Consider the following 144,179-nt stretch of genomic DNA (forward strand, 5'->3'; position numbering starts at 1 on the left):
CCGTCATTGTAAATAAGAGTTCTTAAATGACTTGCCCAGTTAAATAAATAATGAATCTTTCAGCTATGATTGCACACTGTGGTATTTCACCCAAATGATATGGGGGTTTATCAAAATTGGATTTGTTTTCTCTCTCTCTCTCTGTCTGTGTGTCTGTCTCTCTCTCTCTGTCTCAGTCTCTCTGTCTATCTGTCTGTGTGTCTGTCTCTCTCTCTGTCTCTCTCTCTCTGTCTCAGTCGATCTGTCTGTGTTTCGCTGTGTCTGTTTCAGTCTCTGTCTCTCTGTCTCTGTCTCTCTGTCTCTCTGTGTCTGTTTCAGTCTCTGTCGCTCTGTCTCTGTCGCTCTGTCTCTCTCTCTGTCTCTGTCTCTCTGTGTCTGTTTCAGTCTCTGTCTCTGGGTTAAGGGAGATTACTGTGGAGGAAGTAGTAATTTCTCATTAAAATCTGCCTGAGAGATCAGAGTCTGTTGACAAGCTGTCCACTTCAGGGCTTTAGACACAAAGCAAAGTTTACAGGTTCCTGGGTTCTAGATCGTTTATACACCAATATAGAAATCTGTGTTATACATTATAGTACCATTCACCTCGACAAACCTCTGTGTTATACATTATAGTACCAATCACCTCAACAAACCTCTGTGTTGTACATTATATTACCAATCACCTCGACAAACCTCTGTGTTATACATTATATTACCAATCACCTCGACAAACCTCTGTGTTGTACATTATAGTACCAATCACCTCAACAAACCTCTGTGTTGTACATTATATTACCAATCACCTCAACAAACCTCTGTGTTGTATATTATAGTACCATTGACCTCAACAAACCTCTGTGTTATACATTATAGAACCATTCACTACAACAAACCTCTGTGTTGTACATTATAGTACCATTCACTACAACAAACCTCTGTGTTGTATATTATAGTACCAATCACCTCAACAAACCTCTGTGTTGTACATTATAGTACCATTCACCTCAACAAACCTCTGTGTTGTACATTATATAACCATTCACTACAACAAACCTCTGTGTTGTACATTATAGTACCATTGACCTCAACAAACCTCTAACGTTTTAAGGAAATACTAATCCAATTGGGTTGGATTGTGTCATTATTTCTCATTTATTTGCTGAAAACATCCTGACCTCTCTAATCTCTTAGACAGGATGGCTACATAAAACCAGTGATTGAATTCACCATGAATCATTCCTCTCCTCCTCCTCTCCTCCACTCCTCCTCCTCCACTCCTCCTCCTCTCCTCCACTCCTCCTCCTCCTCCTCCTCCACTCCTCCGCTCCTCCTCCTCCTCCTCCTCTCCACTCCTCTTCTCTTCTCCTCCACTCCTCCTCCTCTCCTCCACTCCTCTCCTCCACTCCTCCTCCTCTCCTCCACCCCTCTCCTCCTCCTCCTCTCCTCCACTCCTCTCCGCTCCTCCTCCTCCACTCCTCCTCCTCTCCTCCTCCTCTCCTCCACTCCTCTCCGCTCCTCCACTGCTCATCTCCTCCACCTCCTCTCCTCCTCCTCCTCTCCACTCCTCTTCTCCTCCACTCCTCCTCTCCTCCACTCCTCCTCCTCTCCTCTCCTCCACTCCTCTTCTCTTCTCCTCTCCTCCACTCCTCCTCCTCCACTCCTCCTCCCCTCTTCTCCTCCTCTCCTCCACTCCTCCTCCTCTCCTCCACTCCTCTTCTCCTCCTCCACTCCTCCTCTTCTCCTCTTCCTCTCCTCCTCCTCTCCTCCACTCCTCTCCTCCACTCCTCCACTCCTCTTCTCTTCTCCTCCTCCACTCCTCCCCTCCACTCCTCCTCCTCTCCTCCTCCACATCTTGAAGAGATTCTGATTGTTTAAAGTCACGACAGCCATTGTCATCCTTGCCTTTAGGAAACTCGTGAATCCAGGTCAAAGCCCGAGACTATTCAACCACAACCAAGCAATCTGGCCAACGTCCAGATATCGTGGACAGAAATTGTATTCATCCATCCATCTATTTGACCCCAAAGTTGACATTTCACGCTTCTCTGTGGTTGTTCTGGTCAATATCATTGAGAACTCCGTGGCTTCACGTTTCCCAGTAATCAGATAATGAAGATTGGTAATGATCTTGTGGTTCATCTGATCAGTTTAACGGGAAACTGCGGCTTCACGTTTCACAGTAATCGTATAGTGACAAGCATGAATACGTTTTTAATTGGCGCAGACAGGAATGCAACTGATACCTGCGCCAGAGTTAGTTCCATTAACTCCTATGAAGGGCCCATAGGGGGTATCACACATAGGCATGTGAGTCATTTAACAGACTCTCTTATACATAGAGACTTACAGTAGGGAGTCATTTAACAGACTCTCTTATACATAGAGACTTACAGTAGTGAGTCATTTAACAGACTCTCTTATACATAGAGACTTACAGTAGGGAGTCATTTAACAGACTCTCTGATCCAGAGACTTACAGTAGTGAGTCATTTAACAGACTCTCTTATCCAGAGAGACTTACAGTAGTGAGTCATTTAACAGACTCTCTTATACATAGATACTTATAGGAGGGAGTCATTTAACAGACTCCAGAGAGACTTACAGTAGGGAGTCATTTAACAGACTCTTATCCAGAGAGACTTACAGTAGTGAGTCATTTAACAGACTCTCTTATCCAGAGAGACTTACTGTAGTGAGTCATTTAACAGACTCTCTGATCCAGAGAGACTTACAGTAGTGAGTCATTTAACAGACTCTCTTATACATAGAGACTTACAGGAGGGAGTCATTTAACAGATTCTCTGATCCAGAGACGTACAGTAGGGAGTCATTTAACAGACTCTCTGATCCAGAGACTTACAGTAGGGAGTCATTTAACAGACTCTCTGATCCAGAGACGTACAGTAGTGAGTGCAGACATTTTCATACATGTTAAGAACACAGATGTAAGTCCAAAATGGCACCCTATTCCCTACATAGTACACTACTTGTGACCAGAGCACTATGGGGGCACTACAAATATAGTGCACTATTTAGGGAACAGGGTTACATTTGGGAAGGCTCCAGAAGGAGGTTGCAGTGTAGTGTGTTATTGTCACCTTTTACGGATGTAAACAAAGCACATATTTCAGAGCAAATCAGTTGTTTCCCTGGTTACAATGTATGTGTTCCAAATGGAATCAGTTGTTTCCCTGGTTACAGTGTATGTGTTCCAAATGGAATCAGTTGTTTCCCTGGTTACAATGTATGTGTTCCAAATGGAATCAGTTATTTCCCTGGTTACAGTGCATGTGTTCCAAATGGAATCAGTTATTTCCCTGGTTACAATGTATGTGTTCCAAATGGAATCAGTTGTTTCCCTGGTTACAATGTATGTGTTCCAAATGGAATCAGTTGTTTCCCTGGTTACAGTGTATGTGTTCCAAATGGAATCAGTTGTTTCCCTGGTTACAGTGTATGTGTTCCAAATGGAATCAGTTGTTTCCCTGGTTACAATAGATGTGTTCCAAATGGAATCAGTTGTTTCCCTGGTTACAGTGCATGTGTTCCAAATGGAATCAGTTGTTTCCCTGGTTACAGTGTATGTGTTCTCTTATACATACAACTTCCTGTCCAGATAATTCACCATGATACAGATTGCAGCAGGCCTCTCAACTTCCTGTCCTGGTAATTCACCATGATACAGATTGTAGCAGGCCTCAACTTCCTGTCCTGATAATTCATCATGTTACATGTTGTCGCAGGCTTCTCAACTTCCTGTCTTGATAATTTACTATGCTACAGATTGTAGCAGGCCTCTCAACTTCCTGTCCTGATAATTCACCATGCTACAGATTGTTGCAGGCATCTCAACTTCCTGTCCTGATAATTCACCATGCTACAGATTGTTGAGGGCCTCTCAACTTCCTGTCCTGATAATTGACAATGTTACAGATTGTTGCAGGCATCTCAACTTCCTGTCCTGATAATTCACCATGCTACAGATTGTTGCAGGCCTCTCAACTTCCTGTCCTGATAATTCACATGATACAGATTGTGCCACAAAAAAGGACTCAGAGGACCCAGAACAGGGCAGAGGACCCAGAACAGGGCATAGGACCCAGAACAGGGCAGAGGACCCAGAACAGGGCAGAGGACCCAGAACAGGGCATAGGACCCAGAACAGGGCAGAGGACCCAGAACAGGGCAGAGGACCCAGAACAGGGCAGAGGACCCAGAACAGGGCAGAGGACCCAGAACAGGGCAGAGGACCCAGAACAGGGCAGCACGTCTGGCCCTTGGATGTACACAGAGAGCTAATATTAATAATATGAATGTCAATCGCTCCTGGCTCAAAGTGGAGGAGAGATTGACTTCATCACCACTTTTATTTATGATAGGTATTGACATGTTGAATACACAGAGCGGTCTGTCTAAACTACTGGCACACAGCTCAGACACGCATGCATACCCCAAAGGACATGCCACAAGAGGTCTCTTCACAGTACTACATAGAGCCATGACTACATGGAACTCTATTCCACAGTACTACATAGAGCCATGACTACATGGAACTCTATTCCACAGTACTACATAGAGCCATGACTACATGGAACTCTACTCTACAGTACTACATAGAGCCATGACTACATGCAACTCTATTCCACAGTACTACATAGAGCCATGACTACATGGAACTCTATTCCACAGTACTACATAGAGCCACGACTACATGGAACTCTATTCCACAGTACTACATAGAGACATGACTACATGGAACTCTATTCCGCAGTACTACATAGAGCCATGACTACATGGAACTCTATTCCACAGTACTACATAGAGCGATGACTACATGGAACTCTATTCCACAGTACTACATAGAGCCACGACTACATGGAACTCTATTCCACAGTACTACATAGAGCCATGACTACATGGAACTCTATTCCACAATACTACATAGAGCCACGACTACATGGAACTCTATTCCACAGTACTACATAGAGCCATGACTACATGGAACTCTATTCCACAGTACTACATAGAGCCATGACTACATGGAACTCTATTCCACAGTACTACATAGAGCCATGACTACATGGAACTCTATTCCACAGTACTACATAGAGACATGACTACATGGAACTCTATTCCACAGTACTACATAGAGCCACGACTACATGGAACTCTATTCCACAGTACTACATAGAGCCATGACTACATGGAACTCTATTCCACAGTACTACATAGAGCCATGACTACATGGAACTCTATTCCACAGTACTACATAGAGCCATGACTACATGGAACTCTATTCCACAGTACTACATAGAGCCATGACTACATGGAACTCTATTCCACAGTACTACATAGAGACATGACTACATGGAACTCTATTCTACATCAGGTAACTGACGCAGCAGTAAAATTAGATTTTAAAAAACAGATAAAAATACACCTTATGGAACAGTGGGGACTGTGAAGCAACACAAACATTGGCACAGGCATACACACACACACGATAACATATGTATTATATATACACATGGATTTAGTACTGTAGATATGTGATAGTGGTGGAGGAGGGGCCTGAGGGGAACACAGTGTGTTGTGAAATCTGTGAATGTTTTGTAATGTTGTTTTTTTTAATTGTATAATCTGCTTTAATTTTGCTGGACCCCAGGAAGAGTAACTGGTGCCTTGGCAGGAACTAATGGGGATCCTTAATAAACCCCAGGAAGAGTAGCTGCTGCTTTGGCAGGAACTAATGGGGATCCATAATAAACCCCAGGAAGAGTAGCTGCTGCCTTGGCAGGAACTAATGGGGATCCATAATAAACCCCAGGAAGAGTAGCTGCTGCTTTGGCAGGAACTAATGGGGATCCATAATAAACCCCAGGAAGAGTAGCTGCTGCTTTGGCAGGAACTAATGGGGATCCTTAATAAACCCCAGGAAGAGTAGCTGCTGCCTTGGCAGGAACTAATGGGGATCCAAAATAAACCCCAGGAAGAGTAGCTGCTGCCTTGGCAGGAACTAATGGGGATCCATAATAAACTCCAGGAAGAGTAGCTGCTGCTTTGGCAGGAACGAATGGGGATCCATAATAAACCCCAGGAAGAGTAGCTGCTGCCTTGGCAGGAACTAATGGGGATCCATAATAAACCCCAGGAAGAGTAGCTGTTGCCTTGACAGGAACTAATGGGGATCCATAATAAACCCCAGGAAGAGTAGCTACCGCCTTGACAGGAACTAATGGGGATCCATAATAAACCCCAGGAAGAGTAGCTGCTGCCTTGGCAGGAACTAATGGGGATCCATAATAAACCCCAGGAAGAGTAGCTGCTGCCTTGGCAGGAACTAATGGGGATCCTTAATAAACCCCAGAAAGAGTAGCTGCTGCCTTGGCAGGAACTAATGGGGATCCAAAATAAACCCCAGGAAGAGTAGCTGCTGCTTTGACAGGAACTAATGGGGATCCATAATAAACCCCAGGAAGAGTAGCTGCTGCCTTGGCAGGAACTAATGGGGATCCATAATAAACCCCAGGAAGTGTAGCTGCTGCTTTGGCAGGAACTAATGGGGATCCATAATAAACCCCAGGAAGAGTAGCTGCTGCCTTGGCAGGAACTAATGGGGATCCATAATAAACCCCAGGAAGAGTAGCTGTTGCCTTGACAGGAACTAATGGGGATCCATAATAAACCCCAGGAAGAGTAGCTGCTGCCTTGGCAGGAACTAATGGGGATCCATAATAAACCCCAGGAAGAGTAGCTGCTGCCTTGGCAGGAACTAATTGGGATCCATAATAAACCCCAGGAAGAGTAGCTGCTGCCTTGGCAGGAACTAATGGGGATCCATAATAAACCCCAGGAAGAGTAGCTGCTGCCTTGGCAGGAACTAATGGCGATCCATAATAAACCCCAGGAAGAGTAGCTGCTGCCTTGGCAGGAACTAATGGGGTTCCATAATAAACCCCAGGAAGAGTAGCTGCTGCCTTGACAGGAACTAATGGGGATCCATAATAAACCCCAGGAAGAGTAGCTGCTGCCTTGACAGGAACTAATGGGGATCCCTAATAAACCCCAGGAAGAGTAGCTGCTGCCTTGACAGGAACTAATGGGGATCCCTAATAAACCCCAGGAAGAGTAGCTGCTGCCTTGGCAGGAACTAATGGGGATCCATAATAAACCCCAGGAAGAGTAGCTGCTGCTTTGGCAGGAACTAATGGGGATCCATAATAAACCCCAGGAAGAGTAGCTGCTGCCTTGGCAGGAACTAATGGGGATCCATAATAAACCCCAGGAAGAGTAGCTGCTGCCTTGGCAGGAACTAATGGGGATCCATAATAAACCCCAGGAAGAGTAGCTGCTGCTTTGGCAGGAACTAATGGGGATCCATAATAAACCCCAGGAAGTGTAGCTGCTGCTTTGGCAGGAACTAATGGGGATCCATAATAAACCCCAGGAAGAGTAGCTGCTGCCTTGGCAGGAACTAATGGGGATCCATAATAAACCCCAGGAAGAGTAGCTGTTGCCTTGACAGGAACTAATGGGGATCCATAATAAACCCCAGGAAGAGTAGCTGCTGCCTTGGCAGGAACTAATGGGGATCCATAATAAACCCCAGGAAGAGTAGCTGCTGCCTTGGCAGGAACTAATTGGGATCCATAATAAACCCCAGGAAGAGTAGCTGCTGCCTTGGCAGGAACTAATGGGGATCCATAATAAACCCCAGGAAGAGTAGCTGCTGCCTTGGCAGGAACTAATGGGGATCCATAATAAACCCCAGGAAGAGTAGCTGCTGCCTTGGCAGGAACTAATGGGGATCCATAATAAACCCCAGGAAGAGTAGCTGCTGCCTTGACAGGAACTAATGGGGATCCATAATAAACCCCAGGAAGAGTAGCTGCTGCCTTGACAGGAACTAATGGGGATCCCTAATAAACCCCAGGAAGAGTAGCTGCTGCCTTGACAGGAACTAATGGGGATCCCTAATAAACCCCAGGAAGAGTAGCTGCTGCCTTGGCAGGAACTAATGGGGATCCATAATAAACCCCAGGAAGAGTAGCTGCTGCCTTGGCAGGAACTAATGGGGATCCATAATAAACCCCAGGAAGAGTAGCTGCTGCTTTGGCAGGAACTAATGGGGATCCATAATAAACCCCAGGGAGAGTAGCTGCTGCCTTGGCAGGAACTAATGGGGATCCATAATAAACCCCAGGAAGAGTAGCTGCTGCCTTGGCAGGAACTAATGGGGATCCATAATAAACCCCAGGAAGAGTAGCTGCTGCTTTGGCAGGAACTAATGGGGATCCATAATAAACCCCAGGAAGAGTAGCTGCTGCCTTGGCAGGAACTAATCCATAATAAATACAAATATAAACTTCCTGTCCTGATAATTCCATGTAAAGTCTTCATCTTTTTTTTAAAGAACAGCCAAAGCCCCCATTTCCCGATTCCTTCTCTCTTGCGTCCTTCAGGAAAAGACTCCTCTTCTGAAATCATAACAGTTTGGAAAATAGAGGTTTATTTGAACGTGATAGAAAGGCCTAAAGGGTTGCTGATGGCTTTCGCATGTTTATCCGAGTACTTGTGTACAAACACACACACACACACACACACACACACACCTCTCCCACAGCTAGCAACAGTAAGCCCTCCCTGGCACTCAGGCCACTCGAAGGCATTAAATATATTATATTATAAACTGGGTGGTTCGAGCCCTGAATGCTGATTGGCTTTACTGCTCTAATTTCATTGGTAACTAGTTTATAATAGCAGTAAGGCACCTCGGAGGTTTTGTGGTATATGGCCAATAAAGCACGGTTAAGGGCTTTGTCCAGGCACTCCATGTTGCATCAGTCGAGCAGTGAATTTCAAACACAGGCTCAACCACAAAGACCAGGGAGGTTTTCCAATGCCTCGCAAAGAAGTGACCAGTATTGATAGATAGAAAGCAGACATTGATCATCCATTTGAGCCCGGTGAAGTTATTAATTACACTTTGGATGGTGTATCAATACACCCAGTCACTACAGAGATACAGGTGTCCTTCCTAACTCAGTTGCCGGAGAGGAAGGAAACCGCTCAGGGATTTCACCATGAGGCCAATGGTAACTTTAAAACCATTGGCAGTTCAATGGCTGTGATAGGAGATGGATCAACAACATTGTAGTTACTAACCTAAATGACAGAGTGAAAAGAAGTAAGTCTGTACAGAATAAAAATATTCCAAAATCATGCATCCTGTTTGCAACAAGGCACGAAAGTAAAACTGCAACAACAAAAAAAAATGACAAAGAAATTAACTTTTTGTCCTGAACACAAAGCATTACACTTCACAAAGTAACCCATTACGAACTGTGGCTCTGTGAGGAGTCATATACTCAGCGGCTGCTATAGATGACAGGGCTTTCACGTGTAAAGGCCTCGTTCCACAGACTCAGGCTATAGATGACAGGGCTTTCACTTGTAAAGGCCTCATTCTACAGACTCAGGCTATAGATGACAGGGCTTTCACTTGTAAAGGCCTCGTTCCACAGACTCAGGCTATAGATGACAGGGCTTTCACTTGTAAAGGCCTCGTTCTACAGACTCAGGCTATAGATGACAGGGCTTTCACTTGTAAAGGCCTCATTCTACAGACTCAGGCTATAGATGACAGGGCTTTCACTTGTAAAGGCCTCGTTCTACAGACTCAGGCTATAGATGACAGGGCTTTCACTTGTAAAGGCCTCATTCTACAGACTCAGGCTATAGATGACAGGGCTTTCACTTGTAAAGGCCTCATTCTACAGACTCAGGCTATAGATGACAGGGCTTTCACTTGTAAAGGCCTCATTCTACAGACTCAGGCTATAGATGACAGGGCTTTCACTTGTAAAGGCCTCATTCTACAGACTCAGGCTATAGATGACAGGGCTTTCACTTGTAAAGGCCTCATTCTACAGACTCAGGCTATAGATGACAGGGCTTTCACTTGTAAAGGCCTCATTCTACAGACTCAGGCTATAGATGACAGGGCTTTCACGTGTAAAGGCCTCATTCTACAGACTCAGGCTATAGATGACAGGGCTTTCACTTGTAAAGGCCTCATTCTACAGACTCAGGCTATAGATGACAGGGCTTTCACTTGTAAAGGCCTCATTCTACAGACTCAGGCTATAGATGACAGGGCTTTCACTTGTAAAGGCCTCATTCTACAGACTCAGGCTATAGATGACAGGGCTTTCACTTGTAAAGGCCTCATTCTACAGACTCAGGCTATAGATGACAGGGCTTTCACTTGTAAAGGCCTCATTCTACAGACTCAGGCTATAGATGACAGGGCTTTCACTTGTAAAGGCCTCATTCTACAGACTCAGGCTATAGATAACAGGGATTTCACTTGTAAAGGCCTCATTCTACAGACTCAGGTTATAGATGACAGGGCTTTCATGTGTAAAGGCCTCATTCTACAGACTCCCACTGGGTCACATTAAACACCTGTAGGTAGCTATCTAACCTTCCCTCCTACTTGTCATTCCATGTACTGGCTGAGTAGTTAGCTCAATGTTGAGTTGACCTCCCTCTCTTAAAACACAAGGGATGGGGAGGGGGGAAAGGGAGGGGGAGGGGAGAAAGGGAGGGGAGAAAGGGAAGGGGAGAAAGGGAGGGAGAGGGGGGAAAGGGAGGGGAGAAAGGGAGGGAGAGGGGGGAAAGGGAGGGGGAGGGGAGAAAGGGAGGGGGGGGGGAAGGGAGGGAGAGGGGGGAAAGGGAGGGGGAGGGGAGAAAGGGAGGGGAGAAAGGGAGGGAGAGGGGGGAAAGGGAGGGGGAAGGGAGAAAGGGAGGGAGAGGGGGGAAAGGGAGGGGGAGGGGAGAAAGGGAGGGGGGAAAGCGAGGGAGTGAGGCAGAGAGGGTGAGGTGGGAGAGGGGACAGGGGAGGGGAGAGAGGGGGGAAAGCGAGGGAGTGAGGCAGAGAGGGTGAGGTGGGAGAGGACAAGATGGAGAGGGGACTGGGGAGGGAGAGGAAGAGGTGGGAGAGGGGACAGCGGAGGGGGAGAGAGGGGGGAGGGAGGGGACGAGGTGGGAGAGGAGAAGGTTTAGAGGGAGAGAAAGGACACCTTTAGTCCACACTAGAGGGTCAGATATCACGGTCTCCACTGTGTTGCTACTGTAGAGCTGCTGTGAATAGGAGGGAGAGGGGGATGAGAGGAGGAGAGAAGGCAAGATTGAGAGGTCAGGCTGCTGAAATAATGTCCAATAGATGTGGATAGGGATGGAGCGATGGATGGATGGAGGGAGGAAGCAGGTGAAAAGTAAGAGGCGAGAGAGAGGGAGGAGGTTGCAAGGGGTGGGGGGGATTTCCCTCTTTCTCTCAAAGCCAGGAAGAGGTGGGGGGGGGGTTCCCTCTTTCTCTCAAAGCCTGGAAAGCATTCCGCCGTCTGTTACTAAAGCTGATCGGGTTCCGAGAGGGACTGTGGGAGACGCTCGACTAGCTGGGAACCCCCAGGACTGAAACACTAAAGGGCCTCTCTTTAGATGCCCCCCACCTCTGTTCACTCAGAGTGTGAGTGTGAGTGTGTGTGTGTGTGTGTGTGTGTGTGTGTGTGTGTGTGTGTGTGTGTGTGTGTGTGTGTGTGTGTGTGTGTGAGAGAGAGAGAGAGAGAGTCAGAGGGACCAGTGACCACCCAGCAGTGCAGAGTAAGTGTCAGAGCTTCCGAGAGTGAGGCTGAAATAGCACCCCATTACCTACACTATGTAGTGCACTACTGTTGACCAGGGTCCATAAGGCTCCTGTCTACAGTGATGCACTATTGTTAGGAATTTAATGAATAATGACTAAACAATATCTACATTTAAATAGAACTATAACTAATTAAAATCTACCCTGTTTTACAATATCAGATTAATAATGTTATTTCCTAAGAAAGAGATTATGTAGCATGAACAAGGAGTAATTAAACATAATGAATACCATTCCAACTAGGTTGGAGAGGAATGTGTTGTGTGTGTGTTAAGTAAACAAAGAGGGTCATTAACCTATGTTTGAACCAACTCAACTATAACTCTGTGGTGATTACATAAGACAGCGAGAGCCCCTCCAGGGTTTTCCGTTATCTGGAACTGTCTGCTAAAGTGGTTATAAATTATAGTGAGACTTCAGGAGTTAATCCAGATATAGTGTGTGTCATGTATGTGCGCCGGTGAGTTGGAATGAACTTTTGAACCTGCTTTGTCCTGATCGAGAGGAGGAAGGACATTTTATAACCTATGACGTCATATGTTATATATAAACTGTTGTACTTGGTTCTATGGGCAGCGCGCTCCGAGAATAAAAATACTAATTGTCTAATTTTGATAAGACTGGTCTCTGTCTATTTAATGCAAATAAGGATCTTACAAATTCGTAGACACAGACAAGAGTGATTTTAATTGAATTGGTTGCTGAACACATATAGGAATGATTAAATTCCGATGACAACTATATAGGGAATAGGGTGCCACTTGGGACGCACCCAGACAGAAGCTTGACTGGGACGCAGCCAGACAGAAGCTTGACTGGGACGCAGCCAGACAGAAGCTTGACTGGGACGCAGCCAGACAGAAGCTTGACTGGGACGCAGCCAGACAGAAGCTTGACTGGGACGTCGCCAGACAAAGACAGAAGCTTGACTGGGACGCAGCCAGACAGAAGCTTGCCTGGGACGCAGCCAGACAGAAGCTTGACTGGGACGCAGCCAGACAGAAGCTTGACTGGGACGCAGCCAGACAGAAGCTTGACTGGGACGCAGCCAGACAGAAGCTTGACTGGGACGCAGCCAGACAGAAGCTTGACTGGGACGCAGCCAGACAGAAGCTTGCCTGGGACGCAGCCAGACAGAAGCTTGCCTGGGACGCAGCCAGACAGAAGCTTGACTGGGACGCAGCCAGACAAAGACAGAAGCTTGACTGGGACGCAGCCAGACAGAAGCTTGACTGGGACGTCGCCAGCTGGGAGACGAGAGCAGAGGCAGACTAGAGGCAAGGGCCTCGGAGGTTCTCCAATGCTTCTCTTTCAGATTTCTTCATGTGTGATGTGTGATCGGCCGGAATGTGTGCGTTTGTGTGTTTGATGGACCCAGAGAGAGTGTGTGTGATGGTCCCAGAGCGAGAGCGAGAGCGAGAGCGAGAGCGAGAGCATGTGCGTGTGCGTGTGTGTGTGTGTGTGTGTGTGAGATAGTCCCAGCGTGTGTGTGTGATAGTCCCAAAGAGAGTGTGTGTGTATTAGAATAGATGTCTACCACACTTCCTGGAAAAGCAGCAAACAAATCCCTTTTTAATCTGATGGAAATCCCAACTGACCCTGAGAACATACTGGTTCCTGTTTCAACTAACCTTGAGAACATACTGGTTCCTGTTTCAACTAACCCTGAGAACATACTGGTTCCTGTTTCAACTAACCCTGAGAACATACTGGTTCCTGTTTCAACTAACCCTGAGAACATACTGGTTCCTGTTTCTCCTCCCTGAGAACATACTGGTTCCTGTTTCAACTAACCTTGAGAACATACTGGTTCCTGTTTCAACTAACCCTGAGAACATACTGGTTCCTGTTTCAACTAACCCTGAGAACATACTGGTTCCTGTTTCAACTAACCCTGAGAACATACTGGTTCCTGTTTCAACTAACCCTGAGAACATACTGGTTCCTGTTTCTCCTCCCTGAGAACATACTGGTTCCTGTTTCTCATCCAGAGTAAATTAAATCCCAACTGACCCTGAGAACATACTGGTTCCTGTTTCTCATCCAGAGTAAATTAAATCCCAACTGACCCTGGGAACATACTGGTTCCTGTTTCTCCCCCAGAGTAAATTAAATCCCAACTAACCCTGAGAACATACTGGTTCCTGTTTCTCATCCCTGAGAACATACTGGTTCCTGTTTCTCATCCCTGAGAACATACTGGTTCCTGTTTCTCATCCCTGAGAACATACTGGTTCCTGTTTCTCATCCCTGAGAACATACTGGTTCCTGTTTCTCCTCCAGAGTAAATTAAATCCCAACTAACCCTGAGAACATACTGGTTCCTGTTTCTCCCCCAGAGTAAATTAAATCCCAACTGACCCTGGGAACATACTGGTTCCTGCTTCTCCTCCAGAGTAAATTAAATCCCAACTAACCCTGAGAACATACTGGTTCCTGTTTCTCCCCCAGAGTAAATTAAATCCCAACTGACCCTGGGAACATACTGGTTCCTGCTTCTCATCCAGAGTAAATTAAATCCCAACTAACCCTGAGAACATACTGGTTTCTGTTTCTCCTCCAGAGTAAATTAAATCCCAACTGACCCTGGGAACATACTGGTTCCTGTTTCTCCTCCAGAGTAAATTAAATCACAACTGACCCTGAGAACATACTGGTTTCTGTTTCTCCCCCAGAGTAAATTAAATCCCAACTGACCCTGGGAACATACTGGTTCCTGCTGGTTCCTGTTTCTCATCCAGAGTAAATTAAATCCCAACTAACCCTGAGAACATACTGGTTCCTGTTTCTTATCCAGAGTAAATTAAATCCCAACTAACCCTGAGAACATACTGGTTCCTATTTCCTCATAGGTTCAGTTTGGGTTTGACGTTAACTCGTATCAACACAAGAGCTCTAACATCGGGGATCTCTTTCCACCCGCGTGTCAGACATCACCATGATGGACAGAAACTGGGGTTCATTTACTCAATGTGAGAGAAGAAAAAACATCTCAATCATTGACACAGAAAGCTTGCAAGCCATCAGGAGTCTAACAGCGAAACAAGAAATGACTCAACTGTGGTCATGATCACACAGGCATCCACAACCACAATAACATATTTATCAGTGTATTTACTTTCTACTGTGACAGTGTTTATCAGTTTATTTTACCTTCTACTGTGAAGGTGTTTATCAGTTTATTTACCTTCTACTGTGAAGGTGTTTATCAGTTTATTTACCTTCTACTGTGAAGGTGTTTATCAGTTTATTTACCTTCTACTGTGAAGGTGTTTATCAGTTTATTTACCTTCTACTGTGAAGGTGTTTATCAGTTTATTTACCTTCTACTGTGAAGGTGTTTATCAGTTTATTTACCTTCTACTGTGAAGGTGTTTATCAGTTTATTTACCTTCTACTGTGACAGTGTTTATCAGTTTATTTACTTTCTACTGTGAAGGTGTTTATCAGTTTATTTACCTTCTACTGTGACAGTGTTTATCAGTTTATTTACCTTCTACTGTGAAGGTGTTTATCAGTGTATTTACCTTCTACTGTGAAGGTGTTTATCTGTTTATTTACCTTCTACTGTGAAGGTGTTTATCAGTTTATTTACCTTCTACTGTGACAGTGTTTATCAGTTTATTTACCTTCTACTGTGAAGGTGTTTATCAGTTTATTTACCTTCTACTGTGAAGGTGTTTATCAGTTTATTTACCTTCTACTGTGAAGGTGTTTATCAGTTTATTTACCTTCTACTGTGACAGTGTTTATCAGTTTATTTACCTTCTACTGTGAAGGTGTTTATCAGTTTATTTACCTTCTACTGTGAAGGTGTTTATCAGTTTATTTACCTTCTACTGTGACAGTGTTTATCAGTTTATTTACCTTCTACTGTGAAGGTGTTTATCAGTTTATTTACCTTCTACTGTGACAGTGTTTATCAGTTTATTTACCTTCTACTGTGAAGGTGTTTATCAGTTTATTTACCTTTTATTTACCACCGTATTAATGGTACCAGGTTTCCTCCAGATGTGACACTTGGCATTCAGGCCAAAGAGTTTAATCTTGGTTTCATCAGACCAGAGAATCTTGTTTCTCATTGTGTGAGAGTCCTTTGGGTGACGTTTGGCAAACTCCAAGCGGGCTGTCATGTGCCTTTTACTAAGGAGTGGCTTCCGTCTGGCCACTCTACCATAAAGGCCTGATTAGTGGAATGCTGCAGAGATGGTTGTCCTTCTAGAAGGTTCTCCCATCTCCACAGAGGAACTCTGGAGCTCCTTTAGAGTGACCATTGGGTTCTTGGTCACCTCCCTGCTCAAGGCCCTTCTCCCCCGATTGCTCAGTTTGGCTAGGCGGCCAGCTCTAGGAAGAGACTTGGTGGTTCCAAACTTCTTCCATTTAAGAATGGAGGAGGACACTGTGTTCTTGGGGACCTTCAATGCTACAGAAATCCACACAATCCTGTCTCGGAGCTCTACGGACAATTCCTTCGACCTAATGGCTTGGTTTTTGCTCTGACATGCACTGTCAACTGTGGTGACAAAAGGTGGAAAAGGGGAAGGGGTCTGAACACTTACCGAATGAACTGTAATCGACCGATAATAAACAAACACGTTTAGCATTTCCAGGCCTCATGTGCACCTTACGAACTTCTACATTAAACAAAATTGTTCAGCCAGTGTGCGATGACTTATTCACACTGGCTGATTATGGTCGACCACCTCCCTGACCTTTTATTCTGTCATAGTACCTTTCATATCCAGTATTCTCGTATTCAAATTCCATGAGTCATAGTACCTTTCATGTCCATTCTAGTATTCTAATTTCTAATTCTATGAGTCATAGTACCTTTCATGTCCATTCTAGTATTCTAATTCCTAATTCTATGAGTCATAGTACCGTTCATATCCATTCTAGTATTCTAATTCTATGAGTCAAAGTACCTTTCATATCCATTCTAATATTCTAATTCTATGAGTCATAGTATCTTTCATATCCATTCTAATATTCTAATTCTATGAGTCATAGTATCTTTCATATCCATTCTAGTATTCTAATTCTATGAGTCATAGTACCTTTCAAATCCATTCTCGTATTCTAATTATATGAGTCACAGTACCTTTCATATCCATTCTAGTATTCTAATTCTATGAGTCACAGTACCTTTCAAATCCATTCTAGTATTATAATTCTATGAGTCATAGTATCTTTCATATCCATTCTAGTATTCTAATTCTATGAGTCATAGTACCTTTCAAATCCATTCTCGTATTCTAATTATATGAGTCACAGTACCTTTCATATCCATTCTAGTATTCTAATTCTATGAGTCGTAGTACCTTTCAAATCCATTCTAGTATTCTAATTCTATGAGTCACAGTACCTTTCATATCCATTCTAGTATTCTAATTCTATGAGTCGTAGTACCTTTCAAATCCATTCTAGTATTCTAATTCTATGAGTCATAGTACCTTTCATGTCCATTCTAGTATTTTAATTCCTAATTCTATGAGTCATAGTACCGTTCATATCCATTCTAGTATTCTAATTCTATGAGTCAAAGTACCTTTCATATCCATTCTAATATTCTAATTCTATGAGTCATAGTATCTTTCATATCCATTCTAGTATTCTAATTCTATGAGTCATAGTACCTTTCAAATCCATTCTCGTATTCTAATTCTACGAGTCACAGTACCTTTCATATCCATTCTAGTATTCTAATTCTATGAGTCGTAGTACCTTTCAAATCCATTCTAGTATTCTAATTCTATGAGTCATAGTACCTTTCAAATCCATTCTAGTATGCTAATTCCTAATTCTGAGTCATAGTACCTTTCAAATCCATTCTAGTATGCTAATTCCTAATTCTATGAGTCATAGTATCAAATTCAAGCAAGGCTACTGTTCACTATTGTATTTCACAACACGACTGCTCCCTGCCCTGCCAAAGTTCTAAAAAGTTTGTAGAGTAGGTCACTAGGGCCCTGCGTTCAATGACAAGAGGAATCAATTCCTCCCAACTCAATACAGTCTCCAACCAACCAAGCCTTCTTCCTTTTAAACAGCTCATCTGTAACAGTGGATTTTCTGCCAGCTCTGACCACACCACTACACTTTCAGCACTGTCTGTCTGTCTGTCTGTCTGTCTCTGCCTGTCTGTCTCTGCCTGTCTGTCTGTCTCTGCCTGTCTGTCTGTCTCTGCCTGTCTGTCTATCTGTCTGTCTATCTGTCTGTCTGTCTGTCTGTCTGTCTATCTGTCTGTCTATCTGTCTGTCTGTCTGTCTGTCTGTCTGTCTGTCTGTCTGTCTGTCTGCCTGCCTGCCTGCCTGCCTGTCTGCCTGTCTGTCTGTCTGTCTGTCTATCTGTCTATCTGTCTATCTGTCTGAATGTCTGTCCATCTCTGTCCGTCCGTCCAGACAGACAGACAGCTCATTTGTAGCGTTCAGCGAAGCGGCTCAGTAGAGTAAGACGATCCTTCCTCCTGTAATAGAGACCGCTGGAGGAGAGATGTCATTTTGCAGATTACAAAGGGAGCGAACGCCTGTCCAGTGGACCTGCACCACAGCTCTTCAGTCATGATTGGACACCGCAGCTCTTTGACCATGATTGGACACCGCAGCACTTCAACCATGATTGGACACCGCAGCTCTTCAGTCATGATTGGACACCACAGCTCTTCAACCATGATTGGACACCGCAGCTCTTCAACCATGATTGGACACCACAGCTCTTCAGTCATGATTGGACACCACAGCTCTTCAACCATGATTGGACACCACAGCTCTTCAGTCATGATTGGACACCACAGCTCTTCAACCATGATTGGACACCGCAGCTCTTCAACCATGATTGGACACCACAGCTCTTCAGTCATGATTGGACACCACAGCTCTTCAGTCATGATTGGACACCACAGCAATTCAGTCATGATTGGACACCGCAGCTCTTCAGCCATGATTGGACGCCGCAGCTCTTCAACCATGATTGGACACCGCAGCTCTTCAGTCATGATTGGACACCGCAGCTCTTCAGTCATGATTGGACACCGCAGATCTTCAACCATGATTGGACACCGCAGCTCTTCAGTCATGATTGGACACCGCAGATCTTCAACCATGATTGGTCACCGCAGATCTTCAACCATGATTGGACACCGCAGCTCTTCAAACATGATTGGACACCGCAGCTCTTCAGTCATGATTGGACACCACAGCTCTTCAACCATGATTGGACACCGCAGCTCTTCAACCATGATTGGACACCGCAGCTCTTCAACCATGATTGGACACTGCAGCTCTTTGACCATGATTGGACACCGCAGCTCTTCGACCATGATTGGACACCGCAGCTCTTCGACCATGATTGGACACCGCAGCTCTTCAACCATGATTGGACACCGCAGCTCTTCAACCATGATTGGTCACCGCAGCTCTTCAACCATGATTGGACACTGCAGCTCTTCAACCATGATTGGTCACCGCAGCTCTTCAGTCATGATTGGACACCGCAGCTCTTCAGTCATGATTGGACACCGCAGCTCTTTGACCATGATTGGACACCGCAGCTCTTTGACCATGATTGGACACCACAGCTCTTTGACCATGATTGGACACCGCAGCTCTTCAGCCATGATTGGACACCGCAGCTCTTCAGTCATGATTGGACACCGCAGCTCTTCAACCATGATTGGACACCACAGCTCTTCAGTCATGATTGGACACCACAGCTCTTCAACCATGATTGGACACCACAGCTCTTTAGTCATGATTGGACACCGCAGCTCTTCAGTCATGATTGGACACCGCAGCTCTTTGACCATGATTGGACACCGCAGCTCTTTAGTCATGATTGGACACCGCAGCTCTTCAGTCATGATTGGACACCGCAGCTCTTTGACCATGATTGGACACCGCAGCTCTTTAGTCATGATTGGACACCGCAGCTCTTCAACCATGATTGGACACCGCAGCTCTTCAACCATGATTGGACACCGCAGCTCTTTAGTCATGATTGGACACCGCAGCTCTTCAGTCATGATTGGACACCGCAGCTCTTCAACCATGATTGGACACCGCAGCTCTTTGACCATGATTGGACACCGCAGCTCTTTAGTCATGATTGGACACCGCAGCTCTTCAGTCATGATTGGACACCGCAGCTCTTCAACCATGATTGGACACCGCAGCTCTTTAGTCATGATTGGACACCGCAGCTCTTCAGTCATGATTGGACACCGCAGCTCTTCAACCATGATTGGACACCACAGCTCTTTGACCATGATTGGACACCACAGCTCTTTAGTCATGATTGGACACCGCAGCTCTTCAGTCATGATTGGACACCACAGCTCTTCAGTCATGATTGGACACCGCAGCTCTTCAACCATGACTGGAGACCACAGCTCTTTGACCATGATTGGACACCACAGCTCTTTGACCATGATTGGACACCACAGCTCTTCGGCCATGATTGGACACCACAGCTCTTCGGCCATGATTGGACACAGGGCTATGAACACGACTCCTCCTGCGTTTTACAGATTTTGTGCGTCTCAAATGTTACCGTATTCCTTGTAAAGTACACCTTCGACCAGAGTCCATAAGATGTTACCGTATTCCTTGTAAAGTACACCGTTGACCAGAGTCCATAAGAATAGGGTGCCATTTGTTTCAATGGCTGTATCCCAATCTCCTCACCTCCACTCTCATTTCAAGTTTGCCCCACCAGGGTCCACTGGACAGAGGAGGTGAAGGTTTGAGAGGTCCACTGGACAGAGGAGGTTAGGGTTTGACAGGTCACCCACCAGATCCATTGGACAGACGAGGTTAGGGTTTGAGAGGTCACCCACCAGATCCACCTGGACAGAGGAGGTTAGGGTTTGAGAGGTCCACTGGACAGAGGAGGTTAGGGTTAGAGAGGTCCACTGGTCAGAGGAGGTTAGGGTTAGAGAGGTCCACTGGACAGAGGAGGTTAGGGTTTGACAGGTCCACTGGACAGACGAGGTTAGGGTTAGAGAGGTCCACTGGTCAGAGGAGGTTAGGGTTTGAGAGGTCCACTGGACAGAGGAGGTGAAGGTTTGAGAGGTCCACTGGTCAGAGGAGGTTAGGGTTTGAGAGGTCCACTGGACAGAGGAGGTGAAGGTTTGAGAGGTCCACTGGACAGAGGAGGTTAGGGTTTGAGAGGTCCACTGGACAGAGGAGGTTAGGGTTTGAGAGGTCCACTGGTCAGAGGAGGTTAGGGTTTGAGAGGTCCACTGGACAGAGGAGGTGAAGGTTTGAGAGGTCCACTGGACAGAGGAGGTTAGGGTTTGAGAGGTCCACTGGTCAGAGGAGGTTAGGGTTTGAGAGATCCACTGTACAGAGGAGGTTAGGGTTCGAGAGGTCACCCACCAGATCCATTGGACAGACGAGGTTAGGGTTTGAGAGGTCACCCACCAGATCCACCTGGACAGAGGAGGTAAGGGTTTGAGAGGTCCACTGGTCAGAGGAGGTTAGGGTTAGAGAGGTCCACTGGTCAGAGGAGGTTAGGGTTTGAGAGGTCCACTGGACAGAGGAGGTTAGGGTTTGAGAGGTCCACTGGACAGACAAGGTTAAGGTTTGAGAGGTCACCTGTTATTCTATATTCCCCAGCTCAATGCAGCTCCATCAGAGAGCATAGATTAATAATAGATGGGCAGTAATATGGAAACCTATCTAGCAGGATGGATGGGCAGATAGACAGACAGACAGACAGACGGAAACAAACATTAACCTCCTCTTCTGAGCCGCTTCGCTGAACGCAACAAATGAGCTTGAGCTGAGAGGAACACATGGACTGTAGTAACAGACTGAGCTGTCAGACAGGAACACACGGACTGTAGTAACAGACTGAGCTGTCAGACAGGAACACACGGACTGTAGTAACAGACTGAGCTGTCAGACAGGAACACATGGACTGGAGTAACAGACTGAGCTGTCAGACAGGAACACATGGACTGGAGTAACAGACTGAGCTGTCAGACAGGAACACACGGACTGTAGTAACAGACTGAGCTGTCAGACAGGAACACATGGACTGGAGTAACAGACTGAGCTGTCAGACAGGAACACATGGACTGTAGTAACAGACTGAGCTGTCAGACAGGAACACATGGACTGTAGTAACAGACTGAGCTGTCAGACAGGAACACATGGACTGTAGTAACAGACTGAGCTGTCAGACAGGAACACATGGACTGAGCTGTCAGACAGGAACACATGGACTGAGCTGTCAGACAGGAACACATGGACTGAGCTGTCAGACAGGAACACATGGACTGAGCTGTCAGACAGGAACACACGGACTGAGACAATAAGGGTGCAACATGAGACAGTTCATTGGACAACAGATTTCAAATCAGACAAATAAAAACCAGAGAAATACAGGAGCAGTATTTTTATTTGTCTAATAATAAACTATTTTACAAATCTTCCCCGTGTACAGCGGCTGTGCGCTTCACAAAGTCTGTTAGCTAGAGTCCTCGTTGTCAGCCTCCTTTTGAGCAACAATTCCAATTCCTGAATGTTTCACACTTCTTGATATGGAGACACAAAGTGAACACAGAGGAAGAGTCAGTCATCGTGTATTTGGTGAAGAGGAGAGAAGGCCTGCAAAAAAATCCCACTAACTTTCCCAAAAGTCTGTTTTTCAGAAATCCACAGTTGAACGATTCTGTGGAATCAGGAGGGAACAATAAGGACGTGGAATCCTCCAAAACAGGGATTTCTGGGAAAAATCCTGGGAAAGTCGCGGGAATTTTGCAACCCCCGAGAGAAGAAAGATGTGGTTTTTTTGAGGTCAGATGCGTCGACCTCTGGGATCCTTTGTAGATTCCGTCTGAGGGGGGGAAAAGAAACAGACAGACTGTCAGTTCATCAGACCACCTCATCAAACTACCATCAACCCTGTGTTCAGTTCATCAGATCACCTCATCAAACCACCATCAACCCTGTGTTCAGTTCATCAAACTACCATCAACCCTGTGTTCAGTTCATCAGATCACCTCATCAACCCTGTGTTCAGTTCATCAGATCACCTCATCAACCCTGTGTTCAGTTCATCAGATCACCTCATCAAACCAACATCAACCCTGTGTTCACCTCATCAAACCCCCATCCACCCTGTGTTCAGTTCATCAGATCACCTCATCAACCCTGTGTTCAGTTCATCAGATCACCTCATCAACCCTGTGTTCAGTTCATCAAACCCCCTCATCAAACCAACATCAACCCTGTGTTCAGTTCATCAGATCACCTCATCAACCCCGTGTTCAGTTCATCAAACCCCCTCATCAAACCAACATCAACCCTGTGTTCAGTTCATCAGATCACCTCATCAACCCCGTGTTCAGTTCATCAGATCACCTCATCAACCCCGTGTTCAGTTCACACTGCTTTGAACCAAGATCAATCCAGCCTTGGGGAGTAAAACAATCTTTCTGTCAATAAAACACACAAACCTTACCTATCATATTATCGTGACGTAGCGCTGGTAACCGCGGTAACGGCTGCTGTCTGCTCTCTGGGGGCTGTTTACTTGACGATAAGGCCCTCAGGCTAGCTACTGACTAACTGTGTGGAGGGAGGGAGGGAGGGAGGGAGGGAGGGAGGGAGGGAGGGTCTAGTGTGAACGGTCAGCGGGGTGGTTCTCAGAACGGGACATGCGTCCAAAATAGCACTACATTTCCAATACAGTACACTACTTTAGACCAGGGCCCGTAGGACTAACCCATAGGCCAGGGCCCGTAGGACTAACCCATAGACCAGGGCCCGTAGGACTAACCCATAGACAAGGACCCGTGGGACTGACCCATAGACCAGGGCCCGTAGGACTAACCCATAGACCAGGATCCGTAGGACTAACCCATAGACCAGGACCCGTAGGACTAACCCATAGACCAGGGCCCGTAGGACTAACCCATAGACCAGGGCCCGTAGGACTAACCCATAGATCAGGACCCGTAGGACTAACCCATAGACCACGGCCCGTAGACCAGGACCCGTAGGACTAACCCATAGACCAGGACCCGTAGGACTAACCCATAGGCCAGGACCCGTAGGACTAACCCATAGGCCAGGACCCGTAGGACTAACCCATAGACCAGGGCCCGTAGGACTAACCCATAGACCAGGACCCGTAGGACTAACCCATAGGCCAGGACCCGTAGGACTAACCCATAGGCCAGGACCCGTAGGACTAACCCATAGGCCAGGACCCGTAGGACTAACCCATAGACCAGGACCCGTAGGACTAACCCATAGACCAGGACCCGTAGGACTAACCCATAGACCAGGACCCGTAGGACTAACCCATAGACCAGGACCCGTAGGACTAACCCATAGACCAGGACCCGTAGGACTAACCCATAGACCAGGACCCGTAGGACTAACCCATAGACCAGGACCCGTAGGACTAACCCATAGACCAGGGCCCGTAGGACTAACCCATAGACCAGGACCCGTAGGACTAACCCATAGACCAGGACCCGTAGGACTAACCCATAGACCAGGACCCGTAGGACTAACCCATAGACCAGGACCCGTAGGACTAACCCATAGACCAGGACCCGTAGGACTAACCCATAGACCAGGACCCGTAGGACTAACCCATAGACCAGGACCCGTAGGACTAACCCATAGACCAGGACCCGTAGGACTAACCCATAGACCAGGGCCCGTAGGACTAACCCATAGACCAGGACCCGTAGGACTAACCCATAGACCAGGACCCGTAGGACTAACCCATAGACCAGGGCCCGTAGGACTAACCCATAGACCAGGACCCGTAGGACTAACCCATAGACCAGGGCCCGTAGGACTAACCCATAGACCAGGACCCGTAGGACTAACCCATAGACCAGGAACCGTAGGACTAACCCATAGACCAGGACCCGTAGGACTAACCCATAGACCAGGACCCGTAGGACTAACCCATAGCAATCTGGTCAAAAGTAGCGCACAATCAAGGGAACAGAGGGCCATTTGGGACTAAACTGCTATAGTGTTTACCTGGCCAAGGGGGACAGTTGTGTCCCCCTGTTGTGTCTGTACCGTAACTCAGTCATGTAGTGTCCAGGTGTAACCTGTCTGTACCGTAACTCAGTCATGTAGTGTCCAGGTGTAACCTGTCTGTACCGTAACTCAGTCATGTAGTGTCCAGGTGTAACCTGTCTGTACCATAACTCAGTCATGTAGTGTCCAGGTGTTGTGTCTGTACCATAACTCAGTCATGTAGTGTCCAGGTGTAACCTGTCTGTACTGTAACTCAGTCATGTAGTGTCCAGGTGTTGTGTCTGTACCGTAACTCAGTCATGTAGTGTCCAGGTGTTGTGTCTGTACCGTAACTCAGTCATGTAGTGTCCAGGTGTAACCTGTCTGTACCGTAACTCAGTCATGTAGTGTCCAGGTGTAACCTGTCTGTACCGTAACTCAGTCATGTAGTGTCCAGGTGTTGTGTCTGTACCGTAACTCAGTCATGTAGTGTCCAGGTGTTGTGTCTGTACCGTAACTCAGTCATGTAGTGTCCAGGTGTTGTGTCTGTACCGTAACTCAGTCATGTAGTGTCCAGGTGTAACCTGTCTGTACTGTAACTCAGTCATGTAGTGTCCAGGTGTAACCTGTCTGTACCGTAACTCAGTCATGTAGTGTCCAGGTGTTGTGTCTGTACCGTAACTCAGTCATGTAGTGTCCAGGTGTAACCTGTCTGTACCGTAACTCAGTCATGTAGTGTCCAGGTGTTGTGTCTGTACCGTAACTCAGTCATGTAGTGTCCAGGTGTTGTGTCTGTACCGTAACTCAGTCATGTAGTGTCCAGGTGTTGTGTCTGTACCGTAACTCAGTCATGTAGTGTCCAGGTGTTGTGTCTGTACCATAACTCAGTCATGTAGTGTCCAGGTGTAACCTGTCTGTACCGTAACTCAGTCATGTAGTGTCCAGGTGTTGTGTCTGTACCGTAACTCAGTCATGTAGTGTCCAGGTGTAACCTGTCTGTACCGTAACTCAGTCATGTAGTGTCCAGGTGTTGTGTCTGTACCATAACTCAGTCATGTAGTGTCCAGGTGTAACCTGTCTGTACCGTAACTCAGTCATGTAGTGTCCAGGTGTTGTGTCTGTACCGTAACTCAGTCATGTAGTGTCCAGGTGTAACCTGTCTGTACCGTAACTCAGTCATGTAGTGTCCAGGTGTAACCTGTCTGTACCGTAACTCAGTCATGTAGTGTCCAGGTGTTGTGTCTGTACCGTAACTCAGTCATGTAGTGTCCAGGTGTAACCTGTCTGTACCGTAACTCAGTCATGTAGTGTCCAGGTGTTGTGTCTGTACCGTAACTCAGTCATGTAGTGTCCAGGTGTTGTGTCTGTACCGTAACTCAGTCATGTAGTGTCCAGGTGTAACCTGTCTGTACCGTAACTCAGTCATGTAGTGTCCAGGTGTTGTGTCTGTACCGTAACTCAGTCATGTAGTGTCCAGGTGTTGTGTCTGTACTGTAACTCAGTCATGTAGTGTCCAGGTGTAACCTGTCTGTACCGTATCTCAGTCATGTAGTGTCCAGGTGTTGTGTCTGTACCGTAACTCAGTCATGTAGTGTCCAGGTGTTGTGTCTGTACCGTATCTCAGTCATGTAGTGTCCAGGTGTTGTGTCTGTACCGTAACTCAGTCATGTAGTGTCCAGGTGTTGTGTCTGTACCGTATCTCAGTCATGTAGTGTCCAGGTGTTGTGTCTGTACCGTAACTCAGTCATGTAGTGTCCAGGTGTTGTGTCTGTACCGTAACTCAGTCATGTAGTGTCCAGGTGTTGTGTCTGTACCGTAACTCAGTCATGTAGTGTCCAGGTGTTGTGTCTGTACCGTAACTCAGTCATGTAGTGTCCAGGTGTTGTGTCTGTACCGTAACTCAGTCATGTAGTGTCCAGGTGTTGTGTCTGTACCGTATCTCAGTCATGTAGTGTCCAGGTGTTGTGTCTGTACCGTAACTCAGTCATGTAGTGTCCAGGTGTTGTGTCTGTACCGTATCTCAGTCATGTAGTGTCCAGGTGTAACCTGTCTGTACCGTAACTCAGTCATGTAGTGTCCAGGTGTAACCTGTCTGTACCGTAACTCAGTCATGTAGTGTCCAGGTGTTGTGTCTGTACCGTAACTCAGTCATGTAGTGTCCAGGTGTAACCTGTCTGTACTGTAACTCAGTCATGTAGTGTCCAGGTGTTGTGTCTGTACAGTAACTCAGTCATGTAGTGTCCAGGTGTAACCTGTCTGTACCGTAACTCAGTCATGTAGTGTCCAGGTGTTGTGTCTGTACCGTATCTCAGTCATGTAGTGTCCAGGTGTTGTGTCTGTACCGTAACTCAGTCATGTAGTGTCCAGGTGTAACCTGTCTGTACCGTAACTCAGTCATGTAGTGTCCAGGTGTTGTGTCTGTACCGTAACTCAGTCATGTAGTGTCCAGGTGTTGTGTCTGTACTGTAACTCAGTAATGTAGTGTCCAGGTGTAACCTGTCTGTACCGTAACTCAGTCATGTAGTGTCCAGGTGTTGTGTCTGTACCGTAACTCAGTCATGTAGTGTCCAGGTGTTGTGTCTGTACCGTATCTCAGTCATGTAGTGTCCAGGTGTTGTGTCTGTACCGTAACTCAGTCATGTAGTGTCCAGGTGTTGTGTCTGTACCGTAACTCAGTCATGTAGTGTCCAGGTGTTGTGTCTGTACCGTAACTCAGTCATGTAGTGTCCAGGTGTTGTGTCTGTACCGTAACTCAGTCATGTAGTGTCCAGGTGTTGTGTCTGTACCGTAACTCAGTCATGTAGTGTCCAGGTGTTGTGTCTGTACCGTATCTCAGTCATGTAGTGTCCAGGTGTTGTGTCTGTACCGTAACTCAGTCATGTAGTGTCCAGGTGTTGTGTCTGTACCGTATCTCAGTCATGTAGTGTCCAGGTGTAACCTGTCTGTACCGTAACTCAGTCATGTAGTGTCCAGGTGTTGTGTCTGTACCGTAACTCAGTCATGTAGTGTCCAGGTGTAACCTGTCTGTACCGTAACTCAGTCATGTAGTGTCCAGGTGTTGTGTCTGTACCGTAACTCAGTCATGTAGTGTCCAGGTGTTGTGTCTGTACCGTATCTCAGTCATGTAGTGTCCAGGTGTTGTGTCTGTACCGTAACTCAGTCATGTAGTGTCCAGGTGTAACCTGTCTGTACCGTAACTCAGTCATGTAGTGTCCAGGTGTTGTGTCTGTACCGTAACTCAGTCATGTAGTGTCCAGGTGTTGTGTCTGTACCGTATCTCAGTCATGTAGTGTCCAGGTGTTGTGTCTGTACCGTAACTCAGTCATGTAGTGTCCAGGTGTTGTGTCTGTACCGTAACTCAGTCATGTAGTGTCCAGGTGTTGTGTCTGTACCGTAACTCAGTCATGTAGTGTCCAGGTGTTGTGTCTGTACAGTAACTCAGTCATGTAGTGTCCAGGTGTTGTGTCTGTACCGTAACTCAGTCATGTAGTGTCCAGGTGTTGTGTCTGTACCGTAACTCAGTCATGTAGTGTCCAGGTGTAACCTGTCTGTACCGTAACTCAGTCATGTAGTGTCCAGGTGTAACCTGTCTGTATTGTAACTCAGTCATGTAGTGTCCAGGTGTTGTGTCTGTACCGTAACTCAGTCATGTAGTGTCCAGGTGTTGTGTCTGTACCGTAACTCAGTCATGTAGTGTCCAGGTGTTGTGTCTGTACCGTATCTCAGTCATGTAGTGTCCAGGTGTAACCTGTCTGTACCGTAACTCAGTCATGTAGTGTCCAGGTGTAACCTGTCTGTACCGTAACTCAGTCATGTAGTGTCCAGGTGTAACCTGTCTGTACCGTAACTCAGTCATGTAGTGTCCAGGTGTTGTGTCTGTACCGTAACTCAGTCATGTAGTGTCCAGGTGTAACCTGTCTGTACCATAACTCAGTCATGTAGTGTCCAGGTGTAACCTGTCTGTACAGTAACTCAGTCATGTAGTGTCCAGGTGTAACCTGTCTGTACCGTAACTCAGTCATGTAGTGTCCAGGTGTAACCTGTCTGTACCGTAACTCAGTCATGTAGTGTCCAGGTGTTGTGTCTGTACCGTAACTCAGTCATGTAGTGTCCAGGTGTTGTGTCTGTACCGTATCTCAGTCATGTAGTGTCCAGGTGTTGTGTCTGTACCGTAACTCAGTCATGTAGTGTCCAGGTGTTGTGTCTGTACCGTAACTCAGTCATGTAGTGTCCAGGTGTTGTGTCTGTACCGTAACTCAGTCATGTAGTGTCCAGGTGTTGTGTCTGTACCGTAACTCAGTCATGTAGTGTCCAGGTGTAACCTGTCTGTACCGTAACTCAGTCATGTAGTGTCCAGGTGTAACCTGTCTGTACCGTATCTCAGTCATGTAGTGTCCAGGTGTTGTGTCTGTACCGTATCTCAGTCATGTAGTGTCCAGGTGTAACCTGTCTGTACAGTAACTCAGTCATGTAGTGTCCAGGTGTTGTGTCTGTACCGTATCTCAGTCATGTAGTGTCCAGGTGTTGTGTCTGTACCGTAACTCAGTCATGTAGTGTCCAGGTGTTGTGTCTGTACCGTATCTCAGTCATGTAGTGTCCAGGTGTTGTGTCTGTACCATAACTCAGTCATGTAGTGTCCAGGTGTTGTGTCTGTACCGTAACTCAGTCATGTAGTGTCCAGGTGTAACCTGTCTGTACCGTAACTCAGTCATGTAGTGTCCAGGTGTTGTGTCTGTACCGTAACTCAGTCATGTAGTGTCCAGGTGTAACCTGTCTGTACCGTAACTCAGTCATGTAGAGTCCAGGTGTAACCTGTCTGTACCGTAACTCAGTCATGTAGTGTCCAGGTGTTGTGTCTGTACAGTAACTCAGTCATGTAGTGTCCAGGTGTTGTGTCTGTACCGTAACTCAGTCATGTAGTGTCCAGGTGTTGTGTCTGTACCGTAACTCAGTCATGTAGTGTCCAGGTGTTGTGTCTGTACCGTAACTCAGTCATGTAGTGTCCAGGTGTTGTGTCTGTACAGTAACTCAGTCATGTAGTGTCCAGGTGTAACCTGTCTGTACCGTAACTCAGTCATGTAGTGTCCAGGTGTTGTGTCTGTACCGTAACTCAGTCATGTAGTGTCCAGGTGTAACCTGTCTGTACCGTAACTCAGTCATGTAGTGTCCAGGTGTTGTGTCTGTACCGTAACTCAGTCATGTAGTGTCCAGGTGTTGTGTCTGTACAGTAACTCAGTCATGTAGTGTCCAGGTGTAACCTGTCTGTACCGTAACTCAGTCATGTAGTGTCCAGGTGTTGTGTCTGTACCGTAACTCAGTCATGTAGTGTCCAGGTGTAACCTGTCTGTACCGTAACTCAGTCATGTAGTGTCCAGGTGTAACCTGTCTGTACCGTAACTCAGTCATGTAGTGTCCAGGTGTTGTGTCTGTACAGTAACTCAGTCATGTAGTGTCCAGGTGTAACCTGTCTGTACCGTAACTCAGTCATGTAGTGTCCAGGTGTTGTGTCTGTACCGTAACTCAGTCATGATGTGGTCAGTCAGTCCCTGGCCCTGGGCGGCTGGTAATACTGGACCGTGGGCCGCGTCCTCGTGGTGGTCCTAGGCTGCCCGTCTCCCCCGCGACGGTACTCTAGCCCCTCCTCTTCCTTCTGCCACCACACATACAGACCTACCATCAGTTTGTTTATTTATTCAATCATACTGAATACGATTCTATTCTTATTTATTTTTTTTATTTTTATCTTTATTTAACGAGGCAAGTCAGTTAAGAACAAATTCTTATTTACAATGACGGTCTAGGAACATTGGGTTAACTGCCTGTTCAGGGGCAGAACGACAGAGTTGTACCTTGTCAGCTGGGGGTTTTGAACTTGCAACCTTCCGGTTACTAGTCCAACGCTCTAACCACTAGGCTACCCTGCCACCCTCCCTCCCTCTTCCTTCCTCCCTCCCTCCCTAGCTCCTTCCCTCCCTCCCTCCCTCCCTCCCTCCCTTCCTCTGCCGTTCTGACAGGCAGGACCTGATCCTAGATCTGCCCTCTGGACTAAAGACACTGAGAATACACTGGGCTGGTTTATGAGATGATATTAGAGCAGCTGACCTTCCTGAAGGCTAAACCCACGTTGTATCAGTCTGTGTATTCACACCTGAATATGAGGCGCCATCTTAGACGCAACCAAGGCCTTTCTATTAGGTAGAACGAAGGCTCATTCTCAATGAGTCTTTCCTCGTTTCCTCACATCCTCTTTTCCTCTCCTCTTTCTCTAAAACCCATCAGAGACGACGGACTAGGGGTGGGGGCCTTGGACATTCTGCTCCAATACGGTTTGAGAAGCTGGAGAGGAGAGAGGACATGAGGGAACGTGGAAAGGTGAGTCGAGACAGAGCAACTGTAGTCCCATAGATACTTACCCAGAAGTCCGTGCTGACCGGTCTGATGTTGTGTAGAAGGACCTCCTCACAGTTTCCATACTCAGTGAAGACCACGACGGCCGTGAGACCAGAGGGATGAACAGCATCTATCCTGGACCTGTAGAACTACACACAGAGGTGTCATTACACACAGCATCTATCCTGAACCTGTGAGAACTACACACAGAGGTGTCATTACACACAACATCTATCCTGGACCTGTAGAACTACACACAGAGGTGTCATTACACACAGCATCTATCCTGAACCTGTGAGAACTACACACAGAGGTGTCATTACACACAACATCTATCCTGGACCTGTAGAACTACACACAGAGGTGTCATTACACACAGCATCTATCCTGGACCTGTAGAACTACACACAGAGGTGTCATTATACACAGCATCTATCCTGGACCTGTAGAACTACACACAGAGGTGTCATTATACACAGCATCTATCCTGGACCTGTAGAACTACACACAGAGGTGTCATTATACACAGCATCTATCCTGGACCTGTAGAACTACACACAGAGGTGTCATTACACACAGCATCCATCCTGGACCTGTAGAACTACACACAGAGGTGTCATTATACACAGCATCTATCCTGGACCTGTGAGAACTACACACAGAGGTGTCATTACACACAGCATCTATCCTGGACCTGTAGAACTACACACAGAGGTGTCATTACACACAACATCTATCCTGGACCTGTAGAACTACACACAGAGGTGTCATTACACACAGCATCTATCCTGGACCTGTAGAACTACACACAGAGGTGTCATTATACACAGCATCTATCCTGGACCTGTAGAACTACACACAGAGGTGTCATTACACACAGCATCTACCCTGGACCTGTAGAACTACACACAGAGGTGTCATTATACACAGCATCTATCCTGGACCTGTAGAACTACACACAGAGGTGTCATTACACACAGCATCTATCCTGGACCTGTAGAACTACACACAGAGGTGTCATTACACACAGCATCTATCCTGGACCTGTGAGAACTACACACAGAGGTGTCATTACACACAGCATCTATCCTGGACCTGTAGAACTACACACAGAGGTGTCATTACACACAGCATCTATCCTGGACCTGTAGAACTACACACAGAGGTGTCATTACACACAGCATCTATCCTGGACCTATAGAACTACACACAGAGGTGTCATTACACACAGCCATGACTCCCATCTATCTAACTATGACTCCCATCTATCTAACCATGACTCCCATCTATCTAACCATGACTCCCATCTATCTAACCATGACTCCAGTGTTAATATAGTTGATTGTCCTCCCATCTATCTAACTATGACTCCCATCTATCTAGCCATGACTCCCATCTATCTAGCCATGACTCCCATCTATCTAGCCATGACTCCCATCTATCTAGCCATGACTCACATCTATCTAGTCATGACTCCCATCTATCTAGCCATGACTCACATCTATCTAACTATGACTCCCATCTATCTAACCATGACTCTCATCTATCTAACCATGACTCCCATCTATCTAACCATGACTCCCATCTATCTAACCATGACTCCCATCTATCTAACCATCTAACCATGACTCCCATCTATCTAACCATGACTCCAGTGTTAATATAGTTGATTGTCCTTCCATCTATCTAACTATGACTCCCATCAATCTAACCATGACTCCCATCTATCTAACTATGACTCCCATCTATCTAGCCATGACTCCCATCTATCTAGCCATGACTCCCATCTATCTAGCCATGACTCACATCTATCTAACTATGACTCCCATCTATCTAACCATGACTCTCATCTATCTAACCATGACTCCCATCTATCTAACCATGACTCCCATCTAACCATGACTCCCATCTATCTAACCATGACTCCCATCTATCTAACTATGACTCCCATCTATCTAACCATGACTCCCATCTACCTAACCATGACTCCCATCTATCTAACTATGACTCCCATCTATCTAACCATGACTCCCATCTACCTAACCATAACTCCAGTGTTAATATAGTTGTACCTTGTTGTCTTCCCAGTAAAGCGCTAGAACCTGGTCTCCTGGTTTCAAGTTCCCCAGGCCTTGAGCCACTGCAGGCTCCATGGTCCCAACCTGCCCCTGGTCTGACCTCTGGTCTGACCTCTGCCCTTTGACCTGCCCCGTTCTCTTCTTAGGGGCGGTGTTGGAGTTGTTATGGGCGGGGTTAGTGCTGTTCCTGTTGTGTGGCTCCTCCCTCTCCCTGGGGGCGGGACCAGAGGAGTAGTTCTGTTGTTTGATTGGCCCTGTCCGGTGTTCCGTTGACGAGTCACCGTTTTGGAGGTGTGGCCCCGTGCCTGGGCCGCTGCCCACTTGGCCTTTCACTGGACGAGACTCGCCACGGGACACGCCCCAGTCCTGCGTCCCGGCGCTACAGTCCTTCTCTTGCCCCGCCCACGACGTTGAAGAGTTAGACGGTCCGTTGTCCCGGTAACGGTCAAAGTTGTCAGAATTGGGCCTTTCCCTGTGGGACTTCCCCCCTCCTCCTCTCCGTCTGCTGTTGGGCTCAGCTCTACAATACAACACAACGTTAATGCACATCCCAGAATGCACCTTTCTTCATTGGCATCGCCGTGTCCCGAGAATGAGAAGCACTGCACACACATTAGAAAACAGTCAACTCTCGCACGTTGTATTCATAAACACGGATGACATTGACAATGAGACGACATTCATAATCAAGTCTAATCAAGTATCCATACAAACAATGCCACTTAATATAATGTTTACATACCCTACATTACTCATCTCATATGTACATACTGTACTCGATACCATCTACTGTATCTTGCCTATGCCGCTCTGTACCATCACTCATTCATATATCTTTATGTACATATTCTTTATCCCTTTACACTTGTGTCTACAAGGTAGTTGTTGTGGAATTGTTAGCTAGATTACTTGTTGGTTATTACTGCATTGTCGGAACTAGAAGCACAAGCATCTGCTAACCATGTGACCAATAACATCTGCTAACCATGTGATCAATAACATCTGCTAACCTTGTGATCAATAACATCTGCTAACCATGTGATCAATAACATCTGCTAACCGTGTGTATGTAACCAATAACATCTGCTAACCATGTGATCAATAACATCTGCTAACCGTGTGATCAATAACATCTGCTAACCATGTGATCAATAACATCTGCTAACCGTGTGTATGTGATCAATAACATCTGCTAACCATGTGTATGTGATCAATAACATCTGCTAACCCTGTGATCAATAACATCTGCTAACCATGTGTATGTGACCAATAACATATGCTAACCATGTGTATGTGACCAATAGCATCTGCTAACCGTGTGTATGTGATCAATAACATCTGCTAACCATGTGATCAATAACATCTGCTAACCATGTGTATGTGACCAATAGCATCTGCTAACCGTGTGTATGTGATCAATAACATCTGCTAACCATGTGATCAATAACATCTGCTAACCATGTGTATGTGACCAATAACATCTGCTAACCGTGTGTATGTGATCAATAACATCTGCTAACCATGTGATCAATAACATCTGCTAACCGTGTGTATGTGACCAATAACATCTGCTAACCGTGTGTATGTGATCAATAACATCTGCTAACCATGTGATCAATAACATCTGCTAACCATGTGTATGTGATCAATAACATCTGCTAACCATGTGTATGTGATCAATAACATCTGCTAACCATGTGATCAATAACATCTGCTAACCATGTGTATGGATCAATAACATCTGCTAACCATGTGTATGTGACCAATAGCATCTGCTAACCATGTGTATGTGATCAATAAAAATGTGATTTGATTTGATGAGACGACGTTCCCAATCAAGTCTAATACAGTATCCATACCTGTTGTCTGTTCCGCTGTCAGACCTCTGGACCCCTTTAGGTTCTGATACACAGTTAGAACTGGACTCTGTCTGGTGCTGGCCTGGTTTAGAGGCAGCTGGTGCAGGTCCGTTGTCCTGCTTCATCCCTCCTCCTCCTCCTCCTCCTCTCTTATTAAACGACAGATCAGGTACCGAGTGCTGCTCTCTCCGACTTTGGTTCTGGAACCCTCCGGAACCAGAACTAGAACCTACTCTGATTCCCTGTTGGAAGGTTCTAGAACCAGAAGAATCCCCCTGGGTTCCATCTCTGGGTTCTCTGTTCCGCTGGCCGGGGGCAGGGTAAGTAGCAGCAGGGCAGAAAACTGATGTCTGTCCTCTGGCCTCCCTGGCTGTTTGTCTCTCATGCTGGGCCTCTCTCCACCTCTCTGACCCTCCTCCACATCCAGGAGGGGCCTTCTCCTGTGTCTGGCCCCTTTCCTGGCCTCTGTCCTGGGCTCTCTCCTGGCCTTGCCGGCTCCCTGCTGGAGCTGGGGAAGGGGCTGGGGTGGATGTGGCGATGGAGGGGTCGTGCCCAGGTTTAGGGAAATCCTTGTCACTATCCCTCTGGAAACGAGGTGGTCTGTCGTTCCTGTCGTTCCTGAAGTCTGATCTGTCGTTCCTCTCGTTTCTCTCCTTCCGTGATCTGTCGTTCCTGGACCAGTCGTTCCTCCCGTCTGACCTGTCGTTGCGGCTGTCGCTGCGTTGGGGGTACCTGTCCTGGGACTGGCTGTTAGGAGGGAACGTCATCTTACCCTCGTGATGCCTCTGGGAGGACTGGCTCTTTGGCTCTGGAGGAGAAACCCAGAGAGAACACACACACACACACACACACACACACACACACACACACACACACACACACACAGGTGTGAATGTTTAAACATTAAAACATTTCAACCAAATTGGATACGCAAAAGTAGTTTTTGTTTGCCGATAGACAGACCTACTGATAGATAGACCTGACTATACTGATAGATAGACCTAGTGTTCTGTTCTGACTGTCTGGTGTCTGACCTGCCTATACTGATAGATAGACCTAGTGCCCTGTTCTGTCTGTCTGGTGTCTGACCTGCCTATACTGATAGACAGGCCTAGTGCCCTGTTCTGTCTGTCTGGTGTCTGACCTGCCTATACTGATAGATAGACCTGGTGCCCTGTTCTGTCTGTCTGGTGTCTGACCTGCCTATACTGATAGACAGGCCTAGTGCCCTGTTCTGTCTGTCTGGTGTCTGACCTGTCTATACTGATAGATAGACCTAGTGTTCTGTTCTGTCTGTCTGGTGTCTGACCTGCCTATACTGATAGATAGACCTGGTGCCCTGTTCTGTCTGGTGTCTGACCTGCCTATACTGATAGATAGACCTGGTGCCCTGTTCTGTCTGTCTGGTGTCTGACCTGTCTATACTGATAGATAGACCTAGTGTTCTGTTCTGTCTGTCTGGTGTCTGACCTGCCTATACTGATAGATAGACCTGGTGCCCTGTTCTGTCTGGTGTCTGACCTGCCTATACTGATAGATAGACCTAGTGCCCTGTTCTGACTGTCTGGTGTCTGACCTGTCTATACTGATAGATAGACCTAGTGCCCTGTTCTGTCTGGTGTCTGACCTGCCTATACTGATAGATAGACCTAGTGTTCTGTTCTGTCTGTCTGGTGTCTGACCTGCCTATACTGATAGATAGACCTGGTGCCCTGTTCTGTCTGGTGTCTGACCTGCCTATACTGATAGATAGACCTAGTGCCCTGTTCTGACTGTCTGGTGTCTTACCTGTCTATACTGATAGATAGACCTAGTGCCCTGTTCTGTCTGGTGTCTGACCTGCCTATACTGATAGATAGACCTAGTGCATTGTTCTGTCTGTCTGGTGTCTGACCTGCCTATACTGATAGATAGACCTAGTGCATTGTTCTGTCTGTCTGGTGTCTGACCTGACTATACTGATAGATAGGCCTAGTGCATTGTTCTGTCTGTCTGGTGTCTGACCTGCCTATACTGATAGATAGACCTAGTGCATTGTTCTGTCTGTCTGGTGTCTGACCTGACTATACTGATAGATAGGCCTAGTGCATTGTTCTGTCTGTCTGGTGTCTGACCTGCCTATACTGATAGATAGACCTAGTGTTCTGTTCTGTCTGTCTGGTGTCTGACCTGCCTATACTGATAGATAGGCCTAGTGCATTGTTCTGTCTGTCTGGTGTCTGACCTGCCTATACTGATAGATAGACCTAGTGCATTGTTCTGTCTGTCTGGTGTCTGACCTGACTATACTGATATATAGACCTAGTGCACTGTTCTGTCTGTCTGTCTGGTGTCTGACCTGACTATACTGATAGATAGACCTAGTGCACTGTTCTGTCTGTCTGTCTGGTGTCTGACCTGACTATACTGATAGATAGACCTAGTGCACTGTTCTGTCTGTCTGGTGTCTGACCTGACTATACTGATAGATAGACCTAGTGCAGTGTTCTGTCTGTCTGGTGTCTGACCTGCCTATACTGATAGATAGACCTAGTGCACTGTTCTGTCTGTCTGGTGTCTGACCTGACTATACTGATAGATAGACCTAGTGCACTGTTCTGTCTGTCTGGTGTCTGACCTGACTAAACTGATAGATAGACCTAGTGCACTGTTCTGTCTGTCTGGTGTCTGGTGTCTGACCTGTCTATACTGATAGACAGACCTAGTGCACTGTTCTGTCTGTCTGGTGTCTGACCTGACTATACTGATAGATAGACCTAGTGCACTGTTCTGACTGTCTGGTGTCTGACCTGCCTATACTGATAGATAGACCTAGTGCACTGTTCTGTCTGTCTGGTGTCTGACCTGACTATACTGATAGATAGACCTAGTGCACTGTTCTGTCTGTCTGGTGTCTGACCTGCCTGTACTGATAGATAGACCTAGTGCACTGTTCTGTCTGTCTGGTGTCTGACCTGACTATACTGATAGACAGGCCTAGTGCACTGTTCTGTCTGTCTGGTGACTGACCTGACTATACTGATAGATAGACCTAGTGTTCTGTCTGTCTGTCTGGTGTCTGACCTGACTATACTGATAGATAGACCTAGTGCACTGTTCTGTCTGTCTGGTGTCTGACCTGACTATACTGATAGACAGGCCTAGTGCACTGTTCTGTCTGGTGTCTGACCTGCCTATACTGATAGATAGACCTAGTGTTCTGTTCTGTCTGTCTGGTGTCTGACCTGCCTATACTGATAGATAGACCTGGTGCCCTGTTCTGTCTGGTGTCTGACCTGCCTATACTGATAGATAGACCTAGTGTTCTGTTCTGTCTGTCTGGTGTCTGACCTGCCTATACTGATAGATAGACCTGGTGCCCTGTTCTGTCTGGTGTCTGACCTGCCTATACTGATAGATAGACCTAGTGTTCTGTTCTGTCTGTCTGGTGTCTGACCTGACTATACTGATAGACAGACCTAGTGCCCTGTTCTGTCTGGTGTCTGACCTGCCTATACTGATAGATAGACCTAGTGTTCTGTTCTGTCTGTCTGGTGTCTGACCTGTCTATACTGATAGATAGACCTAGTGCCCTGTTCTGTCTGGTGTCTGACCTGCCTATACTGATAGATAGACCTAGTGTTCTGTTCTGACTGTCTGGTGTCTGACCTGTCTATACTGATAGACAGACCTAGTGTTCTGTTCTGACTGTCTGGTGTCTGACCTGTCTATACTGATAGATAGACCTAGTGTTCTGTTCTGTCTGACCTGCCTATACTGATAGATAGACCTAGTGCCCTGTTCTGTCTGACCTGCCTATACTGATAGATAGACCTAGTGCCCTGTTCTGTCTGACCTGACTATACTGATAGATAGACCTAGTGCCCTGTTCTGTCTGTCTGGTGTCTGACCTGACTATACTGATAGACAGGCCTAGTGCACTGTTCTGTCTGTCTGGTGTCTGACCTGACTATACTGATAGACAGACCTAGTGCACTGTTCTGTCTGTCTGGTGTCTGACCTGACTATACTGATAGACAGGCCTAGTGCACTGTTCTGTCTGTCTGGTGTCTGACCTGACTATACTGATAGACAGGCCTAGTGCACTGTTCTGTCTGTCTGGTGTCTGACCTGACTATACTGATAGACAGACCTAGTGCACTGTTCTGACTGTCTGTCTGGTGACTGACCTGCCTATACTGATAGACAGGCCTAGTGCCCTGTTCTGTCTGTCTGGTGACTGACCTGACTATACTGATAGACAGGCCTAGTGCACTGTTCTGTCTGTCTGGTGTCTGACCTGCCTATACTGATAGATAGACCTAGTGCACTGTTCTGTCTGTCTGGTGTCTGACCTGACTATACTGATAGACAGGCCTAGTGCACTGTTCTGTCTGTCTGGTGTCTGACCTGACTATACTGATAGACAGACCTAGTGCACTGTTCTGTCTGTCTGGTGTCTGACCTGCCTATACTGATAGATAGGCCTAGTGCACTGTTCTGACTGTCTGGTGTCTGACCTGCCTATACTGATAGATAGACCTAGTGCACTGTTCTGTCTGTCTGGTGTCTGACCTGCCTATACTGATAGACAGGCCTAGTGCACTGTTCTGTCTGTCTGGTGTCTGACCTGTCTATACTGATAGATAGGCCTAGTGCACTGTTCTGTCTGGTGTCTGACCTGACTATACTGATAGACAGACCTAGTGCCCTGTTCTGACTGTCTGGTGTCTGACCTGACTATACTGATAGATAGACCTAGTGCACTGTTCTGTCTGTCTGGTGTCTGACCTGACTATACTGATAGACAGGCCTAGTGCACTGTTCTGTCTGGTGTCTGACCTGTCTATACTGATAGATAGACCTAGTGCCCTGTTCTGACTGTCTGTCTGGTGACTGACCTGTCTATACTGATAGATAGACCTAGTGCCCTGTTCTGTCTGTCTGGTGTCTGACCTGACTATACTGATAGATAGACCTAGTGCACTGTTCTGTCTGTCTGGTGTCTGACCTGACTATACTGATAGACAGGCCTAGTGCACTGTTCTGTCTGTCTGGTGTCTGACCTGACTATACTGATAGATAGACCTAGTGCACTGTTCTGTCTGTCTGGTGTCTGACCTGCCTATACTGATAGATAGGCCTAGTGCACTGTTCTGTCTGTCTGGTGTCTGACCTGACTATACTGATAGACAGGCCTAGTGCACTGTTCTGTCTGTCTGGTGTCTGACCTGCCTATACTGATAGACAGGCCTAGTGCACTGTTCTGTCTGTCTGGTGTCTGACCTGACTATACTGATAGACAGGCCTAGTGCACTGTTCTGTCTGTCTGGTGTCTGACCTGCCTATACTGATAGACAGGCCTAGTGCACTGTTCTGTCTGTCTGGTGTCTGACCTGTCTATACTGATAGATAGGCCTAGTGCCCGGTTCTGTCTGTCTGGTGTCTGACCTGTCTATACTGATAGATAGGCCTAGTGCCCGGTTCTGTCTGTCTGGTGTCTGACCTGCCTATACTGATAGATAGGCCTAGTGCACTGTTCTGTCTGTCTGGTGTCTGACCTGCCTATACTGATAGACAGGCCTAGTGCACTGTTCTGTCTGTCTGGTGTCTGACCTGTCTATACTGATAGATAGGCCTAGTGCACTGTTCTGTCTGGTGTCTGACCTGACTATACTGATAGACAGACCTAGTGCACTGTTCTGTCTGTCTGGTGTCTGACCTGCCTATACTGATAGACAGGCCTAGTGCACTGTTCTGTCTGTCTGGTGTCTGACCTGTCTATACTGATAGATAGGCCTAGTGCACTGTTCTGTCTGGTGTCTGACCTGACTATACTGATAGACAGACCTAGTGCACGGTTCTGTCTGTCTGGTGGCTAACCTGCCTATACTGATAGATAGGCCTAGTGCACTGTTCTGTCTGGTGTCTGACCTGTCTATACTGATAGACAGACCTAGTGCCCTGTTCTGTCTGTCTGTCTGGTGTCTGACCTGTCTATACTGATAGACAGGCCTAGTGCCCTGTTCTGTCTGTCTGGTGTCTGACCTGCCTATACTGATAGATAGACCTAGTGCACTGTTCTGTCTGTCTGGTGGCTAACCTGCCTATACTGATAGATAGGCCTAGTGCACTGTTCTGTCTGGTGTCTGACCTGTCTATACTGATAGACAGACCTAGTGCCCTGTTCTGTCTGTCTGGTGTCTGACCTGTCTATACTGATAGACAGGCCTAGTGCCCTGTTCTGACTGTCTGGTGTCTGACCTGCCTATACTGATAGACAGACCTAGTGCACTGTTCTGTCTGTCTGGTGTCTGACCTGTCTATACTGATAGATAGACCTAGTGCACTGTTCTGTCTGTCTGGTGTCTGACCTGTCTATACTGATAGATAGACCTAGTGCCCTGTTCTGTCTGTCTGGTGTCTGACCTGCCTATACTGATAGATAGGCCTAGTGCACTGTTCTGTCTGTCTGGTGTCTGACCTGTCTATACTGATAGATAGGCCTAGTGCACTGTTCTGTCTGTCTGGTGTCTGACCTGTCTATACTGATAGATAGACCTAGTGCACTGTTCTGTCTGTCTGGTGTCTGACCTGCCTATACTGATAGACAGACCTAGTGCACTGTTCTGTCTGTCTGGTGTCTGACCTGCCTATACTGATAGACAGACCTAGTGCCCTGTTCTGTCTGGTGTCTGACCTGACTATACTGATAGACAGACCTAGTGCCCTGTTCTGTCTGGTGTCTGACCTGCCTATACTGATAGACAGACCTAGTGCACTGTTCTGACTGTCTGGTGTCTGACCTGACTATACTGATAGATAGACCTAGTGCCCTGTTCTGTCTGTCTGGTGTCTGACCTGCCTATACTGATAGATAGGCCTAGTGCACTGTTCTGTCTGGTGTCTGACCTGTCTATACTGATAGATAGACCTAGTGCCCTGTTCTGACTGTCTGGTGTCTGACCTGTCTATACTGATAGATAGGCCTAGTGCCCGGTTCTGACTGTCTGGTGTCTGACCTGCCTATACTGATAGATAGACCTAGTGCCCTGTTCTGACTGTCTGGTGTCTGACCTGTCTATACTGATAGATAGACCTAGTGCCCTGTTCTGACTGTCTGTCTGGTGTCTGACCTGTCTATACTGATAGATAGACCTAGTGCCCTGTTCTGACTGTCTGTCTGGTGTCTGACCTGTCTATACTGATAGATAGACCTAGTGCCCGGTTCTGACTGTCTGTCTGGTGTCTGACCTGTCTATACTGATAGATAGACCTAGTGCCCGGTTCTGACTGTCTGTCTGGTGTCTGACCTGTCTATACTGATAGATAGACCTAGTGCCCTGTTCTGACTGTCTGTCTGGTGTCTGACCTGTCTATACTGATAGATAGACCTAGTGCACTGTTCTGACTGTCTGTCTGGTGTCTGACCTGTCTATACTGATAGATAGACCTAGTGCCCGGTTCTGACTGTCTGTCTGGTGTCTGACCTGTCTATACTGATAGATAGACCTAGTGCCCGGTTCTGACTGTCTGTCTGGTGTCTGACCTGTCTATACTGATAGATAGACCTAGTGCCCTGTTCTGACTGTCTGTCTGGTGTCTGACCTGTCTATACTGATAAATAGACCTAGTGCACTGTTCTGACTGTCTGTCTGGTGTCTGACCTGCCTATACTGATAGATAGACCTAGTGCACTGTTCTGACTGTCTGTCTGGTGTCTGACCTGCCTATACTGATAGATAGACCTAGTGCCCGGTTCTGACTGTCTGTCTGGTGTCTGACCTGTCTATACTGATAGATAGACCTAGTGCCCGGTTCTGACTGTCTGTCTGGTGTCTGACCTGTCTATACTGATAGATAGACCTAGTGCCCTGTTCTGACTGTCTGTCTGGTGTCTGACCTGTCTATACTGATAGATAGACCTAGTGCCCGGTTCTGACTGTCTGTCTGGTGTCTGACCTGTCTATACTGATAGATAGACCTAGTGCCCGGTTCTGACTGTCTGTCTGGTGTCTGACCTGTCTATACTGATAGATAGACCTAGTGCCCGGTTCTGACTGTCTGTCTGGTGTCTGACCTGTCTATACTGATAGATAGACCTAGTGCCCGGTTCTGACTGTCTGTCTGGTGTCTGACCTGTCTATACTGATAGATAGACCTAGTGCCCGGTTCTGACTGTCTGTCTGGTGTCTGACCTGTCTATACTGATAGATAGACCTAGTGCCCGGTTCTGACTGTCTGTCTGGTGTCTGACCTGTCTATACTGATAGATAGACCTAGTGCCCTGTTCTGACTGTCTGTCTGGTGTCTGACCTGTCTATACTGATAGATAGACCTAGTGCACTGTTCTGACTGTCTGTCTGGTGTCTGACCTGTCTATACTGATAGATAGACCTAGTGCACGGTTCTGACTGTCTGGTGTCTGACCTGTCTATACTGATAGATAGACCTAGTGCCCGGTTCTGTCTGTCTGGTGTCTGACCTGCCTATACTGATAGATAGACCTAGTGCACGGTTCTGTCTGTCTGGTGTCTGACCTGCCTATACTGATAGATAGACCTAGTGCACGGTTCTGTCTGTCTGGTGACTGACCTGACTATACTGATAGATAGACCTAGTGCACGGCTCTGACTGTCTGTCTGGTGACTGACCTGTCTATACTGATGGATAGTTATGTCTGGTGACTGACCTGCCTATACTGATAGATAGACCTAGTGCACGGTTCTGACTGTCTGTCTGTCTGGTGACCTCCCCTCTCTCTTCCCCACCTCGCTAGCTGTTCTGTCTGTCTCTGTGCCCCTCCCCTCTCTCTTCCCCACCTCTCTAGCTGTTCTGTCTGTCTCTGTGCCCCTCCCACCTCTCTAGCTGTTCTGTCTGTCTCTGTGCCCCTCCCACCTCTCTAGCTGTTCTGTCTGTCTCTGCGCCCCTCCCACCTCTCTAGCTGTTCTGTCTGTCTCTGTGCCCCTCCCACCTCTCTAGCTGTTCTGTCTGTCTCTGTGCCCCTCCCACCTCTCTAGCTCGCTATGAAAAGATGCGAGTGTTTGTGTTCTCGGAAGTACGGCAACTAATCCTGTCTCCGTTTTCAAAAATACTGAATGTCAGGAGGCGATTCGTAGAGGAAGATGTATTTTCAGTCTACTAAATGTCTCCTTACTACATTTGAACACAGTGAATAAACAGAGTTTTCTATTGTGTTGTTGACTGTACGTTTGTTTATGTAACTCTGTGTTGTTGTTTTTATGTTTGTTTACTCCATGTGTAACTCTGTGTTGTTGTTTTTGTCGCACTGCTTTGCTTTATCTTGGTCAGGGTCGCAGTTGTAAATGAGAACTTGTTCTCAACTGGCCTCCCTGGTTAAATAAAGGTGTTCTCAACTAGCCTACCTGGTTAAATAAAGGTGTTCTCAACTGGCCTACCTGGTTAAATAAAGGTGTTCTCAACTAGCCTACCTGGTTAAATAAAGGTGTTCTCAACTAGTCTACCTGGTTAAATAAAGGTGTTCTCAACTAGGCCTACCTGGTTAAATAAAGGTGTTCTCAACTAGTCTACCTGGTTAAATAAAGGTGTTCTCAACTAGGCCTACCTGGTTAAATAAAGGTGTTCTCAACTAGCCTACCTGGTTAAATAAAGGTGTTCTCAACTAGCCTACCTGGTTAAATAAAGGTGTTCTCAACTAGCCCACCTGGTTAAATAAAGGTGTTCTCTACTAGCCTACCTGGTTAAATAAAGGTGTTCTCAACTAGCCTACCTGGTTAAATAAAGGTGTTCTCAACTAGCCTACCTGGTTAAATAAAGGTGTTCTCAACTAGCCTACCTGGTTAAATAAAGGTGTTCTCAACTAGCCTACCTGGTTAAATAAAGGTGTTCTCAACTGGCCTACCTGGTTAAATAAAGGTGTTCTCAACTAGCCTACCTGGTTAAATAAAGGTGTTCTCAACTAGCCTACCTGGTTAAATAAAGGTGTTCTCAACTGGCCTACCTGGTTAAATAAAGGTGTTCTCAACTAGCCTACCTGGTTAAATAAAGGTGTTCTCAACTAGCCTACCTGGTTAAATAAAGGTGTTCTCAACTAGGCCTACCTGGTTAAATAAAGGTGTTCTCAACTGGCCTACCTGGTTAAATAAAGGTGTTCTCAACTAGCCTACCTGGTTAAATAAAGGTGTTCTCAACTGGCCTACCTGGTTAAATAAAGGTGTTCTCAACTAGCCGACCTGGTTAAATAAAGGTGTTCTCAACTAGCCTACCTGGTTAAATAAAGGTGTTCTCTACTAGCCTACCTGGTTAAATAAAGGTGTTCTCAACTAGCCTACCTGGTTAAATAAAGGTGTTCTCAACTAGCCTACCTGGTTAAATAAAGGTGTTCTCAACTAGTCTACCTGGTTAAATAAAGGTGTTCTCTACTAGCCTACCTGGTTAAATAAAGGTGTTCTCAACTAGCCTACCTGGTTAAATAAAGGTGTTCTCAACTAACCTACCTGGTTAAATAAAGGTGTTCTCAACTGGCCTACCTGGTTAAATAAAAGGTTAAATAAAATACATGGAATTGGCAAGTCATGGTATTTAACCAGATGTAAAGATTGGTCTGTGCTCAGGCGGCAGGCAGGCTGTACGATTGTTTATCCCACAGGCAGCTCCAGATTAATTTGATGGACAGTTCTGGAAGCCTCGTGATGGACGTTAGTCCCACTTCAGAAGCGACCTTCCTTTAAAGTACCCGTTCAGCGGGCGCTTCGACTCTCCAGAGAACGTTTGGTTTGGGCATTTTAAAAGCTGTCGTTGTACACTTAACAGACAAACAAACATACCGAAGCAGAGGTGCTTTCAAGGGGATATGACTGAGGGAGATTTCACTGTCTGACTGAGGGAGATTTCACTGTCTGACTGAGGGAGATAGAACTTCACTGTCTGACTGAGGGAGATAGAACTCCACTGTCTGTCTGAGGGAGATTTCACTGTCTGTCTGAGGGAGATAGGACTCCACTGTCTGACTGAGGGAGATTTCACTGTCTGACTGAGGGAGATAGAACTCCACTGTCTGTCTGAGGGAGATTTCACTGTCTGTCTGAGGGAGATAGGACTCCACTGTCTGACTGAGGGAGATTTCACTGTCTGACTGAGGGAGATAGAACTCCACTGTCTGACTGAGGGAGATTTCACTGTCTGACTGAGGGAGATTTCACTGTCTGACTGAGGGAGATTTCACTGTCTGACTGAGGGAGATAGAACTTCACTGTCTGACTGAGGGAGATTTCACTTTCTGACTGAGGGAGATTTCACTTTCTGACTGAGGGAGATTTCACTGTCTGACTGAGGGAGATTTCACTGTCTGACTGAGGGAGATTTCACTTTCTGACTGAGGGAGATTTCACAATCTGGCTGAGGGAGATTTCACTTTCTGACTGAGGGAGATTTCACTGTCTGACTGAGGGAGATTTCACTGTCTGACTGAGGGAGATTTCACTTTCTGACTGAGGGAGATTTCACTGTCTGACTGAGGGAGATTTCACTTTCTGACTGAGGGAGATTTCACTGTCTGACTGAGGGAGATTTCACTGTCTGACTGAGGGAGATTTCACTGTCTGACTGAGGGAGATTTCACTGTCTGACTGAGGGAGATTTCACTGTCTGACTGAGGGAGATAGAACTCCACTGTCTGTCTGAGGGAGATTTCACTGTCTGTCTGAGGGAGATAGAACTCCACTGTCTGTCTGAGGGAGATTTCACTGTTTGCCTGAGGGAGATAGGACTCCACTGTCTGACTGAGGGAGATTTCACTGTCTGACTGAGGGAGATTTCACTGTCTGTCTGAGGGAGATTTCACTGTCTGTCTGAGGGAGATAAAACTCCACTGTCTGTCTGAAGGAGATTTCACTGTCTGACTGAGGGAGATTTCACTGTCTGTCTGAGGGAGATAGGACTCCACTGTCTGACTGAGGGAGATTTCACTGTCTGACTGAGGGAGATAGAACTCCACTGTCTGTCTGAGGGAGATTTCACTGTCTGTCTGAGGGAGATAGGACTCCACTGTCTGACTGAGGGAGATTTCACTGTCTGACTGAGGGAGATAGAACTCCACTGTCTGTCTGAGGGAGATTTCACTGTCTGTCTGAGGGAGATAGAACTCCACTGTCTGACTGAGGGAGATTTCACTGTCTGACTGAGGGAGATTTCACTGTCTGACTGAGGGAGATAGAACTCCACTGTCTGACTGAGGGAGATTTCACTGTCTGTCTGAGGGAGATAGAACTCCACTGTCTGTCTGAGGGAGATTTCACTGTCTGACTGAGGGAGATAGAACTTCACTGTCTGTCTGAGGGAGATTTCACTGTCTGACTGAGGGAGATTTCACTGTCTGACTGAGGGAGATGTCACTGTCTGACTGAGGGAGATTTCACTGTCTGACTGAGGGAGATTTCACTGTCTGACTGAGGGAGATTTCACTGTCTGACTGAGGGAAATTTCACTGTCTGACTGAGGGAGATTTCACTTTCTGACTGAGGGAGATTTCACTGTCTGACTGAGGGAGATTTCACTGTCTGGCTGAGGGAGATTTCACTGTCTGACTGAGGGAGATAGAACTTCACCGTCTGTCCCTAGAGGTCCTTATTAGGACCATTATTCTGCATCGTGAATGAATTATTCTCCGTCGTGAATTAATTATTCGGCATCGTGAACTAATAGGACCATTATTCTGCAAATTGTAAATTGAGGTGGAATTTTCAGATTTGTTTTTTTTATAGTTTTAACAGAAAATTATTTGTAAAAAAAAAATACAGATTAAACGTTAAGCAACATTGTCTATTGGTCACATCCCTAACGTGTCACAGACATGCTTAATACGTTCTACATACGGTCTTTTAATTGGAGACCTGAGAAACAAATCAAATCAAACGTCATTATATACTTTTTTTTTTAAAACAAAGAAGGCAGAAACTAAAGTCTTTGCCAGAGTTCAGTAAAAATGATCCCAGACTCTGGTTTCCAACGTCTCAATACTTGAAATGAGCCCGAACATCAAACGGTAACTTCCCCTCATGAAAGGCAGGAAATGAAACCCATCCCTCTCTGTTGACTGTGTCCATTTCCCGCTCTGTGGTGAACCATATGTCAGTTTGTCGCCATGCCGACACACTGATGATGTCAGAGACTTAACTAACAGCAGCACTGTTTTATACAGATTAATACCCTCTGTAGAGAGACACAGACCATCTGGCCTGGCTCCTCACTGTAACCACCAGAGGAGAGGACAGGACGACGGCACCAGAGACTACAGCACCAGAGACTACAGCACCAGAGACAGGACTACAGCACCAGAGACTACAGCACTAGAGACAGGACTACAGCACCAGAGACTACAGCACCAGAGACAGGACTAGAGGACTAGAGACTATAACACCAGAGACTATAACACCATAGACTACAGCACCAGAGACTACAGCACCAGAGACAGGACTACAGCACCAGAGACAGGACTACAGCACCAGAGACAGGACTACAGCACCAGAGACTACAGCACCAGAGACTACATCACCAGAGACTACAGCACCAGAGACTACAGCACCAGAGACTACATCACCAGAGACTACAGCACCAGAGACTACAGCACCAGAGACTACAGCACCAGAGACTACAGCACCAGAGACTACAGCACCAGAGACTACAGCACCAGAGACTACAGCACATGGGACTACAGCACATGGGACTACAGCACCAGAGACAGGACTACAGCACCAGAGACAGGACGATGGCACCAGAGACAACAGCACCAGAGACAACAGCACCAGAGACAACAGCACCAGAGACAACAGCACCAGAGACTACAGCACCAGAGACTACAGCACCAGAGACAGGACTACAGCACCAGAGACTACAGCACCAGAGACTACATCACCAGAGACAGGACTACAGCACCAGAGACTACAGCACCAGAGACTACAGCACCAGAGACTATAACACCAGAGACAGGACTACGGCACCAGAGACATGACTACGGCACCAGAGACTACAGTACCAGAGACTACAGTACCAGAGACAGGACTACAGCACCAGAGACTACAGCACCAGAGACAGGACTACAGCACCAGAGACTATAACACCAGAGACATTAACACCAGAGACAGGACTACAGCCCCAGAGTCAGGACTACGGCACCAGAGACAGGACTACAGCACCAGAGACAGGACTACAGCACCAGAGACTATAACACCAGAGATTATAACACCAGAGACAGGACTACGGCACCAGAGACATGACTACGGCACCAGAGACTACAGTACCAGAGACAGGACTACAGCACCAGAGACTACAGCACCAGAGACTACAGCACCAGAGACTACAAGACCAGAGACAGGACTACAGCACCAGAGACTACAGCACCAGAGACTACAGCACCAGAAACTACAGTACCAGAGACAGGACTACAGCACCAGAGACTACAGCACCAGAGACTATAACACCAGAGACATTAACACCAGAGACATTAACACCAGAGACTATAACACCAGAGACATTAACACCAGAGACTATAACACCAGAGACATTAACACCAGAGACTATAACACCAGAGACATTAACACCAGAGACTATAACACCAGAGACATTAACACCAGAGACTATAACACCAGAGACTATAACACCAGAGACTATAACACCAGAGACTATAACACCAGAGACATTAACACCAGAGACTATAACACCAGAGACATTAACACCAGAGACTATAACACCAGAGACTATAACACCAGAGACTATAACACCAGAGACATTAACACCAGAGACTATAACACCAGAGACTATAACACCAGAGACTATAACACCAGAGACTATAACACCAGAGACATTAACACCAGAGACTATAACACCAGAGACATTAACACCAGAGACTATAACACCAGAGACTATAACACCAGAGACTATAACACCAGAGACTATAACACCAGAGACTATAACACCAGAGACATTAACACCAGAGACTATAACACCAGAGACATTAACACCAGAGACTATAACACCAGAGACTACAGCACCAGAGACTATAACACCAGAGACATTAACACCAGAGACAGGACTACAGCACCAGAGACTACAGCACCAGAGACTACAGCACCAGAGACTATAACATCAGTGACTATAACACCATAGACTACAGCACCAGAGACTACAGCACCAGAGACTACAGCACCAGAGACAGGACTACAGCACCAGAGACTACAGCACCAGAGACTACAGCACCAGAGACTACAGAGACAGGACTACAGTACCAGAGACTATACCACCAGAGACTACAGCACCAGAGACTACAGTACCAGAGACTATACCACCAGAGACTATAACACCAGAGACAGGACTACAGCACCAGAGACTATAACACCAGAGACATTAACACCAGAGACAGGACCAGAGACTATAACACCAGAGACTATAACACCAGAGACATTAACACCAGAGACAGGACCAGAGACTATAACACCATAGACTATAACACCAGAGACATTAACCCCAGAGACATTAACACCAGAGACAGGACAACAGCACCAGAGACAGGACTACGGCACCAGAGACTATAACACCAGAGACTATAACACCAGAGACTATAACACCAGAGACAGGACTAGAGGACTAGAGACTATGAACCCTGGTCTCCAGAGGGGAACGGTACATGTTCATGGAGCCACTCCAACACAGATTTACACCATACATTATAACACCAGAGACTATAACACCAGAGACAGAACCAGAGACTATAACACCAGAGACTATAACACCAGAGACAGGACTAGAGGACTAGAGACTATGAACCCTGGTCCCCAGAGGGGAACGGTACATGTTCATGGAGCCACTCCAACACAGATATACACCAGAGACTATAACACCAGAGACTATAACACCAGAGACAGGACTAGAGACTATAACACCAGAGACTATAACACCAGAGACTATAACACCAGAGACAGGACTAGAGACTATAACACCAGAGACTATAACACCAGAGACAGGACTAGAGACTATAACACCAGAGACTATAACACCAGAGACTATAACACCAGAGACTATAACACCATACACTATAACACCAGAGACTATAACACCAGAGACAGGACTAGAGACTATAACACCATACACTATAACACCAGAGACTACAACACCAGAGACTACAACACCAGAGACTACAACACCAGAGACTATAACACCAGAGACTATAACACCAGAGACTATAACACCAGAGACTATAACACCAGAGACAGGACTACAGGACCAGAGACTATAACACCAGAGACAGGACTAGAGACTATAACACCAGAGACTATAACACCATACACTATAACACCAGAGACTACAACACCAGAGACTACAACACCAGAGACTACAACACCAGAGACTACAACACCAGAGACTATAACACCAGAGACTATAACGCCAGAGACTATAACACCAGAGACAGGACTACAGGACCAGAGACTATAACACCAGAGACAGGACTAGAGACTATAACACCAGAGACTATAACACCAGGGACAGGACTAGAGACTATAACACCAGAGACAGGACTACAGGACCAGAGATGATAACACCAGAGACAGGACCAGAGACTATAACACCAGAGACTACAACACCAGAGACTACAACACCAGAGACAGGACTACAGGACCAGAGACTATAACCCAGAGACTATAACACCAGAGACAGGACTAGAGACTATAACACCAGAGACTATAACACCAGAGACAGAACCAGAGACTATAACACCAGAGACAGAACCAGAGACTATAACACCAGAGACTATAACACCAGAGACAGGACTAGAGACTATGAACCCTGGTCTCCAGAGGGGAACGGTACATGTTCATGGAGCCACTTCAACACAGATATACACCAGAGACTATAACACCAGAGACTATAACACCAGAGACAGGACTAGAGGACTAGAGACTATGAACCCTGGTCTCCAGAGGGGAACGGTACATGTTCATGGAGCCACTTCAACACAGATATACACCATACATTATAACACCAGAGACTATAACACCAGAGACAGAACCAGAGACTATAACACCAGAGACTATAACACCAGAGACAGGACTAGAGGACTAGAGACTATGAACCCTGGTCCCCAGAGGGGAACGGTACATGTTCATGGAGCCACTCCAACACAGATATACACCAGAGACTATAACACCAGAGACTATAACACCAGAGACAGGACTAGAGACTATAACACCAGAGACTATAACACCAGAGACTATAACACCAGAGACAGGACTAGAGACTATAACACCAGAGACTATAACACCAGAGACAGGACTAGAGACTATAACACCAGAGACTATAACACCAGAGACTATAACACCAGAGACTATAACACCATACACTATAACACCAGAGACTATAACACCAGAGACAGGACTAGAGACTATAACACCATACACTATAACACCAGAGACTACAACACCAGAGACTACAACACCAGAGACTACAACACCAGAGACTATAACACCAGAGACTATAACACCAGAGACTATAACACCAGAGACAGGACTACAGGACCAGAGACTATAACACCAGAGACAGGACTAGAGACTATAACACCAGAGACTATAACACCATACACTATAACACCAGAGACTACAACACCAGAGACTACAACACCAGAGACTACAACACCAGAGACTATAACACCAGAGACTATAACACCAGAGACTATAACACCAGAGACAGGACTACAGGACCAGAGACTATAACACCAGAGACAGGACTAGAGACTATAACACCAGAGACTATAACACCAGGGACAGGACTAGAGACTATAACACCAGAGACAGGACTACAGGACCAGAGATGATAACACCAGAGACAGGACCAGAGACTATAACACCAGAGACTACAACACCAGAGACTACAACACCAGAGACTACAACACCAGAGACAGGACTACAGGACCAGAGACTATAACCCAGAGACTATAACACCAGAGACAGGACTAGAGACTATAACACCAGAGACTATAACACCAGAGACAGAACCAGAGACTATAACACCAGAGACTATAACACCAGAGACAGAACCAGAGACTATAACACCAGAGACTATAACACCAGAGACAGGACTAGAGACTATGAACCCTGGTCTCCAGAGGGGAACGGTACATGTTCATGGAGCCACTTCAACACAGATATACACCAGAGACTATAACACCAGAGACTATAACACCAGAGACAGGACTAGAGGACTAGAGACTATGAACCCTGGTCTCCAGAGGGGAACGGTACATGTTCATGGAGCCACTTCAACACAGATATACACCGTTTCTCACAAAAGTCTATGTCTTATAAAAAGAAATGTACAATACTTGAAGGAATTTTGAATGACAGTTCATCTTTGATGCTGAAAAAAAAGAGTGTGAATCAGAAAGAAAAACAGTAACAGAAGAAACGTATTATCTACCTGGAAGAGAAAATACCCCTTCTCAAAGCATGTCACAAATAGCTGTAACAAACTGCTGTGTGCTTTGTGAAACAAAATGTCAGGTTGAAAGCAGGCACCACAGCGGGATAAAAGGTAGAGGAAGGGAACGATCTCTGCTGCGACCTCGCTCTCCCATCAAGGTGCATTAATTCAGGAGCAAAGTAGAGACACTTCTTTACTGTTAAAACCAACAAGTTTCAACTGTAGCAAAAAACCCTGATGAAGACTATTGGTAAAGGAAGGACTGAACCTTGTAGGGAGAAGACTATTGGTAGAGGACAGGACTCCTAACTGAACCTTGTAGGGAGAAGACTATTGGTAGAGGACAGGACTCCTAACTGTACCTTGTAGGGAGAAGACTATTGGTAAAGGACAGGACTCCTAACTGAACCTTGTAGGGAGAAGACTATTGGTAGAGGACAGGACTGTACCTTGTAGGGAGAAGACTATTGGTAGAGGAAGGACTGTACCTTGTAGGGAGAAGACTATTGGTAAAGGACAGGACTCCTAACTGAACCTTGTAGGGAGAAGACTATTGGTAGAGGACAGGACTGAACCTTGTAGGGAGAAGACTATTGGTAGAGGAAGGACTGAACCTTGTAGGGAGAAGACTATTGGTAAACACCAGGACTCCTAACTGTACCTTGTAGGGAGAAGACTATTGGTAGAGGACAGGACTGTACCTTGTAGGGAGAATACTATTGGTAAAGGACAGGACTCCTAACTGAACCTTGTAGGGAGAAGACTATTTGTAAAGGACAGGACTCCTAACTGTACCTTGTAGGGAGAAGACTATTGGTAAAGGACAGGACTCCTAACTGAACCTTGTAGGGAGAAGACTATTGGTAGAGGACAGGACTGAACCTTGTAGGGAGAAGACTATTGGTAGAGGAAGGACTGAACCTTGTAGGGAGAAGACTATTGGTAAACACCAGGACTCCTAACTGTACCTTGTAGGGAGAAGACTATTGGTAGAGGACAGGACTGTACCTTGTAGGGAGAATACTATTGGTAGAGGACAGGACTGTACCTTGTAGGGAGAAGACTATTGGTAGAGGACAGGACTGTACCTTGTAGGGAGAAGACTATTGGTAGAGGACAGGACTGTACCTTGTAGGGAGAAGACTATTGGTAAACACCAGGACTCCTAACTGTACCTTGTAGGGAGAAGACTATTGGTAGAGGACAGGACTGTACCTTGTAGGGAGAATACTATTGGTAGAGGACAGGACTGTACCTTGTAGGGAGAAGACTATTGGTAGAGGACAGGACTCCTAACTGTACCTTGTAGGGAGAAGACTATTGGTAGAGGACAGGACTGTACCTTGTAGGGAGAATACTATTGGTAGAGGACAGGACTGTACCTTGTAGGGAGAAGACTATTGGTAGAGGACAGGACTGTACCTTGTAGGGAGAAGACTATTGGTAGAGGACAGGACTGTACCTTGTAGGGAGAAGACTATTGGTAGAGGAAGGACTGAACCTTGTAGGGAGAAGACTATTGGTAAAGGACAGGACTGAACCTTGTAGGGAGAAGACTATTGGTAGAGGACAGGACTCCTAACTGTACCTTGTAGGGAGAAGACTATTGGTAAAGGACAGGACTCCTAACTGAACCTTGTAGGGAGAAGACTATTGGTAGAGGACAGGACTGTACCTTGTAGGGAGAAGACTATTGGTAGAGGAAGGACTGTACCTTGTAGGGAGAAGACTATTGGTAAAGGACAGGACTCCTAACTGAACCTTGTAGGGAGAAGACTATTGGTAGAGGACAGGACTGAACCTTGTAGGGAGAAGACTATTGGTAGAGGAAGGACTGAACCTTGTAGGGAGAAGACTATTGGTAAACACCAGGACTCCTAACTGTACCTTGTAGGGAGAAGACTATTGGTAGAGGACAGGACTGTACCTTGTAGGGAGAATACTATTGGTAAAGGACAGGACTCCTAACTGAACCTTGTAGGGAGAAGACTATTGGTAAAGGACAGGACTCCTAACTGTACCTTGTAGGGAGAAGACTATTGGTAAAGGACAGGACTCCTAACTGAACCTTGTAGGGAGAAGACTATTGGTAGAGGACAGGACTGAACCTTGTAGGGAGAAGACTATTGGTAGAGGAAGGACTGAACCTTGTAGGGAGAAGACTATTGGTAAACACCAGGACTCCTAACTGTACCTTGTAGGGAGAAGACTATTGGTAGAGGACAGGACTGTACCTTGTAGGGAGAATACTATTGGTAGAGGACAGGACTGTACCTTGTAGGGAGAAGACTATTGGTAGAGGACAGGACTGTACCTTGTAGGGAGAAGACTATTGGTAGAGGACAGGACTGTACCTTGTAGGGAGAAGACTATTGGTAGAGGAAGGACTGAACCTTGTAGGGAGAAGACTATTGGTAGAGGAAGGACTGAACCTTGTAGGGAGAAGACTATTGGTAAACACCAGGACTCCTAACTGTACCTTGTAGGGAGAAGACTATTGGTAGAGGACAGGACTGTACCTTGTAGGGAGAAGACTATTGGTAGAGGACAGGACTGTACCTTGTAGGGAGAAGACTATTGGTAAACACCAGGACTCCTAACTGTACCTTGTAGGGAGAAGACTATTGGTAGAGGACAGGACTGTACCTTGTAGGGAGAATACTATTGGTAGAGGACAGGACTGTACCTTGTAGGGAGAAGACTATTGGTAGAGGACAGGACTCCTAACTGTACCTTGTAGGGAGAAGACTATTGGTAGAGGACAGGACTGTACCTTGTAGGGAGAAGACTATTGGTAAAGGACAGGACTGAACCTTGTAGGGAGAAGACTATTGGTAAAGGACAGGACTGAACCTTGTAGGGAGAAGACTATTGGTAAAGGACAGGACTGAACCTTGTAGGGAGAAGACTATTGGTAGAGGACAGGACTGTACCTTGTAGGGAGAAGACTATTGGTAAAGGACAGGACTGAACCTTGTAGGGAGAAGACTATTGGTAGAGGACAGGACTGTACCTTGTAGGGAGAAGACTATTGGTAGAGGAAGGACTGTACCTTGTAGGGAGAAGACTATTGGTAAAGGACAGGACTCCTAACTGTACCTTGTAGGGAGAAGACTATTGGTAAAGGACAGGACTGAACCTTGTAGGGAGAAGACTATTGGTAAAGGACAGGACTGAACCTTGTAGGGAGAAGACTATTGGTAGAGGACAGGACTGAACCTTGTAGGGAGAAGACTATTGGTAAAGGACAGGACTGTACCTTGTAGGGAGAAGACTATTGGTAAAGGACAGGACTGTACCTTGTAGGGAGAAGACTATTGGTAAAGGACAAGACTCCTAACTGAACCTTGTAGGGAGAAGACTATTGGTAAAGGACAGGACTGAACCTTGTAGGGAGAAGACTATTGGTAAACACCAGGACTCCTAACTGTACCTTGTAGGGAGAAGACTATTGGTAAACACCTGGACTCCTAACTGTACCTTGTAGGGAGAAGACTATTGATAAAGGACAGGACTCCTAACTGTACCTTGTAGGGAGAAGACTATTGGTAAAGGACAGGACTGAACCTTGTAGGGAGAAGACTATTGGTAAAGGACAGGACTCCTAACTGTACCTTGTAGGGAGAAGACTATTGGTAAAGGACAGGACTGAACCTTGTAGGGAGAAGACTATTGGTAAAGGACAGGACTCCTAACTGTACCTTGTAGGGAGAAGACTATTGGTAGAGGACAGGACTGAACCTTGTAGGGAGAAGACTATTGGTAAAGGACAGGACTGAACCTTGTAGGGAGAAGACTATTGGTAGAGGACAGGACTGTACCTTGTAGGGAGAAGACTATTGGTAAAGGACAGGACTGAACCTTGTAGGGAGAAGACTATTGGTAGAGGACAGGACTGAACCTTGTAGGGAGAAGACTATTGGTAAAGGACAGGACTCCTAACTGAACCTTGTAGGGAGAAGACTATTGGTAGAGGACAGGACTGTACCTTGTAGGGAGAAGACTATTGGTAAAGGACAGGACTGAACCTTGTAGGGAGAAGACTATTGGTAGAGGACAGGACTGTACCTTGTAGGGAGAAGACTATTGGTAGAGGACAGGACTGTACCTTGTAGGGAGAAGACTATTGGTAAAGGACAGGACTGTACCTTGTAGGGAGAAGACTATTGGTAAAGGACAGGACTGTACCTTGTAGGGAGAAGACTATTGGTAAAGGACAGGACTGTACCTTGTAGGGAGAAGACTATTGGTAGAGGACAGGACTGTACCTTGTAGGGAGAAGACTATTGGTAGAGGACAGGACTGTACCTTGTAGGGAGAAGACTATTGGTAGAGGACAGGACTGAACCTTGTAGGGAGAAGACTATTGGTAAAGGACAGGACTGAACCTTGTAGGGAGAAGACTATTGGTAGAGGACAGGACTGAACCTTGTAGGGAGAAGACTATTGGTAAAGGACAGGACTGTACCTTGTAGGGAGAAGACTATTGGTAGAGGACAGGACTGTACCTTGTAGGGAGAAGACTATTGGTAAAGGACAGGACTCCTAACTGAACCTTGTAGGGAGAAGACTATTGGTAGAGGACAGGACTGAACCTTGTAGGGAGAAGACTATTGGTAAAGGACAGGACTCCTAACTGTACCTTGTAGGGAGAAGACTATTGGTAAAGGACAGGACTCCTAACTGTACCTTGTAGGGAGAAGACTATTGGTAGAGGACAGGACTGTACCTTGTAGGGAGAAGACTATTGGTAAAGGACAGGACTCCTAACTGAACCTTGTAGGGAGAAGACTATTGGTAAAGGACAGGACTCCTAACTGAACCTTGTAGGGAGAAGACTATTGGTAGAGGACAGGACTGTACCTTGTAGGGAGAAGACTATTGGTAAAGGACAGGACTCCTAACTGTACCTTGTAGGGAGAAGACTATTGGTAAAGGACAGGACTCCTAACTGAACCTTGTAGGGAGAAGACTATTGGTAAAGGACAGGACTCCTAACTGTACCTTGTAGGGAGAAGACTATTGGTAAAGGACAGGACTCCTAACTGAACCTTGTAGGGAGAAGACTATTGGTAGAGGACAGGACTGTACCTTGTAGGGAGAAGACTATTGGTAGAGGACAGGACTGTACCTTGTAGGGAGAAGACTATTGGTAGAGGACAGGACTGTACCTTGTAGGGAGAAGACTATTGGTAAAGGACAGGACTGTACCTTGTAGGGAGAAGCTCCCCATCTTGGATTCCAGGAAGTCAAACAGAGTGCTGGGTCCTGACGGTCTTCCTCCTGCTCCCTCCTCCTCATCCTCACCCCCAAACCTACTGGACCGACCCCGACCCCGGCCACGACCCCTTCCTCTGTCTGCTGCATGGAGGAAACAGACGCAGCAGAAAAGTCACATTATCAATGGGATTCTATAGTTATTACGTAGTCGTAGGTCATGTTGTAGGCTTACCTCTGGGTGGGGGGGGGGGGGGGGGGGGGGGGCTGGGTGGGGGGGGGGCTTACCTCTGGGTGGGGGGGTGGGAGCAGGGCTTACCTCTGGGTGGGGGGGGCTTACCTCTGGGTGGGGGGGGGCTTACCTCTGGGTGGGGGGGGGCTTACCTCTGGGTGGGGGGGGCTTACCTCTGGGTGGGGGGGGGCTTACCTCTGGGTGGGGGGGGCTTACCTCTGGGTGGGGGGGGCTTACCTCTGGATGGGGGTCTGCTGGGTTCCTCAGGGGGTGGGGGGGTTTGAAGGTCCCCGTCAGTAGACTGTTGAGAGCCACCTCCATGTTGTTGTTGTTGTCCATCAGGGCCTGACGAGCATCCTCCTTATCAAACCCCATCTCCATAATGTCCCTTAGGGCCCGCTCATCCACCTAGAGGGAGGGGGGATGGAGGGATGGGAGGGGGGATGGAGGGATGCGAGGGGGGATGGAGGGATGGGGGATGGACGGATGGGAGGGAGGATGGAGGGATGGGAGTGGGGATGGAGGGATGGGATGAGGGGGGATGAGGGATGGGAGTGGGGATGGAGGGATGGGATGAGGGGGGATGGAGGGATGGGATGAGGGAGGATGGAGAGATGGGATGAGGGGGGATGGAGAGATGGGATGAGGGGGGATGGAGAGATGGGATGGAGAGATGGGATGAGGGGGGATGGAGAGATGGGATGAGGGGGGATGGAGCGATGGGAGGAGGGGGGATGGTAGCAGAGATAAATAATGCAAGGGTGAAGGGAGGAGGGAAAAAGGAGAGATAAAGAGGAGAAGTTCAAATGGGGGAGGGGAGTTCAAATGGGGGAGGGGAGTTCAAATGGGGGAGGAGAGTTCAAATGGGGGAGGGGAGTTCAAATGGGGGAGGAGAGTTCAAATGGGGGAGGAGAGTTCAAATGGGGGAGGAGAGGTCAAATGGGGGAGGAGAGGTCAAATGGGGGAGGAGAGGTCAAATGGGGGAGGGTTAATGAAGACCCGGAGCACATCGTTTAAACACCGTATATAGACATAATATGACATCTGAAATGTCTTTATTCTTTTGGAACGTAAGAGAGGTGACGCACTTCTCTCAATTCAATTTTCTGGGCTTTATTGGCCTGGGAAACATGTGTTAATGTTGCCAAAGCAAGTGAAATAGATAAACAGAAGTGAAATAAACAACAAAAACGAACAGTAAAACATTAAACTCACAGAAGTTACAAAAGAATAAAGACATTACAAAATGTCATGTATAAATACAGTGTTGTAACGATGTACTCTGGTTTTCATTGACCCCCCCCCCCATTTGAACTTCCCTCTCTCTGGTCTTCATTAACCCTTTGAACTTCCCTCTCTCTGGTCTTCATTAACCCCCCCCCCCCCCACCATTTGAACTTTTCTCTCTCTCAGGTCTTCATTCACCCCATAAAACTACATCCACAGTTCATCACCACTTCTACTGTAGTCTGCTCCAGATTAACAGCCTTTCTATTCTACTGAGACTCCTCAGATTATCTCCTTAATCTGTTACCCTCCCCCCTCCACCTCTCCTGTCCCCTCCTCCCCCCCCTCCACCTCTCTCCCTCCCCCCTCCTCTCCCCACTCTCCCCCCTCCTCCTCTCCCCACCCCTCCCGTCAAGACGCACTGAGAAGGAAACATAGCCCATGTCCCAAATGGCATTATATTCCCTACTTGCAAAACTAGTGCACTACAGAGGGAATAGGGTCTAAAGTAGTGCACTACAGAGGGAATAGGGTCTAAAGTAGTGCACTATAGAGGAAATAGGGTCTAAAGTAGTGCACTATAGAGGGAATAGGGTCTAAAGTAGTGCACTATATAGGGAATATGGTCTAAAGTAGTGCCCTATATAGGGAACAGGGTCTAAAGTAGTGCCCTATATAGGGAACAGGGTCTAAAGTAGTGCACTATATAGGGAACAGGGTCTAAAGTAGTGCACTATATAGGGAACAGGGTCTAAAGTAGTGCACTATATAGGGAATCAGGTCTAAAGTATTGCACTATAGAGGGAATATGGTCTAAAGTAGTGCACTATATAGGGAATAGGGTCTAAAGTAGTGCACTATGTAGGGAATAGGGTCTAAAGTAGTGCACAATATAGGGAATAGGGTCTAAAGTAGTGTACTATGTAGGGAAAAGGGTCTAAAGTAGTGCACTATATAGGGAACAGGGTCTAAAGTAGTGCACTATATAGGGAATCAGGTCTAAAGTAGTGCACTATATAGGGAACAGGGTCTAAAGTAGTGCACTATATAGGGAATCAGGTCTAAAGTAGTGCACTATATAGGGAAGCAGGTCTAAAGTAGTGCACTATATAGGGAATATGGTCTAAAGTAGTGCACTATAGAGGGAATAGGGTCTAAAGTAGTGCACTATAGAAGGAATAGGGTCTAAAGTAGTGAACTATAGAGGGAATTTGGTGCCCTTTGGGAGACAGCCTAATGGGGGCAGGGAGGGGTCTTACTGCAAGCCAGGAGTCTACATTACACAACTGAATGAAAGACTCGTTGTTGTTGAGGCCCAGTCCCACACCGTCTGACACCAATGAGGGTCCCCGAGATTATTTCACAATCAGACCACAGAGGGACCCTAAAACCATCATCTGACTCTGACACCAAAACGCTCAATAAAAACCTAAATCAGAGACACTGCAAGCCAGGAATCTAGATTAAACAAATGAATTAAGCTGACTTGTTGTTGTTGTTGTTGTTGTTGTTGTGAAGCCCTAGACAGGTCAAGCCCAAAACCAGAGAGCCCAGGCATATTTTACCAGAATTATTCTCCTGACCACAAAGACCTCAAACATCTTCAATTAAAACTGAAAGGAGCCAGGGTTGGGGGAGGGGGGGGGGGCTTTTAGACAGAGGAAAAGAGACCCACCCGCCTACACAGAGCTAAGGGAAACACCTGGGTCAAAAGGTCAAAGCCCTCACCAGCTCGCGGTAATTTCCTAGTTCCCGGTAGTTTGGTTGTTCCCGGTAACTCCCGAGCTCTCTGTAGTTTCCCTCTGGACGGCTGGACTCCTCCGTCCTCTCCTCTCGTCTCTGCCGGTACGAGTCCCTGTCTCCTCGGTCTCCTCCTCCTCGTCGGTCCCGACCGCCTGTATTAACGAGGTTCCCGCCAGCATTGCCTCCTCCGCCAAACGTCCGAGTTCCCTTCAGAAGAGGTTAAAAGACACTCAGAGATGGATTCCTCCCGGGGGGGCAGACAGACAAAGTCTCTTCCTGGACTAAACAACTGTTTTACAATGGAGAATCTAGACCTGGTCTGTGTCTGGGAAACTGGCCCTTCGTATACAACAAGCCAGTAGAAACAGTACCAACTCACACAGTGGGACACGGACAGAGTTTCACAGACATGGGTGGTCCAGTTACTATAGCTACGACAACAGGGATAAAACCACACACACACACACACACACACACACAGACACACACACCTCTTTGTTCTTGGCCACCTCAGCGATGGCTGCTAGCCTCTGCTTCTCAAACTCTTCGTTCTCGTCAGCCGTCTTCACCACACTGGTGCTGACCAGAGTTTTCCTGGTGTCCAGCTCTCTGGAGTCCACTTCCTCATTCCTTACACACTTCTGAGGAGCACAGAGAGACGACAATTTCATCAGTCTGATTGGTTAGTCAACGGAGAGAGAATCAGTCTGATTGGTTAGTCAACGGAGAGAGAATCAGTCTGATTGGTTAGTCAACGGAGAGAGAATCAGTCTGATTGGTTAGTCAACGGAGAGAGAATCAGTCTGATTGGTTAGTCAACGGAGAGAGAATCAGTCTGATTGGTTAGTCAACGGAGAGAGAATCAGTCTGATTGGTTGGTCAACAAACAGAATCAGTCTGATTGGTTAGTCAATGGAGAGAGAATCAGTCTGATTGGTTAGTCAACAGAGAGAATCAGTCTGATTGGTTAGTCAACGGAGAGAGAATCAGTCTGATTGGTTGGTCAACGGAGAGAGAATCAGTCTGATTGGTTAGTCAACAGAGAGAATCAGTCTGATTGGTTAGTAAACAAACAGAAAATCAGTCTGATTGGTTAGTCAACGGAGAGAGAATCAGTCTGATTGGTTGGTCAACAAACAGAGAATCAGTCTGATTGGTTAGTCAACGGAGAGAGAATCAGTCTGATTGGTTAGTCAACAGAGAGAGAATCAGTCTGATTGGCTGTGCGTGGAACTGGTTAAATATTGGCAGGTCATACCTGTCCGAAGGGCACGAAGGGAGGGGCTCCACCCTCTCTACCGATGTTACTCCTGCTGTGTTTGGCCAAGCTCTGGAGGTCAAAGGGGAGAAGAATTTACAACGCCCTTTAGTATATATTTAGACATTCCTTTACTTAGATGTGTGTGTATTGGGTATGTGTTGTGTAGATGTGTGTACGCCCTTTAGTACGCCCTTTACAACGCCCTTTACAACGCCCTTTAGTACGTACGCCCTTTACAACGCCCTTTAGTACGCCCTTTACAACGCCCTTTAGTACGCCCTTTACAACGCCCTTTAGTACGTACGCCCTTTACAACGCCCTTTAGTACGCCCTTTAGTACGTACGCCCTTTACAACGCCCTTTACAACGCCCTTTAGTACGTACGCCCTTTACAACGCCCTTTAGTACGCCCTTTAGTACGCCCTTTAGTACGCCCTTTAGTACGCCCTTTAGTACGTACGCCCTTTACAACGCCCTTTAGTACGCCCTTTAGTACACCCTTTAGTACACCCTTCACTACGCCCTTTAGTACGCCCTTTAGTACACCCTTTACAACGCCCTTTAGTACGCCCTTTAGTACACCCTTTAGTACACCCTTCACTACGCCCTTTAGTACGCCCTTTACAACGCCCTTTAGTACACCCTTTACAACGCCCTTTAGTACGCCCTTTAGTACACCCTTTAGTACACCCTTTACAACGCCCTTTAGTACGCCCTTTAGTACACCCTTCACTACGCCCTTTAGTACGCCCTTTAGTACGCCCTTTAGTACGCCCTTTAGTACACCCTTTACAACGCCCTTTACAACGCCCTTTAGTACACCCTTTACAACGCCCTTTACAACGCCCTTTAGTACGCCCTTTAGTACGCCCTTTAGTACGCCCTTCACTACGCCCTTTAGTACACCCTTTAGTACGCCCTTTAGTACGCCCTTCACTACGCCCTTTAGTACGCCCTTTAGTACGCCCTTTAGTACGCCCTTTAGTACACCCTTCACTACGCCCTTTAGTACGCCCTTTAGTACACCCTTTAGTACGCCCTTTAGTACACCCTTTACAACGCCCTTTAGTACACCCTTTAGTACACCCTTTACAACGCCCTTTAGTACGCCCTTTAGTACACCCTTTAGTACGCCCTTTAGAACGCCCTTTAGAACGCCCTGAATTGATCGCCCCCCATCTAGCTTCAGAGTTTGTTCTGTTAGGTGACCTAAACTGGGATATGCTTAACACCCCGGCAGTCCTACAATCTAAGCTAGATGCCCTCAATCTCACTCAAATCATCAAGGAACCCACCAGGTACAACCCTAACTCTGTAAACAAGGGCACCCTCATTGACGTCATCCTGACCAACTGGCCCTCCAAATACACCTCCGCTGTCTACAACCAGGATCTCAGCGATCACTGCCTCATTGCCTGTATCCGCTACGGAGCCGCAGTCAAACGACCACCCCTCATCACTGTCAAACGCTCCCTAAAACACTTCTGTGAGCAGGCCTTTCTAATCGACCTGGCCCGGGTATCCTGGAAGGACATTGACCTCATCCCGTCAGTTGAGGATGCCTGGTCTTTCTTTAAAAGTAACTTCCTCACCATTTTAGATAAGCATGCTCCGTTCAAAAAATGCAGAACTAAGAACAGATATAGCCCCTGGTTCACTCCAGACCTGACTGCCCTCGACCAGCACAAAAACATCCTGTGGCGGACTGCGCTAACATCGAATAGTCCCCGCGATATGCAACTGTTCAGGGAAGTCAGGAACCAATACACACAGTCAGTCAGGAAAGCTAAAGCCAACTTCTTCAGGCAGAAGTTTGCATCCTGTAGCTCCAACTCCAAAAAGTTCTGGGACACTGTGAAGTCCATGGAGAACAAGAGCACCTCCTCCCAGCTGCCCACTGCACTGAGACTAGGTAACATGGTCACCACCGATAAATCCATGATTATCGAAAACTTCAACAAGCATTTCTCAACGGCTGGCCATGCCTTCCGCCTGGCTACTCCAACCTCGGACAACAGCTCCCCCCCCCCCGCAGCTACTCGCCCAAGCCTCTCCAGGTTCTCCTTTACCCAAATCCAGATAGCAGATGTCCTGAAAGAGCTGCAAAACCTGGACCCGTACAAATCAGCTGGGCTGGACAATCTGGACCCTCTATTCCTGAAACTATCCGCCGCCATTGTCGCAACCCCTATTACCAGCCTGTTCAACCTCTCTTTCATATCGTCTGAGATCCCCAAGGATTGGAAAGCTGCCGCAGTCATCCCCCTCTTCAAAGGGGGCGACACCCTGGACCCAAACTGTTACAGACCTATATCCATCCTGCCCTGCCTATCTAAGGTCTTCGAAAGCCAAGTCAACAAACAGGTCACTGACCATCTTGAATCCCACCGTACCTTCTCCGCTGTGCAATCTGGTTTCCGAGCCGGTCACGGGTGTACCTCAGCCACGCTCAAGGTACTAAACGATATCATAACCGCCATCGATAAAAGACAGTACTGTGCAGCCGTCTTCATAGACCTTGCCAAGGCTTTCGACTCTGTCAATCACCGTATTCTTATCGGCAGACTCAGTAGCCTCGGTTTTTCGGATGACTGCCTTGCCTGGTTCACCAATTACTTTGCAGACAGAGTTCAGTGTGTCAAATCGGAGGGCATGCTGTCCGGTCCTCTGGCAGTCTCTATGGGGGTGCCACAGGGTTCAATTCTCGGGCCGACTCTTTTCTCTGTATATATCAATGATGTTTCTCATGCTGCGGGCGATTCCCTGATCCACCTCTACGCAGACGACACCATTCTATATACTTCCGGCCCGTCCTTGGACACTGTGCTATCTAACCTCCAAACGAGCTTCAATGCCATACAGCACTCCTTCCGTGGCCTCCAACTGCTCTTAAACGCTAGTAAAACCAAATGCATGCTTTTCAACCGTTCGCTGCCTGCACCCGCACGCCTGACCAGCATCACCACCCTGGATGGTTCCGACCTTGAATATGTGGACATCTATAAGTACCTAGGTGTCTGGCTAGACTCTAAACTCTCCTTCCAGACCCATATCAAACATCTCCAATCGAAAATCAAATCAAGAGTCGGCTTTCTATTCCGCAACAAAGCCTCCTTCACTCACGCCGCCAAACTTACCCTAGTAAAACTGACTATCCTACCGATCCTCGACTTCGGCGACGTCATCTACAAAATTGCTTCCAACACTCTACTCAGCAAACTGGATGCAGTTTATCACAGTGCCATCCGTTTTGTCACTAAAGCACCTTATACCACCCACCACTGCGACTTGTATGCTCTAGTCGGCTGGCCCTCGCTACATATTCGTCGCCAGACCCACTGGCTCCAGGTCATCTACAAGTCCATGCTAGGTAAAGCTCCGCCTTATCTCAGTTCACTGGTTACGATGGCAACACCCATCCGTAGCACGCGCTCCAGCAGGTGTATCTCACTGATCATCCCTAAAGCCAACACCTCATTTGGCCGCCTTTCGTTCCAGTTCTCTGCTGCCTGTGACTGGAACGAATTGCAAAAATCGCTGAAGTTGGAGACTTTTATCTCCCTCACCAACTTCAAACATCTGCTATCTGAGCAGCTAACCGATCGCTGCAGCTGTACATAGTCTATTGGTAAATAGCCCACCCATTTTCACCTACCTCATCCCCATACTGTTTTTATTTATTTATTTTTATTTTTCTGCTCTTTTGCACACCAATATCTCTACCTGTACATAACCATCTGATCATTTATCACTCCAGTGTTAATCTGCATAATTGTAATTATTCGCCTACCTTCTCATGCCTTTTGCACACAATGTATATATAGACTCCCCTTTTTTTCTACTGTGTTATTGACTTGTTAATTGTTTACTCCATGTGTAACTCTGTGTTGTCTGTTCACACTGCTATGCCTTATCTTGGCCAGGTCGCAGTTGCAAATGAGAACTTGTTCTCAACTAGCCTACCTGGTTAAATAAAGGTGAAATTTTTTTTAAAAAAAATAAAATAAAATTAGTACGCCCTTCACTACGCCCTTTAGTACACCCTTTAGTACGCCCTTTAGTACGCCCTTCACTACGCCCTTTAGTACACCCTTTAGTACGCCCTTTAGTACGCCCTTTAGTACACCCTTCACTACGCCCTTTAGTACGCCCTTTAGTACACCCTTTAGTACGCCCTTTAGTACACCCTTTACAACGCCCTTTAGTACACCCTTTACAACGCCCTTTAGTACACCCTTTACAACGCCCTTTACAACGCCCTTTAGTACGCCCTTTAGTACGCCCTTCACTACGCCCTTTAGTACACCCTTTAGTATGCCCTTTAGTACGCCCTTCACTACGCCCTTTAGTACACCCTTTAGTACGCCCTTTAGTACGCCCTTTAGTACACCCTTCACTACGCCCTTTAGTACGCCCTTTAGTACACCCTTTACAACGCCCTTTAGTACACCCTTTAGTACACCCTTTACAACGCCCTTTAGTACGCCCTTTAGTACACCCTTTAGTACGCCCTTTAGAACGCCCTTTAGTATGCCCTTTACAACGCCCTTTAGTACGCCCTTTAGTACGCCCTTTACAACGCCCTTTAGTACGCCCTTTACAACGCCATTTAGTACGCCCTTTAGTACACCCTTTACAACGCCCTTTAGTACGCCCTTTAGTACACCCTTTACAACGCCCTTTAGTACACCCTTTAGTACACCCTTTACAACACCCTTTAGTACGCCCTTTAGTACACCCTTTAGTACGCCCTTTAGAACGCCCTTTAGTATGCCCTTTACAACGCCCTTTAGTACGCCCTTTAGTACGCCCTTTAGTACGCCCTTTACAACGCCCTTTAGTACGCCCTTTACAACGCCCTTTAGTATGCCCTTTAGTACACCCTTTACAACGCCCTTTAGTACGCCCTTTAGTACACCCTTTACAACGCCCTTTAGTACGCCCTTTAGTACACCCTTTAGTATGCCCTTTACAACGCCCTTTAGTACGCCCTTTACAACGCCCTTTAGTACGCCCTTTAGTACGCCCTTTAGTACGCCCTTTAGTACACCCTTTAGTACGCCCTTTAGTACGCCCTTTAGTACGCCCTTTAGTACAACCTTTTTCATGGTCCTTTGAACCAGACAGGACGAACAACTGTCCAGTAACAGCGTAATAAACACTACCATTTGAGGTTCAGGCTCTCTATTCCCCGTATAGTATAAAGAGTCTAGTGCACTACTTTTGAAGTGCACGCCCTATGTAGGGGATAAGGTACTGTTTGGAACACACTCACAGAGACAGTCCGCTGTAAAACGAAGGGTATAAAACACCTCCTCTTCCTCACCCTTTGCAGTTCCCATTTCTCCATCATGTGGTCGACCTCCCCTCCGAGGACGGAAATCTTGGAGTCGTCCAGAAGCAGAATGCCATTCTTCACCTGGACCGTACCAAGGACCTTCACCTTGGTTCCTGGAGGGGTGTTCAGGCTAAAAATAAACAATACAGGGGGGGGGGGGGGGGTGAATTAGGGAGGCCAGAGGACAGCTCCATAGAGAACCCATTTTGTATTAAACGGAGAGCTCTCAGTAGATCAAATCAATTAAGCGGTTAATATGCCAAAACAAACAAACAAACAAATAAATAAACAAGGAGATTGACTATAATAGGTTTACATGGAACATGTTTACAGGTACATTAAATACAGACTGGCTACAGTAATGGAATGGAAGCACAGGTCATATGTTAACCTCATATTGGATAGGACAAAAACAAAAACAGGAGATTGATGAACAATAGATTTCTATCTCTGTAACAACGGCACAAACAACACACAGAACAGACAGTGTATTGGTATGAAAGCAGATTTTTTTTTTGGGGGGGGGGCAGCTTTAATTAGAAAAGAGAAACAACAATTCATCACGATTCATTTTCCCTTCCTAAAACTCTTCATCCAGTCAGCTGTGCCTGTGATGGCTACTGTCCACCGAGGGCTAGCCGTGCCAGAAGAACAGCTTAGCTTACGTTACCCACAAACCTCTCCCCTCTCTGTCCTGTCAGACCACTCTTCTAAATGACACGCTGTGTTGCAGTAGGATGGTGAGACTGAGGGATTGTGTCCTAAAATAGCACCCTATAGAAACACAGATGTGTCATTTAGAAAAGTGGTCTGGATAGGGCATGGCCTGTGGCAAATTGGGACACACCCTAGGAATAATCCCATTCCCCGGTTCAGGCCGTTCTCATTTTAAATTAACAGCCCAGTTCTGATCACCACCACCTCTGAGCCCCCGGCCCGCGTCCCAAACGGGATCCTATTCCCTATGTAGTGCACTACTTTTGACCAGGGCCCTATAGGGAATAAGGTGGCATTTGGAACTCAGCCTCCCTAGTCCTCTCATTAAAAAGCACAGGGACTTAGAGGGATGTCCAGCTGCTGATGCAGCAATTAGGGATTTCACTTCCAACCCAATGGCCCAGTATGTCTCAAACGGCAGCCACTCCCCCTACATCATGTTTGACAAGAGCCCCCCCCCCAATAGGGCAAGTAGTAGGGAATAGGAAGCCATTTGGGACAGGTTGGTGCTAGCTGGGACTAGAGCAGGGTCCTCTCTCCCTCCCTCCCGCCACTATCAGAGCTAGCTGGGACTGGAGCAGGGTCCTCTCTCCCTCCCTCCCTCCCTCCCTCCACTATCAGAGCTAGCTGGGACTGGAGCAGGGTCCTCTCTCTCTCTCCCTCCCTCCCTCTCTCCCTCCACTATCAGAGCTAGCTGGGACTGGAGCAGGGTCCTCTCTCTCTCTCCCTCCCTCCCTCTCTCCCTCCACTATCAGAGCTAGTTGGGACTGGAGCAGGGTCCTCTCTCTCTCCCTCCCTCCCTCCCTCTCTCCCTCCACTATCAGAGCTAGTTGGGACTGGAGCAGGGTCCTCTCTCTCTCCCTCCCTCCCTCCCTCTCTCCCTCCACTATCAGAGCTAGCTGGGACTGGAGCAGGGTCCTCTCTCCCTCCCTCCCTCCCTCCCTCCGTCCCTCCCTCCCTCCCTCCCTCCCTCCCTCTCTCCACTATCAGAGCTAGCTGGGACTGGAGCAGGGTCCTCTCGCTCTCTCCCTCCCTCCCTCTCTCTCTCCACTATCAGAGCTAGCTGGGACTGGAGCAGGGTCCTCTCTCAGGGTACTGTCTCATAATGACACTGTGGAACGGAGCTGCACGCCATTACAAACTAACCTCTTTCTGTTTCCTTCTATCCATCCTCTCATCCATCTCGTTCTGTTTCCTTTTCTCTCTCTCTCTCTCTCCCTCCCTCCCTCCCTCTCTCCCTCCCTCCCTCCCTCCCTCCCTCCACTATCAGAGCTAGCTGATATCAACAGAACAGACACTAGTTAGTGTTGTCATAATAAAAGGGTTGTACTGTTCTCTCCTCGCGGATAGATTCCGGGCAAGCTCTCCTCTCCGTCCCAAATGGGACCCTAATCCCCTTTGTAGTGCACTAACATCGTTTTGAGTCCATAGATAATAGGGAACCATGTGGGACTCAGCGTTCCTCTCCGGCCACTCCACCTGTAGGGGCTGGCTGGTCGCCACGGCAGCCGTCGCCGCGGACGCTGCTTGGATGGAGTTGTAATTAAGGAAACGGATTGGTAGCGGATCAGCCACTGACGAGTGGAAATTGCAGAGGGAGGAGAAGAAAGCGAGAGAGATGGAGACCGGGGGAGGGAGGGAGGGAGGGAGTGCAGGGAGGGAGTTCAGAAAGTCACCAACATCGGTCTGTGCTTCCATTCCAAAAGCAAGATGAGAATTTTGGTTGAAAATGAGGATCTACGATACTGGCTGATTGGTAGACAGGAGTGAAGCAGTATCAGTCTACAGGTCAGTCTACAGGTCAGTCTACAGGTCAGTCTACAGGTCAGTCTACAGGTCTATACAGTCAACAGGAAGTGATTTGTAGACAGGAGTGAAGCAGCATCAGTCTACAGGTCAGTCTACAGGTCTATACAGTCAACAGGAAGTGATTTGTAGACAGGAGTGAAGCAACACCAGTCTACAGGTCAGTCTACAGGTCTATACAGTCAACAGGAGGTGATTTGTAGACAGGAGTGAAGCAGCACCAGTCTACAGGTCAGTCTACAGGTCTATACAGTCAACAGGAGGTGATTTGTAGACAGGAGTGAAGCAACACCAGTCTACAGGTCAGTCTACAGGTCTATACAGTCAACAGGAGGTGATTTGTAGACAGGAGTGAAGCAACACCAGTCTACAGGTCAGTCTACAGGTCTATACAGTCAACAGGAGGTGATTTGTAGACAGGAGTGAAGCAGCACCAGTCTACAGGTCAGTCTACAGGTCAGTCTACAGGTCTATACAGGTCAGTCTACAGGTCTATACAGTCAACAGGAGGTGATTTGTAGACAGGAGTGAAGCAGCATCAGTCTACATGTCAGTCTACAGCACCAGTCTACAGGTCAGTCTACAGGTCAGTCTACAGCACCAGTCTACAGGTCAGTCTACAGGTCTATACAGGAGACGTGTTATTTCCTCAGCCTGAGCATCCCAAATGGCCTTAGACCAGGACCCATAGGGAGACCCATAAGGAGACCCATAGGGAGGCCCATAGGGAGGCCCATAGGGAGACCCATAGGGAGGCCCATAGGGAGACCCATAGGGAGGCCCATAGGGAGACCCATAGGGAGGCTCATAGGGAGGCCCATAGGGAGACCCATAGGGAGGCCCATAGGGAGGCCCATAGGGAGACCCATAGGGAGACCCATAGGGAGGCCCATAGGGAGGCCCATAGGGAGGCCCATAGGGCTCTGGTCAAAAGTAATGCTCTACGTAGGGAATAGACAGAATCATCAACAGAGATATCTGAAATGGGGATCTAACGAGGCCTCTGTCAGGGGAACGTACCATTTTAACATTTTAGTCAGTAATTAATTGATGATTAGATATTCAGATGGTATGGCCCTATCTAGAAATTATTAATTGATGACTAGATATTCAGATGGTACGGCCCTATCTAGGAGTAATTAATTGATGACTAGATATTCAGATGGTACGGCCCTATCTAGGAGTAATTAATTGATGACTAGATATTCAGATGGTACGGCCCTATCTAGGAGTAATTAATTGATGACTAGATATTCAGACGGTACGGCCCTATCTAGGAGTAATTAATTGATGACTAGATATTCAGATGGTACGGCCCTATCTAGGAGTAATTAATTGATAACCAGATATTCAGACGGTACGGCCCTATCTAGGAGTAATTAATTGATAACCAGATATTCAGACGGTACGGCCCTATCTAGAAATTATTAATTGATGACTAGATATTCAGACGGTACGGCCCTATCTAGGAGTAATTAATTGATGACTAGATATTCAGATGGTACGGCCCTATCTAGGAGTAATTAATTGATAACCAGATATTCAGACGGTACGGCCCTATCTAGGAGTAATTAATTGATGACTAGATATTCAGATGGTACGGCCCTATCTAGGAGTAATTAATTGATAACCAGATATTCAGATGGTACGGCCCTATCTAGGAGTAATTAATTGATGACCAGATATTCAGACGGTATGGCCCTATCTAGGAGTAATTAATTGATGACCAGATATTCAGATGGAAGGCCCTATCTAGGAGTAAAATTTTGTGTCCAAAAAACCTGTTTTTGTTTAGGGTATTGTGTGTAGATTGATCAGTGGGGGGGACGGACGATGTAATCCATTTTAGAATGAGGCTGTAACGCAAAACAAAATGTGGGGGGAAAAATATCAAGGGGTCTGAATACTTTCTGAATGCACTGTACATATATTTGTTGTTGTTGTTGTTGTTGTTGTTGTTTTCTCCGTTCCTGGCACCGTACGACGGTACTTTTCCTGGGTGGTAAAACTCCTTGTACGCTGGGATGGAGTCCAGAAAAACCTAATGATTTACTAGGTGTTGGTTCTGTGCCTTCGGAGGAGAGGCGGATAGCCTTCAGGTGTCTGAACTAGTTGTTATCTACCTGATCTGGGACATGTGTGGGACAGGTGTGTGAACTAGTAGTTGTTCTCTACCTGATCTGGGACAGGTGTGTGAACTAGTAGTTGTTCTCTACCTGATCTGGGACAGGTGCCTGAACTAGTTGTTATCTACCTGATCTGGGACAGGTGTAGGACAGGTGTGTGAACTAGTAGTTGTTCTCTACCTGATCTGGGACAGGTGCCTGAACTAGTTGTTATCTACCTGATCTGGGACAGGTGTAGGACAGGTGTGTGAACTAGTAGTTGTTCTCTACCTGATCTGGGACAGGTGCCTGAACTAGTTGTTATCTACCTGATCTGGGACAGGTGTAGGACAGGTGTGTGAACTAGTAGTTGTTCTCTAACTGATCTGGGACAGGTGTGTGAACTAGTAGTTGTTCTCTACCTGATCTGGGACAGGTGCCTGAACTAGTTGTTATCTACCTGATCTGGGACAGGTGTAGGACAGGTGTGTGAACTAGTAGTTGTTCTCTACCTGATCTGGGACAGGTGTGTGAACTAGTAGTTGTTCTCTACCTGATCTGGGACAGGTGCCTGAACTAGTTGTTATCTACCTGATCTGGGGCAGGTGTGTGAACTAGTTGTTATCTACCTGATCTGGGACAGGTGTCTGAACTAGTTGTTCTCTACCTGATCTGGGACAGGTGTCTGAACTAGTTGTTCTCTACCTGATCTGGGACAGGTGTCTGAACTAGTTGTTCTCTACCTGATCTGGGACATGTGTCTGAACTAGTTGTTATCTACCTGACCTGGGACAGGTGTCTGAACTAGTTGTTATCTACCTGACCTGGGACAGGTGTCTGAACTAGTTGTTCTCTACCTGACCTGGGACAGGTGTGTGAGCTAACGCGCTACTCTGTTCCAACTGGTCACGACGGTGATGATCGAGAGAGAGTTTCAGTAGCTGATCGATCTTGTTCCTGTGGCCGTACTCATCAAGTATCTCCGAGTAGCAGTGCTGATCTACGGTCAGATCACCCCTGTCTATTTACTCTTATTCATGGAGATTTAAAAGACAAAAAAAACTGATCTGAAATCAGCACCTCCTACTCTATGAAGATTGATACAAGCGACCTATGAGTTAAGCCTGGTGTTTAAGAAGTAGCTGTTCCTTACCTGATCAATCAAACCGATTAGCCTGGTGTTTAAAGTAGCTAATTAATCAGATTAGCCTGGTGTTTAAAGTAGCTAATCAATCAGATTAGCCTGGTGTTTAAAGTAGCTAATCAATCAAACCGATTAGCCTGGTGTTTAAAGTTGCTAATCAATCAAACCGATTAGCCTGGTGTTTAAAGTAGCTAATCAATCAAACCGATTAATTAATTGATCTGGGACAGGTGTTTGAACTACTAGTTGTTCTCTACCTGATCTGGGACAGGTGTTTGAACTAGTAGTTGTTCTCTACCTGATCTGGGACAGGTGTTTGAACTAGTAGTTGTTCTCTACCTGATCTGGGACAGGTGTCTGAACTAGTAGTTATCTACCTGATCTGGGACAGGTGTTTGAACTAGTTGTTCCCTACCTGATCTGGGACAGGTGTCTGAACTAGTTGTTATCTACCTGATCTGGGACAGGTGTCTGAACTAGTAGTTATCTACCTGATCTGGGACAGGTGTTTGAACTAGTAGTTGTTCTCTACCTGATCTGGGACAGGTGTGTGAACTAGTAGTTGTTCTCTACCTGATCTGGGACAGGTGTGGGACAGGTGTGTGAACTAGATGTTGTTTTCTACCTGATCTGGGACAGGTATCGTACTAGTAGTTGTTCTCTACCTGATCTGGGACAGGTGTCTGAACTAGTTGTTCTCTACCTGATATGGGACAGGTGTTTGAACTAGTAGTTGTTCTCTACCTGATCTGGGACAGGTGTCTGAACTAGTTGTTATCTACCTGATCTGGGACAGGTGTCTGAACTAGTTGTTCTCTACCTGATATGGGACAGGTGTTTGAACTAGCAGTTGTTCTCTACCTGATCTGGGACAGGTGTGTGAACTAGTTGTTCCCTACCTGATCTGGGACAGGTGTTTGAACTAGTTGTTCCCTACCTGATCTGGGACAGGTGTCTGAACTAGTTGTTATCTACCTGATCTGGGACAGGTGTCTGAACTAGTTGTTCTCTACCGGATATGGGACAGGTGTTTGAACTAGCAGTTGTTCTCTACCTGATCTGGGACAGGTGTTTGAACTAGTTGTTCCCTACCTGATCTGGGACAGGTGTCTGAACTAGTTGTTCTCTACCTGATCTGGGACAGGTGTCTGAACTAGTTGTTCTCTACCTGATCTGGGGCAGGTGTGTGAACTAGTTGTTCTCTACCTGATCTGGGACAGGTGACTGAACTAGTTGTTATCTACCTGATCTGGGACAGGTGTCTGAACTAGTTGTTCTCTACCTGATCTGGGACAGGTGTCTGAACTAGTTGTTCTCTACCTCATCTGGGACAGGTGTCTGAACTAGTTGTTCTCTACCTGATCTGGGACAGGTGTGTGAACTCGAGGCCCACAGCGTTGGTGTGTCCGTCTGTCATCTGAAGCCTCAGCATCCTGGGGGCTCCCTGAGACTCCTCGTTGTCCTTGGGAGCCGACACGTTCCTCACCTTCTGAACCTGCAGCACACACGGACCCTCCAACTGAGGGAGGAAAAGATGAAAGACAGCGGCCGTGTTAATTAGGGCACACTGTAGCAAAAACCTTTTATTACATCCAGAGAGTGAGTTAGGGGTCCGTATTCATTAGGCACCAAACGGATCAAAACAGACAAAGCGAGAGTTGAACTTGTCCAATAAGAAATTAAAATTTTAGTTTTTACGTTTTTTTCGCTCCGGTGTGTCCTAATGCCAGGGTTTGTTGCAGTAAAGACATCAGCCTTGTAACCCACGAACTGGCAAACAACGTCACCAGATGGTTCCAGCATCAATAACTGCTCCTCTGGGATGAATAAAGTTTATTGAATTGAGCTACCCTCGCCGTCTCCTCGCTCAAATGGACCTTACTGCTTTTACAGACGAAGTCGGGATGTTTACATACACTTAGGTTGGAGTCATTAAAACTTGTTTTTTCAACCACTCCACACATTTCTTGTTAACAAACTATAGTTTAGGAAAGTCGGTTAGGACATCTACTTTGTGCACTACACAATTAATGTTTCCAACAATTGTTTTCAAACTGATTATTTCACTTATTACTTCACTGTATCACAATTCCAGTGGGTCAGAAGTTTACATACACTATGTTGACTGTGCCTCTAAACAGCTTGGAAAATTCCAGAAAATGATGTCATGGCTTTAGAAGCTTCTGATAGGCTAATTGACATCATTTGAGTCAATTGGAGGTGTACCTGCGGATGTATTTCAAGGCCTACCTTCAAACTCAGTGCCTCTTTGCTTAACATCATGGGAAAATCTAAAGAAATCAGAAAAAAAAATTGTAGACCTCCACAAGTCTGGTTCATCCTTGGGAGCAATTTCCAAACGCCTAAAGATACCACGTTAATCTGTACAAACAATAGTACGCAAGAATAAACACCATGGGACCACGCAGCCATCATACTGCTCAGGAAGGAGACACGTTCTGTCTCCTAGAGATGAACGTACTTTGGTGCGAAAAGTGCAAATCAATCCCAGAACAACAGCAAAGGACCTTGTGAAGATGCTTGAGGAAACCGGTACAAAAGTATCTATATCCACAGTAAAACGAGTCCTATATCGACATAACCTGAAAGACAGCTCAGCAAGGAAGAAGCCACTGCTCCAAAACCGACATAAAAAAGCCAGACTACGGTTTGCAACTGCACATGGGGACAAAGATCGTACTTTTTGGAGAAATGTCCTCTGGTCTGATGAAGCAAAAATAGAACAGTTTTCCATAATGACCATCGTTATGTTTGGAGGAAAAAGGGGGAGGCTTGCAAGCCGAAGACACCATCCCAACTATGAAGCACGGGAGTAGCAGCATCATGTTGTGGGGTTGCTTTGCTGCAGGAGGGACTGGTGCACTTCACAAAATAGATGGCATCTTGAGGCAAGAAAATTATGTGGATATATTGAAGCAACATCTCAAGACATCAGTCAGGAAGTTAAAGCTTGGTTGCAAATGGGTCTTCCAAATGGACAATGACCCCAAGCATACTTACAAAGTTGTGGCAAAATGGCTTAAGGACAACAAAGTCAAGGTATTGGAGTGGCCATCACAAAGCCCTGACCTCAAACCTATCGAACATTTGTGGGCAGAACTGAAAATGTGTGTGCGAGCAAGGAGGCCTACAAACCTGACTCAGTTACACCAGCTCTGTCAGGAGGAATGGGCCAAAATTCACCCAACTTATTGTGGGAAGCTTGTGGAAGGCTACCCAAAACGTATCACCCAAGTTAAACAATGTAAAAGCAATGCTACAAAATAATAATTGAGTGTATGTAAACTTCTGAGATGGTTCTTTTCACAGCTCTGGTTCTGATTCCCTCGTTTACATTCAACTGAGGTTTACACGTTCCAATTAAAATAGTTTCTGAGCTCCAAGAGCTGGCATTCTACAGCATATTCAATCACCTCTTTGTAAATGCGGTACATATTAATTGCAGTCTAGTGATAACCAACTCTGGGAAAAGAGCCAAGCAAAGATAATAATAACTTAATGCAGACAGACTGAGAAATTCTGAATCACCAGCATTGATGGCGCTTCCCCTGTTAGACGAATGCAGAGTGGGAGTTGTACTTACCTGAAAGGAGTGCAATATCTTATACAGAGCCTTAGGAGGACCGTGGGTTATTAGCTCTCTGAGGACCGTGGGTTATTAGCTCTCTGAGGACCGTGGGTCATTATCTCTGAGGACCGTGGGTTATTATCTCTCTGAGGACCGTGGGTTATTAGCTCTCTGAGGACCGTGGGTTATTAGCTCTCTGAGGACCGTGGGTTATTAGCTCTCTGAGGACCGTGGGTTATTAGCTCTCTGAGGACCGTGGGTTATTAGCTCTCTGAGGACCGTGGGTTATTAGCTCTCTGAGGACCGTGGGTTATTAGCTCTCTGGGTTTTAAGAGGACCGTGGGTTATTAGCTCTCTGAGGACCGCGGGTAATTAGCTCTCTGAGCTTTAGGAGGACCGTGGGTTATTAGCTCTCTGAGGACCGTGGGTTATTAGCTCTCTGAGTTTTAAGAGGACCATGGGTTATTAGCTCTCTGATGACCGTGGGTTATTAGCTCTCTGAGTTTTAAGAGGACTGTGGGATATTAGCTCTCTGAGGACCGCCGGTAATTAGCTCTCTGAGCTTTAGGAGGACCGTGGGTTATTAGCTCTCTGAGGACCGTGGGTTATTAGCTCTCTGAGCTTTAGGAGGACCGTGGGTTATTAGATCTCTGAGGACAGTGGGTTATTAGATCTCTGAGGACCGTGGGTTATTAGTTCTGAGGACCGTGGGTTATTAGCTCTCTGAGCTTTAGGAGGACCGTGGGTTATTAGATCTCTGAGGACAGTGGGTTATTAGATCTCTGAGGACCGTGGGTTATTAGTTCTGAGGACCGTGGGTTATTAGCTCTCTGAGCTTTAGGAGGACCGTGGGTTATTAGCTCTCTGAGGACCGTGGGTTATTAGCTCTCTGAGCTTTAGGAGGACAGGGGGTATTTGGCTCTCTGAGCTTTAGAAGGACTGTGGGTTATTTGCTCACATACAAATTAATTAATTAATTATCTCCCTCGTCATCATCTGTGGCTTTTTCTCAGTTGAACTCAGTGCAACTCCCCACATAGCTGAAGGAAGGAATGAAGGCATTTTAAAGCTGGTGTGACAGAGACATCTAGTGGCCTTTGGAAGTAGTGCATGTTTCTGTATTTCTCAAACGTGCACAGGAAAGTGTCACCAACAGGGTATCAAACCCAGGTCAGGTGCATGTTATTTTCAAGGCTGAGATAAATAGCCCACTGAGCTAAAGCCTAGGAATTCGCTTTCTATGTTGCCATGTGTCTTCAGCATGGTTACTCACCACAGCAGTCTAGCTTGACTAACCCCCAATCCACAGACTATTAGACAATCCTGTTGGTTCTAACTTTGTTTTTGTTCTGTATCGAATCATTATGATAGGATCTTTGACAGTTTCGCTGACCCTTTGGCGTACACATATCTGTGCTAACACACACACACACACACACACACACACACACACACACACACACCGCCTCACCTTCTCCACCCGGCCACTGTTGATGTCCGCAGGGAGAAACTTCCTGCCAATAGGCCTCAGGTCACTCTGTAGAGATAGTCACAGAGACAGGGGGGGGGGAGAGATAAGCAACACTTATCCCAACCAACATATTAGGCCGACAATGAGATGACCTGTAGTAAACCTCGAGATGCATCATTGAAAAGCAATGTAGAGAAACCTGTTTTGAAAGCACTGGCAAATATTGGCTTGAATCTTGATTCTCCACATGTCTCTCAGAGTGGGCAAGCGCACACCCCTAGTCACGGACGTCAAAAACTATTGGATTGGTTTTAGTCTGATTAGTCTGATTGAGGCGGCAGGGTAGCCTAGTGGTTAGAGTGTTGGACTAGTAACCGGAAGGTTGCGAGCTGACAAGGTACAAATCTGTCGTTCTGCCCCTGAACAGGCAGTTAACCCACTGTTCCTAGACCGTCATTGAAAATAAGAATTTGTTCTTAACTGACTTGCCAGGTTAAATAAAGGTTTGGATTCCAATCTTCAAACAAAAAAAAAGATTCAGAATATAGCATTTTCATTGTCACAGCATGCTTGGTTCAATCGCTATTGACGAGAGATTCTGGGCTTTGAACACACTAAAAAGTCACATAAAACAATACTTTTCTGTGGAGATTTTGTCTCAAATTTAGAGCAGCGGAAGGACAAACCAACCGGTAGAGTCAAACTTTACATGTCATTTTAATCAACATTCTGGCTTGTAAAGGAACATTTACACCATTTGTGCTCACAAATGACCCAGAGGCTGTCTATACCAATTAAGTGTGTACTACAGCCTGATTATTCAGACTAGATTGTCGTAAAGCATTGGCTGGAGGGACAGGGGGAAGTGTGCAAGTACAAACAATGGTGGAGAATTGGAATGCAGCCATATTAGTGTGACTTTGATTTATCTGACATACCGGCAAAACATTCAATAACTAATATTCAAAGCAATGTAGAGGAATCTGTTTTACACAAACCTGTTTTTTGTAAAAAGCTTGATTGATTTTTTAAAAATCACGTCTCTTTTCTACTCCAACCCCTGGGGTCAGTTAAATGTACATCTACACAGGTGAAAGGTGAAAACATATTTTATTTTTTTGTTGGTATACTAGAAGAGAGATGTGAGAATACTAGCTACTTACATTGAGTGCAACGCGAATAAGGTAATTAGCTGAGGGGTTCTCAGAAGTGCCTTTCAACTCCTCTATTCCTTCGTCTGTAAGGTACCTGTGTAGGAGGTCAACCAAAAGAAAGGGCTCACGTGTCAATGGCCTAACCAATGCACTGTGGTTATTAAACAACAACACTCCAGCTAGCCACAGTGAACAAACACATTGAAAATCAAAAGCTAGCCAGCCAACTCGCATATCACTCGAAATAACATAGCTAACAACTGACTAGCAGATCAACTTTGAAGATATATTAATAGCTAGCTACAGTAATGTATTGCTAGCTAGCTACAGTACAGTAATGTATTGCTAGCTAGCTACAGTACAGTAATGTAGAGCTAGCTACAGTAATGTAGAGCTAGCTACAGTAATGTAATGTATTGCTAGCTAGCTACAGTACATTCATGTATTGCTAGCTAGCTACAGTACAGTAATGTATTGCTAGCTAGCTACAGTACAGTAGTGTAGAGCTAGCTACAGTGCAGTAATGTAGAGCTAGCTACAGTACAGTAATGTAAAGCTAGCTACAGTAATGTAATGTATTGCTAGCTACAGTAATGTAATGTATTGCTAGCTAGCTAAAGTAATGTAATGTATTGCTAGCTAGCTACAGTACAGTAATGTAGAGCTAGCTACAGTACAGTAGTGTAGAGCTAGCTAGCTACAGTACAGTAATGTAGAGCTAGCTACAGTAATGTAATGTATTGCTAGCTAGCTACAGTAATGTAATGTATTGCTAGTTAGCTACAGTATAGTAATGTATTGCTAGCTAGCTACAGTACAGTAGTGGAGCTAGCTACAGTACAGTAGTGTAGAGCTAGCTACAGTACAGTAGTGTAGAGCTAGCTACAGTACAGTAGTGTAGAGCTAGCTAGCGACAGTACAGTAATGTAGAGCTAGCTACAGTAATGTAATGTATTGCTAGTTAGCTACAGTACAGTAATGTATTGCTAGTTAGCTACAGTACAGTAGTGGAGCTAGCTACAGTACAGTAGTGTAGAGCTAGCTACAGTACAGTACAGTAGTGTAGAGTACAGTACAGTAATGTAGAGTTAGCTACAGTACAGTAGTGTAGAGCTAGCTACAGTACAGTAATGTATTGCTAGCTACAGTACAGTAGTGTAGAGCTAGCTACAGTACAGTAGTGTAGAGCTAGCTACAGTACAGTAATGTAGAGCTAGCTAGCTACAGTACAGTAATGTAGAGCTAGCTAGCTACAGTACATTCATGTATTGCTAGCTAGCTACAGTACAGTAATGTATTGCTAGGTAGCTACTAAGCTTCAAATGAGCATACACGGCCTTGTTAGTTAGCATATCAAAGCTAAACATGCTAAAATAATTGACAGCAATTTGCTAGACAAATTCACAACATCAACTGCCAAAATAATAATTATTAGCTACTGTTACCAGTCCGTAGGCCAGAAATGTCATATATCTATCTACATTATCACAGGCATCACAGTATGTGAGATCCTAAATGAGGTGTTAACTAGAAAAGCTAAAGCTATGCTAGCAAAGTGAACGTGTAATGTAGCTAGCTAGCTAGCACATTAGCCACAAGCTACCCACCAGCCTTCTTTAGTGAGGGCTAAGTTGATTTCAGCCATTTTCTTTCAAATAAAAAAATAAAGTATCAAATGCAAATATAGTCGATGAACTATTTAATTTGTGGATTATCCATTGTTTTTTTAATCTTTAATAATTTATCCGCTAATCAATGAGTTTAGCCGGATATTTTTAGCGTTTTGCCGGACTAAAAACAAATGACCTCCCGTTGGAAGAGACGTCAAAGTTGAATCTGATACTTGTCGGCAAAGAGCGAAGGAATAAAAACAGCAGCCCCAGTGGCAAAGACAGTCACTACATCTACGGTGCTTTAATCAATCCAATGATCTATCTACTACACTCTGTGAAATATAATCATGTTAATTTCAATTCACCTTTATTTAACCAGGGAGGCAAGTTGAGAACAAGTTCTCATTTACAATTGCGACCTGGCCAAGATAAAGCAAAGCAGTTCGACGTATACAACAACACAGAGTTACACATGGACTAAAACAAACACACAAGTCAATAAGACTGGTTTTAATGTCTATGGTCACTGACTGCAAAGAGGCCTGGGGTTGAGTCCCTGGTCGGTCTGCACCCGGAATTAGCTACAACGTTCTTCTGCATAATTTAGGTCGAACACCTTGCATAGCCTAGTTTAGGAAGTCTAACAGCTAGGCCTATATAACAAAAGAGAATTTTAGAATTAGGGGGTAACTAAAAATCCAGTAGAAAGCATGGGTAAAATCACTGGGGAAGCCAAGCCAGAAAAAAAGACACATTACAACCTGTGTGTTGTGATAATTGTGTTGTTTCCTCTACAATCTGTTAGTTCATATGCCTCTATAACCTGTTAGTTCATATGCCTTGCCTCTACAATCTGTTAGTTCATATGCCTCTATAACCTGTTAGTTCATATGCCTTGCCTCTACAATCTGTTAGTTCATATGCCTCTATAACCTGTAAGTTCATATGCCTCTATAACCTGTTAGTTCATATGCCTCTATAACCTGTTAGTTCATATGCCTCTATAACCTTTTAATGACAATTCAGGCATTCCAGAATGTAATTTTACTCTTTTCTTTGCATATAAAATGAAAGAGAGAGAGAAAAGGTTCATGTTAATATAAATATATATATTTGTATTCATTAGTAATAATTGACTTTGAACATGTTTTTCTATAATAACACCAGTACCGGCAACACCAGTGACAAATCTTCAGAGAATATAGAATATCTAAAATGGAGGCCACAGTAGCTCAAACAACACTTCTTAAGTTGTAAATGAATGAAAATCACGTGATTGGATCAATTATTTTAATCAAATTTCCTTTTCACTTTTTACTATAAACTGTGTAACACCAGAGACACATCTTAAAGCTTCGCATGAAATTACCAAATTAGTAGTCAAATTGCTTAACATGTGACGAAAAAGTGCAGACTCACGATGTGCTTTTCAAAACAGCCCGCCTAAGATATATATAAAAAAAAAAATGTGCAATATAACTGTCTTACAAATATGTTTTATGAACAATAAAACACTTATGTTAAAAGTAAAACATATATTGTGTCATTATTTAATATTTCTAGGTGTTTTCTCCTGGTAGTTAAGGTGGGGCTGGACAGGAAAGACACCATTCTTGTATAATGACCTTCATCATCTATAGACTGAGGCTTGTGGTTAGACCTGTAACAGGTTAACAATGGACGTAACATTGCTGTCTCAGATGGGGGCTTTACCCGAAAACGCGCTCCCTGCCCCGTGGCTATGCAAAGTGTCAATCACAGGGGTTCGGGGGGGCAGCCGGTGAGCCCGACAGCCTCCTCAACTCAATTTGTGCATTAGGATACATTCACGCACTAATAATGCTAGGCATATAGAAGAGTAGGAAGTGTAGGGCGTGTAGGTCATTGAGTCCATGATAACATGTATCCTAACAAGTGGTCCAGGGCCTTTGGAAGAAGAACAGCCCCACAGCATCAAAGATCCACCGCCCATACTTCATAGTGGGGATGAGGTACTTTTCTACAAGGCTATCTTTCTTTTGTCTTCGCCAAACCGACGTCTGGTGTTTGTTTACAAAAAGCTCCATTTTGGTCTCATCTGACCATAGAACCCGGTCCCATTGAAACTCTATGTTGGTCTGATCTGATCATAGAACCTGGTCCCATTGAAACTCTATGTTGGTCTCATCTGACCATAGAACCGGGTCCCATTGAAACTCTATGTTGGTTTCATCTGACCATAGAACCTGGTCCCATTGAAACTCTATGTTGGTCTCATCTGACCATAGAACCGGGTCCCATTGAAACTCTATGTTGGTTTCATCTGACCATAGAACCGGGTCCCATTGAAACTCTATGTTGGTTTCATCTGACCATAGAACCTGGTCCCATTGAAACTCTATGTTGGTTTCATCTGACCATAGAACCGGGTCCCATTGAAACTCTATGTTGGTTTCATCTGACCATAGAACCTGGTCCCATTGAAACTCTATGTTGGTCTCATCTGACCATAGAACCGGGTCCCATTGAAACTCTATGTTGGTTTCATCTGACCATAGAACCGGGTCCCATTGAAACTCTATGTTGGTCTCATCTGATCATAGAACCCAGTCCCATTGAAACTCTATGTTGGTCTCATCTGACCATAGAACCCAGTCCCATTGAAACTCTATGTTGGTCTCATCTGATCATAGAACCCGGTCCCATTGAAACTCTATATTGGTCTCATCTGACCATAGAACCCGGTCCCATTGAAACTCTATGTTGGTCTCATCTGATCATAGAACCCGGTCCCATTGAAACTCTATGTTGGTCTCATCTGACCATAGAACCCGGTCCCATTGAAACTCTATGTTGGTCTCATCTGACCATGGAACCCGGTCCCATTGAAACTCTATATTGGTCTCATCTGATCATAGAACCCGGTCCCATTGAAACTCTATATTGGTCTCATCTGATCATAGAACCCGGTCCCATTGAAACTCTATATTGGTCTCATCTGATCATAGAACCCGGTCCCATTGAAACTCTATATTGGTCTCATCTGATCATAGAACCCGGTCCCATTGAAACTCTATATTGGTCTCATCTGACCATAGAACCCGGTCCCATTGAAACTCTATATTGGTCTCATCTGACCATAGAACCCGGTCCCATTGAAAGTATATATTGGTCTCATCTGACCATAGAACCCGGTCCCATTGAAACTCTATATTGGTCTCATCTGACCATAGAACCCGGTCCCATTGAAACTCTATGTTGGTCTCATCTGATCATAGAACCCGGTCCCATTGAAACTCTATGTTGGTCTCATCTGATCATAGAACCCGGTCCCATTGAAACTCTATGTTGGTCTCATCTGACCATAGAACCCGGTCCCATTGAAACTCTATGTTGGTCTCATCTGATAATAGAACCCGGTCCCATTGAAACTCTATACTGGTCTCATCTGATCATAGAACCCGGTCCCATTGAAACTCTATGTTGGTCTCATCTGACCATAGAACCGGGTCCCATTGAAACTCTATATTGGTCTCATCTGACCATAGAACCCAGTCCCATTGAACCTCTATGTTGGTCTCCTCTGACCATAGAACCCGGTCCCATTGAAACTCTATATTGGTCTCATCTGACCATAGAACCTGGTCCCATTGAAACTCTATGTTGGTCTCATCTGATCATAGAACCCGGTCCCATTGAAACTCTATGTTGGTCTCATCTGACCATAGAACCCGGTCCCATTGAAACTCTATGTTGGTCTCATCTGACCATAGAACCCGGTCCCATTGACACTCTATGTTGGTCTCATCTGATCATAGAACCCGGTCCCATTGAAACTCAATATTGGTCTCATCTGACCATAGAACCCGGTCCCATTGAAACTCTATGTTGGTCTCATCTGATCATAGAACCCGGTCCCATTGAAACTCTATGTTGGTCTCATCTGACCATAGAACCCGGTCCCATTGAAACTCTATGTTGGTCTCATCTGATAATAGAACCCGGTCCCATTGAAACTCTATGTTGGTCTCATCTGACCATAGAACCCGGTCCCATTGACACTCTATGTTGGTCTCATCTGATCATAGAACCCGGTCCCATTGAAACTCAATATTGGTCTCATCTGACCATAGAACCCGGTCCCATTGAAACTCTATATTGGTCTCATCTGACCATAGAACCCGGTCCCATTGAAAGTATATATTGGTCTCATCTGACCATAGAACCCGGTCCCATTGAAACTCTATGTTGGTCTCATCTGATCATAGAACCCGGTCCCATTGAAACTCTATGTTGGTCTCATCTGATCATAGAACCCGGTCCCATTGAAACTCTATGTTGGTCTCATCTGACCATAGAACCGGGTCCCATTGAAACTCTATATTGGTCTCATCTGACCATAGAACCCGGTCCCATTGAAACTCTATGTTGGTCTGATCTGATCATAGAACCCGGTCCCATTGAAACTCTATATTGGTCTCATCTGACCATAGAACCCGGTCCCATTGAAACTCTATGTTGGTCTCATCTGATCATAGAACCCGGTCCAATTGAAACTCTATGTTGGTCTCATCTGACCATAGAACCCGGTCCCATTGAAACTCTATGTTGGTCTCATCTGACCATAGAACCCGGTCCCATTGAAACTCTATGTTGGTCTCATCTGACCATAGAACCCGGTCCCATTGAAACTCTATGTTGGTCTCATCTGATCATAGAACCCGGTCCCATTGAAACTCTATGTTGGTCTCATCCGATCATAGAACCGGGTCCCATTGAAACTCTATGTTGGTCTCATCTGATCATAGAACCCGGTCCCATTGAAACTCTATGTTGGTCTCATCTGACCATAGAACCCGGTCCAATTGAAACTCTATATTGGTCTTATCTGACCATAGAACCCAGTCCCATTGAAACTCTATATTGGTCTCATCTGACCATAGAACCGGGTCCCATTGAAACTCTATATTGGTCTCATCTGACCATAGAACCCGGTCCCATTGAAACTCTATGTTGGTCTCATCTGACCATAGAACCCGGTCCCATTGAAACTCTATGTTGGTCTGATCTGATCATAGAACCCGGTCCCATTGAAACTCTATATTGGTCTCATCTGACCATAGAACCCGGTCCCATTGAAACTCTATGTTGGTCTCATCTGATCATAGAACCGGGTCCCATTGAAACTCTATGTTGGTCTCATCTGATCATAGAACCCGGTCCCATTGAAACTCTATGTTGGTCTCATCTGACCATAGAACCCGGTCCAATTGAAACTCTATATTGGTCTCATCTGACCATAGAACCCAGTCCCATTGAAACTCTATATTGGTCTCATCTGACCATAGAACCGGGTCCCATTGAAACTCTATATTGGTCTCATCTGACCATAGAACCCGGTCCCATTGAAACTCTATATTGGTCTCATCTGACCATAGAACCCAGTCCCATTGAAACTCTATATTGGTCTCATCTGACCATAGAACCCAGTCCCATTGAAACTCTATGTTGGTCTCATCTGACCATAGAACCGGGTCCCATTGAAACTCTATATTGGTCTCATCTGACCATAGAACCCGGTCCAATTGAAACTCTATATTGGTCTCATCTGACCATAGATCCCGGTCCCATTGAAACTCTATGTTGGTCTCATCTGTCCATAGAACCCGGTCCCATTGAAACTCTATGTTGGTCTCATCTGATCATAGAACCCGGTCCCATTGAAACTCTATGTTGGTCTCATCCGATCATAGAACCGGGTCCCATTGAAACTCTATGTTGGTCTCATCTGATCATAGAACCCGGTCCCATTGAAACTCTATGTTGGTCTCATCTGACCATAGAACCCGGTCCAATTGAAACTCTATATTGGTCTCATCTGAACATAGAACCCAGTCCCATTGAAACTCTATATTGGTCTCCTCTGACCATAGAACCGGGTCCCATTGAAACTCTATGTTGGTCTCATCTGACCATAGAACCCGGTCCCATTGAAACTCTATATTGGTCTCATCTGAACATAGAACCCAGTCCCATTGAAACTCTATATTGGTCTCCTCTGACCATAGAACCCGGTCCCATTGAAACTCTATGTTGGTCTCATCTGACCATAGAACCCGGTCCCATTGAAACTCTATGTTGGTCTCATCTGATCATAGAACCCGGTCCCATTGAAACTCTATGTTGGTCTCATCCGATCATAGAACCGGGTCCCATTGAAACTCTATGTTGGTCTCATCTGATCATAGAACCTGGTCCCATTGAAACTCTATGTTGGTCTCATCTGACCATAGAACCCGGTCCAATTGAAACTCTATATTGGTCTCATCTGAACATAGAACCCAGTCCCATTGAAACTCTATATTGGTCTCCTCTGACCATAGAACCGGGTCCCATTGAAACTCTATGTTGGTCTCATCTGACCATAGAACCCGGTCCCATTGAAACTCTATATTGGTCTCATCTGAACATAGAACCCAGTCCCATTGAAACTCTATATTGGTCTCCTCTGACCATAGAACCCGGTCCCATTGAAACTCTATGTTGGTCTCATCTGACCATAGAACCCGGTCCCATTGAAACTCTATGTTGGTCTCATCTGATCATAGAACCCGGTCCCATTGAAACTCTATGTTGGTCTCATCCGATCATAGAACCGGGTCCCATTGAAACTCTATGTTGGTCTCATCTGATCATAGAACCCGGTCCCATTGAAACTCTATGTTGGTCTCATCTGACCATAGAACCCGGTCCCATTGAAACTCTATATTGGTCTCATCTGAACATAGAACCCAGTCCCATTGAAACTCTATATTGGTCTCATCTGACCATAGAACCGGGTCCCATTGAAACTCTATATTGGTCTCATCTGACCATAGAACCGGGTCCCATTGAAACTCTATGTTGGTCTCATCTGATCATAGAACCCGGTCCAATTGAAACTCTATATTGGTCTCATCTGAACATAGAACCCAGTCCCATTGAAACTCTATATTGGTCTCATCTGACCATAGAACCGGGTCCCATTGAAACTCTATATTGGTCTCATCTGACCATAGAACCGGGTCCCATTGAAACTCTATATTGGTCTCATCTGACCATAGAACCTGGTCCCATTGAACCTCTATGTTGGTCTCATCTGACCATAGAACCCGGTCCCATTGAAACTCTATATTGGTCTCATCTGACCATAGAACCTGGTCCCATTGAAACTCTATATTGGTCTCATCTGAACATAGAACTTGAGTTTGTTGTTCGATGACAGCAATGGATTTTTTAATGGAAACCCTCCTAAACAACTTGTGGTTATGTAGATGGCGTCTGATCGTAGTTTTGGAGACTTTCTGACCCCAAAACCCAACTAACGTCTGCAATTCTCCATCTGTGATCCTTGGAGATTTTTGTTGGCCACTCGATCCATCCTCCTCACTGTGCTTGGGGTCAATATAGAGACACGTTCTCTTCCAGGCCGATCGTTACCATCTCCAGTTGCTTTAGACTTCTTCATTATTGCCCTGATAGAGGAAATGGACATTTTAAACCTATTTTCTCACAGCCATTTCCTGGTTTGTGCAGCTCAACAACCTTTTGTCTCAAATCGTTACTGTTTTCCCAGGTTTTTCCCATTGTGATGGATGACTATGGGAACTTGGCCTGTGTGTCACCTCATATTTATACCCCCAGTGAAACAGGAAGTCATGGCTTACCACTTAAGTGTTCCTACACACTCAGGTGAACTTACAAAATGTGAAATATGAATGGCAATATACTTCAGTTAGATTTTACTCATTAGAAATTCTAGGGGTGCCAATAATTGTGGCACACATGTTTTAGAGAAAAAATATTTATTTAATTTATTTCACGTACATTTTTCTTCAATCATTTTACTTCAATTAAAAGGTTTGATTTTTGTGAATATTTTTCAATAAAATACCAAAAGGACAAAACAGCAAAAAACGTTTTTTTTCACAGCCATTTTGCTCATATTTACCAACGGTGCCAATATTAGAGGAGAGCACTGTTCTCTGAATGACCTGAAATGTATAAATCCCCTATCGATCTTTCACATTCAGGACAAGGCCAACCCCAAGCTGTATCCAGGGCTGGCCTGGATATGTTCTTCACACCAACATTTCTACCATGGTCCAAAACCGTTATGTTGGATGCATGTCATCTGGACTTGGCTTGGCTCAGTGTCAGCTTGGTCCAGGCCGACTCATCTGGACTTGGCATGGCTCAGTGTCAGGTTAGTCCAGGCCAACTCATCTGGACTTGGCATGGCTCAGTGTCAGGTTAGTCCAGGCCAACTCATCTGGACTTGGCATGGCTCAGTGTCAGCTTGGTCCAGGCCGACTCATCTGGACTTGGCTTGGCTCAGTGTCAGCTTGGTCCAGGCCGACTCATCTGGACTTGGCTTGACTCAGTGTCAGGTTAGTCCAGGCCAACTCATCTGGACTTGGCATGGCTCAGTGTCAGGTTAGTCCAGGCCAACTCATCTGGACTTGGCATGGCTCAGTGTCAGCTCAGTCCCACAGTGTGTAAACCACCATTGTGTTCTTATGTTCTGAGTTCCGACAGTACAACCTCAGAAAAAAAGTGTTCCAGAAGGGTTCTTCGGCTGTCTCCATAGAAAAACCCTTTTTTGGTTCCAGGTAGAACCCATTTTGGTTCCAAGTAGAACTCTTTTTGGAAAGGGTTTTACATGGAACCCAAAAGGGTTCTACCTGGAACTGAAACGGTTCTACGTGGAACCAAAAAGGGTTCTTCAAAGGGGTTCTCCTATGGGGACAGCCGAAGAACCGTTTTAGGTTGTAGATAGCACCTTTTTTTTCCTAAGAGTGTACCTCTCTTCACACTACAGAGCCAAACTCAACTAGGCTGGCCTGGTTAGTCATTCAGCAGTTGCTGGAAGCCTGTGGAAGCCTGAGGAAGCCTGGAAGTCTGTGGAAGTCTGAGGAAGCCTGGAAGCCTGGAAGTCTGTGGAAGCCTGTGGGAGCCTGGGGAAACATGTGGGAGCCTGTGGAAGCCTGTGGGAGCCTGTGGGAGCCTGTGGAAGCCTGGAAGTCTGTGGAAGCCTGTGGAAGTCTGTGGAAGCCTGTGCTGATATTGAACATGTGAGATAAGGGGTTCAATGACAGTACTGCATAATATAGGCTAAAAAGCTGTGTGAATTAGAACATATCTCTCTGTGTGAATTAGAACGTATCACTCTGTGTGAATTAGAACGTATCTCTCTGTGTGAATTAGAACGTATCTCTCTGTGTGAATTAGAACGTATCTCTCTGTGTGAATTAGAACGTATCTCTCTGTGTGAATTAGAACGTATCTCTCTGTGTGAATTAGAACGTATCTCTCTGTGTGAATTAGAACGTATCACTCTGTGTGAATTAGAACGTATCTCTCTGTGTGAATTAGAACATATCTCTCTGTGTGATTTAAAACGTATCTCTCTGTGTGAATTAGAACGTATCTCTCTGTGTGAATTAGAACGTATCACTCTGTGTGAATTAGAACATATCACTCTGTGTGAATTAGAACGTATCACTCTGTGTGAATTAGAACGTATCACTCTGTGTGAATTAGAACGTATCTCTCTGTGTGAATTAGAACGTATCACTCTGTGTGAATTAGAACGTATCTCTCTGTGTGAATTAGAACGTATCACTCTGTGTGAATTAGAACGTATCTCTCTGTGTGATTTAGAACATATCTCTCTGTGTGAATTAGAACGTATCACTCTGTGTGAATTAGAACGTATCACTCTGTGTGATTTAGAACATATCTCTCTGTGTGAATTAGAACGTATCACTCTGTGTGAATTAGAACGTATCTCTCTGTGTGAATTAGAACGTATCACTCTGTGTGAATTAGAACGTATCTCTCTGTGTGAATTAGAACGTATCACTCTGTGTGAATTAGAACGTATCTCTCTGTGTGATTTAGAACATATCTCTCTGTGTGAATTAGAACGTATCACTCTGTGTGAATTAGAACGTATCACTCTGTGTGATTTAGAACATATCTCTCTGTGTGAATTAGAACGTATCTCTCTGTGTGATTTAGAACATATCTCTCTGTGTGAATTAGAACGTATCACTCTGTGTGAATTAGAACGTATCACTCTGTGTGATTTAGAACATATCTCTCTGTGTGAATTAGAACGTATCACTCTGTGTGAATTAGAACGTATCTCTCTGTGTGAATTAGAACATATCTCTCTGTGTGAATTAGAACGTATCTCTCTGTGTGAATTAGAACGTATCTCTCTGTGTGAATTAGAACATATCTCTCTGTGTGAATTAGAACGTATCTCTCTGTGTGAATTAGAACATATCAGTCTGTGTGAATTAGAAGTTGCTCTGCTCTGAGGAGAGTTCTAGAGCGATTCTGAAGCTTAGCTCATGCAGTGTATCGTGCACAAGGCCGCGGTCTAATCACCCTTTGTATGTTTTGTGTTGGTTCTCCTCTCATCTGTACAAGTGCACCCGGCGACGCACAGACAGAACAGAAACCCGCCCGGCGACCCAGCACACATCCAACACTCTGTCGGTTTCGGAACAGGTTGTGAGCCGACTCGGGCTGCTGCATCCCTGAGGTCAACGTTCATTTTCTGTTTGACATAATATGTAGAGAGTATAGAATTCAACCATTCATTGGGTTCGAACATGCATTTTAGATTTGTGAACACAGCCGTCCACAACAACAACAATCCGTAAGGCACAAATAGCTAAATGAGAGAGCGGCAGTGTGATTCACATCAATGCGCTATGTAGATATCAATAACAAGGTGATATCCGTATCGCTGTAGACTACACCTCTGATGTCATCCTTTACCTCCAAGCGTTTATTCAAGATGGATCATCTTTGGATGCCGACAGCAGTCACACCATTGGAGGACATAGTTTGGACTGAAGCCGACAAAAAAAAACATTCCTGCTCTTTTCCCCGCGATCCATCAAAAACACATTTGGTGTGTCATCATAGTGGTCTCTGATTGGTGGTCATCATTTTGATGTGTCATCATAGTGGTCTTTGATTGGTGGTCATCATTTGGTGTTTCATCATAGTGGTCTCTGATTGGTAGTCATCATTTGGTGTGTCATCATAGTGGTCTTTGATTGGTGGTCATCATTTGGTGTGTCATCATAGTGGTCTCTGATTGGTGGTCATCATTTGGTGTGTCATCATAGTGGTCTTTGATTGGTGGTCATCATTTGGTGTGTCATCATAGTGGTCTCTGATTGGTGGTCATCATTTTGATGTGTCATCATAGTGGTCTCTGATTGGTGGTCATCATTTGGTGTGTCATCATAGTGGTCTCTGATTGGTGGTCATCATTTGGTGTGTCATCATAGTGGTCTCTGATTGGTGGTTATCATTTGGTGTGTCATCATAGTGGTCTCTGATTGGTGGTCATCCTTTGATGTGTCATCATAGTGGTCTTTGATTGGTGGTTATCATTTGATGGGTCATCATAGTGGTCTCTGATTGGTGGTCATCCTTTGATGTGTCATCATAGTGGTCTCTGATTGGTGGTCATCATTTGGTGTGTCATCATAGTGGTCTCTGATTGGTGGTCATCATTTGGTGTGTCATCATAGTGGTCTCTGATTGGTGGTCATCATTTGGTGTGTCATCATAGTGGTCTCTGATTGGTGGTCATCATTTGGTGTGTCATCATAGTGGTCTCTGATTGGTGGTCAGACTCGCTCAGGTGGAACAAACTTAAACTTGCGCTTTTTTTTCAACGCTGATTTGAATGTCATCGAGAAAACAACCTTTTCTGAATTTAAAAGTAGGCCTAATCCTCGAAGTAATCATCTCGTTTTTCAAAAGGATCTGTAAATTGATAACAATATTTTTGCTCCCTTACCATGGTAACGAACCTGTTTGAGACCAACACCTGGCGGTGGTTGTGTGAGAAGCACGCCTGTATTCACTTATCATAATCTCTCTCCCGCTCTCTTCTCTGATAGACGAGAACCTGCAACTCTCATCTCTCCAGCGTTGCACTTAATACTTAGTTTATTTATAGAATCATGGCGGTGCGCAGGGTTCTGGAGGAGCCGCAGCACCCCTGATAAATTGAAAGACATTTTCCAAAATTATAGAATTACTGCTGTTTGTTCAGAAAGGAAGAAATAACTCAGAATAGCCTAATACACCAAGATAAGGCCTATAATTTAGCCACAGAAGATCAATGGCTTCTTCTAATTATATATATATATATATCCTAGCTGTGGCTGTAGCCAAATGACAAAGCATAGCCTACAGTCCAGAACTTTCTCACAGTCAATTTACAGTCGGGAACACAGCAGCAAATCTGTCAGCGAACAAACAGCATGCAGACAAAACAGGCCGTTTTGCAATATTTCAGATATAATCGCCAGAAAACACAGGTTGGAAAGGACATAACTCCTGCTGAAAAGACACAACTGGTATCTGCTGTAGGCTATAGCCTACATATTCTTACCTCTTTGTTGACTGTTTGTCCATTGAATTGTGTCCATTTTCTGTTTTTTAGAAAGATTTGCACCAACATGAAAAGATAGATGGTATGATTATAAAACAATATAAATGTAGCTCATATACAAGGGACCAACCTCACTTTAAATTGAGGAGATCTTAAAAAATAAATAAGTTAAGTGCCTTCACCTGCTGTCCTTTCAAATTCAAATCCTAATGTTTCAGTTGGGCCGTTAGGTTCCTGCAAGAACCCCCCCCACCATCTAAGGAGGTTCCACGCGGAACCCCACCTCCTATGGGGGTTCTTGAAAGAACCTTTGGGTCATTTTCAATGCCAAGAACCCTAAGGTTCTTTGAAGAACTTTGAGGATCCTAGAAGAACCCTTGTTGAATGCCACACGTTGAGAGTTTATCCACACACGTAGGCTATTGATGGCGTCGGAGAAGATGGCCGCCGTTTTACGGTCTCCTAACCTATTGTGCTTTTAGCCTGACTAACGGTGTCTGTATGTAGCCTTGCTACTCTTATTTTCAAATGTCTTTTTACTGTTGTTTTATTTCTTACCTACACACACACTCACACACACACACACACACACCTTTTTTTTCACACTATTGGTTAGAGCCTGTAAGTAAGCATTTTCACTGTGAGGTGAACTACCTACACTTGTTGTATTCGGCGCACGTGACAAATAAACTTTGATTTGATGGGTTCAAGACACGGTCGTTTTTTTTATTGATCTCAGATTGTCAGATTGTCAGTGTCAAAGTAGCCTGACATTTCTTTTTATTTATTTTTTATTTATTTTTTGATTTTTACCCCTTTTTCTCCCCAATTTCGTGGTATCCAATTGTTGTAGTAGCTACTATCTTGTCTCATCGCTACAACTCCCGTACGGGCTCGGGAGAGACGAAGGTTGAAAGTCATGCGTCCTCCGATACACAACCCAACCAAACCGCACTGCTTCTTAACACAGCACGCATCCAACCCGGAAGCCAGCCGCACCAATGCGCCCGCCGGAGGAAACACTGTGCACCCGGCCACCTTGGCTAGCGTACACTGCGCCCAGCCCGCCACAGGAGTCGCTGGTGCGCGATGAGACAAGGACACCCCTACCGACCAAGCCCTCCCTAACCCGGGCGACGCTAGGCCAATTGTGCGTCGCCCCACGGACCTCCCGGTCGCGGCCGGTTACGACAGAGAACCCAGGGACTCTGATGGCACAGCTGGCGCTGCAGTACAGCGCCCTTAAGTAGCCTGACATTTCGATCATTTGTTCAGTGTTAAAAAAAAGATTCTGACAAAGTCTCCAGTCAAGTAAAAGGACATAGAATTGCATAAAATGTTTTTATAAAAGGCAAAAAAAAAATGCGAAAATTGCTCTGTTTGCAACTTCTATAACCGCCTCTAGTCTACTGCTCGAGGCCACTACGCAAATACAATGATATATCTTTACTGCTTTATTCTAAATGTGTTTTTTTTGTTTTTTTACCTCAGAGTTCCCCAAGTCATCCCCCTCTCACGCTCACTTTCTGTTCCTGTCACGTCTGCTCCCGCTCTTCCCTCCCTCTGACGCTTGAGGGCGCCAGATTACCCTGCATCACTCACTTCCTGCCATCCATCACTCACACCTGCCCTCCCTCTCACTCCATCTGCGTTATTGGACTCACTTATCACATGTTCTTTTCCTCCCCTATATTTGTCTGTTCTTTCCCTCCCCTATATTTGTCTTTTCCCTTGCTCTGTTCCCAGACCAGTTCCCCAGCTCTGTTCCCAGACCAGTTCCCCAGCTCTGTTCCCCAGCTCTGTTCCCAGATCAGTTCCCCTGCTCTGTTCCCAGATCAGTTCCCCAGCTCTGTTCCCCTGCTCTGTTCCCAGATCAGTTCCCCAGCTCTGTTCACCTGCCCTGTTCCCAGATCAGTTCCCAAGCTCTGTTCCCCTGGTCTGTTCCCAGATCAGTTCCCCAGCTCTGTTCCCCAGCTCTGTTCCCAGATCACTTCCCCTGCTCTGTTCCCCTGCTCTGTTCCCAGATCAGTTCCCCAGCTCTGTTCCCTTGCTCTGTTCCCAGATTAGTTCCCCAGCTCTGTTCCCAGATCAGTTCCCCAGCTCTGTTCCCAGATCAGTTCCCAGATTAGTTCCCCAGCTCTGTTCCCAGATCAGTTCCCCAGCTCTGTTCCCAGATCAGTTCCCCAGCTCTGTTCCCTTGCTCTGTTCCCAGATTAGTTCCCCAGCTCTGTTCCCAGATCAGTTCCCCAGATCTGTTCCCAGATCAGTTCCCAGATTAGTTCCCCAGCTCTGTTCCCAGATCAGTTCCCCAGCTCTGTTCCCAGATCAGTTCCCCAGCTCTGTTCCCAGATCAGTTCCCCAGCTCTGTTCCCTTGCTCTGTTCCCAGATTAGTTCCCCAGCTCTGTTCCCAGATCAGTTCCCCAGCTCTGTTCCCAGATCAGTTCCCCAGCTCTGTTCCCAGATCAGTTCCCAGATTAGTTCCCCAGCTCTGTTCCCAGATCAGTTCCCCAGCTCTGTTCCCTTGCTCTGTTCCCAGATTAGTTCCCCAGCTCTGTTCCCAGATCAGTTCCCCAGCTCTGTTCCCAGATCAGTTCCCCAGCTCTGTTCCCAGATTAGTTCCCCAGCTCTGTTCCCAGATCAGTTCCCCAGCTCTGTTCCCAGATCAGTTCCCCAGCTCTGTTCCCAGATCAGTTCCCCAGCTCTGTTCCCAGATCAGTTCCCCAGCTCCTCCCCTATATTTGTCTTTTCCCTTGCTCTGTTCCCAGATCAGTTCCCCAGCTCTGTTCCCAGATTAGTTCCCCAGCTCTGTTCCCAGATCAGTTCCCCAGCTCTGTTCCCAGATCAGTTCCCCAGCTCTGTTCCCAGATTAGTTCCCCAGCTCTGTTCCCAGATCAGTTCCCCAGCTCTGTTCCCAGATCAGTTCCCCAGCTCTGTTCCCAGATCAGTTCCCCAGCTCTGTTCCCAGATCAGTTCCCCAGCTCTGTTCCCAGATCAGTTCCCCAGCTCTGTTCCCTTGCTCTGTTCCCAGATTAGTTCCCCAGCTCTGTTCCCAGATCAGTTCCCCAGCTCTGTTCCCAGATCAGTTCCCCAGCTCTGTTCCCAGATCAGTTCCCCAGCTCTGTTCCCTTGCTCTGTTCCCAGATTAGTTCCCCAGCTCTGTTCCCAGATCAGTTCCCCAGCTCTGTTCCCAGATCAGTTCCCCAGCTCTGTTCCCAGATCAGTTCCCCAGCTCTGTTCCCCAGCTCTGTTCCCAGATCAGTTCCCCAGCTCTGTTCCCCTGCTCTGTTCCCAGATCAGTTCCCCAGCTCTGTTCACCTGCCCTGTTCCCAGATCAGTTCCCAAGCTCTGTTCCCCTGGTCTGTTCCCAGATCAGTTCCCCAGCTCTGTTCCCCAGCTCTGTTCCCAGATCACTTCCCCTGCTCTGTTCCCCTGCTCTGTTCCCAGATCAGTTCCCCAGCTCTGTTCCCTTGCTCTGTTCCCAGATTAGTTCCCCAGCTCTGTTCCCAGATCAGTTCCCCAGCTCTGTTCCCAGATCAGTTCCCAGATTAGTTCCCCAGCTCTGTTCCCAGATCAGTTCCCCAGCTCTGTTCCCAGATCAGTTCCCCAGCTCTGTTCCCTTGCTCTGTTCCCAGATTAGTTCCCCAGCTCTGTTCCCAGATCAGTTCCCCAGCTCTGTTCCCAGATCAGTTCCCAGATTAGTTCCCCAGCTCTGTTCCCAGATCAGTTCCCCAGCTCTGTTCCCAGATCAGTTCCCCAGTTCCCCAGCTATATGGTGTGTCATCATAGTGGTCTCTGATTGGTGGTCATCATTTGGTGTGTCATCATAGTGGTCTCTGATTGGTGATCATCATTTGGTGTGTCATCATAGTGGTCTCTGATTGGTGGTTATCATTTGGTGTGTCATCATTGTGGTCTCTGATTGGTGGTCATCATTTGGTGTGTCATCATAGTGGTCTCTGATTGGTGGTCATCATTTGGTGTGTCATCATAGTGGTCTCTGATTGGTGGTCATCATTTGGTGTGTCATCATAGTGGTCTCTGATTGGTGGTCATCATTTGGTGTGTCATCATAGTGGTCTCTGATTGGTGGTCATCATTTGGTGTGTCATCATAGTGGTCTCTGATTGGTGGTCATCATTTGGTGTGTCATCATAGTGGTCTCTGATTGGTGGTCATCATTTGGTGTGTCATCATAGTGGTCTCTGATTGGTGGTCAGACTCGCTCAGGTGGAACAAACTTAAACTTGCGCTTTTTTTTACAATGCTGATTTGAATGTCATCGAGAAAACATCCTTTCTGAATTTAAAAGTAGGCCTAATCCTCGAAGTAATCATCTCGTTTTTCAAAAGTATCTGTAAATTGATAACAGTATTTTTGCCCCCTTACCATGGTAACGAACCTGTTTGAGACCAACACCTGGCGGTGGTTGTGTGAGAAGCACGCCTGTATTCACTTATCATAATCTCTCTCCCGCTCTCTTCTCTGATAGACGAGAACCTGCAACTCTCATCTCTCCAGCGTTGCACTTAATACTTTGTTTATTTATAGAATCATGGCCGTGCGCAGGGTTCTGGAGGAGCCGCAGCACCCCTGACAAATTGAAAGACATTTTCCAAAATTATAGAATTATTGTTTGTTCAGGAAGAAGGAAATAATTCAGAATAGCCTAATACACCGAGATAAGGCCTATAATTTAGCCACAGAAGATCAATGGCTTCTTCTAATTATATATATATATATATCCTAGCTGTGGCTGTAGCCAAATGACAAAGCATAGCCTACAGTCCAGAACTTTCTCACACTCAATTTACAGTCGGGAACACAGCAGCAAATCTGTCAGCGAACAAACAGCATGCAGACAAAACAGGCCGTTTTGCAATATTTCAGATATAATCGCCAGAAAACACAGGTTGGAAAGGACATAACTCCTGCTGAAAAGACACAACTGGTATCTATCTGCTGTAGGCTATAACCTACATATTCTACATATTCTACATATTCTCATATTCTACATATTCTACATATTCTCATAGCCTACATATTCTACATATTCTCATAGCCTACATATTCTACATATTCTCATAGCCTACATATTCTTATAGCCTACATATTCTACATATTCTACATATTCTACATATTCTCATAGCCTACATATTCTACATATTCTCATAGCCTACATATTCTCATAGCCTACATATTCTACATATTCTCATAGCCTACATATTCTACATATTCTCATAGCCTACATATTCTACATATTCTCATAGCCTACATATTCTACATATTCTCATAGCCTACATATTCTACATATTCTCATAGCCTACATATTCTACAGATTCTCATAGCCTACATATTCTACATATTCTCATAACCTACATATCCTACATAGCCTACATATTCTCATAACCTACATATTCTACATATTCTCATAGCCTACATATTCTACATATTCTCATAGCCTACATATTCTACATATTCTCATAGCCTACATATTCTACATATTCTCATAGCCTACATATTCTACATATTCTCATAGCCTACATATTCTACATATTCTCATAGTCTACATATTCTACATATTCTCATAGCCTACATATTCTACATATTCTCATAGCCTACATATTCTACATATTCTCATAACCTACATATCCTACATAGCCTACATATTCTACATATTCTCATAACCTACATATTCTACATATTCTCATATTCTACATATTCTACATATTCTACATATTCTACATATTCTACATATTCTACATATTCTACATATTCTCATAGCCTACATATTCTACATATTCTCATAGCCTACATATTCTACATATTCTACATATTCTCATAGCCTACATATTCTACATATTCTCATAGCCTACATATTCTACATATTCTACATATTCTTATAGCCTACATATTCTACATATTCTCATAGCCTACATAACCTACATATTCTACATATTCTACATATTCTACATATTCTCATATTCTACATATTCTACATATTCTACATATTCTACATATTCTACATATTCTCATAGCCTACATATTCTCATAGCCTACATATTCTACATATTCTCATAGTCTACATATTCTACATATTCTCATAGCCTACATATTCTACATATTCTACATATTCTCATAGCCTACATATTCTACATATTCTACATATTCTACATATTCTACATATTCTTATAGCCTACATATTCTACATATTCTTATAGCCTACATATTCTACATATTCTACATATTCTACATATTCTTATAGCCTACATATTCTACATATTCTACATATTCTACATATTCTACATATTCTCATAGCCTACATATTCTACATATTCTACATATTCTTATAGCCTACATATTCTACATATTCTTATAGCCTACATATTCTACATATTCTTATAGCCTACATATTCTACATATTCTTATAGCCTACATATTCTACATATTCTTATAGCCTACATATTCTACATATTCTACATAACCTACATATTCTACATATTCTACATATTCTACATATTCTACATATTCTACATATTCTACATATTCTCATAGCCTACATATTCTACATATTCTACATATTCTACATATTCTCATAGCCTACATATTCTTATAGCCTACATATTCTACATATTCTTATAGCCTACATATTCTACATATTCTCATAGCCTACATATTCTACATATTCTTATAGCCTACATATTCTACATATTCTCATAGTCTACATATTCTACATATTCTCATAGCCTACATATCCTACATATTCTCATAGCCTACATATTCTTATAGCCTACATATTCTACATATTCTTATAGCCTACATATTCTACATATTCTCATAGCCTACATATTCTTATAGCCTACATATTCTCATATCCTACATATTCTCATATTCTACATATTCTACATATTCTACATATTCTACATATTCTACATATTCTCATAGTCTACATATTCTACATATTCTCATAGCCTACATATTCTTATAGCCTACATATTCTCATAGCCTACATATTCTCATATCCTACATATTCTTATAGCCTACATATTCTACATATTCTCATAGTCTACATATTCTACATATTCTCATAGCCTACATATTCTTATAGCCTACATATTCTCATAGCCTACATATTCTACATATTCTACATATTCTACATATTCTCATAGCCTACATATTCTACATATTCTCATAGCCTACATATTCTACATATTCTCATAGCCTACATATTCTACATATTCTCATAGCCTACATATTCTACATATTCTTATAGCCTACATATTCTACATATTCTCATAGCCTACATATTCTACATATTCTTATAGCCTACATATTCTACATATTCTACATATTCTCATAGCCTACATATTCTCATAGCCTACATATTCTTATAGCCTACATATTCTACATATTCTCATAGCCTACATATTCTACATATTCTCATAGCCTACATATTCTACATATTCTTATAGCCTACATATTCTACATATTCTCATAGCCTACATATTCTACATATTCTACATATTCTCATAGCCTACATATTCTACATATTCTACATATTCTCATAGCCTACATATTCTACATATTCTACATATTCTACATATTCTACATATTCTACATATTCTACATATTCTACATATTCTACATATTCTACATATTCTACATATTCTACATATTCTTATAGCCTACATATTCTCATAGTCTACATATTCTACATATTCTCATAGCCTACATATTCTACATATTCTCATAGCCTACATATTCTACATATTCTACATATTCTCATAGCCTACATATTCTACATATTCTACATATTCTACATATTCTACATATTCTACATATTCTACATATTCTACATATTCTACATATTCTACATATTCTACATATTCTCATAGCCTACATATTCTACATATTCTACATATTCTACATATTCTACATATTCTACATATTCTACATATTCTACATATTCTACATATTCTACATATTCTCATAGCCTACATATTCTACATATTCTACATATTCTCATAGCCTACATATTCTACATATTCTACATATTCTACATATTCTACATATTCTACATATTCTACATATTCTACATATTCTACATATTCTACATATTCTCATAGCCTACATATTCTACATATTCTACATATTCTACATATTCTACATATTCTACATATTCTACATATTCTACATATTCTACATATTCTACATATTCTACATATTCTTATAGCCTACATATTCTCATAGTCTACATATTCTACATATTCTCATAGCCTACATATTCTACATATTCTCATAGCCTACATATTCTACATATTCTACATATTCTCATAGCCTACATGTTCTACATATTCTACATATTCTACATATTCTACATATTCTACATATTCTACATATTCTACATATTCTCATAGCCTACATATTCTACATATTCTACATATTCTACATATTCTACATATTCTACATATTCTACATATTCTTATAGCCTACATATTCTCATAGTCTACATATTCTACATATTCTACATAGCCTACATATTCTCATAGCCTACGTATTCTACATATTCTACATATTCTACATATTCTCATAGCCTACATATTCTACATATTCTCATAGCCTACATATTCTACATATTCTACATATTCTACATATTCTACATAGCCTACATATTCTCATAGCCTACATATTCTACATATTCTACATATTCTACATATTCTCATAGCCTACATATTCTACATATTCTACATATTCTACATATTCTCATAGCCTACATATTCTACATATTCTCATATTCTACATATTCTACATATTCTCATAGCCTACATATTCTACATATTCTACATATTCTACATATTCTCATAGCCTACATATTCTACATATTCTACATATTCTACATATTCTTATAGCCTACATATTCTCATAGTCTACATATTCTACATATTCTACATAGCCTACATATTCTCATAGCCTACATATTCTACATATTCTTATAGCCTACATATTCTTATAGCCTACATATTCTACATATTCTTATAGCCTACATATTCTACATATTCTCATAGCCTACATATTCTACATATTCTACATATTCTACATATTCTACATATTCTACATATTCTACATATTCTACATATTCTACATATTCTACATATTCTCATAGCCTACATATTCTACATATTCTCATAGCCTACATATTCTACATATTCTACATATTCTACATATTCTTATAGCCTACATATTCTACATATTCTCATAGCCTACATATTCTACATATTCTACATATTCTACATATTCTACATATTCTACATATTCTACATATTCTCATAGCCTACATATTCTACATATTCTCATAGCCTACATATTCTACATATTCTACATATTCTACATATTCTTATAGCCTACATATTCTACATATTCTACATATTCTACATATTCTTATAGCCTACATATTCTTATAGCCTACATATTCTACATATTCTACATATTCTACATATTCTACATATTCTTATAGCCTACATATTCTTATAGCCTACATATTCTACATATTCTACATATTCTACATATTCTTATAGCCTACATATTCTCATAGCCTACATATTCTACATATTCTCATAGCCTACATATTCTACATATTCTCATAGCCTACATATTCTACATATTCTCATAGCCTACATATTCTACATATTCTCATAGCCTACATATTCTACAGATTCTCATAGCCTACATATTCTACATATTCTCATAACCTACATATCCTACATAGCCTACATATTCTCATAACCTACATATTCTACATATTCTCATAGCCTACATATTCTACATATTCTCATAGCCTACATATTCTACATATTCTCATAGCCTACATATTCTACATATTCTCATAGCCTACATATTCTACATATTCTCATAGCCTACATATTCTACATATTCTCATAGTCTACATATTCTACATATTCTCATAGCCTACATATTCTACATATTCTCATAGCCTACATATTCTACATATTCTCATAACCTACATATCCTACATAGCCTACATATTCTACATATTCTCATAACCTACATATTCTACATATTCTCATATTCTACATATTCTACATATTCTACATATTCTACATATTCTACATATTCTACATATTCTACATATTCTCATAGCCTACATATTCTACATATTCTCATAGCCTACATATTCTCATAGCCTACATATTCTACATATTCTTATAGCCTACATATTCTACATATTCTACATATTCTCATAGCCTACATATTCTACATATTCTTATAGCCTACATATTCTACATATTCTCATAGCCTACATATTCTACATATTCTCATAGCCCACATATTCTACATATTCTACATATTCTCATAGCCTACATATTCTCATAGCCTACATATTCTACATATTCTACATATTCTCATAGCCTACATATTCTACATATTCTACATATTCTCATAGCCTACATATTCTACATATTCTCATAGCCTACATATTCTACATATTCTACATATTCTCATAGCCTACATATTCTACATATTCTCATAGCCTACATAACCTACATATTCTACATATTCTACATATTCTACATATTCTCATATTCTACATATTCTACATATTCTACATATTCTACATATTCTACATATTCTCATAGCCTACATATTCTCATAGCCTACATATTCTACATATTCTTATAGCCTACATATTCTACATATTCTCATAGTCTACATATTCTACATATTCTCATAGCCTACATATTCTACATATTCTACATATTCTCATAGCCTACATATTCTACATATTCTACATATTCTACATATTCTCATAGCCTACATATTCTACATATTCTCATAGCCTACATATTCTACATATTCTACATATTCTCATAGCCTACATATTCTACATATTCTACATATTCTTATAGCCTACATATTCTACATATTCTTATAGCCTACATATTCTACATATTCTTATAGCCTACATATTCTACATATTCTACATATTCTACATATTCTACATATTCTCATAGCCTACATATTCTACATATTCTACATATTCTTATAGCCTACATATTCTACATATTCTTATAGCCTACATATTCTACATATTCTTATAGCCTACATATTCTACATATTCTTATAGCCTACATATTCTACATATTCTTATAGCCTACATATTCTACATATTCTACATAACCTACATATTCTACATATTCTACATATTCTACATATTCTACATATTCTACATATTCTACATATTCTCATAGCCTACATATTCTACATATTCTACATATTCTTATAGCCTACATATTCTACATATTCTCATAGTCTACATATTCTACATATTCTCATAGCCTACATATCCTACATATTCTCATAGCCTACATATTCTTATAGCCTACATATTCTACATATTCTTATAGCCTACATATTCTACATATTCTACATATTCTCATAGTCTACATATTCTACATATTCTCATAGCCTACATATTCTTATAGCCTACATATTCTCATAGCCTACATATTCTCATATCCTACATATTCTTATAGCCTACATATTCTACATATTCTCATAGTCTACATATTCTACATATTCTCATAGCCTACATATTCTTATAGCCTACATATTCTCATAGCCTACATATTCTACATATTCTACATATTCTACATATTCTCATAGCCTACATATTCTACATATTCTCATAGCCTACATATTCTACATATTCTCATAGCCTACATATTCTACATATTCTCATAGCCTACATATTCTACATATTCTTATAGCCTACATATTCTACATATTCTCATAGCCTACATATTCTACATATTCTTATAGCCTACATATTCTACATATTCTACATATTCTCATAGCCTACATATTCTCATAGCCTACATATTCTTATAGCCTACATATTCTACATATTCTCATAGCCTACATATTCTACATATTCTCATAGCCTACATATTCTACATATTCTTATAGCCTACATATTCTACATATTCTCATAGCCTACATATTCTACATATTCTACATATTCTCATAGCCTACATATTCTACATATTCTACATATTCTCATAGCCTACATATTCTACATATTCTACATATTCTACATATTCTACATATTCTACATATTCTACATATTCTACATATTCTTATAGCCTACATATTCTCATAGTCTACATATTCTACATATTCTCATAGCCTACATATTCTACATATTCTCATAGCCTACATATTCTACATATTCTACATATTCTCATAGCCTACATATTCTACATATTCTACATATTCTACATATTCTACATATTCTTATAGCCTACATATTCTCATAGTCTACATATTCTACATATTCTACATATTCTACATATTCTACATATTCTCATAGCCTACATATTCTACATATTCTACATATTCTACATATTCTACATATTCTACATATTCTACATATTCTACATATTCTACATATTCTACATATTCTTATAGCCTACATATTCTCATAGTCTACATATTCTACATATTCTCATAGCCTACATATTCTACATATTCTCATAGCCTACATATTCTACATATTCTACATATTCTCATAGCCTACATGTTCTACATATTCTACATATTCTACATATTCTACATATTCTACATATTCTACATATTCTTATAGCCTACATATTCTCATAGTCTACATATTCTACATATTCTACATAGCCTACATATTCTCATAGCCTACGTATTCTACATATTCTACATATTCTACATATTCTCATAGCCTACATATTCTACATATTCTCATAGCCTACATATTCTACATATTCTACATATTCTACATATTCTACATAGCCTACATATTCTCATAGCCTACATATTCTACATATTCTACATATTCTACATATTCTCATAGCCTACATATTCTACATATTCTACATATTCTACATATTCTCATAGCCTACATATTCTACATATTCTCATATTCTACATATTCTACATATTCTCATAGCCTACATATTCTACATATTCTACATATTCTACATATTCTCATAGCCTACATATTCTACATATTCTACATATTCTACATATTCTTATAGCCTACATATTCTCATAGTCTACATATTCTACATATTCTACATAGCCTACATATTCTCATAGCCTACATATTCTACATATTCTTATAGCCTACATATTCTTATAGCCTACATATTCTACATATTCTTATAGCCTACATATTCTACATATTCTCATAGCCTACATATTCTACATATTCTACATATTCTACATATTCTACATATTCTACATATTCTACATATTCTACATATTCTACATATTCTACATATTCTCATAGCCTACATATTCTACATATTCTCATAGCCTACATATTCTACATATTCTACATATTCTACATATTCTTATAGCCTACATATTCTACATATTCTCATAGCCTACATATTCTACATATTCTACATATTCTACATATTCTACATATTCTACATATTCTACATATTCTCATAGCCTACATATTCTACATATTCTCATAGCCTACATATTCTACATATTCTACATATTCTACATATTCTTATAGCCTACATATTCTACATATTCTACATATTCTACATATTCTTATAGCCTACATATTCTACATATTCTCATAGCCTACATATTCTACATATTCTACATATTCTACATATTCTACATATTCTCATAGCCTACATATTCTACATATTCTACATATTCTACATATTCTTATAGCCTACATATTCTACATATTCTACATATTCTACATATTCTCATAGCCTACATATTCTACATATTCTACATATTCTACATATTCTTATAGCCTACATATTCTACATATTCTTATAGCCTACATATTCTACATATTCTACATATTCTACATATTCTACATATTCTACATATTCTACATATTCTACATATTCTACATATTCTCATAGCCTACATATTCTACATATTCTACATATTCTACATATTCTACATATTCTACATATTCTCATAGCCTACATATTCTACATATTCTACATATTCTACATATTCTACATATTCTACATATTCTACATATTCTTACAGTGCCTTGCGAAAGTATTCGGCCCTCTTGAACTTTGCGACCTTTTGCCACATTTCAGGCTTCAAACATAAAGATATGAAACTGTATTTTTTTGTGAAGAATCAACAACAAGTGGGACACAATCATGAAGTGGAATGACATTTATTGGATATTTCAAACTTTTTTAACAAATCCAAAACTGAAAAATTGGGTGTGCAAAATTATTCAGCCCCCTTAAGTTAATACTTTGTAGCGCCACCTTTTGCTGCGATTACAGCTGTAAGTCGCTTGGGGTATGTCTCTATCAGTTTTGCACATCGAGAGACTGACATTTTTTCCCATTCCTCCTTGCAAAACAGCTCGAGCTCAGTGAGGTTGGATGGAGAGCATTTGTGAACAGCAGTTTTCAGTTCTTTCCACAGATTCTCGATTGGATTCAGGTCTGGACTTTGACTTGGCCATTCTAACACCTGGATATGTTTATTTTTGAACCATTCCATTGTAGATTTTGCTTTATGTTTTGGATCATTGTCTTGTTGGAAGACAAATCTCCGTCCCAGTCTCAGGTCTTTTGCAGACTCCATCAGGTTTTCTTCCAGAATGGTCCTGTATTTGGCTCCATCCATCTTCCCATCAATTTTAACCATCTTCCCTGTCCCTGCTGAAGAAAAGCAGGCCCAAACCATGATGCTGCCACCACCATGTTTGACAGTGGGGATGGTGTGTTCAGCTGTGTTGCTTTTACGCCAAACATAACGTTTTGCATTGTTGCCAAAAAGTTCAATTTTGGTTTCATCTGACCAGAGCACCTTCTTCCACATGTTTGGTGTGTCTCCCAGGTGGCTTGTGGCAAACTTTAAACGACACTTTTTATGGATATCTTTAAGAAATGGCTTTCTTCTTGCCACTCTTCCATAAAGGCCAGATTTGTGCAATATATGACTGATTGTTGTCCTATGGACAGAGTCTCCCACCTCAGCTGTAGATCTCTGCAGTTCATCCAGAGTGATCATGGGCCTCTTGGCTGAATCTCTGATCAGTCTTCTCCTTGTATGAGCTGAAAGTTTAGAGGGACGGCCAGGTCTTGGTAGATTTGCAGTGGTCTGATACTCCTTCCATTTCAATATTATCGCTTGCACAGTGCTCCTTGGGATGTTTAAAGCTTGGGAAATCTTTTTGTATCCAAATCCGTCTTTAATCTTTTTCACAACAGTATCTCGGACCTGCCTGGTGTGTTCCTTGTTCTTCATGATGCTCTCTGCGCTTTTAACGGACCTCTGAGACTATCACAGTGCAGGTGCATTTATACGGAGACTTGATTACACACAGGTGGATTGTATTTATCATCATTAGTCATTTAGGTCAACATTGGATCATTCAGAGATCCTCACTGAACTTCTGGAGAGAGTTTGCTGCACTGAAAGTAAAGGGGCTGAATAATTTTGCACGCCCAATTTTTCAGTTTTTGATTTGTTAAAAAAGTTTGAAATATCCAATAAATGTCGTTCCACTTCATGATTGTGTCCCACTTGTTGTTGATTCTTCACAAAAAAATACAGTTTTATATCTTTATGTTTGAAGCCTGAAATGTGGCAAAAGGTCGCAAAGTTCAAGGGGGCCGAATACTTTCGCAAGGCACTGTATAGCCTACATATTCTACATATTCTACATATTCTACATATTCTACATATTCTACATATTCTACATATTCTTATAGCCTACATATTCTTATAGCCTACATATTCTACATATTCTACATATTCTACATATTCTACATATTCTACATATTCTACATATTCTACATATTCTTATAGCCTACATATTCTTATAGCCTACATATTCTACATATTCTACATATTCTTATAGCCTACATATTCTACATATTCTCATAGCCTACATATTCTACATATTCTACATATTCTACATATTCTCATAGCCTACATATTCTACATATTCTACATATTCTACATATTCTCATAGCCTACATATTCTCATAGCCTACATATTCTACATATTCTTATAGCCTACATATTCTACATATTCTACATATTCTACATATTCTACATATCCTACATATTCTACATATTCTACATATTCTACATATTCTCATAACCTACATATTCTCATAACCTACATATTCTCATAGCCTACATATTCTACATATTCTCATAGCCTACATATTCTCATAGCCTATATATTCTACATGTTCTCATAGCCTACATATTCTCATAGCCTACATATTCTACATATTCTTATAGCCTACATATTCTACATATTCTCATAGCCTACATATTCTACATATTCTACATATTCTACATATTCTCATAGCCTACATATTCTACATATTCTACATATTCTACATATTCTCATAGCCTACATATTCTCATAGCCTACATATTCTACATATTCTACATATTCTACATATTCTCATAGCCTACATATTCTCATAGCCTACATATTCTTATAGCCTACATATTCTACATATTCTCATAGCCTACATATTCTACATATTCTACATATTCTACATATTCTCATAGCCTACATATTCTCATAGCCTACATATTCTTATAGCCTACATATTCTACATATTCTCATAGCCTACATATTCTACATATTCTACATATTCTACATATTCTCATAGCCTACATATTCTACATATTCTACATATTCTACATATTCTCATAGCCTACATATTCTACATATTCTACATATTCTACATATTCTCATAGCCTACATATTCTCATAGCCTACATATTCTACATATTCTTATAGCCTACATATTCTACATATTCTACATATTCTACATATTCTACATATCCTACATATTCTACATATTCTACATATTCTACATATTCTCATAACCTACATATTCTCATAACCTACATATTCTCATAGCCTACATATTCTACATATTCTCATAGCCTACATATTCTCATAGCCTATATATTCTACATGTTCTCATAGCCTACATATTCTCATAGTCTACATATTCTACATATTCTACATATTCTACATATTCTACATATCCTACATATTCTACATATTCTACATATTCTACATATTCTCATAACCTACATATTCTCATAACCTACATATTCTCATAACCTACATATTCTACATATTCTACATATTCTACATATTCTCATAGCCTACATATTCTACATATTCTCATAGCCTACATATTCTACATATTCTACATATTCTACATATTCTACATATCCTACATATTCTACATATTCTACATATTCTACATATTCTCATAACCTACATATTCTCATAACCTACATATTCTACATATTCTCATAGCCTACATATTCTACATATCCTACATATTCTACATATTCTACATATTCTACATATTCTACATATTCTACATATTCTACATATCCTACATATTCTACATATTCTACATATTCTACATATTCTTATAGCCTACATATTCTTATAGCCTACATATTCTACATATTCTACATATTCTCATAGCCTACATATTCTACATATTCTACATATTCTACATATTCTCATAGCCTACATATTCTCATAGCCTACATATTCTACATATTCTTATAGCCTACATATTCTACATATTCTACATATTCTCATAGCCTACATATTCTCATAGCCTACATATTCTACATATTCTCATAGCCTACATATTCTACATATTCTACATATTCTACATATTCTACATATCCTACATATTCTACATATTCTACATATTCTACATATTCTCATAACCTACATATTCTCATAACCTACATATTCTACATATTCTCATAGCCTACATATTCTACATATCCTACATATTCTACATATTCTACATATTCTACATATTCTACATATTCTACATATTCTACATATTCTACATATTCTACATATTCTTATAGCCCACATATTCTCATAGCCTACATATTCTCATAGCCTACATATTCTACATATTCTTATAGCCTACATATTCTACATATTCTACATATTCTACATATTCTACATATTCTACATATTCTACATATTCTACATATTCTTATAGCCTACATATTCTACATATTCTCATAGCCTACATATTCTACATATTCTCATAACCTACATATTCTACATATTCTTATAGCCTACATATTCTACATATTCTACATATTCTACATATTCTACATATTCTCATAGCCTACATATTCTCATAGCCTACATATTCTACATATTCTCATAACCTACATATTCTACATATTCTCATAGCCTACATATTCTACATATTCTACATATTCTACATATTCTACATATTCTACATATTCTACATATTCTACATATTCTACATATTCTACATATTCTACATATTCTCATAACCTACATATCCTACATATTCTACATATTCTACATATTCTACATATTCTCATAACCTACATATTCTACATATTCTCATAGCCTACATATTCTACATATTCTACATATTCTACATATTCTCATAGCCTACATATTCTCATAGCCTACATATTCTCATAGCCTACATATTCTACATATTCTTATAGCCTACATATTCTACATATTCTACATATTCTACATATTCTCATAACCTACATATTCTACATATTCTACATATTCTACATATTCTACATATTCTCATAGCCTACATATTCTACATATTCTACATATTCTACATATTCTACATATTCTCATAGCCTACATATTCTACATATTCTCATAGCCTACATATTCTACATATTCTCATAGCCTACATATTCTACATATTCTACATATTCTACATATTCTCATAGCCTACATATTCTACATATTCTCATAGCCTACATATTCTACATATTCTCATAGCCTACATATTCTACATATTCTACATATTCTACATATTCTACATATTCTACATATTCTCATAGCCTACATATTCTTATAGCCTACATATTCTACATATTCTCATAGCCTACATATTCTACATATTCTCATAGCCTACATATTCTCATAGCCTACATATTCTACATATTCTTATAGCCCACATATTCTCATAGCCTACATATTCTCATAGCCTACATATTCTCATATTCTCTGTTCCCAGATCAGTTCCCCAGCTCTGTTCTCCTGCTCTGTTCCCAGATCAGTTCCCCAGCTCTGTTCCCCTGCTCTGTTCCCAGATCAGTTCCCCTGCTCTGTTCCCCTGCTCTGTTCCCAGATCAGTTCCCCTGCTCAGTTCCCCTGCTCTGTTCCCCTGCTCTGTTCCCAGATCAGTTCCCCTGCTCTGTTCCCCTGCTCTGTTCCCCTGCTCTGTTCCCCTGCTCTGTTCCCCTGCTCTGTTCCCAGATCAGTTCCCCAGCTCTGTTCCCAGATCAGTTCCCCAGCTCTGTTCCCAGATCAGTTCCCCAGCTCTGTTCCCTTGCTCTGTTCCCAGATTAGTTCCCCAGTTCTGTTCCCAGATCAGTTCCCCAGCTCTGTTCCCAGATCAGTTCCCCAGCTCTGTTCCCTTGCTCTGTTCCCAGATTAGTTCCCCAGCTCTGTTCCCAGATCAGTTCCCCAGCTCTGTTCCCTTGCTCTGTTCCCAGATCAGTTCCCCAGCTCTGTTCCCAGATCAGTTCCCCAGCTCTGTTCCCAGATCAGTTCCCCAGCTCTGTTCCCAGATCAGTTCCCCAGCTCTGTTCCCTTGCTCTGTTCCCAGATCAGTTCCCCAGCTCTGTTCCCAGCTCTGTTCCCAGATCAGTTCCCCAGCTCTGTTCCCAGATCAGTTCCCCAGCTCTGTTCCCAGATCAGTTCCCCAGCTCTGTTCCCAGATCAGTTCCCCAGCTCTGTTCCCTTGCTCTGTTCCCAGATCAGTTCCCCAGCTCTGTTCCCAGCTCTGTTCCCAGATCAGTTCCCCAGCTCTGTTCCCTTGCTCTGTTCCCCAGCTCTGTTCCCTTGCTCTGTTCCCTTGCTCTGTTCCCTTGCTCTGTTCCCTTGCTCTGTTCCCTTGCTCTGTTCCCTTGCTCTGTTCCCCAGCTCTGTTCCCAGATCAGTTCCCCAGCTCTGTTCCCTTGCTCTGTTCCCCAGCTCTGTTCCCAGATCAGTTCCCCAGCTCTGTTCCCTTGCTCTGTTCCCAGATTAGTTCCCCAGCTCTGTTCCCAGATCAGTTCCCCAGCTCTGTTCCCAGATCAGTTCCCAGATCAGTTCCCCAGCTCTGTTCCCAGATCAGTTCCCCAGCTCTGTTCCCAGATCAGTTCCCCAGCTCTGTTCCCAGATCAGTTCCCCAGCTCTGTTCCCAGATCAGTTCCCCAGCTCTGTTCCCAGATCAGTTCCCCAGCTCTGTTCCCAGATCAGTTCCCCAGCTCTGTTCCCAGATCAGTTCCCCAGCTCTGTCCCCAGCTCTGTCCCCAGATCAGTTCCCCAGATCAGTTCCCCAGCTCAGTTCCCCAGCTCTGTTCCCAGATCAGTTCCCCAGCTCTGTTCCCAGATCAGTTCCCCAGCTCTGTTCCCAGCCGCTGCATTGTATTGTTTTTGTCTTATGAATGTGTTTCTGACGCTGTTCCGGTCTCGTCTCTGTCCGTTATGATTAAATGGTTTACTCCCCGTACCTGCTTCGTCTCTCCAGCGTCATGTGACAGTTCCGGCACTTCTCGGAACACTGGAGGGTGTAGAATCATTCACTCATCAATTCTAAAACTCTCGCCTCCCCAAAAACTAATGTCCCGTTCTTTGACAAAAGATTACTGATACACAAATCATTGATTCTTGATATCCTTGTATGGTTTGGTAGTGAAGTGTTTGACTTGGGGTTCGCCTCCGGTCCAGTGGTTTGAGTGACAGATGGTTTTAGGCTGGATTAACCGGTCTCTGTGAATAACGCACGGCTGCACGAGACAGAGACGGTGAACACATTTGCCTCCAACAGCACACTTGTTCTGTTACACCCTCATTTACATTAACAATTTAGTCATTTAGCAGAAGCTCTTATATCCTAGGGGGAACTGTTCAACACAATCTCACATTGAATTCGTGCATAAATGTACATAATGTATTTCAGCAGATTTCGTGCCCTTTTGTGCGGATTAATTCGTGAGAAAAGACACGCATTTTACCAGTAGACTACACACACAATACTTTCTGAACAGAATTTGTGAGAAAAGACACACATTTTTACGTGCGACTTAATTTATGGGAAAATGTGTTTTATTATACCAATGTGGTTTTCTAGGCTTGATTTCGCTTAATACTTTGGGATACTGGTGAACTTGTAGTTAGAAAGGCCCTTTTGTCGTGAGATTGTGTTGAACTGTTTTATCATATATCCAGTCATTTCATATCCACGAGGAATTCAGTTAGTTAGGCCCTATAGGTTTGAGAGTGAGTAAGCAGATTTGAATGAGACCTAATGCCGTGCCGTTATAACGCGTTATAAGACTGTCATTTCAATTGGCACCACAGGGTAGCGACAAGCAACTAACTAGTGGTCTGCCCGGGACTGATTTCTTAATCCAGCTCCCACCCACACCCACAGCATTTCATAGCGCACCCGCTGGCTTTATGTCCTGACTCCAACCCGGTACCGCAAGAACTGGTCCCAAACCCAACCGCAGTCCAGCAATGTCATTTTAGGCGTGTGTGACGACGCTCACTTTCCAGCCATGGTCACAGCATTTTTGCGCCCTGTATAGGCAATATCAAATGCGCAAAAAATAACTGAAGAAATAGATTAAAATATGAGAGATTTTCACGAGGCACATTATATTAGGCTATCTGTATTACTGGGCAATATCAGCTACTATGGTAGATTATTATAGTAGGCTGTCTGTATTACTGGGCTCTATCAGCCACTATGATAGATGTAGTTGGAAGAGATCAGAGTTGGAGAGATTGAGCACTTTTCTTGAGCTATTTTTATATCCTACCTTTTAGGAACGGGAGGATTTTCAGAAGGAGAAATATGGGTGACCATTATTTATTTTCTAGGCAATTTTGTAAACTATAGCCTAATCATAGGCCTATTTAGGAAGTATATTTCCTTGGAAAAGGTAACTGCCCCGTGCTTCTCCATCCATGCATAGAGGCCACAGCCTACTCTATTCAATTGAGACCTCACGCGCACCTGATCTCGGAGGCAGTGATAATGTTAGCATGTAAATAAAAATCTTGGTGTGGCAAACTCTAAAACATTTAGATGCATGCCAGCATAGACACAACACAACACTAAACAATGCATTAATTGCACTATAACGGCGACAAGCGGAGCCCACAATCTGTTAGGGCCCTACATAAAGCTGTCTCATCAGCAGAGCTGTCTGTTCAGCACCATGGAGTGAATCCTTACCACGGCTACACCTGGCTATCAGCTGAGCCTTGTCTGGCAGCGAAACAATTAATTCAGCCTAGTTTTTTTTGACTCGCGTAAACAAATGTGGTTTCTACTGACAAGTGAGATGGACAAACTATTACATAAGGGAAAGATGAGCAGATAAGAGGCAATCCGTCATTTCGATTAAGACATTAATGAGCCCGCTACAGTAAGACTGGCGTAGTAAATATAACTACTGTGTTTAGCACTTTTGAAAAGTACTGTGACAGAATGCAGAACATGGGCTGTTCTCCCTGTACACCAAGTCAGAACCGTAGGATAAATAAAGGGGGCATATAAGCAGACAGTGAAAACTCTTACAATATTAGATGATGACATTTCTCAAAAACAGGTTATAGGCTTCATGTGCAGCACCACCAAGCCAGAGCAGTAACGTTAGGTGAAAATAGCCAAATTATTAGGGTGAGGCACATGGGCTACCAACAGCTTACTACACAACACACACTTAGTATTGATTTCTTAGCTACAGTATACTGTACATATCTCCCTGGCATGTTACATCATTTATGCAGCAGCAGACAAGACATTGTTGGACTCACGTTGTTGTGATGTGCTCACTTGAACAGGAAGCTGGCGCGAGGGTCCTTCCTGTGGGTGAATTTTGTCATCAAACTTTGTCATCATAGTCTGGCCTTCTCTGGATGTATGGTGGGAACTCTTGGAGAGAAAAACCCCCACACAGCCACTCCATTGAATAGCAGGCTACTGGTTGCTTTGCAATGCTTGCAGTTAGCCACTGATTCCTTCCAAACGACTCATTGTTGAATTTACGATTTCCAACTTGTTGTGTAATCTTTATGTCCAATGGCCGATGAGCTACGATACGTTTTATCTATAATTTCTATTCATTATGAGCACCGATACATTTTATCTTTAATTTCTCTTCATTATTTATCTTCATATGACAAGGAATAAACATGATTTGCCAGTAGATTGTCGACTTGATTCATGATGATGACTGCTAGATAAGACTTTGAAAATGAGATGTTGACATGATCAGTCCATTCAAAACTACATACAACATGATTTGACATCATTCTATCTGTGGCCAATGACCTTCAGCCTTCTTGGAAGGACACTTGTAATATAACTCTATGGCAGGACCCAAAGGGCTGAAATGTTGCATGTCTACCCTTACTAAGGACTTAAACTTGGCGATGACGTAGTGTCTCCATGAGTGACAGAACACTGAGCCAATCACGGCGCAATACTCCTATTTTTTTGCTGGCTCGCTCCCACCACCACAGGAAAGCACTGAGCCTAGACTGAAACACCTGCGTTTTGGAGCTGCCTTACTCAAGAAAACTAAAGAGAGAACGTGTGTGTATGAGACTTTATTAACTCAATTATACATATATATATATTTTTATTACATTGTTTGCAAACTGATATGGGACACATATTAATGCCAAAATAACATGCAAAAAAACAGGCAAGCCCCCCCCCCAAAAAAAATAAATACAAAATAAATAAATAATAGATATATATATATAATTTGCATTTGTATTTATTTAGTTTCTAAAAGTGTGGGGCCCCACCTGCTCTGACTGATGGATCACCATTGCTTGCAGGTACTACTGAACTTGAAGCATGAAGGAAGATGACAGCAACACTTGCTCTACGTTTTGCATATTGGATATACCTTTTAGGAGGACGCTTTGCAGTCAGAGACTACATACATGCCTAATCAAATACTATACTATACCCCTTCCTGTTCAATTATCTTCTGATTAAATCTCAACTCACGAATACTATACTATACTTCCTTTTCCTCTTCAATTATCTTTGGATTAAATCTCAACTCACGTTGGTTGAGCACCATCCACTTCTTTAGCCATTGTCAATATGTATTTTACAGACACTGTAGTAAACTGCAGTCTAATCATATTTAAGTTAATTTCATATTAAAGTTAACTGCCACGTGATTGTCCGCCGTGTAGGCAGCATACTCACCAATTGTCACCTAAAACCCTCACAAACTTCTACAGATGAACAACCGAGAGCATCCTGTCGGGCTGTACCACCGCCTGGTACGGCAACTGCTCCGCCCACAACCGTAAGGCTCTCCAGAGGGTGGTGAGGTCTGCACAACGCATCACCCCCGGGGGCAAACTACCTGCCATCCAGGAAACCTACACCACCCGATGTCACGGGAAGGCCATAAAGATCGTCAAGGACAACAACCAACCGAGCCACTGCCTGTTCACCCCGCTATCATCCAGAAGGCGAGGTGAGTACAGGTGCATCAAAGCAGGGACCGAGAGACTGAAAAACAGCTTCTATCTCAAGGCCATCAGACTGTTAAACAGCCACCACTAACATTGAGTGGCTGCTGCCAACACACTGACACTGACTCAACTCCAGCCACTTTAATAATGGAAATTGATGGTGGAAAAAGATGGAAATTGATGTAAAATATATCACTAGCCACTTTAAACAATGCCACTTAATATAATGTTTACATACCCTACATTACTCATCTCATATGTATATACTGTACTCGATACCATCTACTGCATCTTGCCTATGCCGTTCTGTACCATCACTCACTCATATATCTTGATGTACATATTCTTATTAATTTACACTTGTGTGTATAAGGTAGTAGTTGTGGAATTGTTAGCTAGATTACTCGTTGGTTATTACTGCATTGTCGGAACTAGAAGCACAAGCATTTCGCTACACTCGCATTAACATCTGCTAACCATGTTTATGTGACCAATAACATTTGATTTGATGTACTCTATTCCAATGAGGCCAGACACACATGTACAACATACATGTAAGGGGCACATGAACTCGCAAACTCAACTAGGAGAGAGGCAAGGAGGGGTAAACTACTGACGTTGAATTCTGAGTGTGTGAATAATGTGAAAAAAGTCAAATATGTTATTTTAATACAATATGTAAAATTAGGCTAACGCATACAAAGCAGAAAGACATCCGTTTACAAATAATCTCAGGGACAAAGAAAATATTTTCATCCCAAAATTGCATGTCTGTCCGACCGACCGCGCCTCAATTATCTATGTCGGGACCGGCTACAAGCAATACAGTTCTCTACAAGAAACCACTAAATAATTGTAAAATACCCAAAGAAAGATTAGATGATTCCGACAGACTACACACAGTAAGATTTTGCCAAGTGTCTGTTTATCTTCGACACATGAAAGAGTTGGATTCAGGGAAAATGTTTTAGTCTACAAGGTAAAACTGTCAACATTTTTGTCAAAAGAGCCTTTGTAGATTAATAAACAACGTGCTTTTTTCCCCGCGTCGTTTTTTTTATCATGTTGCTCATCTCTTGAATGAAATGAGTGACATGACAAACGGCCAATCATTTATCTCAAAATTAAAGGCGTTTCCGTTTTCGGCTAAAACAATTGGCTAGAATGAAACAACGTCACACTGACAACTTCCGGTGGCGCGGTTTTCGGACTGAACATTTTTTTTTTACAGTCAGAAGTTTGAGCTGTAAAAATATCAACTCGCTTTAACGTTGTCTGATAGCTTAACTGACTTTGTCAACATCGTTTTGCAAATATTTCAACAGTAGTATTCAAGAAAACGTGTTGATAACAGTAGTTTATCTTTTCTATACGTCTTGGAAGGCAAACTACCTGAAAAGCCACAAATAGGATTAAGGCAATCCGACCGTGATAGTTAGCTAGCTCGTTAGCATCTTTGAAGGCGTCGCTTTTCTCTCTCTCTCTGTCCTCGTTATCACATTGTCTGTTTGTACCCGATATCAGGTTTAAGGAACTTTTCCACCAATAATCTATTTTGTTAACAAACCGTATTGTATGTTTCGCCGTTTTTTTTGTTGCAAAGGTCGGGTACAGTAGTGACAGTGAGTAGCCCAGCTAAGCTACTGTAGTTATCATGGAGAACCATTGGAGTAATCTTCAGTCCAGTGGACGAGACAAACAGCGAAAGAAGGGATTCACCGCAGGACAAGGTGGATCGTCTGGAGGCGAGGATGGAGACCGTAAACCAAAGTTTGTAAGTAGGCCTTTTCTAAACATCGATCACTGAAAGTGTCACTGACTCGACACAGTTTAACTCAAGTGAAACAACTCACCCTGGGTTGTAAATTAACTCTCAGGACGAGCTGAAGTGACGTTTTGACAATGCGTTTTTGCCCACCATCATCATGCAATGATTCAGGCTTGGTAGTTAAATACTTGTTCCCGTAAACCTGCTAATAATTGACATTCCAGTACAATGCCATGTACTGATGTTTGTTTTGAAAGTCAATCTGTCTTGTCTGCACTCACATTGTGCTAAATCTCATTTTTTTTCTCCACTGATAATGTAAACGTTGACATTAATAATTTTTTACAAGGATTTGCTCTGTGCCAAATCTAGCAAAGCCCACTCTCTCTCTCTCTTCAAATGAAAGGGACATTTTGTCTCTCCTTTTTCTAATGGTCGTCTGTAATATATCATACAGTCAAACATAGCTACAAGATTGTATACCTGAGATTTGTGGTATCCATTACTAGCTGTTACAGGTTACCTTTACAAAACGTAGTTTGGATTTCAGCAAACTAAGACAGGCAACGCCAGAGAACAAACACATAAGGGTGTTAAACCATGTTAAGTGTCGGTGCATGGCGAGTCAGAGGTTCATTTGAACAACTCTAGTCGGTGGAGGAGTTGAGGTACTTCCCTAAGGGTGTGGTAGCTGACTAATGTTAAAATAACAATGTAGGATATTCAGTCAGTTCAGGACGAAGAAGTATTGTTGATATCCCAGATACAGGCCTTTACAGTCCAGCATTACGTTGTGGTGGTTGTATTTGCTTTGCCTCAGACAAGCTGGGCTGTATCAACACGTCAAATTAGCCAGGGGATAAGTAAGCTAGTTGTAATCCCGCTGCCTCTGTACTCTACTGACCGATGTCGTCTGTCTGCTCTGGTCCGTCTTTCTCGACACCACGTGGACAAATAAGGTTTGACCTCTCCTTGGGCTGACTGGTCAGAAGTAGTGTTCTGTATAGGGAATAGGAGGCCATTTGAGACTCCGTACTGTGAGTTTGCTCCTGCCACACCAGACATCAGTCTAGTCTTTCAGATGTTCCACTTCTAGAATTAGAACGAGTCTAATGATGATTCTAATTCAAGGGTTCCGACTTCCACACATTCCTTTTTCATTGCTTCAGCTTTATTTTTTTCAGCAACAATGTTTCAGTTTATTCTGCAGCCAGGTTAAATTATATATATATATATATTTAAACACTTTGATTCATTTGCGTTGTCACCTGTGCCAGTATTGAAGAGAAGCATTGATGCTTGTCTTAGGAACTTTTTTTATAAGAGCTTCTTTCATCTTAGAGAAATGGTTCTTTCCTTCTTTAGGCAGCAGATCACGGCCGACAAATGTTAATGACATTTTATGAGTGACACGAAACTAATGGAGTATCGCCTCTCTGTCTCTCTCTCTCTCTCTCTCTCTCTCTTCTCTGACTTTTTAATTCTAATCCAATGCAAATATGCAGGCTTGAGCAACCGACTGCAGAAGTTGGAAATAAGGCCTTTGTTCCATACGGCACCATATTCCCTATTTAGTGCACTACTTTAGACCAGAGCCCCATAGAACCCTATTCCCTACATAGTGCACTACTTTAGACCAGAGCCCCATAGAACCCTATTCCCTATATAGTGCACTACTTTAGACCAGAGCCCTATGGAACCCTATTCCCTACATAGTGCACTACTTTGGACCAGAGCCTTATGGAAATAGGGGTCCATTTGGATGTATATTCTGAGCTCCCTCCGTCAGCCAGAGGGTTATGTTACCTTTTCAAATGGAATTGCTGACAGTCTATTACACTGCTGCCCTAGATTAAAGTTTTAATCATTATGAGAGTCTTCTCCTGAGGTCCCTGGGTCCTCTTCCAATCTGTTAAGTACCTTGGTAATGTGACACTCAAACACACACACTCGTTTAGCTCAATCTGGGCGTTACATTTTTTTCTTTTCTTCCAGAGACATTTCAGAGATTTGGAATGGAGGGATTGACACAGGAAGTGTAGAACAGGAAATCAGCTGAACAGGTTGTGATAATGGACCCGTTTCGTTTGAAATGGATCTGCGTCCCAAATTGGACCCTATGTACTATGGTGTGAAGTGCACAGTATAGGAAATAAGTTTCTATTTGGGATGGAACCCCCCCCCCCCCCCCGAGTGTTCAGTTGGGGTGGGGTGTTCTTGAAGGCCAGGGATCCCTGTGACGTTGTTGGAGGGAGTTAAACATAACAGAATAATAATACCCAGGGAATGTCAACTGTGGCGTTGCCATGGTTATGTCATGCTAGAGGATTCTGGAGTGTGGACTTCCTTGTTTGTCACTAGGTTCTATTTCCTGGTTCTCTCTCTTTCCCTGAGAATGTTCCGGAGACAGTATAGCGAGTCAGAACACATTTGGACTGTAGCTGTGTACTGTGTGAACTGAATTATAATTATAGTTCTCTACCTCCAACTTGTTTATTCTCAGCAAAGCTTTGACCTAGTTACTTCCTGCTGTAGACTAGTGTCTGGTTGTTTAAACAACACTTTGACCTAGTGACCTCCTGCCGTAGACTAGTGTCTGGTTGTTTAAACAACACTTTGACCTCGTGACCTCCTGCCGTAGACTAGTGTCTGGTTGTTTAAACACGTTGACCTAGTGACCTCCTGCCGTAGACTAGTGTCTGGTTGTTTAAACACGTTGACCTAGTGACCTCCTGCCGTAGACTAGTGTCTGGTTGTTTAAACAGCACTTTGACCTAGTGACCTCCTGCCGTAGACTAGTGTCTGGTTGTTTAAACAACACTTTGACCTAGTGACCTCCTGCCGTAGACTAGTGTCTGGTTGTTTAAACAACACTTTGACCTAGTGACCTCCTGCCGTAGACTAGTGTCTGGTTGTTTAAACAACACTTTGACCTCGTGACCTCCTGCCGTAGACTAGTGTCTGGTCCAGAGGGAGTTCATCAAGCTGCCTCACACTACAGGACATGGGCTCCTGCCCTGTGGGCCGTTCTGGCTCAGACAAGAATACTTACTACCTAGCGACTGCCGTCCCACCTTGTGTGGATCTGTGTGTGTGTGGTTCTGTGTGTTTGTCTGTGTGTGTGGTTCTGTGTGTCTGTGTGTGTGGTTCTGTGTGTCTGTGTGTGTGTGTGGTCTTCTACGTCTGTCTGTGTGTGTGTGTGTGTGTGGTTTTCTGTGTGTGTGTGGTTTTCTACGTTTGTCTGTGTGTGTGTGGGTTTCTGTGTCGCCTCTGTGTGGTTCTGTTGTCTGTGTGTGTGTGTGTGGTTCTGTTGTCTGTGTGTGTGGTTCTCTGTGTCCCTCTAAGTGTCTTGCCGTCCCTCCCTGTAGTGTAGCTGCTGGCTGTGACTGACTGACCGTGGTGATGTCATTAGTTGGATTGGTTCTACATTTAGCCTGCTGAACTTGAGCCTCCAGGTCACAGTGTGGAGTCTCTCTGTCTGTTGGTAACAGTGTGGAGTCTCTGTCTGTTGGTAACAGTGTGGAGTCTGAGAGTCTCTGTCTGTTGGTAACAGTGTGGAGTCTGAGAGTCTCTGTCTGTTGGTAACAGTGTGGGGTCTCTCTGTCTGTTGGTAACAGTGTGGAGTCTCTGTCTGTTGGTAACAGTGTGGAGTCTGAGAGTCTCTGTCTGTTGGTAACAGTGTGGGGTCTGAGTCTCTCTGTCTGTTGGTAACAGTCTGGGGTCTGAGTCTCTGTCTGTTGCTAACAGTCTGGGGTCTGAGATCTCTCTGTCTGTTGGTAACAGTCTGGGGTCTGAGATCTCTGTCTGTTGGTAACAGTCTGGGGTCTGAGTCTCTGTCTGTTGGTAACAGTCTGGGGTCTGAGTCTCTGTCTGTTGGTAACAGTCTGGGGTCTGGGTCTCTCTGTCTGTTGGTAACAGTCTGGGGTCTCTCTGTCTCCAGGTAACAGTCTGGGGTCTCTCTGTCACAGGTCACAGTCTGGGGTCTGAGTCTCTGTCTGTTGGTAACAGTCTGGGGTCTGAGTCTCTGTCTGTTGGTAACAGTCTGGGGTCTGAGTCTCTCTGTCTGTTGGTAACAGTGTGGGGTCTGAGTCTCTCTGTCTGTTGGTAACAGTGTGGAGTCTGAGTCTCTGTCTGTTGGTAACAGTCTGGGGTCTGAGTCTCTCTGTCTGTTGGTAACAGTCTGGGGTCTGAGTCAGGAGCTTTCTGATGTAACTTTATCGATGTAGGGGTAACAGTCTGGCGTCTGAGTCTCTCTGTCTGTTGGTAACAGTGTGGGGTCTGAGTCTCTCTGTCTGTTGGTAACAGTGTGGGGTCTGAGTCTCTCTGTCTGTTGGTAACAGTGTGGAGTCTGAGTCTCTGTCTGTTGGTAACAGTCTGGGGTCTGAGTCTCTCTCTCTGTTGGTAACAGTGTGGAGTCTGAGAGTCTCTGTCTGTTGGTAACAGTCTGGGGTCTGAGTCTGTTGGTCACAGTGTGGAGTCTGAGAGTCTCTGTCTGTTGGTAACAGTCTGGGGTCTGAGTCTGTTGGTCACAGTGTGGAGTCTGAGAGTCTCTGTCTGTTGGTAACAGTGTGGAGTCTGAGAGTCTCTGTCTGTTGGTAACAGTCTGGGGTCTGAGTCTCTGTCTGTTGGTAACAGTGTGGAGTCTGAGTCTCTCTGTCTGTTGGTAACAGTGTGGGGTCTGAGTCTCTCTCTCTGTTGGTAACAGTGTGGAGTCTGAGTGTCTGTCTGTTGGTAACAGTCTGGGGTCTGAGTCTCTCTGTCTGTTGGTAACAGTCTGGGGTCTGAGTCTCTCTGTCTGTTGGTAACAGTGTGGAGTCTGAGTCTCTGTCTGTTGGTAACAGTCTGGGGTCTGAGTCTCTCTGTCTGTTGGTAACAGTGTGGGGTCTGAGTCTCTCTGTCTGTTGGTAACAGTGTGGGGTCTGAGTCTCTCTGTCTGTTGGTAACAGTGTGGGGTCTGAGTCTCTCTGTCTGTTGGTAACAGTCTGGGGTCTGAGTCTCTCTGTCTGTTGGTAACAGTGTGGGGTCTGAGTCTCTGTCTGTTGGTAACAGTCTGGGGTCTGAGTCAGGAGCTTACTGATTTAACTTCATCGATGTAGGGGCATCAGTCCGTTTTCAAACTTTGGTCGTCGTACTTTGATCTGGTTTTATCCAATTTCATGAACGACGTGACTTTGACTGTTCTGAACTTTAAAAAAAATATATCCTGTCTAATTTCCCAGAGGCTGAGATCGATGCACAGCCTCTCTGTGGGATGTGAGAGAACCGCTTGGTCAATTATCGATACACAGCCTCTCTGTGGGATGTGAGAGAACCGCTTGGTCAATTATCGATACACAGCCTCTCTGTGGGATGTGAGAGAACCGCTTGGTCAATTATCGATACACAGCCTCTCTGTGGGATGTGAGAGAACCGCTTGGTCAATTATCGATACACAGCCTCTCTGTGGGATGTGAGAGAACCGCTTGGTCAATTATCGATACACAGCCTCTCTGTGGGATGTGAGAGAACCGCTTGGTCAATTATCGATACACAGCCTCTCTGTGGGATGTGAGAGAACCGCTTGGTCAATTATCGATACACAGCCTCTCTGTGGGATGTGAGAGAACCGCTTGGTCAATTATCGATGCACAGCCTCTCTGTGGGATGTGAGAGAACCGCTTGGTCAATTATCGATACACAGCCTCTCTGTGGGATGTGAGAGAACCGCTTGGTCAATTATCGATACACAGCCTCTCTGTGGGATGTGAGAGAACCGCTTGGTCAATTATCGATACACAGCCTCTCTGTGGGATGTGAGAGAACCGCTTGGTCAATTATCGATACACAGCCTCTCTGTGGGATGTGAGAGAACCGCTTGGTCAATTATCGATACACAGCCTCTCTGTGGGATGTGAGAGAACCGCTTGGTCAATTATCGATACACAGCCTCTCTGTGGGATGTGAGAGAACCGCTTGGTCAATTATCGATACACAGCCTCTCTGTGGGATGTGAGAGAACCGCTTGGTCAATTATCGATACACAGCCTCTCTGTGGGATGTGAGAGAACCGCTTGGTCAATTATCGATACACAGCCTCTCTGTGGGATGTGAGAGAACCGCTTGGTCAATTATCGATACACAGCCTCTCTGTGGGATGTGAGAGAACCGCTTGGTCAATTATCGATACACAGCCTCTCTGTGGGATGTGAGAGAACCGCTTGGTCAATTATCGATACACAGCCTCTCTGTGGGATGTGAGAGAACCGCTTGGTCAATTATCGATACACAGCCTCTCTGTGGGATGTGAGAGAACCGCTTGGTCAATTATCGATACACAGCCTCTCTGTGGGATGTGAGAGAACCGCTTGGTCAATTATCGATACACAGCCTCTCTGTGGGATGTGAGAGAACCGCTTGGTCAATTATCGATACACAGCCTCTCTGTGGGATGTGAGAGAACCGCTTGGTCAATTATCGATACACAGCCTCTCTGTGGGATGTGAGAGAACCGCTTGGTCAATTATCGATACACAGCCTCTCTGTGGGATGTGAGAGAACCGCTTGGTCAATTATCGATACACAGCCTCTCTGTGGGATGTGAGAGAACCGCTTGGTCAATTATCGATACACAGCCTCTCTGTGGGATGTGAGAGAACCGCTTGGTCAATTATCGATACACAGCCTCTCTGTGGGATGTGAGAGAACCGCTTGGTCAATTATCGATACACAGCCTCTCTGTGGGATGTGAGAGAACCGCTTGGTCAATTATCGATACACAGCCTCTCTGTGGGATGTGAGAGAACCGCTTGGTCAATTATCGATACACAGCCTCTCTGTGGGATGTGAGAGAACCGCTTGGTCAATTATCGATACACAGCCTCTCTGTGGGATGTGAGAGAACCGCTTGGTCAATTATCGATACACAGCCTCTCTGTGGGATGTGAGAGAACCGCTTGGTCAATTATCGATACACAGCCTCTCTGTGGGATGTGAGAGAACCGCTTGGTCAATTATCGATACACAGCCTCTCTGTGGGATGTGAGAGAACCGCTTGGTCAATTATCGATACACAGCCTCTCTGTGGGATGTGAGAGAACCGCTTGGTCAATTATCGATACACAGCCTCTCTGTGGGATGTGAGAGAACCGCTTGGTCAATTATCGATACACAGCCTCTCTGTGGGATGTGAGAGAACCGCTTGGTCAATTATCGATACACAGCCTCTCTGTGGGATGTGAGAGAACCGCTTGGTCAATTAACCACCAGTTCACCCTGAAATCAGAACAAGATTAAATCAAGTTGAATGTGGGATAGTGAACAGCTATGATTTAACAGAGGATAGGTCTCAGATGGCGCCCTGTTCCCTCTATAGGGAACTACTATTATACCGCCTTATTCCCTCTATAGGGCACTACTATTATACTGCCCTGTTCCCTCTATAGGGCACTACTTTAGTGGCGCCCTATTCCCTCTATAGGGCACTACTATTATACTGCCCTGTTCCCTCTATAGGGCACTACTATTATACTGCCCTGTTCCCTCTATAGGGCACTACTATTAAACTGCCCTGTTCCCTCTATAGGGCACTACTATTATACTGCCCTGTTCCCTCTATAGGGCACTACTATTATACCGCCCTGTTCCCTCTATAGGGCACTACTATTATACTGCCCTGTTCCCTCTATAGGGCACTACTATTAAACTGCCCTGTTCCCTCTATAGGGCACTACTATTATACTGCCCTGTTCCCTCTATAGGGCACTACTATTATACTGCCCTGTTCCCTCTATAGGGCACTACTATTATACTGCCCTGTTCCCTCTATAGGGCACTACTATTATACTGCCCTGTTCCCTCTATAGGGCACTACTATTAAACTGCCCTGTTCCCTCTATAGGGCACTACTATTACACCGCCCTGTTCCCTCTATAGGACACTACTATTATACTGCCCTGTTCCCTCTATAGGGCACTACTATTATACCGCCCTGTTCCCTCTATAGGACACTACTATTAAACTGCCCTGTTCCCTCTATAGGGCACTACTATTATACTGCCCTGTTCCCTCTATAGGGCACTACTATTAAACTGCCCTGTTCCCTCTATAGGGCACTACTATTATACCGCCCTGTTCCCTCTATAGGGCACTACTATTATACTGCCCTGTTCCCTCTATAGGGCACTACTATTATACCGCCCTGTTCCCTCTATAGGGCACTACTATTATACCGCCCTGTTCCCTCTATAGGACACTACTATTAAACTGCCCTGTTCCCTCTATAGGGCACTACTATTATACTGCCCTGTTCCCTCTATAGGGCACTACTATTAAACTGCCCTGTTCCCTCTATAGGGCACTACTATTACACCGCCCTGTTCCCTCTATAGGACACTACTATTATACTGCCCTGTTCCCTCTATAGGGCACTACTATTATACCGCCCTGTTCCCTCTATAGGGCACTACTATTATACTGCCCTGTTCCCTCTATAGGGCACTACTATTATACCGCCCTGTTCCCTCTATAGGACACTACTATTATACTGCCCTGTTCCCTCTATAGGGCACTACTATTATACTGCCCTGTTCCCTCTATAGGACACTACTATTATACTGCCCTGTTCCCTCTATAGGGCACTACTATTATACTGCCCTGTTCCCTCTATAGGACACTACTATTATACTGCCCTGTTCCCTCTATAGGGCACTACTATTATACTGCCCTGTTCCCTCTATAGGACACTACTATTATACCGCCCTGTTCCCTCTATAGGACACTACTATTATACTGCCCTGTTCCCTCTATAGGGCACTACTATTAAACTGCCCTGTTCCCTCTATAGGGCACTACTATTATACTGCCCTGTTCCCTCTATAGGACACTACTATTATACTGCCCTGTTCCCTCTATAGGACACTACTATTATACCGCCCTGTTCCCTCTATAGGGCACTACTATTATACTGCCCTGTTCCCTCTATAGGGCACTACTATTATACTGCCCTGTTCCCTCTATAGGGCACTACTATTATACTGCCCTGTTCCCTCTATAGGGCACTACTATTATACTGCCCTGTTCCCTCTATAGGGCACTACTATTATACTGCCCTGTTCCCTCTATAGGGCACTACTGTTAAACTGCCCTGTTCCCTCTATAGGGCACTACTATTATACTGCCCTGTTCCCTCTATAGGACACTACTATTATACTGCCCTGTTCCCTCTATAGGACACTACTATTATACCGCCCTGTTCCCTCTATAGGGCACTACTATTATACTGCCCTGTTCCCTCTATAGGACACTACTATTATACTGCCCTGTTCCCTCTATAGGGCACTACTATTAAACTGCCCTGTTCCCTCTATAGGGCACTACTATTATACTGCCCTGTTCCCTCTATAGGGCACTACTATTATACCGCCCTGTTCCCTCTATAGGACACTACTATTATACTGCCCTGTTCCCTCTATAGGGCACTACTATTATACCGCCCTGTTCCCTCTATAGGACACTACTATTATACCGCCCTGTTCCCTCTATAGGGCACTACTATTATACCGCCCTGTTCCCTCTATAGGGCACTACTATTATACCGCCCTGTTCCCTCTATAGGACACTACTTTTATACCGCCCTGTTCCCTCTATAGGGCACTACTTTAGTGGCGCCCTGTTCCCTATATAGGGCACTACTTTAGTGGCGCCCTGTTCCCTCTATAGGGCACTACTTTAGTGGCGCCCTGTTCCCTATATAGGGCACTACTTTAGTGGCGCCCTGTTCCCTCTATAGGGCACTACTTTAGTGGCGCCCTGTTCCCTATATAGGGCACTACTTTAGTGGCGCCCTGTTCCCTATATAGGGCACTACTTTAGTGGCGCCCTGTTCCCTATATAGGGCACTACTTTTGATCAGAGCACTATGGGTGTGTTAAAATCAGATCACGTCTTACCCCATGTGTCGAAATAGGGATCAAATCAATGACAACAATCAATGTACTGCAGATAGTACACATGGAAACAACATCGAAGAACCAGGAACACACAGAGAAACACACAGAGAAACACACAGAGAAACACACAGAGAAACACACAGAGAAACACACAGAGAAACACACAGAGAAACACACAGAGAAACACACAGAGAAACACACAGTTGACGAGTAGTCTGCAGGAGACTAGAACCAGGAACACACAGAGAAACACACAGAGAAACACACAGAGAAACACACAGTTGACTAGTAGTCTGCAGGAAACTAGAACCAGGAACACACAGTTGACCAGTAGTCTGCAGGAGACTAGAACCAGGAACACACAGTTGACCAGTAGTCTGCAGGAGACTAGAACCAGGAACACACAGTTGACTAGTAGACTGCAGGAGACTAGAATCAGGAACACACAGTTGACTAGTAGACTGCAGGAGACTAGAACCAGGAACACACAGTTGACTAGTAGACTGCAGGAAACTAGAACCAGGAACACACAGTTGACTAGTAGACAGCAGGAAACTAGAACCAGGAACACACAGTTGACCAGTAGTCTGCAGGAGACTAGAACCAGGAACACACAGTTGACTATTAGTCTGCAGGAGACTAGAACCAGGAACACACAGTTGACCAGTAGTCTGCAGGAGACTAGAACCAGGAACACACAGTTGACTAGTAGACTGCAGGAGACTAGAACCAGGAACACACAGTTGACTAGTAGACTTCAGGAGACTAGAACCAGGAACACACAGTTGACTAGTAGACAGCAGGAAACTAGAACCAGGAACACACAGTTGACCAGTAGTCTGCAGGAGACTAGAACCAGGAACACACAGTTGACTATTAGTCTGCAGGAGACTAGAACCAGGAACACACAGTTGACCAGTAGTCTGCAGGAGACTAGAACCAGGAACACACAGTTGACCAGTAGTCTGCAGGAGACTAGAACCAGGAACACACAGTTGATTAGTAGACTGCAGGAGACTAGAACCAGGAACACACAGTTGACTAGTAGTCTGCAGGAGACTAGAACCAGGAACACACAGTTGATTAGTAGACTGCAGGAGACTAGAACCAGGAACACACAGTTGATTAGTAGACTGCAGGAGAGAAATATGCAATTAAACTCAATGTTATCAAAAACAGAACAGTTTATTTTTATAAACACAAGTTAAAACCAGTTAAAAAAAATTATGAGATATGTACATATTTACAGGAGCTCTCTGCTACTGGGACGCCGCCATGGCAACTGCAGATAAGACTGAGATTGGGTGATTTAACGTTGAGTCAGGTGATGACCAGTAACAACCACACTAACACGAGTGAAACTTAACGAGAGTAAACAAAACAGTCTTCAAAGCTGCCGTCAATGAGTCATGCCCTACATGCCAACTGGCCACTACTCTGAGCTGTAGGCTTCCTGGCGCCCGGAGCTGCTGAGGCGTCACGGGGCAGACGCTCGGTCTGAAATGCCCCGGGCAGACGCTCGGTCTGAAATGCCTCGGGCAGACGCTCGGTCTGAAATGCCTCGGGCAGACGCTCGGTCTGAAATGCCTCGGGCAGACGCTGGGTCTGAAATGCCTCGGGCAGACGCTGAGTCTGAAATGCCTCGGGCAGACGCTGAGTCTGAAATGCCTCGGGCAGACGCTGAGTCTGAAATGCCTCGGGCAGACGCGCAGTCTGAAATGCCTCGGGCAGACGCGCAGTCTGAAATGCCTTGATTTTTTTTCAACCGCAACCTTACACACCCGGGTCAAAATTAGTGCTCTATGTAGGGAATTAGGGTGCCATTTGGAACACGAAACACCCCATTTGAGGAGTCACATGACGCTCGTGAGGGAATGCAGGGGAGAGGCGGCGGAGGGCTCCTAGTTTATTTTAAAAAAAAATTACCTTTTATTTAACCTTTATTTAACCAGGCAAGTCAGTTAAGAACAAATTCTTATTTTCAATGACGGCCTACTTGGGAATAGTGGGTTTACTGACTGTTCAGGGGCAGAACGACAGATTTGTACCATGTCAGCTCGGGGATTTGAACTTGCAACCTTTCGGTTACTAGTCCAACACTCTAACCACTAGGCTACGCTGCCGCCCCTAGTGAGGGCTCCTAGTGAGGGCTCCTAGTGAGGGCTCCTAGTGAGGGCAACTGGCCACTACTCTGAGCTGTGGGCTTCCCGGCGCCCGGAGCTGCTGAGGCGTCACGTGGCTGATAGACACACTGTGAAGGGGGAGACGTCCAGTAGATACGACTCTGGCTGGTTCCCAGAGTCGCCCTCGCTACATGACCACACTCTTCATCAATCATCTTCCTCGTGATGATGTGTTGTCGCTGGGTTTTGTTTTCGTTTTTGAAGTTGTATCATCGTTGTCTTTTCAATATCAGTTTTCAAAAAAAAAATTCAAACGGCCTCCCGGTTGTAATGTCAGTCTTCTACGTCTATAGAGGTGTCTCCCTGGTTGTAATGTCAGTCTTCTACATCTATAGAGGTGTCTCCCTGGTTGTAATGTCAGTCTTCTACGTCTATAGAGGTGTCTCCCCCGGTTGTAATGTCAGTCTTCTACGTCTATAGAGGTGTCTCCCTGGTTGTAATGTCAGTCTTCTACGTCTATAGAGGTGTCTCCCCGGTTGTAATGTCAGTCTTCTACGTCTATAGAGGTGTCTCCCCGGTTGTAATGTCAGTCTTCTACGTCTATAGAGATGTCTCCCCGGTTGTAATGTCAGTCTTCTACGTCTATAGAGGTGTCTCCCTGGTTGTAATGTCAGTCTTCTACGTCTATAGAGGTGTCTCCCCGGTTGTAATGTCAGTCTTCTACGTCTATAGAGGTGTCTCCCTGGTTGTAATGTCAGTCTTCTACGTCTATAGAGGTGTCTCCCCGGTTGTAATGTCAGTCTTCTACGTCTATAGAGATGTCTCCCCGGTTGTAATGTCAGTCTTCTACGTCTATAGAGGTGTCTCCCCGGTTGTAATGTCAGTCTTCTACGTCTATAGAGGTGTCTCCCCGGTTGTAATGTCAGTCTTCTATGTTTTATAGAGGTGTCTCGTTCAGCTGCGTCGTGGGGGAAGCTGCTCGCCAGCTGAGGGCCTCTCTACGATAGGTTAATCCTTATTCTACCGCTGTAAGGTCATTTCAGTTGACTTGGATGATCCTTAGCAATTACACCCCCCCCCCCCCCCCCCCCCTGGCTACTGGCTGGTTTAGATCCAAATATTTACAAAGAGGAGATGATGAGTAGGACTTGAATTCGGGGGACCATATTTTGGTTTATTGCCCTCAGGTGAAGCGACATGAATCGACCACTAGGTGGTGCTGTAACACCACAAAATAACAAAGGTGACTAGTTTCTCTATCAGAAGTTGTGACATTTAAAAAGCTGCAGATTTCAGAACTGCATACTGTCTGGGGCTCGTTTTCAATATACAACCCCCCCCCCCCCCCCCCCCACTCCACCACCATAACATTCAAACAAACATGTTTACGACAATTAGCACAAAGAAGGAAGACAGAATGTGTGTTTTTTTTAATGTCTAAACGGTGTTCTTGGATCTGTCCGTTAAGAGTTGCATTTCTGAAAGGAGAATTAGTAGAGGAAATATCACCTTAGCGAGCCCCCCCCCCTCCAACCCAACCCCCCCCCCCCCCCCTTTTACTGATGCGTCTTGAGCTGTGAAAATGCCCTGCAGTCTTTAATTACAGTAATGGCTGTTTGCCATAATTCTGTTTTTCACACAAATAAATGCTGAAGGGTTGTGCCACTACTGATCGCTGTGGGGTGAAAACACTATAATTAAATAGAAACCGGGTACAGTGCATATTTCAGGGAGACATTTCGCTGCACCTGCGATTAACCTCTGCAAATCTGTGTACGTGACCAATAAACTTTGATTTGACACACACACACACACACACACACACACACACACACACACACCTTTCCTTGATTAATGAAGCCGTCATGATATAAAACCTAACTCGAGCTGCCGTTCACTGCGTCAGAAATCCCCAGAATGCCGTTGACCAGATTAGGATGAAATGCAGAGAGCAGGTGTCCGCATTTGTCGCTGACATTCTGATGCGTCCTTCAGAAAGCGATGTCCTGGGTGGAACGATCTCCGCTCCCATCTGGCTTGGCCCTGTGTGTGTGTGTGTGTGTGTGTGTGTGATCTATCCAGTGGAGAATCTAGAACACGGTGGGGTCAACCGTAACGACAGGCATTACCGCTAATTACTACCAGCTGATTGAGTCTTTAGTCCTCAGATGTGCTGAATAGCAGCTCTCAGGTGTGTGTGTGTACAGGAGAGAGACAGAAAGGAACAACTGAGCATTCAAGCAGAATAAATCGGGGTCAGTTAGTGGCAGGGCTCGTAACATCTATAGGGGAGGTCAGTTAGTGACAGGGCTGGTAATATCTATAGGGGGGGTCAGTTAGTGACAGGGCTGGTAACATCTACAGGGGGGTCAGTTAGTGACAGGGCTGGTAACATCTATAGGGGAGGTCAGTTAGTGACAGGGCTGGTAACATCTATAGGGGGGTCAGTTAGTGACAGGGCTGGTAACATCTATAGGGGAGGTCAGTTAGTGACAGGGCTGGTAACATCTATAGGGGAGGTCAGTTAGTGACAGGGCTGGTAACATCTATAGGGGGGGGTCAGTTAGTGACAGGGCTGGTAACATCTATAGGGGAGGTCAGTTAGTGACAGGGCTGGTAACATCTATAGGGGAGGTCAGTTAGTGACAGGGCTGGTAACATCTATAGGGGAGGTCAGTTAGTGACAGGGCTGGTAACATCTATAGGGGGGGTCAGTTAGTGACAGGGCTGGTAACATCTATAGGGGAGGTCAGTTAGTGACAGGGCTGGTAACATCTATAGGGGGGGTCAGTTAGTGACAGGGCTGGTAACATCTATAGGGGAGGTCAGTTAGTGACAGGGCTGGTAACATCTATAGGGGAGATCAGTTAGTGACAGGGCTGGTAACATCTATAGGGGAGATCAGTTAGTGACAGGGCTGGTAACATCTATAGGGGAGGTCAGTTAGTGACAGGGCTGGTAACATCTATAGGGGAGGTCAGTTAGTGACAGGGCTGGTAACATCTATAGGGTCAGTTAGTGACAGGGCTGGTAACATCTATAGGGGAGGTCAGTTAGTGACAGGGCTGGTAACATCTATAGGGGAGGTCAGTTAGTGACAGGGCTGGTAACATCTATAGGGGAGGTCAGTTAGTGACAGGGCTGGTAACATCTATAGGGGAGGTCAGTTAGTGACAGGGCTGGTAACATCTATAGGGGAGGTCAGTTAGTGACAGGGCTGGTAACATCTATAGGGGAGGTCAGTTAGTGACAGGGCTGGTAACATCTATAGGGGAGGTCAGTTAGTGACAGGGCTGGTAACATCTATAGGGGAGGTCAGTTAGTGACAGGGCTGGTAACATCTATAGGGGAGGTCAGTTAGTGACAGGGCTGGTAACATCTATAGGGGAGGTCAGTTAGTGACAGGGCTGGTAACATCTATAGGGGAGGTCAGTTAGTGACAGGGCTGGTAACATCTATAGGGGAGGTCAGTTAGTGACAGGGCTGGTAACATCTATAGGGGGGGTCAGTTAGTGACAGGGCTGGTAACATCTATAGGGGAGGTCAGTTAGTGACAGGGCTGGTAACATCTATAGGGGGGTCAGTTAGTGACAGGGCCGGTAACATCTATAGGGGGGGTCAGTTAGTGACAGGGCCGGTAACATCTATAGGGGGGGTCAGTTAGTGACAGGGCCGGTAACATCTATAGGGGAGGTCAGTTAGTGACAGGGCTGGTAACATCTATAGGGGAGGTCAGTTAGTGACAGGGCCGGTAATATCTATAGGGGAGGTCAGTTAGTGACAGGGCCGGTAACATCTATAGGGGGGGTCAGTTAGTGACAGGGCTGGTAACATCTATAGGGGGGGTCAGTTAGTGACAGGGCTGGTAACATCTATAGGGGGGGGTCAGTTAGTGACAGGGCTCGTAACATCTATAGGGGGGGGTCAGTTAGTGACAGGGCTGGTAACATCTATAGGGGAGGTCAGTTAGTGACAGGGCTGGTAACATCTATAGGGGAGGTCAGTTAGTGACAGGGCTGGTAACATCTATAGGGGAGGTCAGTTAGTGACAGGGCTGGTAACATCTATAGGGGGGGTCAGTTAGTGACAGGGCTGGTAACATCTATAGGGGAGGTCAGTTAGTGACAGGGCTGGTAACATCTATAGGGGAGATCAGTTAGTGACAGGGCTGGTAACATCTATAGGGGAGGTCAGTTAGTGACAGGGCTGGTAACATCTATAGGGGAGGTCAGTTAGTGACAGGGCTGGTAACATCTATAGGGGAGATCAGTTAGTGACAGGGCTGGTAACATCTATAGGGGAGGTCAGTTAGTGACAGGGCTGGTAACATCTATAGGGGAGGTCAGTTAGTGACAGGGCTGGTAACATCTATAGGGTCAGTTAGTGACAGGGCTGGTAACATCTATAGGGTCAGTTAGTGACAGGGCTGGTAACATCTATAGGGGAGGTCAGTTAGTGACAGGGCTGGTAACATCTATAGGGGAGGTCAGTTAGTGACAGGGCTGGTAACATCTATAGGGGAGATCAGTTAGTGACAGGGCTGGTAACATCTATAGGGGAGGTCAGTTAGTGACAGGGCTGGTAACATCTATAGGGGAGGTCAGTTAGTGACAGGGCTGGTAACATCTATAGGGGAGGACAGTTAGTGACAGGGCCGGTAACATCTATAGGGCGGGTCAGTTAGTGACAGGGCTGGTAACATCTATAGGGGAGGTCAGTTAGTGACAGGGCTGGTAACATCTATAGGGGAGGTCAGTTAGTGACAGGGCTGGTAACATCTATAGGGTCAGTTAGTGACAGGGCTGGTAACATCTATAGGGGAGGTCAGTTAGTGACAGGGCTGGTAACATCTATAGGGGAGGTCAGTTAGTGACAGGGCTGGTAACATCTACAGGGGAGGTCAGTTAGTGACAGGGCTGGTAACATCTATAGGGGAGGTCAGTTAGTGACAGGGCTGGTAACATCTATAGGGGTGGTCAGTTAGTGACAGGGCTGGTAACATCTATAGGGGAGGTCAGTTAGTGACAGGGCTGGTAACATCTATAGGGGAGGTCAGTTAGTGACAGGGCTGGTAACATCTATAGGGGAGGTCAGTTAGTGACAGGGCTGGTAACATCTATAGGGGGGGTCAGTTAGTGACAGGGCTGGTAACATCTATAGGGAGGTCAGTTAGTGACAGGGCTGGTAACATCTATAGGGGAGATCAGTTAGTGACAGGGCTGGTAACATCTATAGGGGAGATCAGTTAGTGACAGGGATGGTAACATCTATAGGGGAGGTCAGTTAGTGACAGGGCTGGTAACATCTATAGGGGAGGTCAGTTAGTGACAGGGCTGGTAACATCTATAGGGGAGGTCAGTTAGTGACAGGGCTGGTAACATCTATAGGGGAGGTCAGTTAGTGACAGGGCTGGTAACATCTATAGGGTCAGTTAGTGACAGGGCTGGTAACATCTATAGGGGAGGTCAGTTAGTGACAGGGCTGGTAACATCTATAGGGGAGGTCAGTTAGTGACAGGGCTGGTAACATCTATAGGGGAGGTCAGTTAGTGACAGGGCTGGTAACATCTATAGGGGAGGTCAGTTAGTGACAGGGCTGGTAACATCTATAGGGTCAGTTAGTGACAGGGCTGGTAACATCTATAGGGGAGATCAGTTATTGACAGGGCTGGTAACATCTATAGGGGAGGTCAGTTAGTGACAGGGCTGGTAACATCTATAGGGGAGGTCAGTTAGTGACAGGGCTGGTAACATCTATAGGGGAGGTCAGTTAGTGACAGGGCTGGTAACATCTATAGGGGAGGTCAGTTAGTGACAGGGCTGGTAACATCTATAGGGGAGGTCAGTTAGTGACAGGGCTGGTAACATCTATAGGGGAGGTCAGTTAGTGACAGGGCTGGTAACATCTATAGGGTCAGTTAGTGACAGGGCTGGTAACATCTATAGGGGAGGTCAGTTAGTGACAGGGCTGGTAACATCTATAGGGGGGGGGTCAGTTAGTGACCGGGCTGGTAACATCTATAGGGGAGGTCAGTTAGTGACAGGGCTGGTAACATCTGTAGGGGAGGTCAGTTAGTGACAGGGCTGGTAACATCTATAGGGGAGGTCAGTTAGTGACAGGGCTGGTAACATCTATAGGGGAGGTCAGTTAGTGACAGGGCTGGTAACATCTATAGGGGGGGTCAGTTAGTGACAGGGAGCGCTGATAAAAGTAGTGCCCTATAAAGGGAATAGGGTCTAAAGTAGTGCCCTATAAAGGGATTAGGGTCTAAAGTAGTGCCCTATAAAGGGAATAGGATCTAAAGTAGTGCCCTATAGAGGGAATAGGGTCTAAAGTAGTGCCCTATAAAGGGAATAGGGTCTATAGTAGTGCCCTATAAAGGGAATAGGGTCTGAAGTAGTGCCCTATAAAGGGAATAGGGTCTGAAGTAGTGCCCTATAAAGAGAATAGGGTCTAAAGTAGTGCCCTATAAAGAGAATAGGGTCTAAAGTAGTGCCCTATAAAGGGAATAGGGTCTATAGTAGTGCCCTATAAAGGGAATAGGGTCTGAAGTCGTGCCCTATACAGGGAATAGGGTCTGAAGTCATGCCCTATACAGGGAATAGGGTCTGAAGTCGTGCCCTATACAGGGAATAGGGTCTATAGTCGTGCCCTATACAGGGAATAGGGTCTATAGTAGTGCCCTATACAGGGAATAGGGTCTATAGTCGTGCCCTATACAGGGAATAGGGTCTATAGTAGTGCCCTATACAGGGAATAGGGTCTATAGTAGTGCCCTATACAGGGAATAGGGTCTATAGTCGTGCCCTATACAGGGAATAGGGTCTATAGTAGTGCTCTATACAGGGAATAGGGTCTATAGTCGTGCTCTATACAGGGAATAGGGTCTGAAGTCGTGCCCTATACAGGGAATAGGGTCTGAAGTCGTGCCCTATACAGGGAATAGGGAGCCAGTTGGGATACATCACCGCAGCGTTTCTCCCTGATTGGTAGGCAGTGCAGCAGCAGCAGTGGGCTTAATGAACAGAACCATTTTTCTGGAGAGGCAATTATAGGATCTGCCAGTTGTGGTTCTGGTTGATCACAACACGTCTCCCTCCACTAACGGTGCAGTTAACACTGAGACCGTTCCCCTCTCTCTCTTTAAAATGGAGAGAGAAAACATCACCAGACCCCCCCCCCCCCCCCCCCATATGAAACAATGAAAAGGCTTCAGGTGAGGTTTTATCAAATAGGGGGGGTGGGGAGTACCTGGAACTGCACCGGGGAGTAGTACGCTGTTAACCTTTTAAATTTATTTTAAATTTTAAAATATATTTATATATATTTTTATTATAAAAGTACCTGTCAGATCAACTGTTAAGTTATTCCTGCAGTTCTGAATTGTTTTGGTCGTGTGTTTGTGAGTTGCTTTCTGAAACCGTATCAGTGATCCTGTCCATGTGCCACTACACTGTTATTTCTGCTTGAGTTATTATTTACAATGTCTCCCTCTGTTTGACGGGGTCCTTCTGACACAACATGGAAATGGTGCCCGTCACTGGTTGGTCTGCTGCAGTCGTAGGCAGCTTTAGCTGACTGGGTGTGTGTTTTTATTCCAAATGTCACCCTGTACCCTACATAGTGCACTCATTTTGACCCAGGCCCTTAACCCTGTACCCTATATAGTGCACTCGTTTTGACCCAGGCCCTTAACCCTGTACCCTATATAGTGCACTCGTTTTGACCCAGGCCCTTAACCCTGTACCCTATATAGTGCACTCGTTTTGACCCAGGCCCTTAACCCTGTACCCTACATAGTGCACTCGTTTTGACCCAGGCCCTTAACCCTATACCCTATATAGTGCACTCGTTTTGACCCAGGCCCTTAACCCTGTACCCTACATAGTGCACTCGTTTTGACCCAGGCCCTTAACCCTGTACCCTATATAGTGCACTCGTTTTGACCCAGGCCCTTAAGGAAAAGGAAGCCATTTGGGACGCAGGCTCACCTGTGTGATGAATAGAGTCGACAGCAGGAGCCTTGGCCTCGCCTTCACTTCACTGTGAGGTGTGTGTGTGTCAGTGTAGTGTGTGTGTGTGTGTCAGTGTTGTGTGTGTCAGTGTGTCAGTGTTGTGTGTGTCAGTGTTGTGTGTGTGTGTCAGTGTGTCAGTGTAGTGTGTGTCAGTGTAGTGTGTCAGTGTTGTGTGTGTCAGTGTTGTGTGTGTCAGTGTTGTGTGTGTGTGTCAGTGTTGTGTGTGTGTCAGTGTGTCAGTGTAGTGTGTGTGTCAGTGTAGTGTAGTGTGTGTGTGTGTCAGTGTAGTGTGTGTGTGAGGAACCAGCGTTCATGACTGGCATGTTGAAAACTACTCTGCTGCACGCCACCCGCTGGAAAGATCGTTTCCTCCTTGTTTCCACGGCAACGACAGAACACAACGCGTCAACAGGTTAGGAAGCAACAGCAAACAGCACAGCCGGGAATTATTAGATTTTCAGGGTTTTCACCATGCAACTCTTTGATGATATGAAGAGACTAGGTTGGAGGAGGGGGGGGACTGGGTTGGAGGAGGAGGGGGGGACTGGGTTGGAGGAGGGGGGGGGACTGGGTTGGAGGAGGGGGGGGGACTGGGTTGGAGGAGGAGGGGGGGACTGGGTTGGAGGAGGAGGGGGGTACTGGGGGGGGACTGGGTTGGAGGAGAAGGGGGGGGACTGGGTTGGAGGAGGCAGGGGGGAACTGGGTTGGAGGAGGCGGGGGGGAACTGGGTTGGAGGAGGCGGGGGGGAACTGGGTTAGAGGAGGCGGGGGGGAACTGGGTTGGAGGAGGCGGGGGGGAACTGGGTTGGAGGAGGCAGGGGGGAACTGGGTTGGAGGAGGCGGGGGGGAACTGGGTTGGAGGAGGCAGGGGGGAACTGGGTTGGAGGAGGCGGGGGGAACTGGGTTGGAGGAGGCAGGGGGGAACTGGGTTGGAGGAGGCGGGGGGGAACTGGGTTGGAGGAGGCGGGGGGGAACTGGGTTGGAGGAGGCGGGGGGGAACTGGGTTGGAGGAGGCAGGGGGGAACTGGGTTGGAGGAGGCAGGGGGGAACTGGGTTGGAGGAGGCAGGGGGGAACTGGGTTGGAGGAGGCGGGGGGGAACTGGGTTGGAGGAGAAGGGGGGGAACTGGGTTGGAGGAGGCAGGGGGGAACTGGGTTGGAGGAGGCGGGGGGGAACTGGGTTGGAGGAGGCGGGGGGGAACTGGGTTGGAGGAGGCGGGGGGGAACTGGGTTGGAGGAGGCGGGGGGGAACTGGGTTGGAGGAGGCGGGGGGGAACTGGATTGGAGGAGGCGGGGGGGAACTGGGTCGGAGGGGGAGGGGGGGAACTGGGTCGGAGGGGGAGGGGGGGGAACTGGGTCGGAGGGGGAGGGGGGGGAACTGGGTCGGAGGAGGAGGGGGGGGAACTGGGTCGGAGGAGGCGGGGGGGACCTTCTCAGGTCAGGGGAACTTGAAGCGGACAGCTGGTTGGATTCCACGCGGCAAATCAAATCTGGTGCGTTTCCTTCCTTCCTTGGAGGACGTGACCAGGCTCCGTCTGTGTTCAGTCACAAGGATAATAATACCAGACGTCTCGTATTCAATATCCCATCTTGATATTATGGTATAGGCAGGACAGGATTCCACCTGCCTGGCTGGCTCAGACTACGTCCTAATTGGCACACTATTCCCTTTTGAAGCACACTGCTTTTTGACCATGGTCCCAGAGGGTCTCACTATAGGGAATAGGGGTTTGGGACGTACGTTGGCTCCTAGCCTCAGTGTCTGTCACCTGTGTGATGCAGTGATTGCTATTCAGACCAGGGCCCCTGCTTCTGGCTCACCGCCCAACCCCTGACCCAGCTTGGAACCCGTGGAGACCAGCTGTCGAGCCCAATCATTTCACCTCTCTGTCCGTGTCCCCTCATGGCGCCCTCTTCCCTAGATAGTGCACTACTTTTGACCAGGCCCCCCACCCCCGTAGGGTTGTGCGCTATAAAGGGAGTAGGGTGCCAATTGTGATGCGGCCGTGCTGTCAGCCCAGTCATTTCACCTCCTCACAGACGGACAGACGGAGAGACAGAGAGCCTGGCGCTCTGCTCGTCACACACGCTAGTGACGGGGGTGGACATCACTACAGTTGCATATCGGGACGTTCTAGCGTATCGTTTAGAAAATATCGCAATGTTATTTTTTTTTTTGGGCGCTAGTTGTCTGTAGCTGCACCAAAAACCTCAGTTTTGTTTTCCATCTCTATAAAATCACAGTATCCAATCGCAATGCCTCAATTCACCTCCCTCTCCAATAAAACTACCAGTGGTGGGGAATTGGACAGAGGTCAGAGGTCCTGATCACCTTATCCCACTAATATTACATTCTGGAGGAGATTCACAGCCGCTACAGGGGAGGAGGGAGGAGGACAGGGGAGGAGGAGGGGGGAGGACAGGGGGAGGACAGGGGAGGAGGGGGGAGGACAGGGGTCAGAGGTCCTGATCACCTTATCCCACTAATATTACAGGAGATTCACAGCCGCTACAGGGGAGGACAGGGGGAGGACAGGGGGAGGACAGGGGGAGGACAGGGGGAGGACAGGGGAGGAGGGGGGAGGACAGGGGTCAGAGGTCCTGATCACCTTATCCCACTAATATTACATTCTGGAGGAGATGCACAGCCGCTACAGGGGAGGAGGGGGGAGGGGGAGGGGGGAGGACAGGGGAGGACAGGGGGAGGAGGGGGGAGGACAGGGGTCAGAGGTCCTGATCACCTTATCCCACTAATATTACATTCTGGAGGAGATGCACAGCCGCTACAGGGGAGGACAGGGGAGGACAGGGGAGGAGGAGGGAGGACAGGGGAGGAGGGGGGAGGGGGAGGGAGGACAGGGGGAGGTCAGGGGGAGGAGGGGGGAGGACAGGGGAGGAGGGGGGAGGACAAGGGGAGGAGGGGGGAGGACAAGGGGAGGAGGGGGGAGGACAAGGGGAGGAGGGGGGAGCACAGGGGGAGGAGGGGGGAGGACAGGGGAGGAGGGGGGAGGACAGGGGGAGGAGGGAAGAGGACAGGGGGAGGAGGGAAGAGGACAGGGGAGGAGGGGGGAGGACAGGGGAGGAGGGGGGAGGACAGGGGAGGAGGAGGGGGAGGAGGGGGGGGGAGAAGGGGGAGGGGGGGGGGGTGTTGGTGAGATGATGGATAAGATGTTGTGTTTCCGTTCTGTGTTCCTGGTTTAATGATTAGGATGTTGTTCCTGTTTTAATGATTAGGATGTTGTTCCTGTTTTAATGATT

The 144,179-nt window shown here is 44.8% G+C and overlaps 2 protein-coding genes across 3 annotated transcripts in view; one reads left to right on the plus strand and one right to left on the minus strand.

Annotated features, from left to right (window-relative positions):
- Positions 1-22,069: 22,069 nt before the first annotated feature.
- tdrd3 (tudor domain containing 3) lies at positions 22,070-82,273 on the minus strand. The gene is given in 16 exon segments (XM_090228746.1): positions 22,070-22,525; positions 30,193-30,328; positions 31,092-31,217; positions 33,141-33,666; positions 35,006-35,813; positions 58,643-58,783; positions 59,118-59,156; positions 59,159-59,288; positions 61,836-62,057; positions 62,342-62,491; positions 63,109-63,180; positions 68,438-68,579; positions 75,580-75,740; positions 79,282-79,347; positions 80,445-80,529; positions 82,043-82,273. Coding segments are annotated over 15 exon segments (2,817 nt in total). The 5' UTR covers positions 82,081-82,273; the 3' UTR covers positions 22,070-22,525; positions 30,193-30,217.
- A 37,993-nt stretch (positions 82,274-120,266) lies between these two features.
- The window catches only part of LOC110517682 (protein diaphanous homolog 3), a 269,486-nt gene continuing 245,573 nt past the window's right edge, over positions 120,267-144,179 (plus strand). For both annotated transcript variants that reach the window (XM_090228750.1, XM_090228751.1), the window contains exon 1: positions 120,267-120,866. In XM_090228750.1, the coding sequence (XP_090084876.1) occupies positions 120,747-120,866 (120 nt within the window). In that variant the 5' untranslated portion in view covers positions 120,267-120,746. The remainder of the gene's footprint in view (positions 120,867-144,179) is intronic.

Source organism: Oncorhynchus mykiss, unplaced genomic scaffold (genome assembly GCF_057628025.1).
Source record: "Oncorhynchus mykiss isolate SJ-2025 unplaced genomic scaffold, ASM5762802v1 scaffold98, whole genome shotgun sequence".
Classification (NCBI taxonomy): domain Eukaryota; kingdom Metazoa; phylum Chordata; class Actinopteri; order Salmoniformes; family Salmonidae; genus Oncorhynchus; species Oncorhynchus mykiss.